General features: G+C 37.1%; 5 protein-coding genes across 9 annotated transcripts; 1 reads left to right on the top strand and 4 right to left on the bottom strand.

Annotated features, from left to right (window-relative positions):
- Positions 1-6,707: 6,707 nt before the first annotated feature.
- nap1l4b (nucleosome assembly protein 1-like 4b) lies at positions 6,708-19,773 on the bottom strand. 2 transcript variants are annotated; one of them, XM_073836176.1, is made up of 15 exons: positions 19,690-19,773; positions 17,914-17,961; positions 17,371-17,467; positions 16,379-16,520; positions 14,353-14,439; positions 14,149-14,277; positions 13,793-13,864; positions 12,334-12,473; positions 12,107-12,252; positions 11,953-11,972; positions 11,564-11,683; positions 11,421-11,456; positions 11,246-11,293; positions 11,043-11,080; positions 6,708-8,091 (listed from the first exon to the last, which is right to left on the bottom strand). In XM_073836176.1, the coding sequence occupies exons 2-14, from the start codon at positions 17,936-17,938 to the stop codon at positions 11,078-11,080; spliced, it is 1,065 nt and encodes a 354-aa protein (XP_073692277.1). In that variant the 5' UTR covers positions 17,939-17,961; positions 19,690-19,773; the 3' UTR covers positions 6,708-8,091; positions 11,043-11,077. The 2 variants fall into 2 exon arrangements, with proteins under 2 accessions (XP_073692277.1, XP_073692276.1); XM_073836175.1 differs by lacking the exon at positions 11,043-11,080.
- An 816-nt stretch (positions 19,774-20,589) lies between these two features.
- Positions 20,590-40,534, bottom strand: cars1 (cysteinyl-tRNA synthetase 1). Of its 2 annotated transcripts, XM_073837098.1 has the most exons (23): positions 40,374-40,534; positions 38,139-38,375; positions 37,479-37,570; positions 36,205-36,293; positions 35,686-35,782; positions 35,419-35,517; positions 32,189-32,338; positions 31,865-32,005; positions 31,316-31,404; positions 31,086-31,207; positions 30,632-30,744; positions 30,380-30,508; positions 28,685-28,814; positions 28,072-28,175; positions 26,536-26,633; positions 25,870-26,059; positions 24,624-24,692; positions 24,365-24,446; positions 24,054-24,134; positions 23,898-23,965; positions 21,770-21,829; positions 21,534-21,617; positions 20,590-21,346 (listed from the first exon to the last, which is right to left on the bottom strand). In XM_073837098.1, the coding sequence occupies exons 1-23, from the start codon at positions 40,393-40,395 to the stop codon at positions 21,218-21,220; spliced, it is 2,475 nt and encodes an 824-aa protein (XP_073693199.1). In that variant the 5' UTR covers positions 40,396-40,534; the 3' UTR covers positions 20,590-21,217. The 2 variants fall into 2 exon arrangements, with proteins under 2 accessions (XP_073693199.1, XP_073693200.1); XM_073837099.1 differs by lacking the exon at positions 38,139-38,375 and having other exon boundaries at positions 40,374-40,531.
- Positions 40,535-44,001: 3,467 nt separating this feature from the next.
- On the top strand, positions 44,002-83,576 carry mybpc3 (myosin binding protein C3). The gene is made up of 33 exons (XM_073836174.1): positions 44,002-44,026; positions 49,468-49,737; positions 50,841-50,990; positions 51,078-51,164; positions 51,248-51,396; positions 51,502-51,619; positions 52,343-52,391; positions 54,319-54,378; positions 57,227-57,229; positions 57,862-57,885; positions 58,404-58,567; positions 60,306-60,438; positions 60,604-60,606; positions 61,128-61,252; positions 61,343-61,448; positions 63,437-63,603; positions 64,749-64,914; positions 66,072-66,178; positions 66,290-66,319; positions 66,435-66,574; positions 67,066-67,131; positions 67,904-68,063; positions 69,358-69,462; positions 69,721-69,909; positions 73,000-73,134; positions 74,094-74,261; positions 74,561-74,649; positions 75,141-75,336; positions 75,900-76,039; positions 77,421-77,580; positions 78,596-78,732; positions 79,741-79,927; positions 83,231-83,576. The coding sequence occupies exons 1-33, from the start codon at positions 44,002-44,004 to the stop codon at positions 83,260-83,262; spliced, it is 3,840 nt and encodes a 1,279-aa protein (XP_073692275.1). The 3' UTR covers positions 83,263-83,576.
- A 3,388-nt stretch (positions 83,577-86,964) lies between these two features.
- On the bottom strand, positions 86,965-100,877 carry lin7c (lin-7 homolog C (C. elegans)). Its single transcript, XM_073836173.1, has 5 exons — positions 100,754-100,877; positions 99,776-99,894; positions 93,043-93,114; positions 91,549-91,758; positions 86,965-90,276 (listed from the first exon to the last, which is right to left on the bottom strand). The coding sequence occupies exons 1-5, from the start codon at positions 100,788-100,790 to the stop codon at positions 90,109-90,111; spliced, it is 606 nt and encodes a 201-aa protein (XP_073692274.1). The 5' UTR covers positions 100,791-100,877; the 3' UTR covers positions 86,965-90,108.
- Positions 100,878-103,027: 2,150 nt separating this feature from the next.
- bdnf (brain-derived neurotrophic factor) lies at positions 103,028-119,635 on the bottom strand. Of its 3 annotated transcripts, none has more exons than XM_073837095.1 (2): positions 119,296-119,635; positions 103,028-104,595 (listed from the first exon to the last, which is right to left on the bottom strand). In XM_073837095.1, exons 1-2 carry the CDS (start codon positions 119,296-119,298, stop codon positions 103,765-103,767), a joined length of 834 nt encoding a protein of 277 aa, XP_073693196.1. In that variant the 5' UTR covers positions 119,299-119,635; the 3' UTR covers positions 103,028-103,764. The 3 variants fall into 3 exon arrangements, with proteins under 3 accessions (XP_073693196.1, XP_073693198.1, XP_073693197.1); XM_073837097.1 differs by lacking the exon at positions 119,296-119,635 and adding an exon at positions 118,170-118,490; XM_073837096.1 differs by lacking the exon at positions 119,296-119,635 and adding an exon at positions 110,379-110,663.
- Between the last annotated feature and the right edge of the window lie 24,544 nt (positions 119,636-144,179).

Genomic DNA, 144,179 nt, shown 5'->3' with positions numbered 1-144,179 from the left:
ATTTAGATTTTATTTAAAGAATGGAGATGAATGCCTCACTTCCAGCTTCTTTAGCCAGGTCAAAGTGGCCCATCATATACTTAGAGTGACCCAGGAGAGCCAGTCCCCAAATATGATGGTGTTGTAAATAACTGCCCTGCCCAGTTACTACTCTGCTCTTCTGCCATTGTAAGGGCACCAAATGTATGCTTGGCACAATCCGCATGACACCATGGTTACTGAGACTCAGGAGTGGCACATAGGCACAGGACAAAAAGCTCAGTGGTACAATTGGTGGTCCAGTGCCACTTGGATACGCTGGCATGTGGCCCAGAGAGGGAGTAGAGAGGTATGTAGGCTATACTGTAAGAATGGGGAGGCACCCAGACAGCAGCCTGAAATCTGTGGAAATACATTGAATGTCTGGTTTTGCTTGGTTTATTTTCTTGGAATCACAAAAAAGTTTTAGTATGAGCTATTGTTGTGGCTAAAAATATGACTGAATGATTTTTCTTGATGGCTTGAATGATATCCAGCTCTCTCCCTCCTTTATCCCCCTGGGAACAAGCGATTTCTTGTTATTATTTATACTGAGATTTCCTCGTTCAGAAGTTGAAACATATTTGATGTTTATGGGAAACGCTTTCCAAGAAACAATGAGAATTTCATTTTATACAACAGTTTCAGTCCTCGAATCTGATTGGCTGAGGAGCCTTACAAAACTGCTATATTTAGTCTAGCGCTAAGACTTTTCACTGTTTGTGTTACTCTGCTTGTCTGCATTTGTGTTAACTGATTATCATAAAGTTTCCGCAGGTTAAATCATTACACTAGTAAATGGTGGAGTGGTCTCAGGTGTCACATTAGAAAATGTATTATGGTCTTTTAGAATCAAAACTTTTTATAATCTTGACAAAATAAATATTGTCAGAAAGGTCTGATTCTCAAGATTGCATGTTTGGTTGTTATTTTGTGATAAAAGTAATACTAAAAGAAATTGAGACATTTGTGACAGAAAAATGCACCAAAAAAATGTAATAGAGTTTGGATGGCACCCAATGGCTGTTTGTAGTATAACACCCTAAATAAAATCTCACAGAAAACTCAATTTTTTTATCAACTTAAAATTTGGAACATAATTTATTTAGACATATGGCTTTAATTTTTATAGCAATTTTGCCAAAAAATTGTGTGAAATATTTATTTGATATAAAATTGAAAATAAATGGTACAGTACATTTTCTTTACAGTAAATTGAAACTTCTATAACTTTTGGACACTTTCATATTTTGAAACGATTCCACTTCTGTAATAATCTGCAGATTTTCTGCTTAAAAAAAGACCTTATGTCCAAAAAAGTCTGTATTCCAAAGCTTTCATACCTTTGTGTTTTTTAAAAGTTTTGTGTACATACAATACTGTCAAAACCAGTGTTGCCAAGTCCACGGTATTCCAGCGGAATTTGGCTACTTTAACACTGATGCCACAGGATGTTTATCATGTCCGCAGGTTGAAGCGACCCTAATAACATAATAATTTACCACAAGGAAGTTTGCTGCCGTAAGCAGCGCAGCAATATCACACAGCACAACGTGACCAACTGCATGCACAGGGAGCGTTCCTCGTTAGAAGTTACCTAACTGGGAACTAATTTCAGGCGCTGCGTGATATTACTGCGCCTGCTGCGTCCATATTACGGCAGCAAACTTCCTTGACTATTACATCAGAATGGGAGTGTAGGTCCTAATCTTATCGGCCTAGAAAATCGCATCTTTACATTTTCCGTGGGTCTTAGTACACAATATAACTGCAGAAGAGTCAAGTTTTAAATAGGACAAATACCAAAATTCGTTAGTCATTTTTGAACGTGATGCTATTGGTCTAATAGGATTCAATGATCTATGCTAAGCTAGGCTAAAAGTGATATCGGCAGAACAGGAGAACGGCTGAATGGATTTCAAAATGGTAAAACGCAACTTATTAACTCGGGGGGAGTTGGAGAATGAGCCTATTTCCAAAAAAGTGTAGTGTTCCTTTAATGTCAAGAAGAAAAGTGAGAATGGCTGATAGCAGTGGGACAGCAGCAGTTCTGTCTCAGCCTCACGGCAAACCACTCATTAGACAAAACCGGCTGTGTCCAGCCCTTCCCATTAACAATATACACAGTTCAGTGGAGATCCACCCTCAAAGGGGTTCTACCTCCTCGATAGCCTGTCCATCAATACTAGACCCACTACAGTTGCATGAATCTACATAGACTAAAATGCATCCGCTTTAAGATTTGTTTGCATAAAAATGCATCACATTTGAGAAGGACCAAAGATGCCATTGATTCAACTAATAATACGGCACTATTGTCGCTGTATGGTGAGGAAGAGGAGGGCAGTGGTCAAAAAGAGAGGGAGCTCTTAACATAATGAGCATAAAAGTGGATTTTAAATGCTTGTAAATGGCTGCATGTTAGAGACAGAAGGGATCCGTCCAATGCGGCTGACCACCGTGTCATCATGAACGTCCCATAAATGGAAGCGTTGTTAGCCTGCGGGAGGGAAACCCTTTTCCCAGAGTACACTTATCTACATTTGGACTCTCTGCTGAATGTCATTAACATACTGCTCCTAACAAGAACTGTGAAGAGCATAGTCAGACTTAACCTGATGAATATTCATCAACTGGTATATGGAGAGGGATTGTGGTGGTGGGGGGGGGGGACTAAGGGAAGAGAAGGATGGCAGAATGGGAAAATAGAAGGACAGAGGCAGAAAGAAAAATGATGAGGAGTGAAGGGATGAGGTGAAGGTAAAGACACAAAATAGAGCACGAGAAGACGTACAAATGCAAAAGGAGAACAGAGAATTTACAGGGAAAAAGACAGGAAAGGAGGTTTAAAGGATGCCAACAGAAGAAACATACATAGAAATGTTTATAAAAATTAAAAATAACTCTCCTTCCTGTCAAATTTGCATTTTGGTTTTCTTTAACATCCTAGGCATATGAACAAGTATACTACTGTTCAAAACTTTGGAGTTAGTAAAAAATATATGCTTTTGATTTTCTGTTCGATAATAATGAAAATGACTAATCAGCATACAGCTGAGGTCAAAAGTTTACACACACCTTGCAGAATCTGCAAAATACTAATTATTTGACCAAAATAAGAGGGATCATATAAAATGCATGTTATTATTTTTTTATTTAGTACTGACCTGAATAAGATATTTCACATGAAAGACATTTACATATAGTCCACGAGAGAAACTAATAGTTGAATTTATGAATGACTGTTTGATTAACAATGACTGTATGATTGTAAGATCCATCTTGTCACACTGAGGACAACTCAGGGACTTATATGAAGCTATTACAGAAGGTTCAAACGCTCACTGATGGTCCAAAAAGAAAAATAATGGATTAAGAGCCAGGGGGTGAAAACATTTGAAAATGTGGGTAAATTTAACTTATTTTGTCTTCTGGGAGACAAGTATCTTGTGTAGCTTCTGAAAGGCAGTACTAAATGAAAAAAAATTATATATGTATGTATATGTATATATGTATGTATGTATGTATATATATATATATATATATATATATATGTATGTATATATATGTATGTATATATATATATGTATATATGTATGTATATGTATGTATGTATATATATGTGGTTGGTTGGTTGGTCAAATAATTAACATTTTGCAGATTCTGCAAAGTGTATGTACACTTTTGACTTCAACTGTATTAGAATAATTTTTGAAGGATCATGTGACATTGAATACTGAAGTAATGGCTGCTAAAAAAATGTTTCACCATCACAGAAATATATTAGCCAGCTATTTAAGTTCTAACAATATTTTAATGTATTTTTAATTAAATAAATGTGGCCTTGGTGAACATAAGTGATTCTTTTTTTCTTTTGAACCGTAATGCACATTTATCACGACCATGAGGTCTTCTCAGATTCCAGTCCCACCGGAGGAGAGAAAATGACAGAGACCACTGACATCACCTGTAGTTTAGTGACAGTATATTAAAGAGAGTGAGAATAACTCTGTGTGTGAGTGCATGACAATCAGCACATAAAACTTGAATTCCTGACTCCTGTGTGCAACTCACTAGGTGGAAATCAGCTGACTTCACCAGTTTCTTGCTAACTAGACACTTGGATGTGACAGGCATGTCACCCCTTCCCCTCTTTAGAATAACTGTGTTTTGTCACTTTTATCACTTTTGTCCTGAAGAAGACATGAAAACTGTCAACCATGCTTTAACAGAGATGTCATGTGAATACAAGAGGGTTTGCACTCATGTCACGATTTGGTCAGTTGTGGCACACACACACACACACACACACACACACACACACACACACACACACACACACAAACATATATGATATTGGCAATACTCGGATTGTTGCTGTAAACAACAGCATGGATTGCACAATTAATGTACTACTGAATATGTTCTGCTAATTTATGCTGTCTAAACCACTGAAAAAACATGTGGAAGCTGCTAAAACATATAGAGAACGACGTAGTAAGCAGAAAAGGGCGCAAAATTATGACAAACTAAAAGTAATTGGTGGTAAAGCTATGTAAATGCAGTGTTAATTAAGATATAATTAAGATGTCACCTACCTGACCGGAAATCATAAGAACAAACACGAATGTTGTCAAAATTCTTGCCTGGGAAATCCTGGTTCAGTTTGGCCAACCACAAACACGTTTTGTTTTTTCAGACAGTTTTGGCACTCTTCTCCTTGATTTGTTATAACCTTTGGCAGTCTATTGTATGTTTTTCCCGGTCCGACCGATTAATATAGCCCAAAACATGACAATAATTGACTTTTTTTAGTAGCAATAACCAGCAAAATATGCGAGTTTCCTTTGATTCAGTGGCCTTGTTTACGTCCAGAGTCGCCATTTGGCCGATTGACGAAACGTGAAAACACTCCATACTTACGTTGGCGGAGTGAACGAGAGAGTTGTGAGTGAGCGCGTGGCCGATCCAGCTATAATAAGCGTCATTGGGCTTTTCTTTTTTACTTAATTTGACATTTAGACAGTTAATAAAGTGGAAAGCCGCAGTTAAGGGTGAGTGATACATTTATATAATCTTATTAGCAAAAGATTTGAACTAATTCCGGTTATTTTATTATTTTTATTTATATATAAGTTTTTATTTGTCAGTGTCGTGGCACTTAAACTGCCAGTAATCAAAAAAGCCCACGTACAGGTTATTACTGACGGGGTATTACATTCCATAATGCAAATGCAAAAACATCATGATTTGTGACCCTGGACCACAAAACCAGAGCATTCATGATGCGAATCTCCCGTTTAACCACATCCCAAAGGTGCTGTATTGGATTGAGATCTGGTGACTGTGGAGGCCATTGATTATAGTGAACTCATGGTCATGGTCAAGAAACCAGTCTGAGATGACTTGAGCTTTCTGACATAATACATAGTACACTTAGGGCTACTGCTGTAACCCTTTTGCTTTAAGGTTTGATGTGTTGTGTATTCAGAGATGCTCTTCTGCATACTTTAGTTGTAGCAAGTGGTTATTTAAGTTACCATTGCCTTTATATCAGCTTAAGCCAGTCTTGTCATTTCCTCTGACCTCTGGCATCAACAAGGAATTTTTTGCCCACAGAACTGAAGCTCACTGGACATTTTCTCTTTTTCTGACCATTTTCTGTAAACCATAGAGATGGCTGTGTGGAAAATCCCAGTAGATCAGCAGTTTCTGAAATACTCAGACCAGCCTGTCCATGCCACATTCAAAGTCACTTAAATCATCTTTCTTCCCCAATGTGATGCTTGGTTTGAACTTAAGCAGATCATCTTGACTATGTCTACATGCCTAAATGTATTGAGTTGCTGCCATGTGCTTGGCTGATTAGATATATGCGTTAACAAGCAGTTGAACAAGTGTACCTAAGAGGGCATTGAGTGTAGTGATGCAGTGGTTAACAGATGTAGAGCCCCCTACAGACAATACTACCAAACTGCACCTTCTAACAAACCTCTGAAGAATGGAAGAACTTCATATTACCTGCATGTTTTTAGATTGGACTTTGACAGTTTAGCATAATAATAATGTATGATTTATTATTTAGTAACAAGCATATAGCATATTGTGATCATTCTATTATAAATGATCCAAACAACGTCTGAAAAATGAATAAAAATGTAAAAACAGTTACAGACACGTGCTTGACTACAGGAAAAAATAATTCAGCTCTTTCCCTCTAACATATGAATGTGCTTTTTAAAAAGAGAGGGAAAAAATTTGATTTTAGCAGGCATACAACCGTCACAACACATGGATAATTTATAACTTGTAAAAAAAGTATTTTAATAATTAAGTGTTTATATTTAACCGTTATTCTTCTAACTTAATTAGCATTTGGTCTTAAACTTTTCAAGTTACCTTCTTTCCGTCTAATGTCCTTCTCCTCATAAATGAAGCTTCAGCCTTTCATTCACTAAGCGAAACTTGATTTTGTTTTTGTGTTTTCAAGAAAACAAGAGGAGAATCTGAATTATCTTTCGTAGTAATTCAAAACAAAAACTGTCGAATTGAGCTTAACTCGTATTGAACTTGAAACATTCCTTTACGATAACATGCATTCTTTAATTCATGGATTTAATATCTAATTATTTCAAATGAAATGCTTTGATGCTGAAAACGTTGTGGTAAAGTGAAATCAGATCACTCTCTTTGGCAATAAAAGTATTTGTTTAATTTTTTTTCCTTTTTCTTTTTTGTAAGTGCTTGGGCAGTACAGCAAAAGCATTTTTTAAATGCTAAAAGGGGCTATAATCAACTGGATACAGTACATACATCAGCAAAACATATTCTCTCAGGGATCCACCAAAAAGCACAAGACCAAGACATAGAGTTCAAAACAATAATATAAAGATGGAAAAGATATATAAATAACTCCGTTAGAACTAAAACTACATTTCAAAAGTCTTCCTTCGTTTACAAGACAAAAGAGAACATGAAGCAGGTTAGATATCAACAGTTTCACAATGCTGGATACTCGCACACTGTCATTTTGGCATAAAAAACCCTGAGTAACCTATGAGATCAAGTCACAAAATAAATTAATTCAGTCAACTTTGGGATGTGATGTTGTATTTTGAGGATGTGATCGCATAAAACGTGACTTTCAGGACTGCAGATCACTCAGAATTGGCAGTGGACTTTTGCCCTATCATCTTTGTCTATTTATTTTCTAAATTGAGCAATTCCAGCATTATGGATATAACGTATATTTAAATACATATAAACAAAAAAGAGACTACATCAATTGAGCATACTTATGTAGTGGAGTGCAGAAATTAATTTTTTTATTTTTTGAAATTACGATCTTCAAGAGAAAGTCAAAAGACGATGTAGATGTTAGATACTGCAAAAGGCCGGATATGATTAAACACAAATACTTGATGCCTGCAAGATATCACAGATACATTAGTTGGACTGGCTAGCTAGCTAGCAGACCCATAAATAAATAAGTGCATAAACATGCAGTTTTGTTCAAAAAGTACATAAATAGATATGCTGTGTAAAAAATGGTTATGCCCATGACACAGAACACTTCAAAAGTGAGAAGAGAAATTATTTGTTAAATACAAACAACCTTGACAAAGGTTAGATGTGCACAGGAAGTTAGAATACAATCCCATTTTTATTCAGGCTTGAAATTTCACCTGTTGCTGCAAGTCAACGTTTTTTGGCTATGCAATGACATATCTGAAGTCATTATGTCTGTACATGTCTAAATCATGAATTAAAAAATAGTTTTACATTTATTTATGTATATATATACATTCTGAGGCCCAACTGTAATCTGGAATTGCCCAATTTATCTATAGCATTGTTTTATAGCAATTGAATTTTGAAGTAAGCAAATTCTGTAGGACTAAATAAAACCTAGTTTACCAATGTACTGCATCATCATGTGTTGTTTAGTTGGATGGAGTGCTCATCAGAGACTGCATGCCTCACTACAGGGCTGAATCTAGGTGAGCTGACAGTGGCAGGAGTGAGTGATCCAAACTACTGTTGTTTGCACTCTGCAGGCTGAGGATCCCCGGTCTGAAAAAAAAAAAAAAAAAAAAAAACATAAAAGATTGGGACAAGGAGAGAGAACTTTTTTTTATTCAATACATACTTCATACAGTATCTGCAACATGAGGCAGGAGAAGTGCAGGAGAAAGAGGGAGATATATCTTCATCACAGAAGAGTGGCTCATGAAAGCGCATTTACACTGACACATCTCTCTAGGCCTTTGTAGCACCAACAATGTGAATGCAGTCATTAATTAAGATGAAAGCGTCAGACAATCTAAAGTGAATCACCACTCTTTTGTATTGCAGATACATCATTATCATTAAATGGAAGAAAGCATCTTTCACCATAGCTTGAACCACCGGAAGAAAATGTGCTATGTCTGAAGCAGTTACTTTGCATGAAGGGGTCATATCACCATGAACCAAATCTCACTTAAAAAAATAGTTCACAAAAAACTCAAAACTTCAGTGTGAACAAACCATTTAATAAAATAATAAGCTGTTAAAAATATTTTTTTCTGACATCCTTTAGTTTCTACACTGTAAATTAGTTGTCTTGCCAATTATCGGTACCGATATTAAGCATTTTTTATTTTTTCATCAGTATCGGTCATTTTAAAAAACGATTTGCCATTAAATAACTTAAAAAGCACTTAAAGAAAGTTTTTGTCAGAGCCCTTGTTATTCTGAATTTTGACATTCATTTTTAAACCAGACATATATATCGGTTCAACACATCGGTTATTGGTCTACTTGATCTCTAATAACTGGTATTGCATCGGTCGACCCCTACTGTAAATCCAAAATATCAACATGAGTAAACCTACACGGTATTGATTTGGAGTTCAGAAAATGGCTGATCCAAGTTCTTCCGATCCGGTTTCTTGACCATCAAGAAAAACTAATTTAAGACTGTTTTAGTGGGGGGAACTTGACTAACATTAAAGGTAGACATTTGGGGATAAAAAGGAATTTAAAAAATGTACACTACTATTCAAGATAATGTTAATGTTTTAAAAAGGCTCTTTTGCTCACCAAGGCTGCATTTATTTGATAAAAATTCAGTAAAAACAGTAATATTTTGAAATATTACAGTTTGAAATAGCTGTTTCTATTTTAATCTACTTTAAAATTTAATTTATTCCTGTGATGGCAAAGCTGAATTTTCAGCAGTCATTACTCCAGTTAGTGTCACATGATCTTTCAGAAATCATTCTAATATGATGATTTGCTACTATAAATACATTTCTTATGTTAACAATGTTAAAAGCAGTTGTGCTGCTTATTATTATTATTATTATTATTTTTTCAGGATTCTTTTTATATACACTACCAGTCAAAAGTTGTTTAAAGAAGTATCTTCTGCTCACTTATCCTGCATTTATTTGAGCAAAAACAGTACAATTATGAAATATTTTTACTATTTTAAAAAACGGCTTTCTATTTGAATATATTTTAAAATGTAACTTATTCTTGAAAGCTGAATTTGAAGCATCATTGCTCCAGTCAGATGATCCCTCAGAAATCATTGTAATATTCTGGATTTGCTGCTCAAAAAAACATTTATTATTATGGTCACACTTTATATTAGGTGGCCTTAATTATTATGTACTTAAAGTACAATGTACTTAATGTGGTCATATTGCATTGCAAAACACTTTTGCTTCTATTAAGGTGGGATATGGGTAAGGTTAGGGGCAGGTTTGGTGGTATGAGTAGGTTTCAGGGTGGGTTAGGGTGTAAGGGTTGGTTCAACAGTGGTTATTACAGAAATCAATTACAAATGTAATTACATATAGGTTTTTAAAAATATATAAATACAATGTAAAAACATGTATGTACACAATAAGTACACTGTACCAAATTATTAATTTAAATGTAAGTACATAGTTGTTAAGGCCACCTAATGTAAAGTGGGACCATTATTATTATAATTATGGTGAAAACAGCGGAGTAGATTTTTACGTTTTTTTTTAATGGTATAGTATATAATGTAAGAAAAGTTTTTGATTTCAGATAAATGCTGGTCTTTGGATCTTTCTATTCATCAAGGAATCCTGAAAAAAAATTACTCAACTGTTTTAAATATTGATAATAATAATGAAAAATGTTTCTTGAACAGCAAATAAGCATATCAGAATGATATCTGAATGATTGTGTGACACTGAAGACTGGAGTCAGGAATCAATTACATTTTAAAATATGTTCAAAGAGAATTAAGTTATTTTAAATAGTACAAATATTTCACAATATTACTGCTTTTGCTGTATTTTAGATTAAATAAATGCAGGCTCAGTGAGCAGAAGACACTTCTTTAAAAAACATTAAAAATCTCACTGTTAAAAAACTTTTGACTGTTAAGTGTATATATTTTGTAACAGTCTTTACTTTAACTTTTCGTCAACTTATTGCATCCTTGCTGAATAAAAGTATTAATTTCTTAATAAATAAACCCCAAACTTTTGAACAGTAGTGCATGATATGATCCCTTTAATATAAGTTATAAGACAAGAAAACCAGTACTGAGGCACTCCAGGATCAGGGTCTAATGTTAGTGTAGACCTCAAGCCTTCCATGTCAGTGTTTGGTGGTGTAGCATCACCTTGAATAGGTGGATGGTTATAGCAAGATATTATGTATTCAAAAGAGGATGTCACATATCTGAGCTGGAAAAGTACTTGACCTACTAAATACCATCAATAACTATTAGGCAAGATACATTAAGCAAAATGGATGGAAAGACCTTGTCCAAAATTCTCTAATACAGCAGTTGTGATTCTCTCCTCTTCGCTTTTTTGTTACAGTCCTGTACTGAGATTTTGGGCAAGGCCTTAATGATATGAAATGAATGGCTTAGTATAATGTCATATGGGTGCTGTGGGGATGGGATGGCAGACATAAGGAGAGGGATGAGGGCCGAGAGAGAGACGTGTAAAGGCAAAGGTTAGAATGGACTCATGACATTTCTTTCTTACCTAGAAATGTATGAGGTGAGAATGACTTATGCCTGTCACTAGGGCAGAACAGGAGGTAGAGAACAACCACAATCATCATTAATCATCAAACATGCAAATAAACCACAAACATTCATCCAAAGAAAAAAAAAAGTTACAGAGACTGAGGAACGCTGAACAGAGACAATGAAATTATTCCTTTTTAAATCTAAATCTACACTAACCTTGGAATCTCCCTCCTCTTCATCGTCATCCTCCTCCTCATCTTGGTCCTATTTCACACAAAACACAGAGTTACTGTGCATAACATCATAAAAAAAAAATCACTGATTTCAACGGTAAAAAGATCATAAACACTTATTCTTCAATTTATCTTTAAAATGTATATGGTGAACTCACGTCCTCTTCACCCTCATCCAGTTCCTCTTCTTCAAACTGTATCAGCAGACGCAATCGAATAAAAGTATATTACATATAAACGCAATTACTCTGCTGAAGGACAGATAACATAAGACAAGAAATAGTAATTTGAAAATACATACACTTTCATCATCCTCCAGAGCTTCTCCAGTGAAATACAACACTGCTCTTGGAACGATTCTTTCCCTGAAGAAATGACCGATTTCAAAATCCGTGGCTAAAGTGTACTCAGAATCCTCATCCTGTTGAACACAAAACAAGTAAACACAGCTTTTCTGATCACTTGAAGATAAAAAAAATGTCTGATTATTTCTACTTCTCTGAAGAGATTTTCTAAGATTTCAAATAAACTAACCACTCATGTCTTTCAGAGAAAATCATCATCATTGTATTTTTCTGACCATGAAACACTCAAAAGCTATATATAATTGATAACAGGTTAACTAAGTGCCTAGCTGAAACTGAACTGGATGAGGTAAAACCAGAAAGAATATAGAAACAAAATACTCACCAACTCTTTATCTGGTGAAACTAAAAGAAAAGAAATATTGGTGACTTGATGCAAAGAGTAAACCTACAGTATGCAAACACTTAAATGAAAGAACTAATATTAAAGAACCCAATGTGCAATTCAAGTTTACATGCACATCTGTCATGTTGCGAACCTTTAATAGGGTTGAAAAAGTTGAAAAAGGAGTCATTGGGCACTTGTTTGGTGATGACCCTTGCTGTCCCTCTGCCTTTGTGCTTCTGTTTCTTCTTGATCGTTTTTACCGTCACATCTTTGCCTTTGTGCCAATCAATTTCACACCTGCCAACAGAAGAGATGAATGATGAAAAAGTGTGAAAAGCAGCTGACAATCTGAGCAGGTATTGTCTGAGAAGTGCTCACCCCTCACAGTCGATGATTTCCGGTCCCTCAAATGAAAATGGATCATCTGCCTCTGGCTCTGACTTCATTTTGTATACTTTTGTGAGGACTGTGTTGGTGAAGTATTCATTGGGTTCAAAATGGAACTCTAATGTGAAGCTCTGTACAAAAAATACATTTAAAGGACAATTACAATGGTCTGATTTGTACAGACGTTATGACAAGACTTTCATATTGTCTAAAAGAGGTTGAAATATACAGTTGAAGTCAAAAATTTACATACACCTTGCAGAGTCTGCAAAATGTTAATTATTTTACCAAAATAAAAGGGATCATACAAAATGCATGTTATTTTTTGTATTTAGTACTGACCTGAATAAGATATTTCACATAAAAGACATTTTACATATAGTCCATAAGAGAAAATAATAGCTGAATTTATAAGAATGACCCTGTTTCGAAAGTTTGCATACACTTGATTCTTAATACTGTGTTGTTACCTGAATAATCCACAGCTGTGTTTTTTTGTTTAGTGATTGTTGTTTATGAGTTCCTTGTTTGTCCTAAACAGTTAAACTGCCTGCTGTTCTTCAGAAACATCCTTCAGGTCCCACAGATTCTTTGGTTTTTCAGCATTTTTGTGTATTTGAACCCTTTCCAACAATGACTGTATAATTTTAAAATCCATTTTTCCAACTCATAACCAACTATTACAGAAAGTTTAAATGCTCACTGATGCCGTGGAAAGAAAAACGCTGCATTAAGAGCCAGGGGTGAAAACTTTTTAAATTTGAAGATCAGGGTAAATGTAACTTATTTTGTCTTCTAGGGAAGTATCTTCTGTAGCTTCTGAAGGGCAGTACAAATTTGAAAAAAATATGATATTTAGACAAAATAAGAAAAATTTACACATCCTCATTTAGTTCAAAAGTTTACATCCCCTGGCTCTTAATGCAACATTTTTCCTTCTGGAGTATCAGTGAGCATTTCTGTAATAGTTATATGAATCCCTCAGTTGTTTTCAGTGTGAAAAAAATGGAACTCAAAATCCTACAGTCATTGTTGGAAAGGGTTCAAATACACAAAAATGCAGAAAAACCAAAGATTCTGTGAGACCTGAAGGACTTTTCTGAAGAACAGCAGACGGTTTAACTGTTCAGGACAAATAAAGGACTCATGAACAACTATCTCACACACACACACACACACACACACACCTGTGGATCCTTCAGGTAACAACACAGTATTAAGAATTTTTATAAATTAATTTATTATTTTTTCTTGTGGACTATGTAAACATCTTTTATCTTATTAAGGTCAGTACTGCATAAAAAAATAACAAGCATTTTGTATGAACCCCTTTTATTTTGGTAAAATAATTAATATTTTGCAGACTCTGCAAGGTGTATGTAAACTTTTGACTTCAACTGTATTCAGTTCACTTTAAAAACAACATAAAACCTTCAAATATTGTCCTTACCATGGGCTGATCAGGACCAGAAAATATCACTTTAATATCTTGAAGATGTTTAAGTATTGGTTCATCATGCTCCTGTTGAAAAGAGAAAATAATGTACAGCACACATTTTCTTTCCATTTGAAATGTTCTGGAAAACATGTTGTGTTTGAACAATAGCCTGCCTTTTCATGGAATTGTATTCATAATATTTTAATAAACATATTACCGTATTCACATTCATATAATATAAACTTGTATATTGTCTGTACAAGGTTACAGGGCAAAAGAAAACATTAAATAATCATTACTCAGAAAAGAATAGAGAATTCAATAGAGGAAAATGTCTCTGATGAATATCTAATGTTGTACTGGTTCACCTGCAGCATATCACTCAACATGTCCACACTCCGGAATATGGTGAGCCAAAACTCTGGAACTCCTTTGGGTTTCTCCTCATTAGCATCTTCTGTCTTTTCTTCTATAGCAGCTTTCTTCTTCAGATCTTCCTGAAAAAGAAAGAGTCGTCTTAGTAAACCGCTCTTCTGTCTAATTTGAAATGTAAATGGACAGATAATACTCACTGCTAATGCTGCTTCATCCTCATTGTCACTCTGCCATTCACACTCTTCATCAGTGGGTTCAACTTCTCCAGAGACAATGTTTCTTCTCTAGAAACACACAAAAAGCTCACTGTGAAAGAATATCATATTACCCATCCAGACAAATGAGAGGAGTGTTCACATTGAGCTCAGGATATTTTGCGCTCTTTGGAGCCATACTGAAACCTGCAGAACACTGAGGAACAGATGCCGTTTAACGCAACCTACAGGCACTAGATGTGATTTCAAGGACTTCAGAGATCTCATTAATTAAACAAACTCTTGATCTTTTTTAAATTCTAAAGGGTAAATGTATAAATAAAAATATTAAACAAAATGGAACAAAAAGTACAGCACATACAAAGTATGCAATGACTCTGGCAACTTTAAGTATGAGAACACTAACAAAGACTTTTCAAGAGCACATAAACATCTTACACAATTCTTATTAAAAGATGCTTTAACTACAAGTAAAAAACATTTCATTTTATCCCAATTTAACAGTAACACTCTTGCCAGCATTCAACATGGTTTTGTCTAAGTTTTGTGTGTTTATCAAAGAGGTACAGGTTGTGGCAGATGTAACATTTGTTTAATTTACATTTTCTCTTTCAGGGACTTTTTAAAACTATTAAATCAAAGTATGCAACCTCCTGGTTTGGAGGAAGTATCTTTAATAGTGCATCGCTTCTGAATTCCCTGAATTTTCTCTGCATTTACTTCTCCCGCCATTTACCTGAGAGCTCTGTTTATGGAAACTCCAAGGTCTACTTTGGTCAGACACAATGCAGCCTCATCATTTCATACTTGGACCCATCTTCAGCGGGTCTGTCAACACTACAATAGTTGTGAGTACTGTCTAAGACCATAAGTGTTCAAAAGTTTAGGGTCAGTAAGTTCATGCAGTTGTTTTGTTTTTATGTTCACCAAGGTTACATTTATTTGATCCATAGAGTAAAAACAGTAATACTGTGAAATGTTACTAAAATTTTAAATAATTATTTTCTATTTTAACATGTGTTTGCAAAGCTGAATTTTGGCAGAAATCAATCTAACATGCGATTTGGTTTTCAAGAAACATTTCTTGTTATCAGTGGTGAAAACAGTTTATATTTAATATTTATTTAATTTTTTTTTTTTAAACTTTAAGGGATAGTTCACCCAAAAATGAAAATTCTGTCATTAATTACTCACCCTCATGTCATTCATCTTTGGAAAACAAATAAAAACTTTTTTATGAAATCCGAGAGCTTTCTGACCCTGCATAGACAGCAATGCAACTACCACATTCAAGGCCCAGAAAGATAGTAAGGACATATATAAAATAGTCCATGTGACATCAGTGGTTCAATTCTAATTTTATGAATACTTTTTTTGGTAAAACAAAAGTAACGACTTTATTCAACAATTTCTTTTCTTCCATGTCAGTCTTTGACGTGTGCTCACTAGAGTACCACGACGCAGGAGCCGGCGCTCTGATGTAGAACCTGGATGCAAGCAGAGGAAGATGCACGCTGTCTTCTAAAGATTTCGATAGAGAGAATCACTTGCTCTTTTTTGCCCAGCCTTGCTTATTTGCACCAGAATATACAGACGATGAACCAAGAAAGATGGACGTTCTACACCAGAACGCCAGCTCGTATGCGTCGTGGTACACCAGTGAACGTGCATCGAAGACTGACATGGAAAAAAAGAAATAATTGTTGAATAAAGTCATTATTTTTTGTACAACACTTATATTTTGTACAACTGTCCTTTGCAACTTTTTTTGGGCCTCAGTTGCGTTGCTGTCTATACAGGGTCAGAAAGCTCTTGGATTTCATCAAAAATTTATTAATTTGTGTTCTGAAGAGTTTGGAACGACATGAGGGTGAGTAATTAATGAGAGAATTTTCATTTTTGGGTCAACTATCATATTAAAACAGTAGTATATGTAAATATATAAAGCATATAATATTGTAACGTTAAGATAAATACATACATATACACAAACACAAACCCAACTCACTTTGTCAAATAACGGCTGATAAAGAGCGCTATACTTTCTCTCCAACTCATGCACCTCCTTGTAAAACTTGGCTTCGATGTGCGTACTGTTAACCTGAAGATTCTTTAAGGCATTGACTCTTCTTTTCACAGACTTTGGTAAGCTGGAAAGAAGTTGAGAGAGGAAGAGAAAAAAGACATTGTGTGAGCAGATGGGTGTCCGGTACCACACAGCTGGACTGGTGCATTTCCCTGCTCTCTGGGGTCAACAGATGGGTTTGAAGTAAGAGCATGAGATACAAGATCCCTGTTCAGATCACATCGCAGTGTGCTTAAGCTCTGATAACCCAAATCACATGCTTCATGCAAACAGTAAAGATGTTGTTTAAAAAGTGTGTGCTGCAACCACCAAATCTGTTTTAGTATGCTGGCTGCTTGGTTTAAAAAATAAAGCACACCCTTTCCACAAGCCTTATGTTTGGTCTTGCAGTGTTCACACACAAATGGATTATTGCTGTTTTGTGCAAATGTTGTCTGTGTCATCGTTTTCATGACCACTACAACTACAGCCAAACGCAGGGAGCGAATTAGCCTTCACGGGTGAGTGACCTCTCTCTGGGCATCGTCAAGCTGACACACACAAAGACATACATAGATACACACCAACAGGACTGACTTCTGTGTTATGCAGAGACAGATTTTTGGTTACAGGCAGATGGTCTGACTAGAGTTTTTCCCCCCTTAGACAGACGGCAAGGTTGTCTCTCTATAGTACGTAACATGAGCAACAATAAAAATGCAATGTCCAGTTTTAAAATTCCACACAGGAAATATGAGACATATCCAGTTAGGAAATAGTTTTCTCAAGATAGGAAGCAATAAAAACATGACAATGATCATGCCATGACCAGAAATAAAAACAATGAGCTGCAAAATTGTTGTTTGCCCTGTTAGTCTCTTTGGTTCAGAGTTATTAGTTTGGTTTGAGCATTTCTTCTTTTGTATCTTGCTTACCTGTCCATGATGGAAGCACTATGTGAGACACTGTCCATTTTGTCCTGAAGAGCTGCCAATGCCTGTGGGTTCTGCATGGCCTGGTCGCTCACCTTACCTGAAAAAAAAAACATGCCAGTCCTTTTTTCACAGACAGACATCCTTATTAAAGGAAGCATAAAATCAAGTTCAGCACAGTGAGTAATGTTTCAAATGTTGTTGTTTCGCCTTTGATATCGCTCTCAGTAGGTTTAAGAGATTGCACGAATTTCTCGAAAGAACCTATGAGACAATCTTTTCCATTAAATCATTGGCAGCAGTGATGTGCTGAAGCTTCATGAAAGTTTTACGCTGAAACATTATACCGGCTTTTGTTCGAGAAGCACCCTGAATCAAAAAATCATTCACAAGATAGTTTAAGTAACACATAGAATAATTTTCTCTGCTATTTCATAAATGCGTCAGCATTTCAAAAGCTATACAGGCCATACAAGGTATATCTCGTGAAAAATCCAAGGTTGCTTGTCAAAAACAGTACCAGGCAGGTATTAAGCGTTTCTATACCTTTGGCTTCATTGTGAGCTTCCATCTTGATACCACAGCTCAAATATTCTGTGAAATACACAAAACACACAACTTCAGCTTGATTTCAGCCCTTTTTTCTACTGGTAAAGACAAAATGACATTCATTTATTTGAAATTTCAGTTTATTAAAAACAAAACGCATTAATATTAAATACAGCTGATGCATTGCACAACCAAAATGAGTGTAATGAACCCAAACAAACCCCCTCCCTCCAATATTAATTTTGAGGGACATTTTTGAGACCATAAAACCCAATGCAGAGTCCAGTTATGTTAAATATTTCTATTTAAATCAATTAATTGAAATTAATGGTACTTAACCTGACATTATTAGGAGTGCATGCTTCATATTTGAGATGATTTTATTATTATTTTCAAAATCAACAAGCTAGACATTTAACGTGATAATTCCATAGTTACTGCTGTATCACTATTATATTACTAAAGTAAGTATTATTATACGACTAAAATAAAACAGACAATTTGGTATTATATGTGACCCTGGACCACAAAACCAGTCTTAAGTAGCACAGGGATATTTGTAACAATAGCCAAAAATACATTGTATGGGTCAAAATTAACCATTTTTCTTTTATGCCAAAAATCATTAGGATATTCAATAGCTAAAGGTCATGTTCCATGAAGATATTTCGTAATACTTGTATCTTTATACTCTAAATATATCGTAACGTAGTTTTTGATTAGTAATATGCATTGCTAAGACAACTTCAAAGGTTTTCTCAGTATTTTAATTGGATCAGATTCTAGATTTTCAAATAGTTGTATCTCGTCCAAATATTACCCTATAATAACAAACCACACATCAGTGGAAAGTTTAGGCCTATTTATTCAGCTGTCAGAAGATGTGTAAATGCCAATAACAAAAATTGATACTTATGACTGGTTTTGTGATCCAGGGTCACATATATACTAACAATTACAATAATTATTATTAGTATAGGAATTCTAACAAAAAAATAACGTATGCTAATCTTACTAATAAAAATAAGCAGCAACCAAAGATTTCGAAAACTTCTCAGCTTGAAAACATCCCAAATGCATGTTTTATTCATTTACGATTTTGGCCAAAACTTAGCCATAGTAAATGTTCGTTAAACAAAGCCAAACATTGCTTATTTCCTAAAAATCGATACGTTTACATTTTCAACGTTTAGCAAGCAGCAAAACTGCAAATATCAAAACCAGCAGCTCAAAGTAAAGGCACAAACAGATGTTTATGTTGACGCCCATCACATACACTCACGCTAGCAGCTAACACGCTAAACTAGCCACATCCAGATCATAACAGATTAAATCAGATCTCATAATCTCCACAACCACAGAGTTTAAAACAGGTGATGGAGGGGGTCATAACGGTGGCAGAGGGCGGACACTGGAAGATCTCCAAACCAACACTGTAGACGGGTTAAGTGTAAATGTCACAGGCTAACAGGCTAACAGACCCTCATAAAACACACTCCGGCTATCAGCTTTGACTATTTCTGCTGGGGTTAACAGTTTACAGGGTAATAGTTTGTTAAATGACCTATAAACTGTAACAATTTGTAGCAGTCACTCGCAACTTTATCAAAACAAAGATGACATGCACAGCACACTAGTATCATACACTTACAGCCACGGAAAAATAATTCATTCTGTTTGACGTAAACTGAATACTCATAATTATGTCCGGCATTTCAAAGTGAAATGCCGAGTAAAAAGTAAGATTTTATTTAGAGAGATTGCCTTTCTTACCTGAATCAGCGGGTGTTGTTCAGCTGATGGACTCGGCAGTAAAGCTGAAGCGCATTGGTCCAATAATACTCCGCCTCAGTCGAATACTCCGCCGGGTTGAATCGGTTCTTTGACCTGCATTGTTCAAAAGAACCGATTCTCTAAACTGAATCGGATATATGCGATTCTTTCACGCCCTAATTACTAATACATGCTCTTGAACATTTTAATAAAGACATTTTAATTCCATGTCTAATTTAGTTTTTTAATTTGTTACGACCACGAATTAGATACACAGAATAATTTAGAAACGATATTATTTGCGTTTAGATTAAATATACACTAAATCACTTTAATCTTTGAAAATTACATGTTTTCCCTGGTGAAAAAAACAGCTAAAACCAGCCTAGGCTGGTTGGCTGGTTTTAGCTGGTCAACCAGCCTGGTTTTAGCTGGTCATAGCTGGGAGGCAGGCTGGTTTTAGAGGGGTTTTGGCCATTTTTCCAGCCTGGCCAGGCTGGTCTTAGCTGGTCAGGCTGGGAAACCACCAGCTAAAACCAGCAATTTCCAGCTTAAACCAGCCAACCAGCCTAGGCTGGTTTTAGCTGTTTTTTTCAGCAGGGTTAATAATACATTTCTGCTAAGCTGCTATTATTAAAAGTTACATTGTCATGATGGTTCTTGGTTCAGAGTCAGTAATTGACTCGGTTCACTCTACAAACTCTCGTATTGATTCCACACGATTCCTGCAACGGTTATTTAGTTTGATACGTTCACCAGGTTGACGTAAAGCTCTGTGCAGTAAATATCTGCAGTTGTTTGCACATTAATGAACTACAACTGTATGAAAAATACTTTTCTAGGCAAGTATTTGTCACTTTCTTCAGAAATAAGTTATTAGGGACAAATAAGCATCACACATTATTCAAAATCCTTTTTTATTTTGGTATTTCATGTTCTTAAAAAGATTGTATGTTAATACTAATAATAATTGGTGCTCCTATGTATGCCTCTGTTTCCATTTGTTATAAACCTACAAACCTGAAGTCCCTTCATTCCTGTATCATCTGAGATATTTTGATTCTGGAGGAATCATATTTATCACTAGCTGATGAGTAAACAGTGCTTCGGAGAAAACACCAGCCAGATTAAAAAAAAAAAAAATCAATAACGAAAACAATGAATGTTTGATCCATTTCCACATTAACAGCTAAATATTTTTGCATACTTCATATAATCCACCAAACCCATATTAGAAAAGTTCTGATGTGCTTGCATCTTTGTTCTATGTGTGAAAAAAGCACACAAAGTATATACCCTTAATATCATAGTCATAAAATACATCTCAAAGTGATGTTTGCAGAGCATCAGGGAAACAATAACCCTCCAACCTTGACCAGAAATTTTTGGCAAAAACATACCAAAGTTTAGAGCCAAAACGCACAGATGAGGTCTTTAAATTTTGCTGCCTTTTCACAAACACAAGACAAGTTCACAACAGACAGTATGGGCGGATCGAAGGTCACATCAGACTCAATGCATCGTGTTCTCAGCTCCCGTTCTGGCTTGACTGGAGGTATTCATTATACAGCTTTTCTTGAGCTTCGTAAAGCTTGCGAAGCTTTTTGGTCAGTCCCTTACTGAGCTCCTTGCCCTCAGCATCATGCGTTGGGAAGCCCTGTATAAGCAAAGGACAGACGTATTATTAGCATTTCTAAACAGATGATTAAAGCATATGATTAAAAATTCATAAGGACTCATCCATCCCCTATAGACCAATAATCACCTTGAAATGGATCCAACATACACTCTTTTTGTCACACTACTGTATCTTATGACAAAGAAGACTGAATGGTTTGCATTACCGTTTCATCAAAGGTGGAGTACTTGTCAGTCTCTGACCGGAACATTTCACTGGGTTTAAGCTTCATTTTGGCCAACTTTGCCATCTATGACATAAAACATAAATATTTATAATAATGAACAAGAATAACTACCAAGAATATACTTCTCTCAATTTATTTAAAAATATCTATCAATAGACTCTGAAGAGTGGCTAAATTATGAAGTGTCAGGGCATTTCTGTAATTGTTCTAATCACCTCTTGTTCTTGTTTCTTCCTGGCAGCCTCCTCTTTCTTCTTTTTCTTTTCATCTTCCATCTTGAAACATGAAAGAATGAGTGGAATATAAGAATTAAATACAAATTAACATTAACTATAACATTTAAAATTGACCATACGTTTACAGTATCGTTATCGTATCCTCTTGAACACAAAATGAGCACATTAGAAAGATTTCTAAAGATTTTTAAAGACTGGAGTAATGACTCCTGAAAATTCAGCTTTGCCATCAAGGAATAACTTGCATATTAAAATATATTAAAACAGAAACAAGCTTTAAACTGTAATATTTCACAATATTGCCATTCAAAGGTTGTATCAGCGATTTCTAGCCTGAAACATAAAGTGTCAAATTCAGCTGACCTTTCTTCACGATCCGCTCACTGCCTGCCCCATAAATTGTCTGTGAAAAAACCGCGTCTCTCTGGTCAGCCTATGGTCCGAGATATGCCAAAAAAACAATCGGCACTACCAACCTTTCCACAGATAAACAAACAGTGTTCCAACCAATCAGCGTCAGGGGTTTGGTGTTGTGGACTTTCGCTCCGCCTCCCTCACATCCCTGCACCAGTAGGAAAGTCCACAACACCAAACCCCTGACGCTGATTGGTTGGAACACTGTTTGTTTATCTGTGGAAAGGTTGGTAGTGCCGATTGTTTTTTTGGCATATCTCGGACCCTAAGCTGACCAGAGAGACGCGTTTTTCTCACAGACAATTTATGGGGCAGGCAGCGAGCGGATCGTGAAGAAAGGTCAGCTGAAATTGACACTTTATGTTTTAGGCTAGAAATCGCTGATACAACCTTTAACTGTATATTTTATCAATTAAATGCAGTCTTGGACAGAATAAGAGTTTTTTAGGACTGCCCTCGACTAAAGATTTTTCTGGTCAACTAGTAGTGGTTAATTTTAAGCATTAGTCAACTATTAGTCACAAGTTTATTAATAAACCATGTAAATTATAACAATGAGCCTTTAATTGCCTGCATAGCCTAATACACGCTCAAGTACACACAAAAAAAGTTTGCCACTGTGCACCGGCAGATATAACAATTAAGAATGTGTCAGGGAAGGAGACGGCATTAACGTTTTAATAATAATTAATTGATAAACTAGCGCTTTTCTTTGTTTTTGTCTTAAAAGATAAAGTCAGCGAACGTGACTCATCATCTCCGCAGTAGTGCTGCGCCTGTATGCACATTTCATATGGATTACATAATCTGAGCATATTTGTTTTCCATTTGAATTGGTTTATTTGAAAGTAGACATTTTGCTCTGTATATATATTTTTCATGTCTGTAAGGCAAGTATACACAGAGACCGAGGCGGCAGAAAGCGGATCCGGTTTTCTTTATTTTACAAAAGAGCAACCTTTCGTTGTTATTCTGAGTGCACACAAATAAACATAGTCTTTACAGATTCGAAAGATGCATTACTTTTATCTGTGTGACCAAAAATTGAGTTTTTGTAAGAGCAAGTGACTGCACCAGCGCCCCAGAGACTTTAAAGACATTTAAAGTATATATATTTTTAAATCTTATGACCCCAAACTTTTGAACGGTAGTGTGCTCATAGTGTATTTTAATTTTTACATATGAAGATGCTCTAAGACGCTCATAAACCAATAGATAAGTCTGTGTATTTGCTGTGACCATCTCAGGTGGATCATGATTGAGCTGCAGAATGTGTCCAGAGCTGTAAGCGTGCATACCAGGTTCAAAGGAGTAATTCAAAGAAGGTACAACAATAAACGGCTGCAACTTGAGTCCTTACAATTCATTCTGAAGACCTTCATTTACACTGACAGGCTCGAAAGGCCTAGATACATTTTTCATGACCTGGTTTGCATCTGAATCAGTTCTTTTGTGATGCCTGAGATGCTAAGAAACTTTTTTCCATTGACAGAAGGAACGTATCACCTTACTCTGGTGGAGAGATAATTTTGATCTGATTAATGACAAATTTTAACTTAATAAGGTGTACCGCAGACTAGCAGGTCTGGCAGTGCTATATGTGAAACGAGATACAGAATCTACACCGCTGACACTAAATAAGTCAAGTAGAGAGATCACAGTATATTGCCATGTAGACAGTTTCTGCAATTACCTTCTTCTTCTCTTCTTTTTCCTTTAGAAGTGTTTCTTTGTCTACCAATTTCACAGATGTGGGAAGTCCTTCGAAAAACAACAAAAAAAAAAAAAAAAAAATGTTATTTTCCATGACATTCAAGGTTTAAATGAAATCTCTGTTTCTTTCATTTACCATCACGATCCTCCAGTCGGACACCCAGCTCAGGTAAAGTATCATCACGCAATTCGTCACACAGCTGCAGCAATTCTGTCACTGGAACACAAGCACATTTCCCTAATGAATTCTCCTTTCTGCATAAAAAGCACAATCTGTATTGTATGCAAATGTCTGTTGGAGGTACAGCTACAACACCACCCATAAAATAGGAAATAAATCTTGTAAAGAAAGAAATTAGAACAAACCAAATGACTTGAGTACACATTGTACTGTTGTAGGCCTTTTGCACTAAAATATTAATAAGCAAAACACCCCAAGAGATTTACCTTTCTTCTCTCTTGCAATTTTTCTGACTTCCTCCCTGAAATCCGACAGCACTGACAAATAGGGCATGACTGTACTCTCCAGCTGAAACAGAAATTTAGATTAAGAGTTTAATGACATAATAGTCATTATAGTGGATGACAAGCCAGAAAGAAAGCATTACTTTAAACCTTAATGACATGTTTTCACAAGTCTGGTTTTGTAACAGAAATTAAAATAAACCTTTGATGAATCAAACATGATCTGAGTGGTGTTGCTTACATCAGCATTCTGTCCATTTCCTCCAACAGGGAAGCCAATGGGCTCAGCTCCCTCAATCGCTCCAAATGTCTATCAAAGCAGAAAACAGTTTAAGCAAGCACTTCAATGTGCATCTATTGCTTTAGTTTCTGTCTCTAAATCTTAGCATATTCTGATTTTAATGGAAGCCCGTTTCCAACACTGAATAAAAAAGAAAAAAGGTAATTGCAACTTCTCACAATTTTGACTTTTCTCAGAACCACGTAATACTCACAATTCTCACACTTTTTTTTTTTTTCAGAATTGCATGATTTAAACTCGGAATCGTGAGTTATTAAGTCAGAATTGCGACTTTTTTTTTCTTCGAATTGTGGGATATAAACTTGTAATTGCAAGAAATAAAGTCAGAAATGCAAGATAAAAACTCAGAATTCTGACATTTATCAATTGTGAGATATAAACTCCAAAAAAAAATGTAAAAACAAATTACAATTCATAAAAAATGCATTAAATTTTTTATTTTCAGAATTGCAGAGTTTAAGCTTGTAACTGTAAGAAAAAAAGTGAGAAATCCGAAATAAAACTCACAATTCTGATTTTTTTTCTTTCATAATTGTGAGATATAAACTCAAAATAAATAAAATAAAGTCCAGTTCTGAGGGGGAAAAGACTGATATATAAGATTCTGACTTTACAATTTACAACTACAAGTTTATATTGGACAATTCAGAAAGAAAAAGTCAGACTTGTGATGTGTAAACTCAAAATGGCAAAAAAAAGTCAGAATTGCAGAATTTAAACTTGTAATTGTGAGAAATAGTCAGAAAGTCAGAAATGCAAAATAAAAACTTTTTTCTCACAATGGGAGTTTGTATCTCACAATTCTGACTTTTTTCCCCCTATTAATTGTGGGATATAAACTCAGAAAAATATAATAATAAAGTCCAGTTCTGAGGGGGGAAAAGAAAAATATATAGGGGAAAAAAAGTCAGAACTGAAAGTTTATATCTTGTGATTCTGACTTTAAACTCACAATTGCAAGAAAAAAGTCAGAATTGTGAGACATAAACTCACATTTATCTTTTTTAATTTTTATTCAGTAGCAGAAACAGGCTTCCATCAGTTTTAGGAGAGGAATAGAGATTTAGCTTTAAATGTAGCAATTTGGGTAAAGAATTTTAGAAATAATACAGAAACAAGCGTTCTCTTGTTGCATCAAGGTATCAATTAAGTCCAGCTCTGTATAACTATATCTTTGTCGTGCTACCTTAAGCATGTTGGTCAAATACAGGGCAATGCTCTGCAGCAGCATGCGGTTAGGCGGTAGTTTTGCACTCCTTCTGGCAGCCATGTAGGTGTTACTCTGACCGACAAGAGCCCGCATCTCCTCCAGAGCCGAACGAGTGTCTATGTTGTCACACAGCGCCTCATGAACTGATGTTTTCTTCTCGTAGAAGCTACACAAACACACACAAATAACTGTAATGTGTGAAAAAGGCGTTATTTTTAGGAAAGAGACAATGTAGTCTTAAAGGAGAAGTTTACTTCCAGAATAAACATTTCCTGATAATTTACCCTCATGTGATCCAAGATGTTCATGACTTTCTGTCTTCAGTTGAAAATAAATTAAGGTTTTTGAAATAAACATTCCAGGGTTTTTTTTCCATATAGTGGACTTCAATTGTGGCCAACAGGTTGAAGGTCCAAATTGCAGTTTTGCATTTTCTTAAAACAATAAAAATGTATATACTTTTTAACCACAAATGGTCACCATTAAATTCCACTATATGGAGAAAAATCCTGGAATGTTTTTCCCAAAAACCTTCATTTCTGAACAAAGACATGAACATCTTGGATGACATAGGGTTAAGTAAATTATCAGGAAATTTTTGTTCTGGAAGTGAACTTATCCTTTAAGGAATGTGTGTGTCACCTTTTGTTTAGATCAATCTCCTCGTCTTCCCATTTCTCAAACTGGCCAGTGATGTCTGTAGGGCTCCTCAGAATATCTTTAACATTTAGGAAGAACTCCTGTAGAAATGAGAGAACACAAAAACACTCATGTAGCACATTTTTTTTCAGCTGACTTAAAAGAATATTTTAATTTTAAACAAGTTATGCACTTAACCATGCACTTAAGCCTATAAACCATTAAAAAAGTGTTTACCATTTTTTTTCAGGGACCTTTAATAAATAGTTTAAAAGAACAGCATTTATTTGAAACAATAACAATGTAAGAAGTCCTCATTTTGATCAACGTATTGTATCCTTGCTGAATAAAACGATACATTTTTTTAAAGATATTTTAACATTAATAGTTAACAAAATCTTACTAACCCTGAACTTTTGAATGATGTACATTATGTATATCCTGTGGTAATAAACAAGCCACAGATGTTGTTGTATTACATCTAGCATTTCCTTTAATTAAATATTTTCTCATACTAAGGCAGACGATACACTGGGCAACTTTTTAAACAATGTTGCTGCCAACAGGCAACCAGGTGAGACACATGGCCCACGACCGATCTAAATTATCCAGATAGAAATTTGTTACCCATTCTCAATGAAAAAGTGCCCAAGCAACAAAACCCTGCCTGGCAAAATTGCTTAAAAAGTTGCCCAGTGTATCATCAGCCTAAAGGTTAACATATTCAGACAATGCACAATCCCTGAAATAAAAAAAAAAGATAAAAATAATAAAAAACACTTGTGTCTGCATTATCATAAATACATTTATGCATAGTACATAAGGATCTTTCCTGAGGCAGTTTGGAATTGTTTGGGGGAAAAAAGCTACTGCTAAACTACTCTTAAAACAGTTTTTGTGTTAAGTAAGAGTGTAAGGTTTCCCTCACTACATGCACTAACAACACTCTCAGCTTTTTAATGTACTTTGTTTGAATATTTACAGCTTTTACTTCTAATTTGGGACCTCAGAACCTCAATTCATCTCTGGTAATATTTCAGCCAAACTCTGTTGAGGGAATTGCACTATTATTGCATCACCTACTAATAAGCCGTCTTCATTTTTACTCAAGTACAGCCTTTGGAGGCGCACTGGGGTAGAAGGAAAAACATGGTGTGTCTCATTAAGATCCTAACCTCAAGTTCGGGTGAGGCTGGTCTAAGAAAATATAGCGTGTAGGTCAGTCTTAGGCAACCTTCACATACTTCCCATGCTAATGTCTGCCTGTGTGTTTCAGGCAAATTTGGAACTCTGCCCATGTTATATTCCTTGGTGACAGAGTAATTGATAGGTGGAAAGAAGCGCAAGACGGAATTAATGCGCCCTGAAGGACACGCGCTATTCTCCGACCTTCTGGGCTCTTGAAGGAATCTAGATAAGCCTATTGTGCACTCATGAGGATTCTGTATGCTGATAAGTGTCAGATATTAAAATTGGATACACTATGAATTTCGGCTACTTTTCTCCCCCACTGCCTCTTCCTTTTCGCTTCTCACTCACATTTACGAATCTCTCATATTGAATGGCTGACTCCATTGTGTTGCTGGAGTAATCCAATGTGTCTTTCCATGAATGCATCAGAAAGGCCAAACGAAGCTGCCTTGCTAAAAGGAAATAGAGCACAAATGTACAAATGTCAAACTGTTGTAGTTACCGGGATAAATGTGCAAGGCAGAATAAACGACCACACAAACACAAATGTATAAACACCACAGAAACTCATATATTATATATTTCTCACAACATAAATGACAGTTTAAAACAGTTAATGACAGCCAATGATGTCGAAAATAATGACAGTGATAAATAAAATTTGACATGCCCTTTTATTCAAGAGGACACAATGTTTGATATTTTCAAAGAAGCTTGTATAAAAAGCTTGACACACAGTCATGAGGGTCTTAAGGGGTACTTTTATGGTTTTCTTGTCACATAACTACAATACGTAGTGCAAACTGAAAACATGTTATTCGAAGTAAAATAATTTAAATTTTATTTTTGGAAAAACAATAAATTTAGACTAAATAAAAAGAGCATCAAGTGTTTGACCTACATGCAGATGTCTAAATATGTTAAAACAATTCTAATAATGCTACAATTGTAGCATAATTACCTGTGTGTTTGGCCAGGGCATCTTTGATAGTAATGAAGTTCTTCAGAGATTTGGACATCTTGCATCCAGCGATCGTCAGGTGACCCGTGTGCAAGAAATATCGTACCCAGTGATCGTTCTCAAAGTAAGCCTGTTCAACAAAAAAAAATAAAAAATGTCTATTATTCAAAGACACATTAGGGGTCGACAGATTGTTGGTCTAGACGATTATTAGCCTGGCTGATTATCTGCGGTGATATTAAGCATTTTTATGGTTATCAATATTTTCAAATCCGATTTGCCGATAAAAATAAAGGCATTTAAAGCCCTTGTTATTCTTAATTTTGACATTCATTTTTACACCAGACATGTACAGTTGATGTCAAAAGTTTACATACCCCTTTAAGAATCTGCAAAATGTTTTTTTGTTTTTTTTTTACCAAAATAATTCAAACACTCACTGATGCTCCAGAAGAAAAAAAAAAACGATAGATTAAGAGCCAGTCAGCCAGAGGGGTGAAAACTTTCTGCATTTGAAGATCAAGGTAAATTTAACTTAATTTGTTCTCTGGGAAACATGTAAGAATCTTCTGAAGCTTTTGAAGGGCAGTACTAAATTAAAAATTTAGGCAAAATAAGAAAAATGTACACATCTCCATTCTGTTCAAAAGTTTCCACCCCCGGCTCTTAATGCATTGTTTTTCCTTTGGGGGCATCAGTGAGTGTTTGAACCTTCTGTAATAGTTGCAAAAGAGTTCCTCAGTTGTCCTCAGTGTGAAAAGATGGAAAAATCATACAGTCATTGTCGGAAAGAGTTCAAATACACAAAAATGTTGAAAACCCAAAGAATTTGTAGGACCTGAAGGATTTTTCTGAAGAACAGCAGCCACTTTAACAGTTCAGAACAAACAAGAGACTCATGAGCAACTATCATTAAACAAAAAAAATACAGCTGTGGATCATTCCAGTACAAACACAGTGTTGAGAATCAAGGGGATGTAAACTTTTAAACTGGGTCATTTTTATAAATTCAACTATTGTTTTCTTTTATGGACTTTATGTAAACATCTTTTATGTGAAATACCTTATTCAGGTCAGTACTAAATAAACAATAACATGCATTATGATCTGTCTTATTTTGGTAAAACATTTAGCAGATTCTGAAAGGTAAACTTTGAACCACAACTGTATATAGGTTATCGGTCTACTTGATCTGTAATAATCGGTATCAGCATCTGCCCTGACACATATCGGTCGTCCCCTAAAACACATACCATTTAAAATTGCAAAGGTGTGACACATAGGAATCCAGGGCCAGGACCAAGCTCTTCATCATAAGTTTTCAGATTTAATAATAACTAGAAACGTCTGTTTACATGAGAATGTTTAAAATGCAAAAATGTATCAATGCATTGTTAATAACAGAAAAGTATTTAATCACTACATTATTTCACCTCTATATGCTCTAGCAAAATAACAAAAAGTGCACTGTTAACGTGGCTGTAATAACATGCAGATCAAACAGAATTGTGTTTTAATTACAAGCTTGACAAAGACATGAATGGTTTAACTAGTCGGAAACTCGCAATTATGGTAATTCCAACGTGATGTGAACGCTGCATTAACCTGTACTGAATAATGAACGGGATTCTAATAATAGCTTTTCAAAAACAGCTTTTAAACGTTTTTCATTTAAGCACACTGTAATTTTCTCACCTCAGATTGCGCCAATTCATTGTCATGATGAGGAAAACGCAAGTCAAATCCTCCTCCATGGATATCCATAGACTCTCCCAAAATGGATCCAGCCATGGCAGAACACTCAATATGCCATCCAGGTCTCCCCTTTAACAGCCCCAGTAAGATATCAAATATTAATCTTACAAACATTACCAATGCATTCAACTAAGTTGCCAACTAAGGAATCATGTTCATTTATGCAGGTTTTTCTGATGTGTGCTTTCTCACCTTTCCCCAAGGGGAGTCCCAAGATGGTTCTCCAGGCTTGGAGGCCTTCCACAGTGCAAAGTCATTCTGTGATCTCTTTTCACTGAGTCTGTCAGCTGAGATACTTAAATCTCCTGCAAAAGTAAAAAAAAGGAAATTCTCTGTTCAGAAAAAAAAAACATACAAGGTCTAGGTGAACACTGAAGACACTTATCATGAAAAAAAAAAAATCAGAGTACAAGGAAATTGCATCCTGCCCTAACATCTGTTATACAATGGATAAATCTGGCTTGTTGTATCCACTGCTCAGATTATTATAGAGCTATATGCATTATCTAGAAACTCTGCCCTATTGGTGTGCCATGGAAATTATAGACAGTTGAACTGGAGACATTTATTGTACTTCTCAATTTGAAAAAAATAAAAACACAAGCGTAAATGATTTTGAGGGACATCTTGCAATTTATTCCTGTACCTTCTCCTTCTTGAAGAGCCTTCTGATCACCAACAGCTTCTGGTACCAGTTTGGCATAAGAGTGAGCAGGGCAGGAATCAAACTTCGCTGTGTCAAAATATACCGATCCATTTGACTCATATCTTGTGAGAAAAGAGCAGAAATTCATTCTTAGACCTTTTCTCTGGAAGTAGTGTTTTTTTTTTTATGGGTTAATAATCAATCTAGAAAGAAGACAGCTCTATTCCTACCCGTAACCGTTGTCCACAATTCTTTTGACAAATGCCACAATCTCTGGCACGTACTCACTGACCCGCGTGAGAACATCAGGAGGGAGGACCTGTCAATCAAAGACACCACAGGTTGTCATCACTGCTGTGAGTTTAACACATCAGTTAGAATGTGCATCACAAGACATACACAAAGCACAACTGTTTTCAACACTGATAATAATATAAAATGTTTCTTAAACACCAAATCAGCAAATGTGCATGCTTTCTAAAGGATCATGTGACACTGAAGACTAGAGTAATGGCTGCTGAAAATTCAGTTTTGCCATCAGGAATAAATCACATTTTAAAATATATTAAAACAGAAAATAGCTATTACAAATTGTAATACTATTTCACAATATTACAGTTTTTACTATATTTATTGATCAAATAAATTCCTTGGTGAGCATGAGACTTTTTAAAAACATGTTTAAAAAATGACTGACAGTAACAGTAGTGTGTATACATATAAGTTGGGTCATTTTATTAAATTACTGTTAAATTACTCATCAGTGTTAGTTCACTCACATTCAGGTTGTCCATATCTTTATGGTACTCTCCCTCCCAGTACTTTGGCAACAAGGAGAAGATTGAGTTTTCTGTTACTTGGCTCCCAAATTGTGAGTCTAACCAATCTGACAAGAGATCCTTAGCATCCTCCAATAAGACCTAAAAAAGAAAACCATTAAGAAAGGACTTGTGTCATGAATTCAAATTATCTCATAAAACACTATGTTAATCGATGTGTCACTGAATGTCATCAGTAAAATAATTTAGAACAGAATTCCTCATACGGCCTTGCTCAAACTAGGTCACATTAAGTGTTTTTAAAGCGCTGCACATATCATCTACCTGTGCCTGATTCTGGAGTGTATCGCCTGCAGCGTTTCTCTTCACTGCCACCTGCAGGGGACCCAAGGCAGCTTCCACTGCTGCATCCAGCCTCTCCAGCATCTGTTTCTTATCTGGGTCAGTAGTCTCAGCAAGCTTGGCTTTAAATGGCTAAACACAATAAAACCAAATTACATTAAAGCACAGTGATGGGGAAAGAGATGAAAGCAATGAAAACATTTTTGTGAGGGCCAGTAACTAACAGTCTAGAAATGGCTGCTGAAATCTTTTCAGCAAAATCATTACTTTCATTAGTTAATGGCAGCTCTTTTAGTACTTCAGGATACTGTATAAATCTTTATTATCTTGCTATTGTGAAAGTCTGCGCAACCATGAGGCAGGACACGCTGACTGAAGAAATGCTTCTCTATAGAGGAAAAGTTTACTCCAATAGCATCAATTAGAGCAAATAATTAAAATTAGCATGCAGTTTTTCTGTCAATCTTAAAGTTGGCATGAAATGAAAACGGCAACTGTTTTTTCTTCACTATAGATCAGGGGTGCCCAAACTCGGCCCTGGAGGCCGGTGTCTTGCATAGTTTAGCTCCAACTCGCCTCAACACACATGCTGGGAAGTTTCTAGTATGCCTATTAAGAGCTTGATTGGCTGGTTCAGGTGTGTCTAAACGGGGTTGGAGCTAAACTCTGCAGTTTGGGCACCCCTTAGTCAGGGTAGTGACATTTAAAGGGTTAGTTCACCCAAAAATGGTAATTAGCCCATTATTTACTCACCCTCAAAGCATCCTAGGTATATATGACTTCCTTCTTTCAGACTAATCCAATCGGAGTTATATTAAAATGGTCTTGGCTCTTTCAAGCTTTATAATGGGAGTGGGTGGGTGTTTCTGATCAACAGTCCAAAAGAAGCCCAACAAAGTGCATCCATCCATAATAATAAGTGGCTCACACGGCTACAGGGGGGTGAATAAAGGCCTGTAGTGAATCAATGCGTTTTTGTAAGAAAAATATCCATATTTACAATGCAATAATCAATTTTCTCTAGCTTGCGCTAACTCTCGTACATGGTAGCCATTACAGATGGATGACGTAGGACGTATGCATTGTGCATGCACCGCTGAGAAGTGATGAACACTGGTCATGAACTAGAAGTACCAAAGGAGGATTTGTAAAGAAAAATGTTGGAGGATTTTGATATAAGCCAAGAGGAGACAGGTTTTTCTTGATTCTGAAGTAAGGAAACTTTGCTTCCTTTGCTTCTGTAAACAAACATTGGTTTTCGTGAGATTAGCGGCACATGGGCAACACATACGTCCTACATCATCTGCCCGGAACGACTTGTATGACAGTTAGCACAACAGTTAGCACAAGCTTGAGAAAGTGATTATTATGTTTTTAAATATAGAAATTTTTCCTACAAAAAAAAAACCCCCAAAAAAACTGCATCAATTCACTATAGGAGGCTTTTATTAACCCCCCACTTTTTATAATGGATGGATGCGATTTATTGGACTTGTTTAGGGCAACACCCTCCCACTGCCATTATAAAGCTTGGAAGAGCCAGGAACATTTTTAATATAACTCCAATTGGATTCAACTGAAAGAACAAAATCATATACACCTAGGATGCCTTGAGCGAGAGTAAATGATGGGATAATTTTAATTTTTAGGTGAACTAACCCTTTAATTTTTTACAAGAATAAAATTGAGGTTGTGAGGGATAGAAGTACAGTGTGTTCAATGGATTGTACTGGTGATTAAGAACATGATGACTGTGCAGCTGACAAATGTCTTTTTTTTTTTTTAAAAAAGACAAAAACACAATGAAACAGTTTTGAAAGTTGAAGGTGATGATACACGGTGCATCTTTTTGAGCAATGTTGCTGAGTCATCTTGCTTGGGCACTTTCCCATTGAGAATGGGCAACAAATTTCTATCTGGATACATTAGATCTGTCGTGAGCTCTGTGTCTCTGCGCAACATTGCCCAGCAACACTGATCAAAAGTCTGCCTATGTATTATCACCTTAAGTCTATTCCTCACAGCCACACTTTCATGGCCTCTAACCTGAATGAAGTCTATCGTGATGCATATCTGAATAAAACAGCTCATCACAATCATTTGCTAATTCTATGATCACTTAATGTGAGTCACAGTTTGCTGGAAGGGAATGCTTGAAACTTGCATTGCAATAGGACAACCTTATTGCCCAGCCCTTATGCCAATGCACACATCAGAGAAGAGATGCAAAAGAAGAAGGTATGTTAATGTTTTTTTAATAATAATGATGTACAAGGATATATCCTTTAGAAGTGGAATATTGCATAAAAATGACCAAAATTGGTACTCTCAGCATCTGAAACAAAGAAATCTAAAAAAAAAGGAGACCTATTATGCCCCTTTTTACAATATGTAATATAAGTCTCACCTTTCCCCAGAATGTGTCTGTGAAGTTTCAGCTCAAAATACCCCACAGATCATTTGTTATATAATTTTGAAAGGAAGCAAAAACACGCTACTTTCGTGCATGTCTCTTTAAATGCAAATAAGCTGCTGCTTCCTGCTATCTTTTCCAGAATAGTGGCTGTCACATGGATTGCGAGTACTAAACTAAGTTCTCTTTCAAGTCTTATTGCGCTTTAATGGTCAAATACACACACGTTTATGTTAAAAACACACAAGTTACAAAACCAGTTAGTTATGTCTGTGAAGGCAAACAGCTGGGAAAGAAATTGCATGTTTATATTAGATCTGTGAGGCAGTAGTGTAATATACAGTAAAATAAATCAATAAATCCACTGCTCTTGTGTCTACTCTGAGGCTGGGACCCTAAATAGTGTTCTGTGCTCATCTGTGCAGCCAAAGACAGAACAGTTAAACTTTCACCATTTCGTGGGTTAAGGGGTTGAAGATTAAGGGGCGGTAATAATATAATAAGATTCCCGTTTCTACGTCATGGGGGAGCGAAATCTGAACAGCTAATTTTTTCACAAGCCTGCAGAAAAAGGCTTACCGAAAAAATATTTTACTGGGTTGTTCTTTTTCACATTTTCTGGCTTGGTAGATGCACCAGGGACCCGATTATATCATGAAAAATGTCTGATTTTCATGACATGTCACTTTTAAATCCCACAGAAATGCAGCTCATACAGGCTTTGAACCCCACAACTCTGACTAGATGATAACAGGATTCATTTGGACCAAAATGTCTACTGTATGAGTGATACCCTCACCGTTCGGGCTGTTAACACATCCTGCAGTATCTGAGAGGGACTGGGTTTCTTCTCTCTGTACTGCTCCAGCAGGTAGTTCTGTCGGGCTCTTTTGATGATCTGAAATGAAGAGGTCACACTGATGACTGGATCTTGAAACACTGTATTCAAATGTGACCTCTACCCTCAGTAGCATTTCATATGACCAAAAGTATGAAACTTAAGGTTATACAGAATTCAAATATTTAAGTTAACTACATTCAGACTCTGTGCAAACACTGCTCTTACTTTGTCATCAATATCTGTGATGTTCATACAGTAGAAGACATCGTATTTGAAATAATCCTTCAGTATTCTCCGAAGTATGTCAAAAGAAATGTAGGACCTGAAAGAACAAGGACATTGAATCTTCATATGATACAGAGAACGGATGCATCATATTTGCTGTATGGGTCTTGGATGGAAAGTTTGGATGTATGTATGCATGTATGTATGTATGTATGTATGTGTGTATATATATATATATATATATATATATATATATATATATATATATATATATATATGCTTTATATATTCTCTCTTTTTGCCCATGTTCATTAAAACATATTCAAACACATTAGCTCTTTGTGATTTGGTTTATAGCCCCACATAAACAACTAACAAATTCTTAGCCTGGATTGAAAGCTAAATGTCTGCTTCAGCCTTTTCATTGACTGTCTACTGTGCTGTTTTTAACAGCTGGGGCACACTGAAAACAAAGAACTCTGATAAAGAAACACTATGAATGGATGGGGAGTACGTCACCTGGCATGGCCCATGTGAGAAGCATCATAAACCGTGGGGCCGCAGCAGTACCACAAAACCCTGTTGCCTTTTTGTGGTACAAACACCTCCTACAATGAACACAAGACAGATGTGAATAATTTTTGCAGTTTCTTATCATAACACAACATCTGATTTTTTAATGTTTATGACAGAAGTCTGAATTTCTTTGATCAAAACTGTTAAACAGTTAAATCAATACATAGTGGCATATTATTATAATTTAAAATAATTGTTTATGTTTAAATCTTTTTGAATGCAATTTATTCCTATGATGGAAAAGCTAAATTTTTACAGTTTTCTGAGCACACATATCGAAGCACGCACACAGAAAGCGGTTGTCACATGGATGTTGAGTACTAAACTAAACGTTCTCTTTCATGTCTTATTGCGCTTTAACGGTCAAATACACACAAGTTTATGTTAAAAACACACAATTTACAAAACCAGTTAGTTATGTCTGTGTAGACAAACTGCTGGGAAAGAAATTGCATGTTTATATTAGATCTGTGAGGCAGCAGTGTAATATACAATAAAATAAATCAATAAATACACTGCTCTCGTGTGTCCTCTGAGGCTGGGACTCTAAATAGTGTTCTGTGCTCATCTGTGCAGCCAAAGATAGAACAGTTAGCATGCTTTGCTTCAATTTTTGGCAAACATTATTCTATTTTGCCTTGTGCTAAGACTGAATTTATTTGATAAAAAAAATGAGTCAAAGTTAAAATAGTAACACTGTGAAATATTATTCTAATTAAAAATAACTCTATATTTGAATATATGTTAAAATGTAATTTATTCTTGTTATTTCAGTTATTTCTGTTTTCAGTGTCACGTGATCATTCAGAAATAATTCTATTATGTTGATTTGGTGTTATTTTATTCTCAAGAAACTTTTTTTTTATTATTACCAACAACAAAACAGTTGTGCTGTTTAATATTTTGTGGAAACCTTGTTTTTTGGTTAATAGAAAATTTAAAGGAACAGCATTTATTTAAAATCTGTAACATTATAAATTACTTCACTGTCACATTTGATAAATTATGTGCATGCTTGCAGAATAAAATAATGAATTTCTTAAATAAAATTAGATTGTATATTTAGATTTTTTTAAATACGTGGACTAATTTGATTATGATTTCAGCTACAAATACTACAGTAAGAAAGTGTAAAGTGTAGAAAGTTGTGGATTGAGTCTAGTAATGTTCTGTTCAGCCACACATGAGGCCATGTTATTTTATCTTTCAAACTGTACCTTGGTCCGTGTGAGGCTGTTGTAAAGACGCAGCTTTGAAACATCTGTTCCTTCCGGCGGAGACCATAGTGGCTGCACCCGCTTTCCCTTTGCTGAAAAACAAGAGAAACTTTGGTTTTTACCAAAATGAATTTTTTAGTATAAAAATGATTCATTTATAATACTCAAACCCTAAACTGAACAACAGCTGCATCACGGGAAATAGTTGTTGGTGCACACCTGCTGCAATACTGAAAGAAAGATTTTTTTTTCCATCATAGAAAAAACATAAAACATTTATAAATGAAAGTGACACACACACAATGTGAAAGTGAAACAAACTGCAAACAAAGCCACTGAACATTGCACCTAACGAAAGAACTGTTTAAAACCACAAACACCTCAGTCACCTTTAACTCAACCCATTCCGAAACTGTCTAGAACAATCCTCAGAAGTCATCGTCTTGACTGTACGTTCCTTATCAGCTTTCCCTCAACACCTCAGCTTGTGCATACTAACACATCAAACCACCCACACCCTCAAGCTCATGCAACACATAGTGCAAATGTCCTCAGCACAGAAACCACTAACTCAAAAGTACAAAATGAAACTACAATTCAGCTACAGCCTACATTCATGCACCCTGACTACAACAGGGTTTCTGAGTTCTGTCTACTCACTGCTGCATTCTGAGGTCTGGCCATTGGTTTGGGGCTTCAGGGCGGCTATGTGTTTGTACCAGCGCAGGGCGTGGACATGCCGCTCAGGTGGGGGACCGCATAGAAGCGCAAAGGCTTCTGCATCCGCCTGCGAAGGCCCGTAGCCAGCCAGGTAACTGCGACTGCTCAAGTACTCATTCAGAGCCTCAACCCTGCGAGCATCCTCACTTATGCGCAGTAAGAAGCCATAATCAAAGGCTGGGAAAACAAAAGGGCATAGACACACATAAACACACAGACGAGGAGACATTAGAAATGAGCTAAGGGCCCGTGGAGAATGACTGTAATGACACCTGTAATCCTCTCTAACCTCGTTCGTCTGAAACATAAGCTGTAATAATCAGCTAACATACAATTGTGAAACAATACACTCACAACTATGTCAATTAATTCATAATTGAGGGCAAATCCCATAACTTCTTTCCAAGTTAGTCAAAAAGACATTAGATTTTAAGACAGATCCAACAAGAGGTGAAACATATTTGGAGCACAAATAATCCTGTAAAGGGCCATTAAAATTGTTACTATTAACCAAAATTATATATATAAAAAAAACCTGACATAAAGCTGAAATAAAATTACATAAATATTAGACAACTGAAATAAAATAAGAGTAAAGTATACACTACCAGTCAAAAGTTGTTTAAAGAAGCATCTTCTGCTCACTAAGCCTGTATTTTTTGCATTTATTTGATGATTTCAAAGTACAGCAATAACAGTAACATTTTTTATTTTAGTTTTTAATATAACTGATTTCTATTAGAATACATTTTAAAATGTAATTTATTTCTGTGATTTCAAAGCTGAATTTTTAGCATCATTACTCCAGTCACATGATCCTTCAGAAAATTCTGATTTATTAGAATACTATTTATTAATAGTAGCAAGCTTTTGAATGGTACAGTGTTTAATGTTTCAAAAGCTTTTTATTTCCGATAAATGTTTTTTTCTGGATCTTTCTAATTGTCAAAGAATCCGGAAAAGATTACTCAAATGTTTTAAATATTAATAATAATTATATTAATAAATGTTTCTTAAACAAATCAGCATATTAGAATGATTTCTGAAGGATCATGTGACACTAAAGACTGGAGTAATGATGCTGAAAATTTGCCTTTGATCACAGGAATAAAATTACATTTTAAAATTATTTTAATAGAAAATAGTTATTTTAGATAGTAAAACTATTTTAAAATTGTACTGTTTTTGCTGTACTTTATAAACATTAAAAATCTTACTGTTCAAAAACTTTTGGCTGTAGTGTAAGTACTAAAATGACTAAAACTGAAATAAAAATTAACATAATTAAAAAATAATAATAATAAAAATGACAAAAGCACATGACAAAACCACTAAAACTTAAACTACAACAAACAACATTTAAAAGATATTTAAAATATGAATACACATTATAATAGCATTTAATAATGATAAAAAACGCATTAATGTAGTAACATGCTATTGAAAATATATTAAAAATGCATGACAAAATTCTGAGAAATGTGTGCGGCGTGCAAAGGAAAATGAAACGGATGGCTGTTATAAACCTGTTCTTTAACAATGTAAAACCACTTATTAATCAAGGCTAAATACATCTGACTCATTTACTGAACAGCATATTATTATATGCATACCTGTGTGTGTGTGTGTGTGTGTGTGTGTGTGTGTGTGTGTGTGTGTGTGTGTGTGACATTATGTTACTATATTCTGTTTTAATCTGATAATGATCTTATCATCTTGCAACAGACTGTATTTTTCTTAATAAAAGACCAACAAATTCTACCAGTGTAATAATATAAACGTCAAGGAAATGTCATTCGATTCCCGTTCCTAGTTAAATCTGAAATTATTTAACTCTTTACAATGCGTGTTATTTCGGCTGTCTGATTTCAGATTATCTGTCAAAGCAGTGTAGCTAATATAACAATATGACAGTCACATAGGAATAAGAGAGATTTAGGCATGATGCCACATAAAACATTAGATGTTTACGTTACGAGCAGTAAGTACATCAATAGAGAATAAATAGAGAGAAACATCCTGTAACAGCTGCAGGTTTTAACAAGGACCAGCATTAATGAATAACTTTAAACAGGCCTCCTGCCTCTAAAGGAGGAACACGCGTTATGTTCTATAGCGTATATCATGAATGTTATATCGCAAATTAAGTAAAATAAGTAAATATAGAAATATTACCTGTATCTCCTGCGCTTGCCATTTTCCACTATCTGATGCAACAATAACGTGTCCGGAAAACCTGTTAGGGAAATCACAATGAAACACAGACAGGACATGCACGAAATCAATGCTGGTTGACGGATCTCTAGATTATTTACACGACTCTCTTGCGAGTCTTATCGTATACAGATCCGCTGTTCTTCTACGCTGATTACGAGACTGCAGAATACTACTTCCGGGCAAATAGTAAAGCGCCCTTCGTTCCAAAATAAAAGTCATATGCCGGTAATAATAACTTTTATAATACTGAGAAATTGTAATGATTAAAGTAATTATCTGCTTACACTACCAGACAAACGTTTTTTAACATTAAGACTTTAATTTTTCTTTTTTAAGAATTTTGATCCAAAATAAAGCAAAAGCAGTAATATTGTGAAAATTTTTTTTTTACTATTTTAAATAACTGCTTTGTACTTAAATATATTTTAAAATGCCATTTATTCCTGTGATCAAAGCTACATTTTCAACATCCTTACTCGTCTTCAGCGCCATGATCCTTCAGAAATCATTCTAATATTAAAGAAATTACAGAAATTGAGACTTTTATTACAGATTGCTTTAAATCTATCAAAAGTGATGATAAAGACATTTATAATGTTAAAAAAGATTTCTCTTTTTAGATGAAGGCTGTTTTTCTGAACTTTCTATTCATTAAAAAAACTATAAAAAAAATTCTACTCAGCTGTTTTCAGCATTATAATTAAAAAATGTTTTTTGAGCAGAAAAATCTGAATATTATAATGATTTCACAGCTTTGAAATCACAGGAATAAATTATATTTTAAAATCTCTTCAAATAGAAAGCAGTTATTTTAATAAGTAAAAATATTTTTAAATTTTGTCTGTTTTACTGTACTTTAGATCAAATACATCTAGACTTCTAGAAAAAACATTAAATATCTTACTGTTCAAAAACTTTTGGCTGGTAGTGTACATTAAACATTTCCAAACAATTTTAAATATTCAGTTTATACGCATACATTCAGCCTTAAATTTAGATTATTCATTACAAAGGTCTAGACCTAATATAGATGTCACATAGCTGTTGGTTTGCAGACCTTGTAGTTTTCAATTTATTCACATATTGTTACTGGAATAGATCATAGATTCATCCTTTTCGTTGATTTTTTATCTTTTTGATGTGTGTATGTGTATTGAAAGTTGCAAACGTAGACAGACCACTAGGGGGAATCCAAGTATAACCTCAGATGGGCGAGTATGATGACAGTATTGTCATTTTGGGTGAACTCCCATTTAAACAGAACATCTTATAAAATCAAAAGCTAAAATACAGATTAAACGTGTAAACTGTCTGTTTATAACATTTTACTAGAAACTACATCTGGCTGGTTTAAAATCACAATATTAATAAAATGAGAAACAGTACATATTTTATTTGAATTATTAGCAAGAGCAGCTTCTCGAACACTTAAGTTTGTACAATTTTTTTTTTTTTTTTAAGATTTAAGAAAACACTTGCCAGGAAGATCATTCCCGCTTCGGAAATGTTTGTTTTGTTCTTTCTCTGTTGTTGTACGATAAATATAGCTTACCGAAAGTTGTCACGCGTTACACGCGTTTTGGCATTCGTTATAGGTCAAGGATCCTGTCAGCCAGCTTTTATCTTAGGATTGTGACTCCAGACATCCTACAGGCCCTAACCTCTTTGACAAGGGCGCAGATTACTTTTAGCTGTTGAAGGCCAGACGACACAGACCTCCCCTCACAGAATGCCAATGGAATGTACGACGGAATGAGTGACGGAGCTCACGTAGTCTGTGCTTATGCTTGATTTATTTGCGTTGATCGTGTCGAGAGCTCACCATGATACACGTCTTTTTTGTTTTTGTCTATCCAATTAGTCAGGTTATTCATTTTACAATTAAACACTTATAGCGCACTCACAGCATGTCACAGTCATGGTGATTCAGCTGTGGCAGATCCTTTTGGATTCACAGCTAGATTAGAAGAAAGCCAGCTGCGGGGTCCACAGCAAATATATAGTCATTACAACTGCAAGACCTCTTGGCTTTTATGTCGTACCCCCAACTGAATGAACTCTTTCATGCAGTTGTAAGTATGCAGCTAGTATGACCGTCTGATGCTATGACAAGGCGCTGACAGATCTGTGTGACGGTGGTCAAAAGAGTAGGCTATAAAACACATCAAACTCGTGGACGGTTGTAGGTGGAATTGATAAGCACGGTTATTTAATACAATATGACTTTTAAAAGCTTCAAAAGGACAGCAAGTAACTGTCATTTCGTCTAAAGCAACGATGCCTTGCACTTGTAACCAAAAGTAGTAGGTGAATAGAGATCTGTCAAGATACAATGTTTATGTATTACGATATTCGGTTAAACAACAGGGCTGAATTTTTAAAGGTAAGATCAAGGAAAGATACATCAAAAGGTGTCCAGTTGTGTCCTTTATGTTTCAGGGTCAAAAGGTGAACAAAAGCATGAGGGGAAGTGAACGCAGTCGCGAAATTATGTATCTTTATCCCGCATAAAATGACCTTAAGACGATATTGAAAAAGGCATGTTAGTCAGTTTATGTTTTTAGGGCCATTTTGTTTAAAAAGTTAGTTGTCTTGTTTAACAAAGACCCCACCAATTCAGAATTGTCTGTAAGAATGAGCTCAACCCACAGTACGAATTCAGGCACTGTTACTGGAGTGTGTGCTCCAGACAAGCATCATTACCATTAGACTCTTGACAGAAAGGTCAAACTTAGTAATGCTTGACTGAAAGGGGTCCTGCAGTGGCGGGGAAGTAAACACACACTGTTTTTGATAATAGCTGTCAGTTTGGGCTTATTTGTCCAATTTAAGCTTTTCTTGGCACTTTTTATACAAGATATTACCATCAGCAATAACACACCCTCCATTATGATGTAACAATATCACCTCTTTGTTGAATTCTAGATTCAGCTAACTAAATGTGACTCTGGACCACAGTGTCACATTAGCGATGCATATTACTAATCAAAATTAAGTTTTGATATATTTACGGTAAGAAATTTACAAAATATCTTCATGGAACATGACCTTTACTTAATATCCTAATGATTTTTAGCATAAAAGAAAAATCTTTCATTTTGACCCATACAGTGTATTTTTGGCTGTTGCTACAAATATACCCATGCTGCTTAAGTTTTTTTGGTCCAGGGTAACAAATATATTCATATATCCAGAATCCAAAAAAGCTGATGTAAAAGCTGTAGCTTCCTGAAGGTCAGAGGTTGTTCAAGAATACTAAAAATATTACAAACAAACAAGAAAAGCAGTAAGATGGGAAGGGAAGATCTCAAGATTCTTTGCTACAGTCAGACTCTAAATTTAACCCATCCAGTCCCTGTTTCCTTATCCTCCATCCACCTTCTTTAGTTCTGTCATCCAATGGAGGTGATGGAAGGTGGTCTCAATCATAGGTCATTGTGGTACATGGGTGAAGGGGTGGGCAGGATGGTTTGGGGCATGCACTATGTGACATTTGGGGGGCGGGAGGTATCTATTAAAAGGGAAGTGTTGGAGATTGTGTCCACAATGCCTGTTTGTTGGAACCCTGTAGGGACACTCAACCAGGATGCCGGAGCCAACTAAAAAAACAGGTATGCCAGTGTTTATTTTATTCTTAATTCTTTGACAGATGGATGTGTAACAGAATTTTGGTCAGTCAGGAGATACTTTTAACCTATGTTTTTTTTTTTGAGTTGTTTTATTGTTGAGTTGAGGGAATATTACCTTTCCATTCTGAACTTTGACCTGATGTGTACTGTGTTTTCTGTCACTTAAAACCTGCATCTCTGATTCTTGTCTTGTAATCATGTGAACAATTCATCTGTTGTAATCTGAAAAACATATTGACAAAATGGGCAGTGTCAGTTGATTTGATGAGCAGTTTCATTATTGTCACAATGTTCTTTTAAAAAGTTCTGTATGCTGCACCTGCTGTTTTTTTAAAAACATGTATGGAAAGAATTCAAAGCATGTGACTGTAGTGCGTGCTTTTCATGAAGCTGAAAAAGAAAATATGAACAGCTTTTAAACCAAAATGCAGTTTAATGGCCTATCTAAGCAACCCTGATAGAATAATAGCAGTGGGCTAAAGGGCATTTTTCCAAAGTGAACAGAATAACCCTGCCTCAGCAGGAATTAAAGGATTGCCATAATGTGATAGCACCTGTTTGACAGCCTATTGCAGTAAAATTCGCTAAGACCTACAGCATTTTAGCAATGCTGTTGCATGACTTTTCAGCATTAAGCAATGGAGTGCAGTGATAGCCACGCAATCCATCTGCAGACACTTTCTCTTCACACTTTTTCTTCCCAGACCAGTGGTTCTCTACCAGAGTCCTCCAAAAACTTCCAAGAAGGCCCCAATAAGTCTTAAAATTAATGTAGTTGAAAAAACAACAACAAAAAAAGCTTATAGGTAAAGCTTAGATAAGGTTGAATATTGTCTTGGACAAAGTTAAAGTAGACAAAATAGGTGAGAACCACTGCTTTAGACTCACAACAGGACATCTCTACAGCAAAATTGTCTTAATAATAGTTTATCATGACTGAATCAGTTTTCTTTTGAAGGCCTTTGAGTGACACAGCAAGGATTTAAATGCTTGAATGGCAACCATCAGCATCTAGAATAAGCTTCATGAGAAATGTCACCGTCATGAAATAGTTTCCTTTCCCGTCCCAGCTTACTGTAAACTCCAGTAACTACTGGCTGACACTTTGCGACTTTAATTATCCCATGACCTGCCTCTTTCACTCTAGGCAATTTCCTATCTTTTATTATATATCATTCTTCTATTAGACATTTAACCAGACATTTCAAATAAACATGTTTTGTGCTTACCTCACAGACATTATAGTTCAAAATATATTTACCACAGGGACATCATTAGTTTATCATCACTGCTTCCATCCATCCAGATGGCAGCAGTGGAACAAAGACTATGTGGATACCAGCAGTTTTTGAAATGGCGAAAGAGGACCAGGACTTGATAAACAACCGAAATAGATCCTAGCTAATCCATCTAGCAGCTACCTGCGGCTGTGTCAACGTGGACTGCAGTTCTCATGGGGAGCACATGCAGTCTATTTTTAAACCCAGAGGGTTGGCTTGTTTTATGCTTGAACCATTTGCACTGATGTGACTGAAGATGTGTAACTCAAAGTGAAAGAAAGAACGATGAATAAGCAGTTAATAATTCAAGGCATGCGAGTAACAATAGCCATGAAGATCAAGTTCCAGCAGCACCTTCTAGTGTCAAAAGGAAAAAGCAGTTTACTAAATATTGCTTAAGCTATTCATATCATATGCTATGGGTAAATGTCTGTGTATATGCATTTCACACTGTGTTTTCTAATATAACTTGGTATTCACTGGTATTTTTTTTACAGTTTTACAGAATAAAAATACATCACATGTTTTAGATTTTTTTTCACGGGACATAAAAAGGCCACTACAAATCTATTTAGTTTAGAATTACATTTGTAGATTTGAATGTAGTAGCACATTGCTAAAAATCACAATAACAAAAACAATACAAACAGTAATTTTGAGTTTGCAGAGTGTGGTTCAAAAACAAACTCCATTACCTCATATGTGACCCTGGACCACAAAACCAGTCTTAAATAGCATGGGTATATTAGTAGCAAGAGCCAAAAATACATTGTATGGGTCAAAAATCATTAGAATATTAAGTAAAGATCATGTTCCATGAAGATATTTTGTAAATTTCCTACCATAAATATATCAAAACTTAATTTTTTTAGTAATGTGCTTTGCTAGGAACTTAATTTGCACAAGTTCAAAGGTGATTTTCTCAATATTTTGAGTTTCTTGCACCCTCAGATTCCAGATTTTAAAATAGTTGTATCTCAGCCAAATATTGTCCTATCCTAACATATCCTATAGGACATCCTTGATGTCCTATACATCAATGGAACACTTATTTATTCAGCTGTATAAATGCATGATGCATAAATCTCAATTTCAGATAATTGACCCTTATGACTGGTGATTCAGGGTCAAAATTATTATAAAGTTTGATTTAGATTTCTAATCCTGACAGATATGTAATAACTTTGCTAAATTGTGCTGGGGCAAAATACTAAATACCAAATTATATACTTATCATTCTAGCTTTCATTCTAGGGTGACTTATGTGTACATGTTTTATTGTATTGCTAAATGGTATAGTGGGCTACTAGTTATTAGATTAGATTAAAATGTCCATTTGTGGAGTTACATTTAGATTAGATTTTACATTAGAACACTTTTATGTGCTGTTTTGTGCTGCGTTGAGCCTTAGAACCAATCAAACACGTTTCTGTTGAACTTAGGAATGCATTGGCCAATCAAAGGCGCTTAGATTAGTCAGAGCAGAAAACGCGCCAATCAGAGGAGCTCACGAATTCCCTCATCATAAACAACACAGTCCAGATACGACGTAAATAAAAGAATAATTTCGTAGCTTCAGTGATTATAACAGGAGTTTTTGCATAACTTGCACTAGATTAGGCTAACGTCATGAACCAACATGTTTGTCTGTAAAAAGAATGTGACATACCCAAAATGCAGATCAAGAACTTGATATTGTTTTCTATATCTTTAATAATCATTATTAAAATATAAAAAGCAGTAATCAATACAATAATGATTTTTGTAATATTGCAGCCCTTTAAGATTCTGTTTTTTTACACAGGGGTGGACTTAGTGATATGGGGGGCCTAAGCAAATGCCGAGTATGGGGCCCCAACACAATTACTATGTGCTCTTTTACGCCTTATTTTGCTCGCTTACTCTCATAATTTATAGTTTATGTATCCCTTCACAACCAATAAATAATTAGTCAACCTGACACTGTTCTAAAGCAATATTAAGCTACCTTATTTATGTTTTCAGATCACAAAAAAGCAAAATAATGCTTGCACTTGTCCATATGTGACCCTGGACCACAAAACCAGTCATAAGGTTAAATTTTACAAAACTGAGATATATACATCATATGAAAGCTCAATAAATAAGCTTTCTATTGATGTATGATTTGTTAGGATAGGACAATATTTGGCAGAGATACATCTATTCGAAAATCTGGAATCTGAGGGTGCAAAAAAATCAAAATACTGAGAATATCACCTTTAAAGATCTCCAAATTAAGTTCTTAACAATACATATTACTAATCAAAAATTACTTTTTGATATATTTATAGTAGGAATTTTACAAAAAATCTTCATGGAACATGATCTTTACTTAATTTCCTAATGATTTTTGGCATAAAAGAAAAATCTATAATTTTGACCCATACAATGTATTTTTGGCTATTGCTACAAATATACCCCAGCGACTTAAGACTGGTTTTGTGGTCCAGGGTCACATATAATAAATTGTAAACTTTTTCAATCTTATTACAAACATAAAATTATCCCAACTCATTGCATATTCCAAGTGTTCTCTGAAGACATACAATAGTGTTTACAGAAAAAAATAAAAAATGTAATTTGTTATTAAGCGAAAATCTCCAGTCACCGCATTTGTGCATTTATAAGAGTGCATTAATACGTGCATTTAATACGAGTGTGTGGCAGTTCACGCCGGCGCACCAAGGAAAAGCACACAAGAGTCATTTTGAAACATCAAAATAAATAAAATTATGTCTCTAAAAGCTGTCACTCACTTAAGTTCACTGCGATTGTGCAACATTAGTAAGCTCTCTACACTGCCCAATCAATCTCTTATTTAAAGGAGAAGTCCGGTGTGATATTGACCTAAAGTGTGTTGAATCATGATACCGAGTGTGAACTTACCCTTCATAGCTCATCTCGGCTTGTCCACTGCAGTCCGAAATCTGGCGTTAGTTAGCCGATGCTAACAACAGGTTGTCAATGAGGGTGAATAGGGCATCGGACTAGCCATGTAAATAAATCACTGTTTTACACCATTTACGAGGCACAAAGTAGCGCCACACTTCATTGGTAGACTTCCAAGGGCCCTGGCATTTAAAACGAGACATTGAGAACTTTGAAAAAGCACTGGTAGTTTATTTACAAGAAGATTTATACAGACATTCCCCTTAGTAAAATTACCGGTCGCCGCCATCTTGAATTTAGTCACGATAAGTCGAGTGTCGAGCAGGAAGGAAACTACAACCTGATAAGTTGATAACCTGATAAGTTCCTTCGTGCTCGTCACTCGACTTATCGTGACTAAATTCAAGATGGTAATTTTACTAAGGGGAATGTCTGTATAAATCTTCTTGTAAATAAACTACAAGTGCTTTTTCAAAGTTCTCAATGTCTCGTTTTAAATGCCAGGGCCCTTGGAAGTCTACCAATGAAGTGTGGCGCTACTTTGTACCTCGTAAATGGTGTAAAACAGTGATTTATTTACATGGCTAGTCCGATGCCCTATTCACCCTCATTGACAACCTGTTGTTAGCATCGGCTAACTAACGCCAGATTTTGGACTGCAGTGGACAAGCCGAGATGAGCTATGAAGGGTAAGTTCACACTCGGTATCATGATTCAACACACTTTAGGTCAATATCACACCGGACTTCTCCTTTAAATCGTATCTACACTTTGTTATAATGATAGGATTCCCGAGCTTGCACTACTCAGCAAACTCTGCATTTTAAGCGGTTCTAACTTAAACACTTCCGGTTATTGCGTTCAAGAAATTAACAGATATGTCTGTGATGGGTTACATTGTTCAACGCTGCTATAATTTAGAAACAATTTTAAACACTATTGACAACAGTATAATTGGGTAAATTTAAGTATTTGACATCATAAAGACAACATAGCATGGTGATTATTATAGTAAGGTGATTATAAAAATTGCCTGTATGAAAATGCCCCTGGAAATCAATTTAATGGAAAAGTTGATTTCTGACCCTGCATCACATACATTTAAATAATGTGATATTGAAGTGGCTAGAGAGGACACAGGGTCAGGGCAGGACATTTTCAGAAGTAACAGCTTGATGTGGAGATTTTGGAAATGCATCCATCTGACCTACCCTGCCTCCCTCACTCCTTCAGTCTCAGCTTTCATCAAGAAACCAAAGTCTCAGACTGCTGAGATTGGGGCAACAGTCATATTTGAAGCAGAGACCGAGAAGCCTGATGTAAAAGTAAGATGGCAGCGAGACTCCAAGGACATCTCATCCAGTTACAAATACACCATCTCGGCGGAGGGCAACTTACACTCTCTCACCATAAACAATATAGTTCAGGAGGATGCAGTGGGATATGCAGTTATTGCTGGGGTGTCGAAGGTCAAATTTGAATTAAAAATAAAAGAATCAGAAGGTGGGTGATGTTTGGATGGTGACTCACATCTTCCCATGCTTAACTCACTTTTACCCCACCTTTGGTTTATTTGTAAACCAGTCAGCACCACAACCAATTTTCCTTTCCAAGTCACTTTTGTCTAGAGTTGCAACTGATTGTTTTTTAAAGCACCTTTTCAGAGCATGTTATCACCTTTTGTAAAGATTTCTCAGCCTGCTATGAAATTTGGGGAAACTCACCAGACTCTTATAGCTGTTCTTCACTTCAAACACCTATGCCCCGGATTGTCCATTCGTGGAGCTTGTGATCATGTTAGGCATTATGCATGGACAAAAGATAAGTGTGGGTTAAATGATTGGGTCTAGGAGGTCAAACTAAAATCTACTGTAGTTGTCTAATTTTAATCTTTCATTGCAAACAGATTTAATTTGAAGCTATAATCCTTAGGAAAAAGCAACACAATTATACTTGTTGAAATAGAAGTACATCAATGAAAAAGGTTCAGTATAACTTTCTAATATTAAATAATATTAGAGCTATTAGTTTAGCTATAGCAGACTTATCACATTATATATGGCCAGTGTTTTATATCTTCCATTAATGCTGTGCTTTATCTGGATATATTGGGACTAAGAGGAGCTCTAACAGCTCTGCCAGTGTTGTTTCAGTCAATGGTTATTAGTCAAGTATTTAGAGCCATTTATCCAGACACAGCGGAAGATCAAAAGCAAGTCTGTCCTAATTTATGTGGCCATTAGTTTTGTAAAAAGAGTGATATCAAAGCTAAAAAGGGCTCAAGAGAATGAAACTTTGCAAGCAAAATCACGTTCATTAATAGACAGGTATACTGCATTTTGAAGGCAATATGTCTCTGAATTTTTCAGAACAGAATCTGAAAAAGTTTCAGAATCAAAAGTTTAAAATGCTATAGAAGTGATACATACTTCCTTTTATAGATGCAGGAATAATGAATTACAAATTAGTAATGTGGAAGTAAGGCTTTAGGGACTTACATTCATCAACAGTGAAAGGGGGAACTTCTCTGACCCAAATGGGTTATTACCACTTGTTTTCATCTTCCAGAAAGACATTTTAAGGATTTTTTTTTTTTACTGTTGCAGTGAAGGAACCCAAAAAAGCTGTATCCCCAGATCCTGCAGTTGCAGAACCGAAGCCTGAAGAACCTAAAGAGGCTCCACCAGCTCGTACTGAAAACTCAGCACCAGACACCAGTGGAACTGGTGAAGCGTCAGATGGCGTAGCACCTGAAGGTGAATACAGAAACACAGTTAATTTCATTACACATTACACATAAAACTGACTGGATGACAAACTTATTTTTCTGTTCATTCTTCAAGTTCTGCCTGAGAGTCATCAGCCTGACACGAGGCAGGACCTTACTGGCCTCTTCACTGAAAAACCTCAAAGTGGGGAGGTAAATGTAGGTGAGTAACAGGGCCTCTGGTCACTAAGAAATGGATAGCACATATGAAATCAAAATCTTCTTCCAATCTGTTTCCCAATGTAGGTGAGAACATTATTTTCATTTCTCGTGTGTGTGGTGAATCTCTGCTGAAGAAGCCCACAGTAAAATGGTTCAAAGGAAAGTGGATGGATCTGGCCAGCAAGTCAGGAAAGCACCTGCAACTCAAAGAGCACTATGACCGCAGCACTAAGGTCAGTACCAAACACTTACTGGATGTAATATTCTACCTCAACATATTTAGAAAACCTCAAAAGTCAGAAATAAGTCAAATTAACCAAAGCTCTTTTTCTATTCAGATATACACCTTTGAGATGCATATAATTGCAGCTAAAGCCAACTATGCTGGAGCTTATCGTTGTGAGGTGTCCTCTAGAGACAAGTTTGACAGCTGCAATTTTGACCTAGTAGTACATGGTAATAAAAAAACTATTTGAATGCTTGGTAAATGTGACCCTGGACCACAAAACCAGTCATAATGGTCAATGTTTTGAGTTGAGATTTATACATAATCTGAAAGCTGAATAAAGCCTTCCATTGATGAACGGTTTGTTAGGATAGGACAATATTTGGCCGAGATACAACTATTTGAAAATCTTGAATCTGAGGGTGCAAAAAATCTAAATATTGAGAAAATCACCTTTACAGTATTTACGATAGAAAATGTACAAAATATCTTCATGGAACATGATCTTTACTTAATATCCTAATGATTTTGGCATACACTTTTAAAAAAGAAAGGCTCCAAAAGGGTGTTTTTCAAGTGATGCCATGGAAGAACCATTTTTGGTTCCCCAAAGAACCTTTTAAACATTTTGAAGAAATTTTAAAAAATCTAAACAACCTTTTTGACTATAATGAATCTTTTCTGCATTTGAAAAGGTTTCATCGATGTTCAAGGTTCTTCATAGAAATGCTGATGCCAGTAAACAACCTTTATATTTAAGAGTTTAAAAGAAAAATCAATGATTTTGACCAATACAATGTATGTTTGACTGTTGCTACAAATATACTTGTGCTACTTAAGACGGGTTTTGTGGTCCACAAATATCAAACAAGAAATTATTTTTTTGTCTTAATTAATAATTCTACCAAAATAATTGGTAATGTGTGCTTTTCACTGTGTACCTTCTACTCCAGAGGCTCGTACAACAGAAGGGTTTGATATTCGCACTGCATTTAGACGCACGTGAGTAGTTCTTTTTTTTATTTGAATAAACCACAAAGTGTTCATTTTAAGAATTGCTTTACAAAATATTTAAATAGGGATTACTCATGCAGGCCAGCAGTATCATGCTATTTCAGGAACATATCAAAGTGCTTACCTGGCTTGTTTGCCTTCTTGAATGTTGTGGTGTTCGATGACATTTTATGTGCCTATATCCTAGCTCTTCTTTATGAGGTTTATAGCATTTGGGAGATCAAATTTGCAGTTATATGGCATTAACCCTTTTTGGAACTGCTGCTCACCCAGGAGCGCCAGTGCAGGTGGTAAGAAGAAGATGGGAGAAGCTGGCAGGTAGCTATAGGGGTTTGCTGCAGCAGGAGGGGATATATTCACACGGTCATTGTCTTTACCCAACCAAGCCCTCTGATTTGTCTTCAAAAAGAGTTCATTGAGTCCTTCAGTGTCCATCCGTGTCCCTCTGTCAGTCAACTGTTATAGCTTGCCCTTTTGTTTCTGTCCTTTTCAATCTTCTCCCTTTGTCTGCCAACATCTAAGGAGACTGATATTAGTCATTGCTGATGCTTTATGACTCACTCTCCAAGGATCTTTGCAAACTCTCATTTCCTTTCTGTTCTCTTCCTCCATCTCTTCTCAATCTTTTCTCTTGTTTTTGTGAGAAGGGCAATTTCCCAACACTCATTACTGGCGTATCAGAGGCAGGGGGCCTTAAAGTGAATATGATTTCCCTGTCCACTGATCTTTTCAAGTGCAGACACTGATTAAGAGTGAGCAAATTAGAGGATCACACTAATAACGCTGCCACCGGTTTAATCAGAAACTGCATTTGTCCGTGACTGTTTTGAAATACTTTAATTCTGGTTATTTGAAACGCAATAACACAAATCTCTTGACGCACTTCTTAACTTTGGCTGACACCTTGTCAAAATCAGTGGAACTAGCTGCACAAACTTTGACTGACGTGTCTCTTTTGCTGCTCCTCTTCATGCCATGGTGATGTGCTAGATGTTCATCATGGGTCATAGATACACATCTTTCAAATACTACCAATTTTACAGATCAGAAAGAAGACTCTTGGATTGAGATGATCACTTGTTATAATATTTTTGCCTTATTATAACCACAGCTGCCTAGGTCTGATATGTACAGTGATGTGTGATCACAGAGGATGTCTGCTATGGGTTTCTTCTGTACATCAGCATATCTGTCTTTTTAACCCTCATCTTTGTCATCCTTCAACAAAGTGTGTTTACAAACAGTATAATGCAGCACTGTTCCAGTTTCTATTGTAACTTAATGATGTCTGTATAATGTGCATGTATTGTTTGTGCATCTACACACCTGTCAGTATACATTACCATTCAAAAATTTGGGGTCAATAAGATTTTTCTATTTTTTTTTCAAGAAGCTTATATTTTTATTCAGCAAAGAAGCATTTACAATATAATAAATATAAATAATAATTAAAAAAATGTTTCTTCAGTTCTGAAGACTGGGGTAATGGCTGCTGATAATTCAGCTATGCCATCACAGGAGTAAATTACACTTTAAAATATATTAAAATGGAAAACAGTTATTTTAATAATAATATTTAATAATATTACTATTCTGACTGTATACTATACAGACTTCTTTCAAAAACATTTAAAAATCTTATCCCAAAAGTTTTGAACAGTGTTCATCCATTCCACATGTTTTACAGATAATAATACACCCTGAACATGTGTAATTTCCATCAACATACTCGATATTTTGCTTTTTTGCGAAATGATTTATTAAATTATTTCCATTTTTAATAAATGATTGCATTTTAATGATATTGAAGCCATTTCCCCTATTTTGAAAATGTACTTACCTTATAATGATCATGACAATGTAACAGTTCTGTGTGCTCATGTTTTGTGGCCTGTTATTTCTTCCTCTACTACAGTAGCACAGATGCAGGTGAAGACTCAGGAGAACTGGACTTCAGTGCTTTACTGAAAAAGAGGTAAGTCTTTTGAGATCTACAGTGAGGAAAAAAAATTATTTAATCTCCTGATGATTTAATGTTTGCCCACTGACAAAGAAATGATCAATCTATAATTTTAATGGTACGTTTATTTGAACAGTGAGAAACAGAACAACAACAACGAAAACAGAAAAACACATTTCAAAAAAGTTATAAATTGATTTACATTTTAATGAGTAAAATAAGTATTTGACCCCTTTGCTAAACATGACTTAGTACTTGGTGGCAAAACCTTTGTTGGCTATCACAGAGGTTAGACGTTTCTTGTAGCTGGCCACCAGGTTTGCACACATCTCAGAAGGGATTTTGTCCCACTCCTCTTCGCAAATCCCTTCCAAGTCATTAAAGGTCCCATATTGTACACATTTCTGGAGGTTTATTTTAGTTGTTGATGTCCTTAAGAATATATATTTGCGTTATAAGTGCCAAAATCCATCTCAATATATTTTTACAGCTCCTTTTTTAGGAGCTCTGTCAAAAACAGATCGATTTTGGCCCATCTAATTAATATTCATGAGCCTCTCTTCTGATTGGCCTGTTGTTTTCTGAGTGACGCACAGCCAGGCCAACCACAGGTAACTACGGTCACTGCTGATACTCAACAGGATATTTCAGAATGATCATTAATGTTTTTTTCTTTTTCAAACACCGAATGCAGTAAGCTACATAACTGTTGCTTTAGTAAAGCCCCTTTCACAATGCGCGCTGATTCTGGAAAATTACGGGAACGAGCGCTGTGTGAACAAAAGCCAGAACCATAAAGGCAGTGTTGTAGTGATGATGCACGTTATCATGCGACTCTTCACAACGAAAAAATACGTGCAAAGTGGCATGAAGCGGCGATCGGGCAGAGCCAGCTCCTCACTATCAGCGCTGAAGCACAGTTTATTCAGGTTAGTTTCAGTTTAGTGAATCGTACGCGTTGCATTACATCTCACATCCAAACGTCACATGCCTTTATGGGTTGTGTGTAAAGCACGCACAGATTCCGGAAAACAACTGTGAATGAACCAAATCAAACAACTCCGGAACAAATCATGGGACACATTATCCGTGTATTTACCGGAATGGCTGTGTGAAAGAGGCTGAAGTTGACGTGCCAGTGGTCTCTTATATTCACGTTGTTCTGAAGCCTGTGCAATGATGTAGTTTCGACATCTATAGACTGAACAGGGTTTTCTCGACTTGTTTTCGTGTTGTTGTTGCTTAGCAATGTTATGGACACGATGTTGTCTGGGTTTGACAAAAGGAGGGTGGGACGTGATTGGTGCTCCGGGTGGTGACTGAAGGCGGTGACTGAGTAGATCGGACGTCACATCTTTGCGGAAGTCACAGTGGCTCGTGAAAATGAACAGCTACTTTAAGCAGGCTGTGTGCAGTTTACTGTGGATTGACTGTTTTGAAACTCATATGGTAGTTACGTAGCCCCTAGACCTCAGTTATCATGAAAAAAGCCAGGAAATTTCGATTTTGACAATATGGGACCTTTAAGGTTTCAAAGCTGACATTTGGCAACTCAAACCTTCAGCTCTTCCACAGATTTTCTATGGATTAAGGTCTGGAGACTGGCTAGGCCACTCCAGGACCTTAATGTGCTTCTTCTTGAGCAACTCCTTTGTTGCCTTGGCCGTTTGTTTTGGGTCATACCCACCAACGACCCATTTTCAATGCCGTGGCTGAGGGAAGGAAGTTCTCACCCAAGATTTGATGGGACATAGCCCCATCCATCGTCCCTTTGATGTTCCCTTAGCACAAAAACACCCCCAAAGCATAATCTGTCCAGCTCCATCTTTGAGGGTGGAGATGGTGTTCTTGGGGTCATAGGCAGCATTCCATTTCCTCTAAACACAGCAAGTTGAGTTGATGTCAAAGAGCTTAATTTTTTTCTCATCTGACCACAACACTTTCACCCAGTTCATCTTTGAATCTTTCGGATGTTCACTGGCAAACTTCAGATGGGCCTATACATGTGCTTTCTTGAGCAGGTGGACCTTGCGGGCACTGTAGGATTTCAGTCCTTCGCGGTGTAGTGTGTTGCCAATTGTTTTCTTGGTGACTATAGTCCCAGCTGCACTGAGATCATTGACAAGCTCCTCGTGTCGTTCTGGGCTGATTCCTCATTGCTGACTGATGGGGATCAAATACATATTTTACTCATTAAAATGCAAATCAATTGTTCTTCTGGATATTTTTGTTATTCTGTCTCTCACAGTTCAAACAAACCTACCACATTTCTTTGTCAGTGGGCAAACATACAACATCAGCAGGGAATACAATATATTTTTTCTCTCACTGTAATATGTCAGATACATTCATTGTCTACTTTCAATGTCCAAAAACTTCCACAATGAATACAGTGTGGGTACAAATTCTGAGACCACTAATGAAAATGTTAATTTTTAAATGAACAGTTTAAGCCAAAAGTTGCCCTGAAACAATGTATCCTTAATAACATCAGCACTCAAGCTAACATGATTTGAGCAAAATCCAAAGAAAATCTTGTTATTCAATGGAAGCAATGATACCTGAGACTTGTACAAAAGATTTCACATGCTCAGGGTCACAATTTTTTGATTAGTGACCTATGAATTGAATCAAAGACTTGAAAGGACTTTAGTTAAATCTAAAAACCTAAAATTATTTCTTATTCATTTTACATATACTTTTCAACATTGTAAAACTTACTGTTTATTGTTGAAGCCAATCCAAAATTGCTTAAAGTATTCTTAGATGTTGTGAATTAATGAATCAAAATGAAGGCTTATCTACCTGTATGTATATTTTTTCCTGTTTTTCTCCTCTGTGGCTGTTCCACTCCTATATTCAGAGAGTAAGTGAGTCACACTGAACTAACTGCTTGTGTATGAAGGAATGTTGAGTGTTGTATTGCCGAGTGTGTGTGATACCTTGATTATTTTCTCTCCTAATCAGCCACTGATTGCCAACTTTAGCTCTTCTAGGTTTTTCCACTCCACAGACTGCACACCCACTTGGAACTAGATAGACAAATAGATAGAGTCACGTTTGAATTATTTTTAGTAAACTCCTTCATCATTACTCATATACTCCTAATTAATCATATTAATAAACCTAGAACTCTCACGATTCCTACGCCATTTCACATCCCACGTATTCATCCCACATTCACTGACTCCGACACGACAGCATAGCAAATTGGTTATGTCAGTAAACACTGTACATTCACACAAATAGTTTCTAACCCTTTCAGTTTAATCAACACAAGAGGCACAAAATTAAAGATCTGAATAAGGAGGAAGTTTGTATAGTAGACAATGTAGACTCTGCATGCTTTAAGTGCCTTTATAAATATGAATTGTAAAATGCTCTTGATGGTTTAACAATGCATTGCAATGTGATCTGAGAACTTGATAATGTGCAATAATCTGCTGTGGTTTGTCTTACAATGCTTGACGCTTGGGTTCTCCCTCTACATAAGTACAGCAGTTTCTTAAAAACTGGCCCACGGTAAGATTTTTTTTAAACATACAGAATAAAAACCTACTTAATAACATTCATTAATATTTATCTCATTTATTTAATATTTATTTGCCATGGTAAATTGCATTTCTATATTTTAATAAAGAGTTTGAATGAATTATGTACCTAACATGCCTGTCATTTACTCACCCTTATGTTGTTCCAAACCTCTTTGACTCTGTCTTCTGCAGAAAGATATTTTGAAAAAATGTTTTTATCCATACGATTAAAGCCAAAGGGGGCCATCGCTGTTTTGGACCTACTTACGTGCACAGTATGGATGAAACACATTTTCAAAATGTCTTCTTTTTCAAGTTTCCTTTGAAGAAAAAGTCATTTGGCTTGACACAATATCAGGATGACTAAATAATTACAGAATTCTCATTTTTGGGTGAACTATTCCTTTAATAAACTTGAAAAAACAATATTAAAACATTGTGAAGATACTAGATGTTTAGACTGGATTTACCTGTCCTGATCAACTTCTATCGACTGTTGGTCTGTAGAGCTGTTCAAGTGAGCAATGAGCCTGATGTAGACGTATGGGATATCCTCCAGAAGGCGCCACCATCAGAGTATGAAAAAATCGCCTTCCAGTATGGAATCACGGACCTGCGGGGGATGCTTAAGAGACTCAAAAAAATGAAAAAAGAAGAGAAGAAAAGTGCAGGTTTGTAACCTTGTTTAATTTTGTTAACTGTCCAGGCCACCTAAGTGGCATATATACAGTGCCTTGAAAAGTGAAAGTATTCATACTACTTCATTTTTTTCTTGTTTTTATGTTGCTGCATACACCACAATGACAAAGCAAAAACACATTTGTTACATTTATTAAAAATAAAAAACAGAAATAATTAACTTTCTGGGACACTTGAAATTTAGCTCAGGAGCATTCCAATATCACTTGTAGTTGCTACTACACTTTGAGTGGAGTCAACCTGTGGCAAATTCAACTGATTGGGTATGATTTGAAAAGGCACACAACTCTCAAAAAAGGTTTAACAGTTGAAAATGCCTTTCAGAGCAAAAACTAAGCCCTGAGGTCAAAAAAACTGCCTGTAGCACTCACAGACAGGATTGTGTCAAGCTACAGATCTGAGGAGGAGTTCAGAAAAAAAATTCTGCTGTATTGAAAGGTTCACAGAAGCATGTAGTCTCCATTATACTTAACGGAAAAGGTTTGGATCAACCAGGACTCTTGCTCGAGCTGGCCTTCTGGACACACTGAGCAATCAATGGAGAAGGGTCTCGGTTAGAGTGGTGACCAAGAAGTTGATGGTCACTCTAGATGAGCTGCATGACCATTTATGGAGATGGAAGAGACTTACAGAAGGACAAACATCACCGCAGAACTCCACCGATCTGGGCTTTGTAGCAGCATGGCCGGAATTAATTGTCTCCTTAGTGAAGACACATGAAAACCCACTTGGAATTTACACCTAAAACACCTAAAGGACTCTCAGACTGTGAGAAACAAGATTCTCTGGTCTAATGAACCTCAATTCCAAGCATCATGGAGGAAACCAGGCACTGCTCATCATCTGCACAGGACCATCTCAACAGTAAAGTGTGGTGGTAGCAGCCTCATGCTGTGGAGGTGTTTTTTTTATCAGCAGGGACTGAGGGACTCGTCAGTGTAGAAGTCTAACAGTGTAAAAGAAAACAGTCCAGAGCATTCAGAATCTCGAACTGGACAGAACCTTCAAACAGCACAATGACCCTAAGCAGACAGGAAGGGTGGCTTATGGACAACTCTGTGAATGTCCTTGAGTGGCCCAGCCAGAACCTGGGCTTGATCCCAATCAAATATTTCTGGAGAAACCTGATAATGTCTGTCAGCCCCCATCCAAGCTGACAGAGCTTAAGAGGTGAAGAGGTGAGGAGAAGAATGGCAGATAATTGCCAAATGCAGAGGTGCAAAGCTTGTTGCATCATACTCGAAAAGACGTGAGGCTGTAAAGGTGCTTGAAATAAGTGCTGAATTAAGGGTATGAATATTTATGCAAAGTACTTATTTAAGTTTTCCTTTTTGTAATTAATTTGCAAAGGTGTCACAAATCTGTTTTTTTTGCTTTGTCATTATAGTGTATTGGGTGTAAAATGATGTGAAAATGTAAGTTAAAGCAGTTTAACATAAAACAATAAGATAAAATGTTAAAAATACTTTTGCAAGGCACCAAGTCATTGACTAATTTGAATGTTAGCGATAGGCCAAGTTGTGATGATGATGGTAAAATATATTAAGTGGATTAGAACAGACTGTAGTTTCCAACTCTCAACAGTTTTGTTGCTTTAAAACTGATCTGTTTAATAGAAAACCTTAATTTTTTTTTTTTACACATGCTCATGTGCTGCCCATTTCTTTCCAAAAGTGGTGACTTGGATTTTCATCTTTATTTTAATCACAGCATTTCTAAGAAAGCTGGACCCAGCCTACCAGGTCGAAAAAGGACGCAAGATCAAACTGGAAGTCGAAGTGGCTAATCCAGATGCAGAAGTTAAATGGACAAAAAATGGACAAGAGATACACCCAACTGGAAGGTACATACTCAGGTTCTTTTTGAGTCACATGTGTTATGCATTCTTTTGAAGTAGTAAAGTACATGGAAAGGATTACAACTAACTGTCTATTTCTTTGACTCCTGACAACACTGTGTGCTTATGGATGGATGGACTGCTCTTCTTGCTCTTCCCTGTCAACCCTAGCAAGTGAGTGCCACTCAACAGTATGCTTGTGACCACACACAGCCTAATCACAATCAGGAACTTCAAGGCTTGTCTCTATGGGGTTAGATGTCTCAAACAGTGTTGACTATGAATATGCAGGGATAGATTTCTAAGAATACATAGCAGCTCTGTAGACTCAGATGTCAGCTGTGCCAATGAATGGAGGCTGACAGATGTTTAAGGACTCAAATAACAATAGAACAAAACTATCCTCAATGGCTCATAATATCTTTCAGTGACCTTAGTTAATATAAACCTTTTTAAAATAAAAATAAAAAACATTTAAAATTGGTCTTTTCATATGTTTACAGTTATGTATTGTCTAATGTATTTTTGACATTATATTGTATATAATGTTTTCATGCGTTACACAAGTGTTTTGTTCATTTTCTGACGTGTATTGTTACTATATGTTTGGAAGAGCCTCTCCAACAGTGATGCTTTGTCCCCATCTGGAGAACAAAGAAGGAACAGCTGCTAAATAATTTCTCATCTTCCTACAGGTACATCTTTGAGAGTGTAGGCAACAAGCGCTTTCTTACTATCAACAACTGTTCTCTGGCAGATGATGCTGCTTATGCATGCCTGATTGGAGAAGAAAAGACTGTTACTGAGCTCTTTGTTAAAGGTAATTAACTTTCACAGACATATTATTGTATTATTTTAAATATATTTTATCTATATTATTTGTATTTTTTTTATCTCTCTCTGCCTTCAGAGCCTCCTGTTCTGATTGTACGTAACCTAGAGGATCAGATGGTTATGAAGGGAGAACGAGTAGAGTTTGAGTGTGAAGTGTCTGAAGAGGGGGCTCAGGTCAAATGGTAGGTCCTTTTCCTTTTCCCTTCCATTAGTAGTAACACATTACCCAGGACATATTAAAAAAGGCCTTTGAGATCAGATGTGCATCCATAATGATCTTGAAAAGCTGATATCTGTACTAAACTGCACTACACCAAAGATGTCAACTAACAACAGAGACGAGTTTAGAAAAGGTGACCATTTCTCAAGCTGTCCTGGATGAATCAGAGTCCTGGCATTCCACAGATGTCCAGTAGATGGCATATGTGTTTCTTTTAGCATTGCTGGCTGGCTGGTTGGGTGAGTCACACTGACTGACAGATGGTGGTGCGTGAGTGAGTGCTGGTTTTGCCATAGCTGTAGCCAAGGCTCTATATCACCCTGGGCTGTAAATGATCAGTGCCTGGAAAAGGTCATAGCAGCCTTTTAGCACCTCACAAGTGTCCTAGAATGGAATGAGAAAGTCACCGGCGGTTTATGGCACCTATCTTGAATAGCAAATGACTTTGATGATTAGAGAAAGGCAGGAGTAGATACTGTTCCTAGTACTGGAATGCCACAATGTAGGACTTAATATTAGAAGTATAATGGGCTAATAATAATGTGGTTTTGTGGCTAAACTGATTGGAATGAGCAAGTACATGAGAGTATAGAGTTACATCGCTTGGGGATCGGCATAAAAGCTTATGCCTGCATGATAAAAGATTAACAGCTATCAACTTTAATTTAAATCGTTAGTCCTTTACTATGTCAGCCATTTGATTTATCCCATTTGCCCTCACTACCCTGCAGTAATGCTCATAAATCAAGATGTACATTTCAGAGGTTATTATTGAGTACATCATGGCTGTAATACTGTTATAATGTTTTTGTTCTTTCATGTTTAGGTGCAAACCTTCTTGGAATTTTCCCTTTGCTTTTTGTTGTTTAATTAAAATGTCACATATATAGTCAAAAGTTTACATACACCTTGCAGAATAATACAAAATGCATGTTATTTTTTATTTAGCACTGACCTGAATAAGATATTGCACATAAAAGATATTAACATATAGTCCACAAGAGAAAATAATAGTTTAATTTACAAAAAAATTACCTTTTCAAAAGTTTACATACACTTGATTCTTAATACGGTGTTGTTACCTGAATGATCCACAGCTGTGGGTTTTTTTTTTTTTTGTGTGTGTGATAGTTCATAAGTCCCTTGTTTGTCCTGAAGAGTTCAACTGCCCGCTGATCTTCAGAAAAGTCCTTCAGGTCCCACAGATTCTTTGGTTTTTTAGCATTTTTGTGTATTTGAACCCTTTCCAACAATGCCTAAATGATTTAGAGATGCATCTTTTCACACTGAGGACAACTGAGGGACTCATATGCAACTATTACGGAAGATTCAAATGCTCACTGATGCATTAGAAGGAAAAATTATGCGTTAAGAGCCAGGGTGTAAACTTTTGAACGGAAGTGTAGTATGAATGTAGTATGTGTACTTTTTCTTATTTTGCCTAAATATTATATTTTTTCATTTAGTACTGCCCTTCAGAAGCTACAGAAGACACTTGCATGTTCCCCAGATGACAAAATAAGTTAAATCAGTGGGCAGTTTAACTGTTCAGGACAAACAAGTGACTCATTCACAACTATCACTAGAAAAAAACAACAACAGGTAACAACACAGTATTAAGAATCAAGTGTATGTAAACTTTTGAACAGGGTAATTTTTTATAAATTCAACAATTATTTACTTTTGTGGACTATATGTAAACTTCGTTTTTGTGAAATATCTTATTCAGGTCAGTACTAAATAAAAAATAACATGCATTTTGTATGATATCTCTTATTTTGGTAAAATAATTAACATTTAGCAGATTCTGCAAGGTGTACTGTAAGTAAACTTTGACTTCAACTGTACATACATACAGTACATGCATATGAATTGTATATTGCAGTTCAATGAGACTCTGACTTAAGCATCAACACATATTAATAAATACCAAACTTCTGACTTGTTCAGGGAAAAAGATGGTGTGGAACTCACCCGAGATGAGTCCTTCAAGTACCGCTTTAAGAAAGATGGATGCAAGCATTTCCTTATCATTAATGATGTGACCAAGGAGGACTGTGGACACTACCGAGTGAAAACCAATGGAGGGCAATCATTAGCAGAGCTCATGGTTCAGGGTAAATATCTGAATTTGGAGAATTTCAATGCCTCCTATATTTGCAGATTTCTGTCCCCAGCCACAGATGTCTTCAGATTTGCGCTGTAACTTATTGCACATTTGGCAGTCATTAAGGTTTCACACTCATGGCCATGTTATTCAAACTTCATCTCTCGTCAGTTTAGAAAATATGGCTATCGACACTTCTTTACAAGGTTACCATTCACAATGCCCACATGCCAGCTATTGTTAGACCGCCTGACCCATATATTTTAACAGGGCAGGTGACTCTGTCTGTTTCTCCCTCACTCTCTCTTTCTGTCATTGTCACACACCGCTCCGTCCCTCTCTTTTAATAGCATCTAAGAAAGATTTATGACCCATTCCTTTTCTCTCCCATTTCTTTTTATTGTTTTCTTCTGTCTCTTTCTCACTCTCTCCTACCTTTACTCTGTCTCCCATTTTGAGTCTTCAAGTATGTATAGCACTTTACAAGCAAACTGATACCCAGGTATGTCTGCTACCAGTTTGTCTGGGCTTTTGATCAAGTACAAGAGGTGCCAAGAAAAAAAAAGCTGCCTAGTAATACTGTAACTCTACCAGCCTGTTAGTATGATTGTTACCTTTCTTTACCCCACCTCTCTTCATTATCTTAAAGGGACAGTTCACCTAAACGTGAATCAGTTACTCACCTACATTGTTGCAGACCGATGTTTTTTATTCCGTAAAGCCACAACTGTCATGACGGTCATGCTGTTCTTTTTCAATAATGCAAGTCATTATGTTATTGCAGCTGCCTAGAAAATTCACCTCTATGACTGCACATGTGCATTGGCTGATCTAAGCTGAAAAATACACTTTTTTACTTTATTTGAGCATTAGGAATAACATTGATGAAGCAGTTGATTTCAGATTTTGTTGCGGATTTGAAATATGTAATTTAATTTCAAGATTCCCCCATTCATTTAGATTTCTTTTTATTCTATTTGGTCTTGGTTGAGCTTTGCAAATATGGCCTCTGAGTGAACAGACTTTCCTTGAAAGGGACTTTGGCGATGATAGCATATGCTAGAATATAGCTTTTGTGGTGTAATGTGGTAAGCATCCATAATTAGTTTTTGGTCATGTGTGTTGACACTGTGCTCTTTGACCCCTGACCCTTAGAGAAACAGTTAGAGGTCTATCAAAACATTGCTGACCTGACGGTGAAGGCCAAAGACCAGGCTGTGTTCAAATGTGAGGTTTCTGATGAGACCGTTAAAGGCATCTGGTACAAAAATGGAGTGGAGGTGAAACCTGATGCCAGAACTCATATCACACACATTGGGAGGTAAGTGTATGTGTGTTACGTAAATATTAAGATGGAGACTTCTTGGTGTCTATAAGCATCAATCTATTTCAGTCTATGCATTTAAACCTCAAATAAAAGTTAAACAAACATTGTTTAGCTAAACCATTAGTGTTTAGATTTAGCTAAACTGAATGCTGTAGTATAAGTGTAATAAAACATTCTATTCATAGTAAAATATTAGTAAAGTAACATTTAAATAAAAAAATAAAAAAACACTGCACCATTATAGTCCTGTGGCGATTTCATGGTGAACCAAGTACCATTGTTTCACAAAATCACAAAAACATGTCTAAAACATTGTAGTATGTTGTAACTTCATAATAAATTTAGTTTTTAGGCGTTTTGGAATTTCTACCTGTAACGTTACCTTCATCCAGCGTTCTTTTCGTTCCCTCTGATGTAAACGTTGTCAGAAGAAACCGCGGCAAACAATTCAGCGCCGAGTAACATGTTTGAATGATTCAGTCTGAATCGTTAACCTGTTTGATTCATTCTCTGACAAGAGAAATGATTCAGTGGTTCTGAATCAAAACAGACAAACAAAATCGAAACGGTGGAACTATATTTCATTGTCAGAAAATGTAGCGTATATCAAGTGCCAATGCCAGGTTTTGAAAATGTGACCCTGGACCACAAAACCAGTCAAAAGGGACAATTTTTTAAAATTGAGATTTATACATAATCTAAAAAATGAATAATCAGCTTTCCATTGATGCTTTGTTATATGGTTTGTTAGGATAGGACAATATTTGGTCAAAAATTGGAATCTGAAGGTGCAAAAAAATAAAAATACTGAGAAAATGCCTTTAAAGTTGTCCAAATGAAGTTCTTAGCAATGCATATTACTAATCAAAAATTAAGTTTTGATATATTTACGGTAAGCAATTTTACAAAATATTTTCATGGAACATGATCTTTACTTAATATTCTACTAATGTTTGGCATAAAAGAAAAATCGATCATTTTGACATATATAATGTATTGTTGGCTATTGCTACACATATGCCCATGCTACTTGACTTTTTTTGTGGTCCAGGGTCACAAATATGCACGTTTCAACATCACTTCGCTATTTGTTACTTCTGTGCAACACTTCTAAGTTTATATTGTGAAGTTACTTTTTTATTTATATTTAGGATTCATAAGCTGACCATTGATGACGTAAAGCCAGAGGATGAGGGTGACTACACCTTCGTTCCTGAGGGCTATGCTTTCAATCTCTCTGCCAAGCTCAACTTCTTAGGTACATCCTTTTAATTATCACTGAAGAATGTGAGTTTAAACTGCTCTTTAAGAAAAGAAAGAAAGAAAAATCTGTGGCATTGTTTTTCAAATTATTGTTTTATCTTTTCAGAGGTCAAGATCGACTTTGTTCCTCGCCAAGGTAAAAAATAAAATATTGAATAAATAAATAGTGAAATGAAAGAAAATAGCCTTTTGTTGTAACTTTTAATTCTTGAGAAATGTGTCAACTTACTTCTGTCTCTCTCTTTTTTAAGATCCTCCCAAGATTCATCTGGACTGCATGGGCCGCACCGCTGAGTCCACAATCTTGGTTGTGGCTGGAAACAAACTGCGACTAGATGTGCCAATTACTGGAGATCCTGCCCCCACTGTGGTTTGGACAAAAGGAGAAAAGGTAGGAGCGATTCATTAAATTTCGTCTGGTATCGATTTCTAACAATCCCTGTCTGAGCGAATAGGTCTGGGCTGTGTCTCCCAAAAGCATTGTAAGCCTAAGTAGATTGTAGAAACCATTGGCAGTAATGATCTGTAAGATCTCCTTGCTTTGGGGAAATGCAGCCCTTGTCAGTTACGACAGAATACCCAAACCTACACTAAACTTTTTCCTTTAGAATGTTATTTAGTTAGAAATTCATTTGAATTGTACTGCAATTCTTTACGATTTGCCATGTTGTCCTGCAAATGTAACAGGAGATCCATCATCTGGGCTTCAGAAGCCTTGACAGGTAGGTACTGAAACATCTCCCAGCCATAACCAGAAAGTCTTGTGGAGGCTCACTGGTACTGGGAGTGTTGTGCTGAGATGGAAGGTTGACAGTTCAGTGTCTCACACTTAACCTCTGACCTGGTTGCCATGGCTTCACAGCTTCTGCTCTGCTCATGTAGGGTAGCTTTAAGGAGGGAGAGTCGCGTCCTGAACCGAGGAATACATGGACAGTGAAGAATGGTGAAGTGAGTTTGGGCCTTAACAATCCCCAACTGCTTGTACATTGCACATTGTGCAATATGCTTCTTGCCTTGGCTGTGATATTATTGACCCTTTTTGCATGATGTTGCAGTCTTGATCAATTTAATCCAGGGGGACACTTCATATATATACACACACATATATATGGTCAGTATATATGTGTATATATACTTTAAAGTATAAATATGCATTTATGTGTGTATATATATATATATATATATATATATACTTTAAGTATTTATTTTTTTAATATAGTTTAGTGATTGAAATTGTGAAAATCTGATAAAGCACCTTTTTTCTTCTCTATTTTAACGGTGGTTTGTCTTTTCCTGGGTAAAAAGGAAACAAGCTGCTATAACATTAACAAAAGCATCACTTTGACACACAGTGTTATGAAGCAAGCTTTTCACACACACACACACACACACACACACACACACACACACACACCACACACAACTCTGTAGAATACTGTGTCTAAAGGTAAGTGCTTATTTTATGATCTAAAGCACATGATATGATTGAAAACACAGAGTAAACACCATCTATTCATAGGAATTGGGTGGGTGTTTAACAGGTAATGTATAATTTCTTAAATTCAGATATCTGTAATATCTTGGTGTTTTATATTAGATCTTCCCCTGTGGTCTATATGATTGCCTGGTTTTGAAATTCAGAGATGAGGCCCGTGACTGATCTAGATTGACATGAAAGCCACTAACCATTTTTAACAGGTGGTTTTGATTGGTCGTTCAGGTGCTGACAGACTCAGATGGGCGTGTTCATGTGGATAGTACCAAAGGCCACTGTATCTTTACAATTGAGGGGGCGGAGCGTCAGGATGAGGGCGTGTACTCTGTCATTGTACGCAATCCTGCTGGAGAGGATACAGCTGACATTAATGTCAAAGTTGTTGGTAAGCTTTTTTAAATCTCATTACGGTGGGAACGTTTCCCAGCTGTTCACTGGGAGGCTCAAGTTAGGCCCTAATTTCATTATAGGCCATACTGCAGCATTCTTTTGTACACTTCAGAACTGCACTGTCTGTTTAGAGAGTAAAATCTAATGGTCAACATTAAAAGGCCACAAACTAAACTGTCCACATCTCATTCTGGCTGTTTATTATCACTTTGTGTGTATTGCCTTCAGGAGGTTTGCAGTATTCAGATGTACAGTGGTGGCCAAAACTATTAGAACACTAGGATTTTCAACAGCTAAAATGGTTTTAAGTCAGTTAGTTTTATCTTTTGCTGTAGTGTGTCAGAAGGAAATATCAGTTTGTAATAATCCAGTGAGATTTTTGTTTGTCTTGTCTGACAACAACCAGTGCTCCACACAGAGATCATCATTCAGTCTGTCTGGAATGACATGAAGAAACAAAACTAACTAAGACAGACTAAATCCAGAAGAACTGTGGCAACGTCTCCAAGATGCTTTAAGACAGGGGTCACCACACTCGGTCCTGGAGGGCCGGTGTCCCTACAGAGTTTAGCTCCAACCCTAATCAAACACAACTGAACCAGCTAATCAAGGTCTTAATAGGTATACTTGAAACTTCCAGGCAGCTGTGTTGAGGCAAGTTGGAGCTAAACTCTGCAGGACACCGGCCCTCCAGGATCAAGTTTGGTGACCCTTGCTTTAAGAGACCTGCCTGCTGTAAAATGAGGATGCTGTCAAAAATAATGGCATAAGTAGATTTTCTTTATCAGTTCTATTAACTAAACTAAATCATTTAGTGTGACAATCCATTTAGTGTTTAAAGCAACATTTGCCCATGGTGCACTTGCACATAGTTTTCCAGGTAGCTTTGCAGGTAGGTCTCTTAAAGCATCTTGGAGACGTTGCCACAGTTCTTCTGGATTTAGTCTGTCTCAGTTTGTTCTGTTTTTTCATGTCACTCCAGACAGACTGGATGATGATGAGATCAGATCTCTGTGTGGAGCACTGGCTGTTGTCGGACTCCTTGTGCAAACAAAAATCTCACTGGGTTATTACAATTAATGGCAAAATGAATGTTTGGACATCTAAACTGATATTTGTTACTGACATACGACAGCAAAAGATAGAAATAACTGACTTAAACCCATTTTTAGCTGGTGAAAATACTAGTGTTCTAATACGTTGGCCACCACTATATAAAAGAGAGCTGCAAAATTACTTTGATGTACAGTAGCTGTAAGAAATGGTGTGAAACTTTTAATGTTTTACAGACGTGCCAGACCCACCTGAAGCTCCCAGGATCCTTAGCGTTGGTGAAGATTCATGTATTGTCCAATGGGATCCCCCACTCTTTGATGGTGGCCAGCCAGTCATAGGTATCTTAATAATAATAGTACACAGTATTACTATAGAGCTATCTATAGCGTTATTATAAGTTGTTCAACAGTAAACAGTAAATCCTGTTGACATCACATGTTCCTAAGAACTATGAATGAATTTTACTCAACCACTAACTTAACACAAATTTCATCTAACTTCAAGTTGTACATATTATGAAAAAACAATGTAATAAAAAAAATGTGCACTGTAGAGGAAATGCATGATGACAACAATGTGCTTTTAATGTCTTTCAGGTTACGTTCTTGAAAGGAAGAAGAAAAAGAGCTATAGATGGATGAGACTCAATTTTGATCCTTTTAAAGAGACCACATATGAAGCCAAAAGAATGATTGAGGGCGTAGCCTACGAGATGCGCATTTACGCAGTAAATGCCATCGGCATGTCACGCCCGAGTGCCGCCTCCCAGCCATTTGTGCCAGTTGGTGAGTTCCACCGATTTAATTTATGCCTTTGCTTACGTATTAGGGACTTGTTTGTTTCCCCTGCTGTTACAGATATTTCATTTCAATATGTAGTGGCTAATTAGGAGGATATCATATGCTAAATGCCAGTTTATGGATTCCATCCACTTCTTTCATTGTGATATCTTGTGATTAATATAGCTGTTCTTTGGCAAGATCCAAGATTTGCATGTCAAGTGAAGGGATAGTATAACAAAAGAAAAAAGAAAACAGTCCTTCGAAATCAGTCCTTTGACATAAGCTGCGTTAAAAGTTTTGATATTTGTGCAGTCTATTACAAGATAGCTGATTAGGAAACTATCCATGGCATCCTTCTCTATAAATAATGGCATGTTAGCACTTTGCAAAGCTGTGTCTACGCCATTGTCAAAAAAGAGGAGGGGGCAGGACACTGCACTTCCTTTGTTACTTGCCTGTCACCGTCATGTGCCCAGAGAAGACCACAGCAGGTGTTACAGAACAGACAGATACTTTTCAGGAGGCTCTACTTGTAAAACACACCAGACTGAAGTGATCCAGAGACAGAATGACCAAACCGATGCTCCCCAAGACTGCTGAGAAAAAGCCGGCTGAAGCACCGCCGGCCGATGCAGTGCTAGATGTCCCAGCAGAAACCAAAGAACCAGATCCAGAGCCAGAAGCACCACCTCCACAAGAACCTGCACAAGAGGCCATTGCTGAAGCTCCTGCACCTCCAGCTGAAGATGCAACTCCAGCTCCTTCTGAAGATGGAGCTTCTACAGCAGAAGCAGCACCACCAGGAGAGGAAGGGGCACCATCTGTAGAAGCACCTCCAGAGGAACCTGCCCCCCCACCGGAGCCGGAACCAGAGCCTAAACCTGTTGGCAGTAGGCGTCTATTTTTAACAATCTTTTGCGGAGATTATTAATGTAGCGATTATACTATTCTCCTTGATATGTTTTAATGGCTGTCTTGATGCATCATTGTCTTTTATTTCAAGAACCTAAACCAGTTTAATAATGCATGTCCACATGTAATTAATAAGTATTGTATTTAGCTTGGGTAATGATATGCCTAAATCTCCTTGTTAAATCTGACGTCACTGTTTCCGGATCCAAATCAGATGCCAAATGCAAACAACAAACAGTCCTAATATATAATAGTGCATTGTAGTACTACCAAAAAAATCATGATCCTGACCTTTATCTCTTTACCGAAATCTCAATTGATTAGACAGCGATTCATCTTTATGAATCGTTAAAATATCACTGTCTGAGATGCCTTGAGTCCAGAGACTTAGACTGTGTTTTTGAAAGCTTAGCTTTAATGTATGATATGAATAAACAGAGCTCATAAATGGCTGCTGAGATAGTATTCTCAATTGAAAGAAGAGGCTTGGACCCGGAAACAGTACTACTTACGTCATGACTTAGCAAGCAGATACCAATGTCATTGTGTGAACGGTTGCATCTAAAGTTTTGGTTAGATTGGTAAAATGTTGCAGGCAAAAAATATTAGTTGTGAAGCGAGGTATAAAGCACAGTTCACACAGAAGTCACTTCCAAACTAAGCGACATTTAGTTGGACTGGAGTTGGACTTGAACCCGATGCAAAATCTGAAAATGTGCGTGGTGAAATCTTTCATTCTTAAGGTCTTTGCACACTAAGTCGCGCGTTAAAAAATAAAACTTTCGTCCATCAAAAAAAGTTAGGATCAGATTTGATAGGAAAGGATGACGAATACGGGAAAAAAAAACGAAAAATCGCAAACAAAAATTTCGGACTTTAGACCTTTAGTAGGCAAATTTCTATTTAAATGACTTCAACCTAAACATTTGCAGAAGAATGGTAAATGTGAATGCATCTTAAGGCCTGGATGTGCACACCAAGCCAAAGCCTGATCATTTTACTATGTTTATTTCAGGTTAAACATCTATTGGCCTCATATTTAGAGCAAGAAACAGTTGTTACGTTTAAAGGAAATGTAATGAATCATTTTTTTCACTCTGGATAACTCCTTGGGTAGATATGAATAGATGTTCTTGGATTTGCTGCAAGTTCACAGTCTTCATAAATACACTGTTTGACCTGGGCATGTCATTGCCGCTTATATATGGCACAAACATTTTAGACTGGAGCTTGCTTGCAAATCACTGTAGACAGCATGTATATCTTCAGGAGGACCTTATCACCACTGCCGTAAGTTACACTCAGCCTCATTCAAGCAATGTTGGTTATTCTTGTCAGTAATGAAAGACTTTCTGTGAAGGTGGACTCAAAGGTAAGTGGAGATGAAAGTCACACAATTGGGGTTGCTTCCATAGTGTGGGAGCCACTCATTATTTTTTGTTGTAGTGGTGGTGGTTCACGCTAGGTGGCAGTATTTTTATAAAGCCACAGGTGGTTGGGCGTGAGAAGGTGGATAGGGTGGTGGAGATCATACGATTTTTACTGCTAAACGCTAGTTTGCTGGTGGTGGACGAGCACAAATTACAATCCAAGTTCATGTATCATCTGAAATTTATATTAAACGGGAACTTCACCCAAAAGACCATTGCGTGTTGTGGACATTATGATTCTTTGGAAATGGACAAACTAGTGAGTTATAATCAAGATCTAGCCCCACCCACCCTGCCGATTGTCTGAAAGAGGAACAGGCAATACACATAGTTTCCATGGCTGCTTGGTTTAGTGACAAGGCAATGCTCTCACAGGGCTATGCTCTCACATTGTTCAGTGGGACTTAACTGGCGACCGCAGTGACAAGTCCAAGTAAATCCAGCCATGTATTAAAAAGTCTCCAGTACTATCTCTGTCTTTGATGGCTTAGTAACAGTATGTAAATGTAATACAGCAAATGTTGCACTCAAAATACACCATATACGCAAGGGCTTTCCTTGCTGTCAGCTGATGAAGATAAACAAGTACATAATAGGTGCAAAAATTCAAACCAGTTTATTGGTTAAAGTGATAATGGAAAGACAAATAAGAGTAAGCTTTTCCACTAGTTACATGATTCATTTACTCCAGCTGCTTTTGTTTGTTGTTGAGTAAAACACATACTAATTTGTACCAACTTCCTGTCCACAGCTCCCACCAGCGAGCCCATTGGCCTGTGTGTGGATGACATCAGTGATACCACCATCTCTCTGAAATGGAAGGCTCCAGAAAGGATAGGCTCAGCTGAGCTTGAAGGCTATGGGGTTGAGTACTGCAAGGAAGGCTGTAAGTGTGTTTGTTTGAGGTCGTACTTTGAGTATGGGATGGTTTAAATATTCATGTGTTTAAAAAGAAAGGCCGCTACTTTTCAAAAAAGTTTGGTGGCAGTAAGATTTTTTCAAATATTTTTTTAAATTTTAATGCTCTTATTTTCACCAAGGCTGCATTTGTTTGATCCAAATACAGTAAAAACTGAAATAGTAATACTATTTGATATGGCTTTTTAAATTTAATTATATTTTAAAATAGTATTTATTCCTGTGATGGTAAAGCTCAATTTTCAAGAGCCATTACTCCAGACTTTAGTGTCACATGATCCTTCAGAAATCATTCTAATATGCTAAATTGGTGCTCAAGAAACATTTCTTCCATTTTTTGATTATCTTCAAATGTGACCCTGGAGCACAAAACCAGTCTTAAGTAACACAGAAATGGGTCAACATTATATTTTTTTCTTTTATGCCAAAAATAATTAGGATATTAAGTAAAGATCATGTTTCATGAAGATATTCTGTAAATTTCCTACCATGAATACAACAAAACTTTAGCTTGACTAGTAATATGCATTGCTAAGATCTTCATTTGGACAACTTTAAAGGCAATTTTCTCTATATTTTTATTCTTTTGCACCCTCAGATAACAGATTTTTATAGTTTCATAGAATAGTTGTATCTTTGCCAAATATTGTCCTAACAAACCATGCAACAATGGAAAGCTTATTTATTCAGCTTTCATGTGATGTATAAATCACAATTTCAAAAAATTGCCCCTTATGACTGGTTTTGTGGTCCAGGGTCACAAATGATATTCAAAGATTCTTTAAATCATTGGTGAAAAGAAAGTTCAAAAGAACATCAGCTTCAGCTAATTCAGGTGTAAATCATATTATTTTTATCTGCATCAAAATACCATTTCGAATAAATCATCAATGTTTTGTGTCTGAAACCTTTATTTCATCTCTGTAGCTGACGAATGGGTCCCTGCATTTACGGGTCTCACAGAAAGGACCTCTGTGATCATCCGTGACCTGCCAACTGGAGAGAAGATGCAGTTCCGCGTGAGGGCGTATAACATGGCGGGCCCAAGCCTTCCTGCCACATTGCAACAAGCAGTCACCATCCGTGAAATTATGCGTGAGTTACACAGAGAATGATCTAAAAATATTAGACTAGCCCATTCAAGGTCAACCTTTTGGAGAGCTATAGGTTCAAATTTATCAGCCTTTTCTCTTCTAAATTGTGTTTAAAGACATCATATGTTAATGCCTCTTGCTACAGATCAGTATAAATGCTAATGTTCAGTGAAGATCCATCTGTTGCATCACATTACAGTTCAGTGTTGGGAAGGAAATGAGATAGGAAAGGGTAAGACAGGCTATTATATTCTAAGAAGCAGGGCCACCATGTGAACCACTTACATTCTGTTATTGCAGAGCGACCCAAAATCTGGCTCCCCCGTAACCTCCGCCAGACACTCATCAAGAAAGTAGGAGAAACGATTAACCTGGTAATCCCTTTCCAGGTGAGCAAAGTCCTCCTTGAAATTGTGTTTGAAACATGCACACCCCTAACAAAATTATGCTGCAGAACATGTGACTAATCCAGGCTATGAGTCATATGAAAAGATCCAGCAAAGTTCTGTATTGCTGTATCCAGCTGTATTATTTGTCGCAATATGAAACCATTGGCTGTCCTCTTTTGATGCAGACTTTGACCTCCAACAGTTTCCATCAGCTAGGGCTTCAGTCTTTGGCTAGACTGTAACTGGTCCACTTGTTTGTTTACAGAACCCAGTTTGTGAAACATAGATCTTCATCCTCTCACTCTATAAATACTCTATGGCTGAAATTCAATGAGAGAGGCATATCACAGATGGTAGTCAATGACAAGTCTGAACGTCATCTGTAACACCACTGTATGGAACTATAGTGCCTAAAAACATCTATCTTTCTTGTCAGTAATATAGTTATTGACCAATGTCTTGACTCATTCTTCACCCACCTCACTTTTAAGGGTAAACCTCGGCCTCAAGTGACCTGGACAAAGAACAACGAGCCTCTGGACCCTAAGCAGGTCAGCATACGAAACAGCGACAATGATACCATCCTCTTCATCAGGAGAGCTGAGAGAAAGGATTCTGGAAAGTATGAGGTTCAAGTGCAAATTGAAAATGTGGAGGACAGGGCCAGTGTCACTATACAGATTGTTGGTGAGTTACTAGGACATACACTGTCAGTTTAACCTGTATTACTGAGTAGATTTGACACAACTGTGCAAGATTATCATCTAGAAATTACTAGGGCTGCCCCTCGACTAAAGATTTTTCTGGTCGAGTAGTAGTCATTAATTTTATGCATTAGTCGACTATTAGTCGCAAATTTTTTAATAAACCATTTAAATAATAATGAACATTTAATTGCCTACATACGGTAGCCTAATAAGCGCTCAAGAGCAAGCAAAAAAGCTTGCCACAGCGAACTGAAATAGATATAAAATAATAATGAATGTGTCAGGGAAAAACATGTATGCACGTTTCATACGGATTACATTATTTGAAAAGATTTTTTTCCAATTTGAATTGGTTCATTTAAAAGTAGACATAGATATATATTTTTTATGTCTGTAAGGCAAGTATACACTGAGTTTCGAAGTTTCGCACTTAATTTCACAGAGACAAAGACGGCAGAAAGCGCATCCTTTTTGCTTTACTTATTTTACAATGTTTTGTAGTTATTGTGAGTGCACACAAATAAACGTCTTTTCTGCGGTCAGACCTGCCAGGCCCACCCCAATCCTTAAAGGTGACAGATGTTTGGGGCTTTAACGTTGCCCTGGAGTGGAAACCACCCAAGGATACTGGCAACTGTGAAATAACAGGCTACGCCATCCAGAAGGCTGACAAGAAAACTATGGTAAACCGAAGTTTAAAAGTATAGTTTTTTGCTGACATTGAGAATTTTTATTTTATAGTCATACTGCCCATATGTACTCTTAGACTACATAACAATTCCAAGCATGTTATTAATCAAACTGAAGCTCAGAGAGCGAATTTGAAAGAAAGAGAAAGAGTTAGTGGGTTCGTAAGCCTCTCCATGCCTGCCATTGTCTATCTAAAGCAGCTAAGCTTGTGATCACTGTAATTGAGTAATGTATGTACACTATTCATCACTGGCACAACACTGCAGGGACTCTATAAGTTTATAACCTCTCTTGTGACATACAGTTGGCCAGTGGCAGTAAATTGTGGGCCAGGGGAGCAGCATCCAGAACATCTAGTACCCAAAGCTCCAAAATGACCCTCGCCGCACACCAAACTAGAGCACCTGTGCCCCCTTCGGTGCAAGCACGCTGTAATCTTAGCCCACGGCCTTGCCCTGATTTAAGTGCTGTCATTATAGTGCTCTCTTTACCCCTTTGTACTCTTGAGCCACTAAGGTTAGCGGCTAAATAAAAAGCACCCGGTTTGGGTTTCACCTCACATTGTTACTAGAGCTAGTCTATTCCTCTCCCTGTGTCCAGAGCAGCAGGCAGGAAGACACCGGATTATCAGGTTTCACAGGACAATCTCAATCAGAAATTGGAGATGCTCTGCTGCTAAATATAAAAGCACTTTAGGCTACAGGCCTTGGGGCACATTCATGGGCAGGCCATTTACCTGCTTCAACATTTACTGCTCCCACGAACATACTGTAGTAATAACACTTTGGCTTAATACACGCGCTAAGCGATCCTGCAACGTTTTCCCCATTGTCTATAACAATAGACAATGATTTTACAGTGGTATAGTCAGAAATATGAGAACCACACTACAATGTTTTAGATTAACAAGTTCCCACATACTGTTTGCTGGTGACAAAGTGGTTAACAATGAACATTCAGTGTTTTGTATCCATTTTTGTAGTTACACTGTAAAAACAGAGGAAACAAACAAATAAATAGTATGAAGAATTTAGTGAGGCAAGTTTATGCTTTAAAAAAATCTCATGCAAATTTGCCTTTCAGGTACCTTTATTTTTCTTGATGTTCAGACATTTTTGTGCCTATATTTATAGATTAACAAACACATGGGCTATATTACTGTTGATACTTTTTTCCATTTTTGGATGAACTATCCCTTTAATGCATCCTGCTAAACAAATTTTTTTTTGAATGGTAGCATATGTATTGATATTTTAATCGTTGTCTTATCAGATATGTTTTTGTCAGTTTCAGAGGAGAACAGATACAGCTTTTTAATCACAGTTAAATGTGTCTGACAGAGACTATGTCTGTGTTTTTTCTCCTCTTTTGCAGGAATGGTACACTGTGTATGAGCAGTATCGACGCACTAACTGTGTTGTGTCAGACCTGGTCATGGGGAATGAGTATGTGTTTCGTGCGTATGCCACGAATATGGTGGGTCTGAGTCCAGACCCTTGCCTCTCCAAAGACAGTGCCTACATCCAGAAAACAGGTGAACGTTTGTTCCCAGATACCAGATTCTCATGCCTGCACACAAATACGAAGTGTAGATAGCAAGAACATTTCTACAAGTATTAAAGGAGGAGTTCACTTGCATAACAAAAAATTACCCTGTCATCCAAGATGTTCATGTCTGCCTTTCTTCAGTCGTAAAGAAATTATTTTTTGAGGAAAACATTTCAGGATTTTTCTCTATATAGTGGACTTCTATGGTGCTGCGAGATTGAACCTCCAAAATGCAGTTTAAATGTGGCTTCAAAAGATCTTAAATGTGGTTGTAAACGCAGCCAATGAAGAAAGGTCTTATCTAGCAAAACAATCGGTTATATATATATTTTTAATTACAATTTATAAACTTTTTAACCTCAAATGCTCATCTTGCTTGTCTTGCTCTGCCTAAACTCTGTTTTTACCGGTTCAAGACAGTCAGGGTATGTGGAAATATCTCAAATTTTCTTCCTCAACTTTAAAATCACCCTACATCTGTGTTTTACCATTTTTGTTAAGGGTGTTTGATCCTCTTTGCATATTTAATTTGCGGTACTTCTGCAGTGATGTAGGATAATTTTGAAATGATTTTTGAAGTTGAGAGAGAAAATAAGATGGGAGTTTTTCGACCTACCCTAACTGTTTTGAACCAGAGATGCAACGACTACTCATGCACATCACAGAGATAGACAAAACGAGCATTTGAGTTTACAGCTAGATTTGGGATAGTTCGAAGCTGCATTTAAACTGCATTTTGGAAGTTCAAACTCGGGTTAGCATAGAAGTCCATTCTATGGAGAAGAATCCTGAAATGTTTTCCTCAGAAAACAATTTCTTTACGACTGAAGAAAGAAAGACATGAACATCTTGAATGACAAGGTGGTGAGTACATTATCTGTACATTTTTGTTCTGGAAGTGAAATAATCCTTAAAGTGGTTAGACTGTCAGTATTTAAAGTCTTTCTAATTCCCATGTGGCTCCCCAGATCTCCTGATATTTGTTTTGGTTTTCTTTACAGGCATTTTGTACAAGCCTCCTTCCTACAAAGAGCATGATTTCTCTGAGGCCCCAAAGTTCACACATCCTCTCATGAGTCGCTCAGTTATTGCTGGATACAACGCTACACTCAGCTGCTCCGTAAGAGGCATCCCTAAGGTGAGCAAACACCTCCTCAATACCAAAGGTCAAGCACTATACTGTAGGGCCAAATGTATGAAACATCCAAACATCACACTCATTTGTGAACCTGGACCACAAAACCAGTCTTAAGGGTCAATTTTTTATTATTATTTATACAGATTTATACAGAAAATCCCCTTTAAAGTTATCCAAATAAAGTTCTTAGCAATACATATAACTAATCAAAAATTAGGTTTTGATATATTTATGGTAGGAATTTTACAAAATATCTTCATGGAACATGATCTTCAATATCCTAATGATTTTTGGCATAAAAGAAAAATCGATAATTTTGACCCATACAATGTATTTTTGGCTATTGCTACAAATATACTGTGCTACTTAAGATTGGTTTGGTCATCCAGAGTCACATTTATGCTTGTTTAGCATTTCATTTCAAAATCAGTGACATTCATTGCCCCTCCCTAGCAGGTTCCACTCTTTGAAAAATATAAACTCGGAATTGTGAGATTTAAACTTGGAATTCTGCGTTTTCTTTTCAGAATATTAGATTATATCTCACAAATACAAGTTAACATCTTGCATTTCTAGAGAAAAAAAGTCTGAATTGTACAATAGAATCACAATAAAGTTCAAATAAGCTTCCTTACTTTCTACTATGTAGAGGATTGTAACTGTAGGTTTTTGCTATTATTCAAACACGAGCATCAGCAAGGTTGCTGATGGGGTCTGATTCACAGTCAGCATTAGAATTCATCCCAAAGGTCCTTGCTTTGTTCACAGGGATATTGTCATGCTGAAACAGAAAAGGCCCAACCAGCTGCCACTTTTTCAAATTGTTCTATTTTTGAGTTTGTAGTGCATATTACAAAAAAAAAAAATATCACTCTGCTCTTGTAATATTTGATGGCTTTATTTTGTTTTACATATAATTCTGATAAATATATTACAAGGTATATGCAGGTTTATGTTAGAAAATGGTCAAGAATTCTATTTCTAAATCCGTCTTATTGTTTTGTGCAGCCTAAAATCACATGGTACAAAAACAAGATGGACATTACAAACGAGGCCAAGTACCGTATGTTCAGCAATCAGGGTGTGCTGACTCTGGAGATCCGTAAGCCATGTCCATTTGATGGAGGTGTGTACATGTGTAAGGCGGTCAACTCCAGTGGAGAAGACATAGTAGAATGCAAACTGGAAGTTCGCTGTAAGTACATGCATCTAATTCAAGAGCTACTGAGAGATGTCCTAGTAAAATTTCAAATTGATTTTGAGTATTTAGAACGGTTTTCCGAGTTTTGTATTCCGAGTAGTGTTGTGGTAGAAACAGCGTAGATCAGTGCATGATCAAAATAATAACTTTAAGGAATGTTGGTTACAAAAAAAGTTGCTGTTCCCCATTGATTTCCATAGTATTTTTTCTGAAGTCAATGGGAAACAGCAAAATGTTTGATAATTTTGTGATGATGGGGTAGATGGGATGATGAATAGAAAGTTAAAAATTTATTTGAAAGGTTTTTGATCAATTTAACCCTTGGTAAATTAAGTGCCTTGTAGTGTTTTTGAACATCATCTGTGTTCAGTGGTGTCCCATATGGATAAAACTCACTTGAATTATCACTGAACATAAGAGAACAAACACTCTTATGTAATGATCAAATGAAAGATATATGCTGAGACATATAGAATAAAATCCATGCATGCTTCTGTCTGTATTAACATTTGTGACCCTGGACCACAAAACCAGTCATAAAAGTCAGTTTTTTTATTGATATTTATACATCATGAATCTGAAGCTGAATATATAAGCTTTCCATTGATGTATTGTTTGATGTTAGGATAAGACAATTTTTGGCCTATTTAAAAATCTGAAATCTGAAGGGGCAAAAAAATCTAAATATTGAGAAAATCATCTTTAAAGATGTCCAAATGAAGTTCTTAGCAATGCATATTACTAAAAAAAATACATTTTGATATATTTACAGTAGGAAATGTACAAAACATCTTAATGGAACAGGATCTTTACCTAATATCCTAATGATTTTTGGCATAAAAGAAAAATCGTCCTTAGTTGGTTATGAGCTGGTTTAAGCTGGTCCTGAGCTGGTTTAAGATGGTCATGTGCAGGTCCTAAGATGGTCCTTAAGATGGTTAAACCAGCAGCCATGCTTCAACCAGCATATGCTGGGGGTTTTTTTCAACAAAATATGCCAGAATTATATTTTTATTTTAAACAATATCCAGAAACATGGATAACATGTCTTGGCATAAATCAGAAAATTCATTTTGGTTAATAACTGTTCAGATTGGACCTACCTGAAGGTCCAGAATGGATCTCTTTCCATTGATCCATGATTTCTGTTATGTCACACTTTAAAGGCATAGTTCACCCAAAAATGAAAATTGGATGTTTATCTGCTTACCCCCAGGGCATCCAAAATATAGGTGACTTTGTTTCTTCAGTAGAACACAAATGATGATTTTTAACTCAAACAGTCTGTCAGTCATATAATGGCAGTCAATGGTTACCAAATCTTTAAGAGTAAAAAAAAACATACACAGACAAAACCAAATTAAACCCTTCGGCTCGTGACGATACATTGAGGTCTTAAGACACAAAACGATCGGTCTGAACAAGAAACTGAACAGTATTTATATAATTATTTACCTTTGATCCACCGGAACGTTCAGCTGTATGGACCGTGTTCATGACAACCGGCGCATGACGCGTCAACGTGCTCTGGCAATGTAGTCGGTGAAAAGTCAACACTCCCAGATGAGTTCGCACAAGGAAATGTAATCTTTTAGTTTGTAATTGGTTGCCAGAATCAGGATAAGCACAAGTAATTACAATATTGAGAGAGAAATGCCCTCAGGACAGTAGAACGTTGTGGTGGATCAGAGGTAAATAATGATATTATTATATATATTAAATAATGAATACTGTTCAGTTTTTTGCACAGACCGATCATATTGTGTCTTAAGACCTCAATGTATCGTCACAAGCCAAAGGGTTTAATTTGGTTTTGTCTGTGTATGTTTTTTTTTACTCTTAAAGATTTGGTAACCATTGACTGCCATTATATGATGACAGACTGCAATGGTTTGAGTTAAAAATCTTCATTTGTGTTCTACTGAAGAAACAAAGTCACCTACATCTTGGATGCTCTGGGGGTAAGAGGATAAACATACAATTTTCATTTTTGGGTGAACTATCCCTTTAATACTTCCTCCCTACTTCCTGTTTCCCTTCACATTCCCTACCACCCTCACTCCCTCATATCATAAGTAAACAGTACGCTGAAGTTTGCTCTGTGTGTAAAATGTGTTCAAGGTGAGCATGACAATGGCTCATGTGTTGCCCTCACACCCACACTGCCTGCACTTTCTCTAACAAAGCACTCCACTTTCTCAAGTCCAGCATGTCTGGATGCTTCTCAATACTAAAATCGATTGAACTCTGCCATCATGAAGGACAAATCAATTCTCTAAAAGCACTGTAAAGGAGGGAAGCTTTCAGAGAAGCAAGGATGCACAGCTGCACATCCTCTAAAAAAGCCAAAACACCTGATGCACACATGAATTCTCCTCCTACGATTTCAATCCAAATTGTTTATTACAATTACCCTCATGTTGTTCCAAACCAGTCCAACTTTTTTTTCAGCTTCAGAAGACAAATTAAGATATTTTTTGATGAAATCTGAGAGCTTTCTGACCCTGCATAAACAGCAGCGCAACTACCACATTCAAGGCCCAGAAAGGTAGTAAGTTGAGTATTGAAGACTCAAATGAAAGAGAAGAAATTTTAAAATAAAGTTCTTTTCTTTTTTTTTTTACCCGCAAAAAGTATTTTCATAGCTTTATAAAATTAAAGATGAACCTCTGATGTCTCAAGAACTATTTTAATGATGTTATTACTACCTTTTTGGGCCTTAAACGTGTCTATGCAGGGTCAGAAACCTCATGGATTTGAACAAAAATATATTCATTTGTGTTCTGAAAATGAACAAAGGTCTTACAGTTTTGAAACGACATGAGGGTGAGTAATTAATGACAGAATTTTCATTTTTGGGTGAACTATCCCTTTAAGAAATCATTCTCATATGCTGATTTGGTTCAACGTCCTTGTTGAATGATAATTGTAAAAATCTAAAATAAAATACAAAGTCTGACTGACCTGAAACTAACGAATGGTAATGTATATCTAAACTATTTCAACAGGTGCACTAACCCATGGTTTGTAATCCTGTATGAAATTATCCAATAATTAATTTCAAATTAACATAAAACATCACAATATCCAATACAGTTCAAATGAACAAAATGGTCTTATCCATTTTAAGGGTGTAGCTTTGAAATGCAAGCAGGTTTGTTGTAGGTCACTCAGATGTATAATGAATTATTTTGAACATCACTGAAGGTAACTTCAGAGAATTCTACAGTAGTAGCGTGTTTCCCCCCTTGTAAATGCAGCACGTAATCTAATAATGGTTCTTTCACTTCATCGCAGCTCAAGTCACAAAAGAAGACATCAAGAAATGAGAGAGACGTAATGGGTTTGGAGAAACTGTGACACTGTCCTCTTTCTGTCTTCTGTCCTGAAACTGATCCCATGACATGTCCGTGATCAAATGACAGAGCAAAGAAATGTTTCAGTGGTTTTCTTCATTTGCTTGTGCTCCCCATTTCTCACTTGCATCCCATGGTCCGTGCTTAGGTGTGATTTTCTTTTATTGCTTGTGGTCATTTTGATTCATTTCCTGTAATTGTATTTAAGATCCCTGCTGTAGGATCTAATGATCCAGTATTTTCCCTCCACATGTGATGATATGCTAAATAAAGCAGAGTTTTGTTGATGCTTATTGTCTGGTTTTTCATCATTACATTTTTATTTTAACTAGTTTTAGCCAGTTTTTCCCTCAACACTTTGATTGCATTTTTCCCCTCATTTCAAGAGATTTCTTTGAACTGAAATGCGTCACTCGTGCAGACGCTATTAATTACCAGAGAAACCACAATCACACTGAGAGCGGCAGACAGGTGTCTCCTCGAAGTTTCCAGACATCATGCTGACGCACTTTCCTGTCTATATCAGCGATGGCACGGCAGTCAAATGCATTCTTTAGGCACTCGCATGGTTCAAAGTATGTCCAAGCACCAACAGGCAGCAGGTATTAATGAAACAAAGCCAACACAAAGTCCATCTGGAAGCGTCAACTCAGTGGTATTATCAGTGAGAGCAGAGAAAGCATGGCTGGCCTGCATGGCTTTGTTCTGGAATTTTCTCCAGTGGCAATTTGGTGGCAGGTTTGAGAGAATGAAATGTTTGAAATGAGGCCCAGGCATGCCAGCATGGCCGAGGTGTCAAAATGACCGTGGATGGCCTTCTCCATATTAAAGTTGAGCAGCTGTGCCTCTGTCCTTGTGCACGCCTGTATTTCTTTTATAGAGGGTTTGCACTTGCGTCACAATTTGATCAGTTACCCGGACACACAGCCATATTGGTGATACAACAGCATGGACTGCACGCTTAATGTACTACTGAATACATTGTTCTGCTAATTTATCTGTTGAAAAAAGGTAGGTTTTGATGCTGGAATGCTGGTTTTAGCTGGTCCTTACCTGGTTTATGCTGGTCCTTAAAGAGCATTTGTGTGGGCTTTGTTTCAGCTAAGGTCCAGCATAAAGCAGCAAAGACCAGCTTAAACCAGCAAACCAGCATCAAAACCTACCTAGCCAGCATATGCTGTTTTTTTTCAACAGGGATGCTGTCTAAACCACAGAAAAACGACAAATTTGGACAAACTAAAGTTAATAGTTGGTAAAGATACAGTTTTTACTCAAAGTGACTTTATAGTGAAGCCATGACAGTAATCCCTACCATCCTACAACGTTCAGCTCCAACCCTAATCAAACACCCCTGAACCAGCTAATTAATCTCTTAGGTAGCATGTGATAATTACAGACAGCTGTGTTGGAGCAGGACTGGAACTAAAGTCTGCAGGTAGGTAGATCTCCAGGAACAGGGTTGGTCAGCCCTGGTCTAGATGGTCTAGATCCGGACTATTACTTAACATCCCACTGGCACAACTTAAAGGATAACTGTTGCCAAAATGCAACCTGGGCTGTTTTTTTTACTGTAAACGAGACAAACTTATATCTAAAAGCATAATTACGACAAACGAGCCGTTTTTGAGATTGACCGTGATTTAGTTTTGTGGTCAGTGGCCGGTGAATGGGAGTACTAGGGGCATACATTTGAGCGCATCAAAATCGATATTTTTACAACAACGAATTAGCCGTGCATTTATATGGAAATATGCTTTAGGAGCTATCCATCCTCGCACTCGGAGATCGACACCTCTTGACTGGCAAGACGGCCGAGAGCGGAAACTCAAACAGTGAAAGTGAGTTGTTCAAAACCTTTCTTTTTAGTAAACTGTGTGTACACAAACAATGTTCTCAATGCTCGAGTTCATGTGTAGAGACCCAGGCGATACTTCGAGCAAAGTGTCATGGTGTGTCGAGCCTTCTTAGTGTTGTAAAAATATAATATTTTGATGCGCTCAAATGTATGCCCCTAGTATTCCCATTCACCGGCCACTGACCACAAAACGAAATCACGGTCAATCTCAAAAACGGCTCGTTTGTCGTAATTATGCTTTTAGATATAAGTTTGTCTCGTTTACAGTAAAAAAAAAAAAAAAACAGCTCAGGTTGCATTTTGGCAACAGTTATCCTTTAACCCTGCCCCTTTGGCACAAATTACCCCAGACCGACAATTTTGAAAGACGAGCATAATCCCGCAGTTTAGAGCTAACATTATAGACTCACTGTGTAGCCTACTAAAGCACTAAAACATACGTGAAATATTTTCAAACGTGTCTATAATTGTTAAGACGCAACAATCAAAAAACCTTGATCATATAAATTTTACTTTGAAAGGCAAAAAACAGTTTTTTGAGCTAAAATGTGCTTAGCCCTCATGCCATGTGTCTCTCTTTTTTGGTGGATGGCTCTACAAAAGTATGTGGTCACATGACCAATTTCTTCTATGGTTTTCTAGAAACAAGGGGTGGAACTACTTCCCCCCTGGCACAAATCACCCCACTTTCCCCTATTAGCATATTATTTGATCACCTACCTGACCTGAAATGAACAGAACAAACACGAACGTTGTCAAGATTTTTGCCCCGGAATTCCTGGTCCAATTTGGCCAACCACAAACGCCTTTTGTTCCTCAGACTGTTTTTTGCACTCTTCTCCTTGATTTGTTATAACTTTTGGCAGTCTATAAATGTTCTTCTCGGTCTGACCGATTAGTACAGCCCAAAACATGACAATAATTGACCGTAGCAATAATCAACAAAATATGCGAGTTTCCTTTGGTTCAGTGGTATATTGTTTATGTTAAGTGCCGCCAAAAATGGCCGATTGATGATGCGCGTCGTGAAAACACTTCTATTTCTTTCATTGTACTGGCCAAAGTTTTTCAAACCGTATGTGTTTGTGGAAATAAAACATTTATACGTTTCTAATTCAGAATTTTAAAAACGAATTTGCTTTAAAAAAAAAAAAAAAAAACATCTTTCAATGGAGTCACTGACTGGATCGACGTCACGAGACTACAAAACAGTCTGAGGAAATGCAGAGGGTGCGTTTGAATGACAGATCCATTCATTAATACGGTCAGCAGGCCGATATTTCTTCATTAACACAGTTCAAACTCTCTACACCTTGTCAGAAGAGGGATTGTTTTTATATTACATGTTATTAATCAGTAAGGCTTTCAGTGTCGGTGACGTGCGGGCTCCGTCTTAAAGATGCAACCCGAGACAGACGAAACACAGTCGATGACAACGTTGACAAGAAACTAAATTGGGCTGACAAATCCCTCGAGAGTGTGTTTATTGGTCTGTGACCGTGTGCCATTACATTAAGACACAGAACTGATGCGAATGTTGCCACTCTGTCTTGCTTGCACATTTGAACCTGGTCACTGAGGTTTTATATTAGACTGTAATCATATATCATTTTTAAACGATTAAATAGCAATTATTTAGTTGATCATTTTACGTGTTTAAATAGTTTAAAAAAGACAGACCAGCAACTAATTCTAACTGCGTTGTCCTGCAGCGCCCTCTAGTGTTTAGGTAAATGCGTACTGGTTTGGTTAAACGATACAGCTTGCCTTTTCTCATTTAAACACATTTAAAAAAAATAAAACACACACACACACACACACAAGATTTAAACCCACAGTATATTTAAACTCTGTATCCTCAAAACAAATCACTTTGATCAGTCTTTATACATCTACATTAATGTAACACAATACAGCAGGACAGAAACGTCAAATAATACAATAAAACAACAGTTTCTTAAAAACAGTCCAAACTAGCTGACCAGACACCGAAAGAGCTCCCAGAACGGATGCAAATTTGGTCTTGTTACCTGAATCACAGGGAGAATGTGGTCAAGATAAATCAATACAAAGCATCTCCAGAGAAAAATCACTTTTATCAAAAAGGGGTAAAATATCAAAAGAAAATGGTTATAAAAATAGTTAGTCAGCCCCCCTGTGGACAACTCCAAGGATGAGTGTGGAGTGAGTAACCTGTTTGAGATGATGCTGACAGGAAACGGATCATGTCTCATTATTGCTCTTGTCATACACGATGCTTTAAACTTCATGATATTGTTGAAAGAACCAACCGGAGCACCAAAGAAAGGAAAGAGATCGCTTGATTCTTGATGCTTCTTTTTTGTCAATAACACAAATGATTCCTTCATGCAAGACATCAGACCTCCCTTTTATCTCTCACCCCCAAAACACCTACGTATCTCACAGCTCGGGGTGAGTCATGGGCCTCTATAATTAGACACGTTAAATATTTTATGAGAGACTGAGAAAAATAGACTGTTTTTTTCCAAGCTTGTCAGACACTGAAAATACCTGCATTTGAGGTTAAAAATACATCAAGCGTGTTGCATTTTTTAACATGTGAAAATGAGTACAAAGAGAAAGTGCAGTGTGAAACTACTTTTAAAACATGGATCTTGACATATCATAATTTAACCAAAAAAAAAAAAAAAGTCAATTAAATCATAGAAAATGAATGTAACAGGACTGCATTTTTGCCACTGAAGTGTCTGGAGAAGACTTGATAAAATCTCAGCTCCAGATTGGCATCTCTTTTAAATTACTGACTTTTCAGAAAAATTATTGATCAAAAAAGGAACCTGGAAAAAAACAGGACAAAATAAATGAAAATGACAGCACCAATTAATAGAAAATTCACTTGAGCTTCATTTAGACATGCATCATATACAGTTTAAGTCAAAAGTTTACATACACCTTGCAGAATCTGCAAAATGTTAATTATTTTACCAAAATAATAGGCGTCACACAAAATGCATGTTCTTTTTTATTTTGTACTTCGCTGAATAAGATATTTCCTATAAAAGATGTCTACATAAGGTCCGAATTAGAAAATAATAGTTGAATTTATAAAAATGACTGTTCAAAAGTTTACATACACTTGATTCTTAATACCGTGTTGTTACCTAAATGATCCAGATCTTTTTTTTTTCTTTTAGTAATGAGTCCCTTGTTTGTCCTGAACAGTGAAACTGCCTACTGTTCTTCAGAAAAAGTGCTTCAGGTCCCACAAATTCTTTGGTTGTTCAGCATTTTTCACCAAGGATGACTGTGTGATTCTGAGACCCCTCTTTTCATACTAAGGACAACTTTTTATAAATTCAACTATTATTTTCTCTCATGGACTATATGTAAATGTCTTTTATGTGAAATATCTTATTCAGGTCAGTACTAAATAAAAAACAACATGCATTTTGTACGATTCCTCTTGGTATTTGGTCAAATAATTGCAGATTCCGCGAGGTGTATGTAAACTTTTGACTTCAACTGTATAATGAATGGAGATTAAGGTTGGTATTCTTTAACATTCATTTATGCATTCATTGCTGTTTTGCTAGCATTATGCTCCGTTGCTACCTCATGATATGCTAATATAACCATTTAAGTGAACTGATTCTGAAACATGATGCAGATCTTTGTAATAATCAGCGTGAACTGGGTGCAACATATGGACCCACAGCTGACTGAAAGGCAAGTGCCACATTAACATTCAGAAAGCGTTATGAAACAACAGACGATTAAAACCAAGCCATAAAACAATAAAACTCCCCCTGCGGTTTTAAACTTAGTGTTTCTGCTGTGAGGATTTCAATTAAAATCTTAAATTCTACAAACAAAAACTGGAACGCAAGCCTGAATAAGAGCTAGCGACTGCTCCAAATTGTGTTTCTGTGTGCTTTAAGGGGCATGTGCTACAAAAAAAGTTGTATTTTCAGTTATTTCTATTTATCTAACACCCAAACAGTGCCACAAGCATCTCCTCTGATCTGACTGTTTAAATGGAGCAATCGGGAGCATACGTAACATGTTTGTGGTTCTTAAAGAGTCTAAACAAACCCAAATAGTTTAATGTTCTTGCAGATGTTGAACCTAATAGAGCAGAAATGCCAGTTACTGTAAATTTCACTGCATTTTTCTGTCACAAAGGTGTCAGTTTGTACTATAAACATGATGTGAGGAGTCAATCCGTTTGGGTCAGTAAGGGATATCAGTCTTTTTTTGTATATTTACAGCTGACATTTCGTGTTTGAAACAGCAGTACTGATGGGATGCTTGTGTCACCACTCTCTCTGGAGACTCAAAATGAGATTTTAACATATTTCAGATGGACTTTTCCTTTTTCTGTGGGCAAAGAGTAAGAAAAGCAAACATGATATTACATCATAAACCCTTCCATCAATGATACACTGCTATTTTGAGAGGATGAAACTTACAGTCATTTAGCATTTTAACAAGGTGGTAGTGTTCACTCATTTGTGCTTGGACCATAAAACAGCCTACGATGGGACATAGTGGGGGCTGCAGACTTTTTTGTAAATCTCTTGAGGCACTTTTTTGACATTTTCATTCAGAACACCTCAGGAGTTGAACATTGCAATGGTCCCCTTGCATATCTGACTAATCAACATCCCAAATGACAGTACATTCTTGGTAATGCACCAGTAGTGCATGTGTGTGTGATGTCTATGTGACAACATCCAGAGCCAATGTAGTAGTGTTCATGCTATGAGAAAGAAGTGTGTGAAAAGACCGTTAAAAAACTGTTGAGGAGGTGAGGATTTAGAAAATTTTCACAAAAAGGAGTGCCAAACATGTGGCTAATCTCTGGCTGGAGAAAGGGGGTGAGCGAGTGTGAACGAGGAAGACAGATGGCAGAAGAATTAAAGACAATGACGGAGAAAGAGAGAGAGAGAGATGGGAGGGGCGGAGGGCTCAGGCGAGACGCCCTACTGGGGGTAGTTGTTCTGTTGCCGGCGTTTGGCAGACCTCAACTTCTCAAAGCGCGACTCCATCTCTTCCAGGACCTTAGGGGTGTACCGTACCACCAGCTTCACTGTACCCTGAGCAGCCTTCAACAGCTCCACAGCTTTCTCATGGTGCTCTCCTTCTACACTCTGAAAGACACAAAAAGTTTAGATGCACTTCAAAGTTAAATTTTCAACAACAAAAAAAAAAAGAGGAGTATATATACACTACCTGAGTCAAAGTTCTTGAACAGTAAGATTTTTATAGTTTTTTTTTCAATAAGTCTCTTCTGCTCACCGAGCTTGCATTTATTTAAGTACAGCAAAAACAGTATAATTTTGAAATATTTTTACAAAACAGCTGAGCAGAATTTTACAGGTTTCTTTGATGAATAAAAAGTTCAGAAGAACAGCACTTATCTAAAATAGAAATATTTGGTAACATTATAAATTATCACTGCTGACCAATTCAAAGCATCCTTGCTCAATTAAAGTTTTCATTTCTATAATGTATTTTCCAAAACAAATATTATACTGAATGGTGAACTGTATAATGTTACAAAGGCTTTTTATTTCAGATAAATGCTGATGTTTGGATCTTTCTATTCATCATAGAATCCTGTAAAAAATGTACTCAACAGTTTTATATATTGATAATAATAATAATAAAAGATGTTTATTGAACAGCAAATCAGCATATTAGAATGATTTCTGAAGGATCACTGACACTGATGTGAGTGGTGATATAAATCACATTAAATAAAATGATGATATAAAAAAAAAAACATTAAATATCTTACTGTTTAAAAAATTTGACTGGTAGTGTATTATTTTTTTCATGTCATGTAAATGCTTTAGTCCAACTGAAATCACACAACAGCTTTACTTTAAATATATATTACTTTACTGTGAGTGTGCCTGTCAACATTTTTCTCACATTACAAATTATTTGCATGCAATGCATTTGTGTGGTGCTGCTGACACAGGAGTAGGCGTTTTGACGTAGAACGGCCATCTCTCTTAGTTCATCGTCTGTATATTCTGGTTCAAATAAGTAAGGCTGGGCAAAACATTTGCGAGTAATCCTCTTTGTGAAGTTATTTTAGTTTTCCTTGCACACAGAAAGTATTCTTGTAGCTTCATAACATCACGGTCGAACCACTGATGTCACATGGACCATTCTAATGATGCCCTTACTACCTTTCTGGGCCTTGAACATTGCAGTTTGCCAGTTAATTTGTGTTCCGAAGACGAATGAAGGTCTTACGGGTTTGGAATGGCATGAGGGTGAGTAATTAATGACAGAATTTTCATTTTCGGGTGATATAGACGTAAAAAAAAAAAAATATATATATATATATCTGTCTGTCTGTCTGTTATTGTTAAGTATGTTGGTCTACAAAGCTATAGCTAGGTACATACCACTCCATTAACAGACAGTAGCTGGTCTCCTCTCTTCAGGCCGCCGTGCCGATCGGCGATACCTCCAGGAATGATGCGGGAGATGTAGATTGGTGAGTTTTGTTCCTTCCCACCCATGATGTTGAACCCCAGTCCTTCCTCTGTTTTAGGGAGCTCTACCACACGTGGATGAGAATGACCCTCACTGGCTGCAAATGCAGCCACTGTAGCCTGGGAACGGAGTGAAGATGGTCATAAATCAAACACTTATGAATGCCATAAACACAATTTGCAATGGCAGTAAGTGTGCATATGCACACATTTCATATAAACACATATGTACACACTGTTACTCAAAAGTTTGGGGTCAATAGAATTTTAGTTTAATGAAATTAATACTTTTTTTAGGAAGCACTCAATAAATGGATCATAAGTGTCAGTAAATATATAAAAGTTACAATAAAATTGATTTACCAAAAATGTTGTTCTTTTAAACTTCCCAGTAATGAAAAAAAACTATATCATGGTTTTACTCCAAAACACTAAGCGGCACAACTGTTTTCAACACTGATGTTCATAAGAAATGTTTCTTGAGCACCAAATCAAATCAAAATGAGGATCATGTGACACTGCTGTAAAAGCACCTAAAAATTTAGCTTTGTCGAAAATTAAATTAAACTTTAAAATATATTAATGAAAAAAAAAAAAGGTTTTAGTATTGTAAAAATGTGTTATTTTAAATTGTAATAAAAGCTCACAATATTACCATTTAATTTTTTCTGTATTTTTGTTCAAATAAATGTACGTCTTGGTGAGGTTCAAAAACATGGTGAGGTTTTATACATAATCTGAAAGCTGACTAAATAAGCTTTCCATCGATGTATGTTTGTTAGGATAGGGCAATATCTGGCCGAGATAAAACTATTTGAAAATCTGGAATCTGAGGGTGCAAAAAGTCTAAATATTGAGAAAACTGCCTTTAAAGTTGTCCAAATTAAGTTCTTAGCAATGCATATTACTAATCAAAAATTAAGTTTTGATATATTTACGGTAGAAAATGTAAAAAATATTTTCATGAAACATGATCTTTATGTAATACCCTAATGATTTTTGGCATAAAAGAAAAATTCAATAATTTTGACCCATACAATGTATTTTTGGCTATTGCTACAAATATACCCGTGCTACTTATGACTGGTTTTGTGGTCCAGGGTCACATATGAAGTTTAAATATTTTATAAATAACTATAATAATTATTTAATGTATATTTAATGTATACATTAATTGTGTATACATCATAAAATCTATCCAAAAAAAAAAAAAGTGTAAATAGCAAAATGCCACAAATAAGATGCACATATATTTTAGGTCCATCAGTCTGGTGTTAAGAGAAGGCATTACAACCAAGCCAATCAGATAATGAGATTAACTGTCGGACAATGTTCGCTCTAAAAATAGTTCGCGGAATACTCTAAAATTCTGTCTATTCATTTAGAAGATATACAATGACTTACCTTTGCTGTTGCATTTGCCCTCACCTCTGGGCTGCTATTTATGTCCACTGTCTCATACACATGCTCATATACCTGAAAATGACAGGGAACACTGTGTGAATTACTTAAACACACAAATACAATACAACCACAACTTCTGAAGTCTTAAACTACCAGGTAAGCAAAAACCAGATGTACAATTTAAACCAGATTTCCAGAACAGGAGGCAGTTTCCCAGATCCATTTCAGTTCAGCCACAGCTAAATTACTTGTGAAAAGTAATTCACCCTTAAAAAGCTTTAAATAAATCACACTCGTCTGTATCAGATCTTCAGTGAACAGCCACCAGTAAAACAGCAAGTGTGTCTTAAACCAGCTATAATTGGTGAGTGGAATGCCACAGCATTAAGAGGATATGGTATCCATAGGGACCATGTGACGTCACTGTACTTTATCACCGCCATTTTTGTGTCTGCGCTACCTGTTTTAGTCTATGGTCACAGCAGCCACAACTACAAGAAGAAGATCAACAAAACTCCCAGAATGTTCACAACAAGTATACAATATGCCCGGGATATGTTGTTCTGTTAGCTGTAACAACAGTCATCAGAAAAAACCTAACTACAGTTTTATTAGATCCCAGCAGTGCTTGAAGTGGGTCGGTATGCATATATCGTTTAGCGTACCGGTGTCATTCACGCAGGTGCTTTTCACAGCAAGGGTATTTTTTTCGGCACAATAAGAGTAGTGGAAAATTATTTATTATGTACTAAGATTGTGAATCTTTCCTAACAAGGATTTCAAAAGAAGACATGGGTGGCCTTGGAATCACAAAACATGTAGAATATAGATTCCTTTGTCCATCCAGAGGCCAGTGTAATAAGACTGTGTAGGGCTATAAGTGAAGGACTGGAAGCAAATTAAACTTCCCTGGAGTTTATGTAAACTAACGATGCATTTTAGCACGATTCACACTTAACAGTTTAGAGAAAAAAAAATAATAGTACCCTTTTTAAAACTACATTAGGACCCTATGATTTCCTTGATGTGGAAAATGTGGATGTAATTGCGGAGTCCAGTCATAAAAATGGAATTTTCCTGTATAACGTAGAATGTCATGGATGTTTGCAGTGTTTTCAGCCTCTCCTGCCTCAATATGTGAGTACATGAACACATAAACAGTTTCTAGAACTGCTCTGAGAGTCATTTCATGAGCATTTTACAGTGTTTTTTGAGAAAAAACTATTGTCATAAAGGTCTTCACAGCAACAGCTTGGTTTAACTTTAACCCTTTTAAGTGTCACCCCCCCATTTTTGAACACAACGTTCTGGAATACAGACCTAGGGTTGGACTCTTTTTTTTTTTTTTAAAGAAGATAATCTGCAGATTACTGCAGAAGTAGGATCTTTTCAAAATATTAAAGTATCAAAGTTATAGAAGTTTAAATTTACTGTAAAGAAAATGCGCTGTACCATTTTTGTTTATTTTATATAAAATAAATATTTTACCAAATATTTTTTAATCCAAAACTGCTATAAAATTAAAGCCGTATGTCTAAATAAGTTATGTGCCAAATTTGAGGTTGATAGAAAAAAAAATCTAGGTTTCTGTGAGATTTTATTTAGGCATTATAACAGCCACCGGGTGCCATCAAAACCTTTATTGAAATTTTTTATGCATTTCTTTGTCACAAATGTCTAAATTTCTCAGTCAATATTACTTTTATCAAAAAATAACCACCAAATATGAAATCTTGAGACTCCGACCTTTTCCAACGATATGTATTTTGTCAAGATTATAAAGTTTGATTCTAAAAGCCCATAATACAATTTGTAATATGACACTTGACTCCACCCACTAAGGGGAGGAGACTGCTAAAAAATGTTACCATTTCCATGGTAAAGCAATGTCTGATTTAAAAATAGTTTACACAGAATGAATTCTGAGGTTTTAGGCTTTCAAATGAGATATAATTTATGATGATAACCAAATTTTGGGATGAAAAAAGACGGAAAAAAAGAGCGCCATTGGGCCCACTTAAGGTGTTAAAAACTGTGATAGTATATCTTACTTAATGTAATGATAGTACTACTACTACTACTAATAATAATAAAATTATTATTAAAACATTACTTTTAAGGAATATTTACCAGAGAAATTATTTACTTATTCACCAGACAAATATAAATACACAATAAATAAATAAAATAACACTTTTTTTGAAATAAAACCTATTAATTAAAGATGCTTTTGATTATTACAATTTAATAAAACTATCGAAATCTAATGCAGAAAATTTATGAAAAACACAGAATTTGATAAAAATAAAACTAAATTTGAAGAAATTTCATAGGGCATTAAAATGTGTTTTGTTGAACTTAAAGAAAATTGTGGTTTATATACTTAAATTGTAAATTGTTTGATTAATATTGTTTAATTGAACCATTAAAACAGAGTCTAAAAAAACAGGGGAAAAAAATGAATCCAGAAAAAATTCAACTGAATTTAGAAAAAAAAAAACAGAATTCACAAGGACCTACTACATTCAAGCAACTGAACTAAATACTATTAAAACTCAAAACAGTTTTATTAGTATTAAATAATTAGTAATGCACATTACACCAGTAATTTGACAATACAATTTTTTTCCAATTATTAATATCAGTCAATATTAGATATTATACAATTAATTATCCAAAATCGCCTGGTATACACTGTAATTAATACTTTTATACAGCAAAGATGCATTACATTTATCAAAAGTGACAATGAAGATATTTAATGTTAGAATTTATTTCTATTTTAAATAAATGCCATTATTTTAAACTTCTTTATCAAAGCAATCTGGGGGAAAAAAACGAATTTAATAATAAAAATAATAAGATGAAGAAATATTTCTTAATCACCAAATCAGCATATTAGAATGATTTCTGAAGGATTATATAACCCTGAAAACTAGACTAATAGCATTATTCATGAATCACATTATTTATTACATTTGCCATTACATTTAATATTTAGTATACCTCAAAATGAGTATCTACTTTTCATACTGTATATTATAATGTTACATTTTAATATTTGTATAGAATGTATAGAAGTTTTATATTTGACATTTAGCAGTTACCAGCTATAACATGAAAATAATTATGTAACCAAAGCATCACTACAAAAAAATTCAACAGTGACAAGACGTTATTTTGTTTTAACTTACCAAAAAATAATAAATAAACACCTCTTTGAGATTGTTGGTGAAAACTAAAAAATACAGTTTATGACAGAGCACAAATAACTTCAGGTGCGTGTCTAGATTTGTAGACACTATCAGGAGCATGATTAACTCTATTCAAAACCTCTTTAAACCCATGCAAACAAATGTTTGCATTCAGAAACCCCTGCTTTAATCTAGGCTCTCACGCAAGGCAAAGAACAGCATCTCTGCTGTGAGCATCACTTGTGCTGAGGCTTCAGAGTCTTCAGTGAGTGCGACAGATGACCAAGCAGCAGGGAGGAGACCAGTCAAGTGCCAACAGTCTTAGATTCACTACATGGGCAACAGAACACTACAGCTGAGTTTTATGCCCAGTCTGAAACAGACAAATGGATTGATGCTATTTGCGGACATCAGAATCAATATCCAGTATCCAGTCCTTCTGCACAACAATAACTACCCATGTACTACACTAATGAGCACTGTGTCATAAGCATTAGCGATCAGGGCGATTTCACTCATAACGACTTGAGTAAATGAGCCAAGTACTTGAGCGAAAAGGGGGGTTGGTGAGCATGAAGCAACTTCCATCCATCTCTTTTTTTTAAATCACTGGTCTGTCATTCTTTGATTCCATTCTTTGATTTTTTAAGACAGTCTGTCTCATTCATTAATAATTGCATGGCTTTGTTTACACAGGAGAAGCTCTAACAAAAACAAAATCAAGCTAATTGACATCAACTTGCTTTTAAACTTGTTCTAATTTTAATTAATTTGGAGTATTCTTGTGCCTGAGGTGTTATTTGCATAAAACATGCCAAAATCAGATCCATATAAGGACTTTCACACAACCTTTTCTTCACAGCCTTTCATCACTCTCAGCAAACACGACACTTTCTAAAGACATGTGCTCCTCAAAACCAGATCAAACGCAATAAACACCTTTTATACAGATCCAGAGTACAGACCTCTCACCATCCAGGTGTACATGTGCGTATCTGCACTTTTATACAAAGAAACCTCACAGCTCAAGGTATTACACATTACTTTTCTTGCTCTTTCACTTTATATGATGAAATGATCAAATTTAACATTACATGTCCTTCTCAAAAAATTAGCATATTGTGATAAAGTTCATTATTTTCTGTAATGTACTGATAAACATTAGACTTTCATATATTTTAGATTCATTACACACAACTGAAGTAGTTCAAGCCTTTTATTGTTTTAATATTGATGATTTTGGCATACAGCTCATGAAAACCCAAAATTCCTATCTCAAAAAAATTAGCATATCATGAAAAGGTTCTCTAAACGAGCTATTAACCTAATCATCTGAATCAACTAATTAACTCTAAACACCTGCAAAAGATTCTTGAGGCTTTTAAAAACTCCCAGCCTGGTTCATTACTCAAAACCGCAATCATGGGTAAGACTGCCGACCTGACTGCTGTCCAGAAGGCCATCATTGACACCCTCAAGCAAGAGGGTAAGACACAGAAAGAAATTTCTGAACGAATAGGCTGTTCCCAGAGTGCTGTATCAAGGCACCTCAGTGGGAAGTCTGTGGGAAGGAAAAAGTGTGGCAGAAAACGCTGCACAACGAGAAGAGGTGACCGGACCCTGAGGAAGATTGTGGAGAAGAGTCTGGAGTAGAAACATCCAGAGCCACCGTGTACAGGCGTGTGTAGGAAATGGGCTACAGGTGCCGCATTCCCCAGGTCAAGCCACTTTTGAACCAGAAACAGCAGCAGAAGCGCCTGACCTGGGCTACAGAGAAGCAGCACTGGACTGTTGCTCAGTGGTCCAAAGTACTTTTTTCGGATGAAAGCAAATTTTGCATGTCATTCGGAAATCAAGGTGCCAGAATCTGGAGGAAGACTGGGGAGAGGGAAATGCCAAAATGCCTGAAGACCAGTGTCAAGTACCCACAGTCAGTGATGGTCTGGAGTGCCATGTCAGCTGCTGGTGTTGGTCCACTGTGTTTTATCAAGGGCAGGGTCAATGCAGCTAGCTATCAGGAGATTTTGGAGCACTTCATGCTTCCATCTGCTGAAAAGCTTTATGGAGATGAAGATTTCATTTTTCAGCACGACCTGGCACCTGCTCACAGTGCCAAAACCACTGGTAAATGGTTTACTGACCATGGTATTACTGTGCTCAATTGGCCTGCCAACTCTCCTGACCTGAACCCCATAGAGAATCTGTGGGATATTGTGAAGAGAAAGTTGAGAGACGCAAGACCCAACACTCTGGATGAGCTTAAGGCTGCTATCGAAGCATCCTGGGCCTCCATAACACCTCAGCAGTGCCACAGGCTGATTGCCTCCATGCCACGCCGCATTGAAGCAGTCATTTCTGCAAAAGGATTCCCGACCAAGTATTGAGTGCATAACTGAACATAATTATTTGAAGATTGACTTTTTTTGTATTAAAAACACTTTTCTTTTATTGGTCGGATGAAATATGCTAATTTTTTGAGATAGGAATTTTGGGTTTTCATGAGCTGTATGCCAAAATCATCATTATTAAAACAATAAAAGGCTTGAACTACTTCAGTTGTGTGTAATGAATCTAAAATATATGAAAGTCTAATGTTTATCAGTACATTACAGAAAATAATGAACTTTATCACAATATGCTAATTTTTTTGAGAAGGACCTGTATGTTGATGATTTTTTGCATATGTATGGTTTTAGTTGCTCCTACTTTTTTTGTAAATTAATTTTTTTCTGGAAAGTCATTATTTGTGACCCTGGACGACAAATCCAGTCTTAAGAAGAAAAGGTATATTTGTAGCTATAGCCAAAACCACATTGTATGGGTCAAAATCATTTTTCTTTTATGCCAAAAATCATTAGGATATTAAGTAAAGATCCTGTTCCATGAAGATATTTTGTAAATTTCCTACTGTAAATATATCAAAACGTAATTTTTGATTAGTAATATGCATTGCTAAGAACTTCATTTGAACAACCTTTTCTCAGTATTTAGATTTTTTAGGTTTAGGTTTTCAAATAGTTGTATCTCAGGCAAATATTGTCCGATCCGAACAAACCATACATCAACTGAAAGCTTTTTATAATTGTAAAAATGTAAAAAAAAATTGACCCTTATGACTGGTTTTGTGGTCCAGGGTCACATTTGTTAGTGAAAATGATTGTATGCAGACTGTATTTCAGATTTCATAAGTCTTGCTGTCTATACAACGTACTGAGCAAAATGCCACAGTGCAACATAATATTAAAAATTAACTACTTTGAAGCACAAATAAAGGTACTGTATTTTCATCATCAATCTTTTCCGAATGGTCATATCAACCAAATGGCCTAAAATTATGACCAATATTTCAAGTACAATGAGACTTGAATTACACACTTCAAAGAAATGTTTGTGAAAATGTTTGCATATTTACCAGATTTACTCCTACACAGGTGAACAAGACAAAACAGCCCTCATTTCTTTACACTCATGATTTACAATATTACATCAGCTCTTGCATTTCATTTGAATGCATTTAAATCAGACGCTGGCACCCTTACCTCCCGTACGGCATTGCAGAATTCGCTCTGCAAAACCCTCTGCAGTGCCTGCAGCTTCTGGGGAGGCACTTCCCCTGTTCTCTGGAGTTTGTCCAGCAGCTCAATTGCACGAGATATGTCTGGAAAAGTACATATGCAAAACAATGAGGGCAAGACCAAGGCCGTGGATTATCATTTGCATCATTCAATCTGAAGATGCTGTCATTGACTAAATATCTGTTTAATAAAAAAAAGCTCATTATATTACATTCTGATAAAGTTAACACATATTAAAAAAAAATATTTGCCCTCATATGTTTTTATTATTATTTTGCCACCGTGATTTGCAGGTACTGGTATCAAAAGTCTAAATTACAACTAAAAAGGATATTGGTTCTCACCTTCAGCCACAGAAATAACTTATGTATCTTAATTCAGAAAATGTTTTATTATTTGTTTGTACAGACTATTTAAGATATGAATATCACAATGGCAGACGGAAAGTTCTCTAATCATAATAAATCAGCGCTTTTGCTAATCTACTAGCCAACGCTCACTCTTTACAATATAAAACCCCATAAACTGTCAACTGGACTACAAATAAGATGCTGGCTGTCAGAATGTCACTGAAACACTGTTATAAACCGCCAGAAACCATCAAATCCACTGATCTCTGACATTAACACTGTCCTGGAGTGGCCATGCTAACAGTGCTCACAAAAGATTACTGCTTCTGACAGCTAGCCTAATGTTTGGCTTTCCATGAACGTAAACACGCCGTTTTAACGACAGAAAACGATTAATTTGTCACATGTTCGTAAACGTAGTGGAATTTACTGAATATTACGAATGAACTGATACTGTGAATGGCAGCTAGCTCGCTGTCGTCCACTAATCCATCCTCATGAAGTGACAGCGGCATGTAAAGAGCAAAAAGCGTGGTTTACACAACCTCCCGAGCGTTATATTAAACGGAAAGGGTTTCGGTGAGCGGCTTACCTCTTTCCAGACGCACAGGTTCTCCTAAAGAGGCCATTTTAGCCCTGGATATTGAGTTTGCGTTTGGCGAAAGCTCCAAACTCACGTCTCGGCTGCTGTGTTTGTTGCTGTTAGCTAGCCGAGCTTAAGCGCTATGGCTAATGCAAAAAGCTTACAGGACGAGTCGAGAGCGTCATTCCTGCGCTGCTTCTGTGCAGACACTTTACATACCATAACAAACACACTTTTATTATGAGCAGCCCGAGGAAATATATTTTAAAATACATTTTATTGTATTATATTTGATGAATATATATTTAAGCATAAGGTACTATATTGTAAATATAGTTACAGGTAAAGTATAGCTTACTGTTTGACACAACTTACTGTACAGTAGAATTTCTGTCATCATTTTATTCACTTACATTCTAATCATTTTAAAGTTTTGCTTTCCTATATTAGTTGCAAATGTTCGTGTAAATACCATTGTATTGTTTATTAGATAATGCCCCTAGTGAACACAGCTGTGCCATGCAATAAAATATTGATCTGGTTTTCTGTATAGGTTTTAGATGATATGGTTTCATCGTTTATTCTATCAAACAAATGCACAGATAAAAAAATGAAAACATTTCATTTCGGTTTTTTAATGAATAAAAACACTATTTAAAGATGATTTATCTACAAATGTGACCCTGGTCCACAAAACCAGTCATATGGGTTAATTTTTTGAGATTTATACATCTGAAAGCTTTATAAATAAGCTTTCCATTGATGTATGGTTTGTTAGGATAGGACAATATTTGGAGAGAAACAACTATTTGAAAGTCTGGAATCTCCAAATGAAGATATTAATAATTAAATAGTTTTGATATATTTACGGAAAGAAATGTACAAAATATCTTCATGGAACATGATCTTTACTTATTATCCTAATGATTTTTGGCATAAAAGAAAAATTGATCATTTTGACCCGTACTATGTGTTTTTGGCTATTGCTACAAATATACCCGTGCTACTTAAGACTGGTTTTGTGGTCCACGGTCACATATATGAGGCTCAGAATATGCGAAATTAAACTGTTTTTATGTTTTTAACCAAGCAATATACTATTTTGACTGTAATTCTTTTACCTAGCTCTTCAATTGTTTTATATTATCATTAGACACTGTATTTTGCTCTGTTAGTTTCTTCCTTCTTTGATATTCTCATATTTTAACAAAACCACAGGACAAACTGGACTGGCTTGCTAAAACAGTGATTCTAGGAGTTTAGTTGCTGGTATTGTAGAAAGGGAAAAAGAGAATAGAGTGGCCTACTTCTGTAGCAAATGGGACAGGGCCCTGCTGGGTCTTACCAAGGACTACTTTGAACTGGGGAAAATCTGAACCTCACAAAAATAACTCAGTCATGCAAGATGTTTCTCGGGTAAAATGCACCAGGAGAATGTCGTATTGTCTATTTCCTTATGTAGTCCAGTCACCATTGCTGTATATGGTTGCGTTTTGCAGTAAAGAAGGCTATAATGAGATATTATTATTATTATTATAGTTTCTATACCATGCTTCTTTGTTGAATCAACATTATGGTGCTTGATTTGATTCCAGTAAATGGTGTGTTTGTTGAGAAAGACGTACCCACGATCTTTTATTGTGTCTTTCTGCATGAGCATCCTTTCTTTATTGCCCTGTCCACGTACTTATGATGGAGTGAGATACTTACCATAAACAGATGAAACTCCTGCGTTTTCTCTTATCTGTGGCAGTGTATCAGTGTCAGACCGTTTCTGTTCTGTTGTCTGATAACAGCCTTTGAAGTAAAGCAGGTTTGTGTATAGGTCTGTGTCTGTGTGTTCAGGTGTATCAGATATCACGTAGAGTGCATTGGAGTGTTGACTCCATTGATCTATCTTTCAGACAAAAGAAAATCCCTAATCTCTTGCTGCTAGCGATGACGACCTGTACCCTCTGACTAGACATTACACGAGGGACTGGTTTCCATAGAATTTACATGGCAAGTTTACATTAGATCTTACCTGAGAAATCTTTGTAGTGTTTGTTCTTCTGTGGAAGAGTTGAATCTACATTGGATAGAGGTGTTCATCTGCATCTGCATCTGTGAAATTCTTCTGCTGAAACTAGCTTTCGATTATATATTTATATGGTTAGAGAATGGGAGGTAATTAGATCTTTATCCCTTTCGAAATCATTTGAATGTAGGATCCAATGTATGTTCGTTTGTGCCAAATTTAGACCTGCAAAGGGAGAGCTCAAACTTTATTGACATTGGTTTTGTTTTTCAGTTGCCTATAGTAATTTTATTTCTTCAAATATTTCAATTTAATATTGCAAACAACTTCACAACATACAAAATGAATTATATTAATCCAGAACACATGTCAATGAATAAATTTTATATATATTTTATATATATTTTTTCATCTTGTGGGGATAAAAAAATAAACAGCAAAGCTTTGACAACAGCACCTTGACATAGTATGTATTTCCAACATTACCTTGAGAAGTTGAGGATAGTAAACAGACAGAGTACTGAGAGGAGGAAATCCTGTTACGGTTGAGAATGTAAACGGAATGTTTTGGTCGGAAATCGTTTCCTTGTTTTCCCAAAGTGGACAGTTTCTCAATTCACAATTGAAGCAGCATGCAAGTTTTTTTTTTGTTCTTTTCTTTTTTTTCTCTTGAATGTAATTCTTCCTCACCCCCTCCTCTCCTCATCTCTCAAAATCTTGGCAACGTAAAAAACACAATGTCTTGAGGAATGTGATATAGTAATTTGAACTGGGCGCGAATGACTGATCAGATCTTTTTTTAATTGTTTACAAGATCATGAATATGTTCAATAAATAGACTGTAGTATCACTTTTACTGTATAAACTTCATCTTTTTTACATGCAGTCCATAAAATTTTCATCTGACGGAATAATTTACCCTGTTATGTATATATACAAATAGATATTTTCTCTTTTCTCTCACTTTTTTAGAACTCTCAATAAAATCTATACATTGTGTACACTATCTGCCCCTCTTAATGGTCAATGTGCATACACACGAAGTGTCTATCCGTATAAACCGCCAGCCGATCTTCCTTTTGCTATCCATGGTAAGGGCTCGCACGTAAGACTGGGTTGTCCGGCATTGCGAGTTATAGTGCCGCTTGTCTATTCCTCGGCAGCCCTCCTTTGTGTACCCTAACGGGTTGCATTTGGTCTCGTAAAAGTATTGCTTCAGCTGACCGTTAGTCACGGGGACCTTCTCCAGGACGGTGACCGTCTGGCCCGACATGTCTATGGCCGTCTTTTTGTCCAGAGCCGTCACCCACTGGCTAATACTGTCACAAACGCTGAGCTCCCCTCGCCGTGCGGGGTCCGAGTGCCGCCGCACGCGCATCGACATGTTGGCGGCGTCCAGGTAGTTTTTGTATTCCTCCAAGAGAAAGAGTAACGGCGGCTCCAAAGGCACTTGGTTGCTGATCATCACCCGCGAGGCGTACATGTCAACGTCCTTCGAGTCTGCCACGGTTGCGGGACCGCCCCCTCCCTGGCCCTGGTCAGCCCCGGGCCCCAGTTGCTGCGTCGCCTCTCCTTCCACCTCAAGCAACTCCTCAATCACCTGCTCGAAAGTGTCCGTGAGCGAGGGCAGCCCGCCCCCACTCTGTGGAGTCCCGTGGCCTCGGCTGCCCGAGGTGATGGCAGCAGCGGCGGCGACGGCGCCCAGGTAACCCTCGGCCCGGTGGCCCCCTTGCACGCCCGGGATCTCTCTCATGGGCGCAGCTCTCATGCAACTGAAGTATGAAATAACCATAGTAACGAACAGGATGGTCATCACTCTTCTAACCTGTTGGAACTGGAGACAGTAAAAGGGGAAAGACAAGAGGGATGGGGGGAGTGAGGAAAGGGGAGGGAGGAAGAGAAAACACAACGTAAAGCAACCGTTTTCATTCACCGTACTGCAACAAACATGACGTTAAACACCTTTAATGCTGGCTTTGCACCCAACGAAGCGTCGTAAATCATTTCCGTAACGTAAGACGCAAACTAAACACGCCGACTTGTTATTTCTTTGTTTCATTTTTAGTTACCAGCCCACAGGAGCCCAACTCACACTGCACGCTTTCTCCGTCCCTGCACACACCTGCACATTTGTGCCCCCCTTCCCCCCACCAGCAAACGCAGCGGGCTAAATTCAGAGACCCTGGAGTATCATTAAGAGGACACGAGAGAACTGCTCTCACTCTCCTCCGTCTCTCTCTTCCCCTTCCCTTCCTCCTTCTCGCTCTCCTGCTCCCTTGCCTCCTCTGTTCCCTTAGAGGTGTGTGAACTGCTTGTGTGAGTATCAGACAGAACAGATATAGGTGACAAGTCAAAGCCCAACAAAATAATTCAAGATTGAATTCATTCATAGAATAATTGAGTTATAGATGAACTTTATATACTTTCCAAATCTATAACAATGTCTAAACTTCTCTGGAATCACCTGAGCAGGATTCATTTGGAAGAACAAACCCACACAGTAAAGTGATGATTATCTATTCCCACTAAGAGAGTTCAAAACTGAAGGAGACTGAGAGATAAGGAAAGACACGATCTGAAATGAAGTGATCAGAGCAGAAAGAATTGAAAAAAGAAAAGACGCCGGTCACTCATGCCTACACACAAACTGCCATGTTCTAGTCAATGGCTACAAAAACAATGCAACTAAATGAACATTCTATTTGATTCCTCATCTCTCCCTTCCTCTCTGCAGCTTACCTCTCTGAAGTCCCTCTATGAGTCACTGCGATTCATTGCATCCAACAGCATCCCATCGCATACGAACAGACAGGGGAACATGCATACACAACAACAAAAAATACCCATTACTCTCACTTTTCTAAGGAGAAGGAGAAGGAGAAGGGGAGAGGTAGGGTGGGGAAAGGGGGGCGGAGGGGGGTGCATTTAAAAATATCCAGCACCGCAGCAAGGCTTCGCCAGTTCTCTGCGTGCTGTCCTCCCGATGCCCCACGCAGCCTCAGGAAGAGGCAGAGGGAGGATCCGCTCCCAGAGCAGAAGGCAGTACGGGCCGGTAGGAGAAAAGGAGGGACACGCCCTGTCTAAAAGGCATTTGTTTCATTCTTAATTGGTGTCTGGGGCCACGGCTGCGATTTGCTAGCGCAGCGATGACTGCCATGGAGATGTGCTTTCTATAAATAGGCCGGTTGGGAGTCCCACAGTCTCGATTCAGAATATCACAGCCCTCTACTTAATGAGCTCAAAGTCCCCTCGCTCAGTGACGTCGCAGTCCACGAGGGGTGTGTGTGTGTGAGCGCGTGCGTGTGTGTGTGAGTGTGAGTGTGAGTGTTTGGCTAGGGAGATGAGGTGGGAGCATCTTTAATCTCTCCTCTCAAATGGTCAAAAACAAGCATGGAAAAACCCAGAGCCAAGGATACAGCTGTGGAGGACAGATCAATCTTAATCAAATCAGGCAGCGCGCAAAATGTGTGTACAAGCTGCTTCTGCAGGCATGAAAAGATACTTCAGTCTGTCAGCTTTCCCCGTAATGGAAAAAGCTTCTTACATTGTCAGCAATTACCTCTGCTGAATATAGCGAGGAATTTAAAGTGCCTGCCTGAGGATTATTCAATGATTCTGTCTTATTTCATTCCTCCAGATGTGTCTCGCCTGTGAGGACGGATGGATTATTGTCAGCGTTCCTACTCTCAAGACAACCTCGGTGCGGGTGCACGCGCACACACAGACTAGCATAGCCCAGTAACCGCCCCAGTTTCAGGATGATCCCAATTAGCAAACATCTGTCGTCTCCCTAATGAGAGAAGTATTTATATATATATTGCAGAGGCTTCTGAATGAAATACCAGCATCAGTCATGCTGACACCCAAATCCCTTCTGTTACCCTACCTGACAGCAGGTGGAGTACCAATGCCATCTCTCATCCAAATCCTACCGGTAATACATAACCTTAAATATATCACAGAGCCACACGGCTTTGAGGTATAAGGTAAAAGGGCGCTTAGTGTTGACTATCGCACTTTGGAGCATGGCGCTGACTAAATTGTATCTTTGCCTCCTAATTAGACTAGAGCACCGGTGTGTAGTTGTGTGGCAGGGGGTGGAGGCCAAGAGCACAACAACCCTGATGACGTCTCTCTCCGGTCTCGAAGGGGGATGAGAGGAAAAGGGCGGTGGGGCTAGAAGGAGTGGTGCTAGGGGGCAGTGCCACTCATCAGCTCGCAATTGCTTTCCATTTTCCTCTGGGGTCCCTTCTCACCAGGAACAACAAATGATTTTATTTCTAACTCTGCTATTTCCTGTTTCCATCAAGAGAATCAATATGGATTATGCTCTCAATCAACTTCCTGTTAAAACGTAATCTAGACGATGAATCACTTTATTGCTCTGGGACTGAGTTGGCAATAACTGAGACCTTCTGTCTCATTCACAGCAGCGAGGGAAGACAAGATTACCTTGACGGACATGTTTGTTCTGCTTTTAATATGCGTGCTTTTGAGCTGCGCATGATAATGCGATATCAATATCCTGTCATCGTACGGTATGATGTGCAAACATGAGCTGTGTTTGTGTACACAGGCAGTACAGGTGTTTTTGATGGGTCACAGAACGTGAGTGGTAACGCGGTCGTCGCTGCCACATTAAAGAATCGAGTCACGGTTTCAGGTGTGTTTAAACGGCTAAAATAAAGAAGACGACTTTCGCGATTGCTGCCGCATAAACAAAGCTGCTAATTCGTGCTTTTTGTGCCCCGTTTGCTAGACCTTTGAAGCCAGATTCATTATGAGGCATTGAATATACAACAAACAAGGTTTCCATCAATCAAACCTCTCACACGAGAAACCATCCAGCCTTCAGTGATCTTTCAAGCTCTCTATCTACAAAGTGAGGTACAGAAAGCTTGATGAAATACTTCATCCACACAGCTGTATTTGATCCATGTGGTCGGGGCTCGGTAGGAGCACGTTCAAACGCCTTTCACTGTAAAACATGATTGTACTTTAATTGGGCATGAGTGGCAGCTCTATGGTTTTGGCAAAAAGACTACATGCACCTGCTCAATTGTTTGGAAAGGGGCAGGTAGGACTGGATAGATTGGTCTGCATGATCTTGATTCCCCCACAACTGCTTTTGCTTACATCTCCATGCCATAGAGGGATTAAGAAACAAAACCACTCATGACAGATGTATACGGCTCTTCCAACTTAAAAGAATTGTGGTAACAGACACTTTTCTCTTAGTCTTAGCACACTAAAAAGGCATTCACTCCTTAAGGACAAAGATATTTAACAATGCATGATTAAAGGTTTGAAAAGAACAACAAAGATTGGGGATTGCTTTGGTGTACTTGTTTCAATGACAAGAACACTGTAGCGTGCATCACCTAAGCTCACACAGGTGTCTCAGCTGTTAATTATTACTCTGACTTTGAGAACACATTAAAATGTGGAAATCATAATAGTTACATACTGGCATTAGTGGTAACACAACAAGAGACAACACTCTCCATTCATCTGTGGTGAAACCTATGCTCTCAAGGTTGCGTTGGTGCTTGTTCAAAGAGGTCAAGACCTCGTCTAATTCAAATTCTAGAAATAATGTTAAAGATGCAATGTACAAAAGCAACCAGAATGACGAACATCCAAAAATGCCTGATTTGCTGAAAGGACAGCTTTTGTTAACGTAAAAAAACGTCATCATCTTTAACAAAACTGGGTAATTTGAGGAAGGTAAATTGATTTAAATTCTCAAAATTAGTCTTTTGTATCAGTATTCTGGTGAAAAAAAAAAAATCTATAAAACACTACTAGGAGGAAGACCAAAAGACATGCTATAGTTCACATCAGTGTGATGGGGACCTTATTAAAAAGCTATTTTCCAAAGTATAGGCCTATATATGTTTATCAAAATCAGAACAAAAGTTCGATTTTAAGTTAGCTGCAGCGCGTATTTTCACCTGTCGTTAAATATCAAACGGAACAGATGTCAGAAGTAACCATAACAACAGTATGCTGCGCAGGCGCAGTATGACCAGTATCGGGCGGTCACTTCTTTACAGATTAACATAATCACAGAATATCATAATTAATGCAAGACTTAGATAATTGACGTTTGGCGAACTAGTGGCAAGTTGCGTAAAACGAAACTCGAAAGATTACACCTAGAAATGTATCACTTCCATTATGTACAACAATCATAAACAGAGCGGTTTAAACAAATTTACAAAACAGACGACCCCACTGAAAATCATTGTAACTTGTTCGCGATTGCAAACATGTCTCTATTGCTGAAAGGCAGAAGACAAAGACAAATTAAACATTAGTGCTGTAATAATTTATGTATAAGTTTCGTCTTTTCTCGTAACAGGAGAAAGGGCAACGCATTGGCGAACTGGATCCGCGAGGGAAATATCAGCTAAGATTTGTCACTCTATATGTTAGTAGAGATTTAGTTTTTTTTCCAGGGACTTTCTAAGGAATTTGAAACATCCTGCGGGTACCATCATCTATCAAAACGCTTCTAAAGCCGCGACGGTGCGGGAATATGCCATTACAGCTGGTATAAACTTAATGCCACATTGGATTTTCTAAACTAGGGAACTGGCGTCTGATACAGACGATTGTCTTGAAACAGCGGCATCCACACCATCCATCCTTTACTCGTTAACAGGCTTTACAACAGTTCTGCACTAGATGGCGCATTCGTCTGCATAAAGCGCATTTGAAGTGAAGGCAAGCAGAAAAGCATAGACCATTAGAAACATCTCTTTCTCTTTCTGACACATAAACAAACGCTTACACAGAGAGAACGCAGGTTAATAAGAATGAATAAGCCTGTTTTCTTTGCTGTAGCCTACGTTATCTATTTGCTTCTTTGCTCTAAAACAAATTTGTGTATATATTACAGATATGTTATAATAAACAGCATTAAAAACAACAATGCGCATTACTACCAAGTCAATTACGATTATGAGAAAATAAACCAGTGGTATAATTTACTTGAAGCAGTTTTGTCCATTTCGCATCCAAACGCGCTCAGAACTATCAATAATTTGTTCGTTTTTAATTTGAAAACTTTATCTTCGCTCTGGGACTTTATCTGTTCCAGGGGAAGGCTAGACTCTACACGGTAAACCTAAACGACGATCTCAAGTTTCATGTTCTTCAAGTCTCATTGAATTCACGAAACGCATTTATTATTTGAACGTTCGCACATAAACTGCATAAACAATGTCCTTGTGAGTAAATACACTGTTATATGCCGTTTGGTAACACTTTTACGCCATTATCGAGTAAAAATGATATATCAATAAAACATCCACGTCCTCAATGCCCAAATATCATCAAACTAAGTATTAAACAGCTGAACACATAAAAGCGACAATAATAAACAGCTAACAGCCCCGGATAATGAACCAAAACAACTTTTTGGTTCCAGTGACCCCTATCAGAAATTCAATCAACATAATAACGCCGTATCTTATTAATGAACGCGAGGATAGCGTTTCATGTTGCCGCTGCATGGTCCAACACTTGATTACTTTCTTAACTCCCCATCTCATTTCAGACGCAGTCCATACAAAACCTGCAGTAATCACTCTATTCCGCAAAAAAACCTACCTTTACTGTCCAGTCGTAAAGGAGACCATTCAGCAGGACAGTGTCATCTGGGATGTTTTGGGTAAGCCCTCCGCGTAACTATTTTGCGATATTCGCCAAGCAGCAGCTGCAAGTTGTCTCTTCAGCTTTTGAGCAAATAGATTAAATTATTGATGGTGGAAATTGCATGGTTGAGGTAATGGACTCCCATGACTGAGCGGATCCTTTGGAGTTGTGTTGAAGCAGTTGGATGGCATGGTGAGCGCTCGCTGTGTAGTGCGCATTGAGAGAGCTCTCCAGCTTGAAATGACGGCTTCATTCCTCTCGACTACAGTAACTAACTACTGCCGTGACGTTGCAACATGTGACTCCAGAGCGAGCGCGACCGAGCGCCAACCGAGTGGAGACGCTTATTCCTAACGAATAACCGGAAAGTATGTTGTTATGGCGTTTACCGAGAGTCAGGGTAACATATGAGAGAAACCTTTTTAATTCCTGGATATAGTGAGTCTGAACGTACTTTTTAATATTCGTCCTTTGCGTTGCTCCTTCAACTCAGTGTCAGTGTGGGCTTTTCGTCTTTAATAATGAAGGTATATATAAAATATGATTTCATTCATGTTTCAAATTGTAGCTACACGTGAACACCTGAAATCTGTTAAGTTTCATGTACAAAGCTTCTTTTAAACAACAGGTAAGATGATAAATTATGGTTTAAGTTATTTGCGGTTCTCAATTTAAAAGATAATTTATGGCTTTAGGTTATTGCATTTGCCATCCAAATCTCCATAGTTCAATCCACTTTAAATTCACTGTCCACCAAATGCTGCAACAGCTTCCTAATGGACAGCCGTTAGGTTAATACGAAACACCTTTTTGTGAAAAGACTATAGATCATCTGCTGAAATTGATATTTGCAATTGTGACTCCACAAAGGTAGCTTCAAAGTAAAGAGCTCACTCCTTGCCCCCACCACATCAAGGACCTATTATTCCCTGGCCTTCTCTGTATGTGATATTTTAAACTATTGTCAGCTCGAGACCCTCTGTCTGCCAAAGGAGCTTATGTGCCAGATGTTGCTTCATTGCTTTTAATACTATTCATTGTTCTTCTAGTGTCAGTTATATTCCTCTAATAATGGGAGCGGTTTGTTTGATATTTGTAAGGTGAATGGTCAAAGATGTTCAAACTAATAGGGTGGTGATATAACTTTGCTCTTCGGCTGCAGCTTTACCGTGGTATTATGACCTTCCAGGAAGAGTTTAGGAGAACTATTCCTTGTTCTTTCACCCACATCATTAGCCCCATACTTTCACCAAGACTCTAAAGCTCCAAGTGCTTTTGGATCTCGTCCAATGCAAGATTTATATTGATGAGTTTGGTGTATAGTGATGATGATTATTCTCTGCATAAGGTAATGAGGTGGAGCGGTTTCAAACCTAGCTGTTCCCAGCATGGGAGTGGATGCTAACACCTGCCTCCTCTCTCTCTCTCTCTCTCTCTCTCTCACACACACACACACACACACACACACACACACACACACACACACACACACACACACACACACACACACCAACTCCCTCTCCCATTATTTCTTTCCATCACTATCTTTCTGTTTCTTTCTCCCCTTCTCATCTTTATGGACTACATAACTTTCACAAATATACTTTCACCTTCATTCCTTTTGACATACTCATGCTTATACAGCCCCTTTCTCTCTCCTATAGGGACAAGCCAAGATGAATATAACTCATCCCATAGGTTCACAGGAGGAGAGGGCAAACCCTGGATGACAAAGAGTTGCATCAGCAATTACTGAGCGACATGACTCCAAGAGAGGTAAAATGCACACACACACACACACACACACACACACACACACACACACACACACACACACACACACACACACACACACACACACACACTCATGTACACTCTCACACTGCGCATTAGGGCTGTTCCAGCTAGGTAATCCATAAATAAATCACTCTGCTTCTCATTAGGAGCACAAAAACAACATGGATCTCATTCAGAACTGCACATACAGCACAAAGTTGACACCAGCACCACAGACAGAACTAAGATAACTACAAAGTGGACATATGGAATAATGAGAATACAGCACTGTGGGAAGACCTTGACTTTCATTTGCTGCAACTTTCTGGAAACTTCAGGGTCTGTAGAAATGATGACAAAACATATAGTATGGACATTGGAGATGAAACTTGACCATCGGGATCGGCGTGTTCAAAGTGTTGAATGTTGAGAGAGTCGGAGCGGCGTCAGAAGCGATGGCCGTGTCTCTATCCAATAGGTCGGGTCGCTAATGACGTCACCTCAGCTTTCTCAAAAACTCGCCATCTGTTGTCTTGTGTTCTGTCTTGACCCATCGTAGCATATTCCATCCTGGAGCTGACAGAAAAGGTCTTCCACACAATGGCAAAATAGGACTTTGAAGACACATAATGAAGCATCTCTCTGAACATGTTGGAGGAGATCTGTGTCCCTGTACAAACCTGAAATGGTGGAATAGTTTCCGGGCAAGATGCTAAAACTTTTAGAGTGTCAAAACTAGCTGTAAAAGCAGAGGTGGCTTCTTGAGCCACTGTAAGGGGAAAAAAGAGCTTTGGGCCACTGCTAGAAAACTAGAGAATAAGAAAATGAGAAAACTAGACCAGCTCCTAGTGTGACAGGCCAATAAAGTCAGTTTACAAACATTTATCAAACACATCACAGTACTGTCACAGAACACAGAGAAGTGAACAATGTCATTTCTGACCATCGGCGCTGCAATGAAAAACAAAAATAAAGCATGAAATGGGTCAGCATGGCACCAGAATGCAAACCGAAATACACTCTTAAAAATAAAGGTTATTTATTGGCATCTATGGTTCCATAAGGAATCATCCATGGAACCCTTCCATTTGTTCTTCACACCAAGAAGAACTATTTATTGAAAGGTTCTGCTGCTGTAAAACCCCCTTTATTTATAAGAGTGTAGCAGAGTCTTCACAAACATTTCGCACACAAGCCAGCTGTAAACAAAAATATGAATGACAAAACATGTATATCATGCAGAGTACACTTTAAAAGAACTCAGTCAACGTCAATGATTTACTGTTGTTTAGTCTGTAATGTGGAGTGTACGTTTAAGTATGTACACTTGCTCAAGTGGGTTTCATCTTTCCATTTTGTCATTGCATTGAAATGAGTGAGTCACTTTGTGGAACTTAAGTTTGCCCATTCCTGGGTGCCTGTCTCTGTTTTGCCGGCTCGATGTCTCTTTAGGGAAGGGAGTCTGGGCAGTGCTTTCTCTGTGTGACTCACATCACCGTCTCTCATCTGAGACCCACTCTGTACACAGAAGAATTGCGCAGTGCTCATCTCTCCAATAGCAAGATGCAACAGGTCCCTGTTATCAATAAAGGGCCGGCAGTGGTCAACAGCGGCCAGCCGTGTAAGATAAAGATCTCAAAGTCTTGACTTATAGCAGCTACATTATGGGACTACACACTTAGATATCCACTTTAGCACATAGACACAATGAGCTATACAATCCACGTAACTGTAATCTATCCCTTGCAGCATACACCAGCTACACTGGTAATGTATCCGTGGGGTATAAGCCCTCTGCTGCACTTTATCCCTTTGTACACACATCCTCTGGTAATCTAGCCTTTTGCTTGCCCAACAAACCCTTATGTGTCAAGGGTGAGTATATTTACATAATTAGGTAGACAGTTCTTGTCATGCGCTGTTGTAGCCTGTCTTCTGTGGTTACTATGCATAGTTTATATATTCATTTCAAACATGGATATAATAATATACTCTAGACTAGATTTGAAATAGCACTAAAAATGATGTGACTAATGACCGTAAGCTCAAAATTGCATTGATTCACTTATGAATGAAGTTACAAATAAAGGTGAGAAATGAAGAACTCAAGTGTCCACGAAGAATGAAAATCACTGTTCTACAAAGCAGGCGGAGAGAAACAGCAGTCTAAATGACCTCTAAGAAATGTTAAACATCCAAATGTGGAAAAAAAAGTTTGCTTTGTTCAACAACCTCGTGTTAGAAGTTAGCGTTAAGCAAGTCTATCAAAGTCACAGTCAAACACAAACACAGTCCGGATGCCATTCTTAACCAACATCCACAGAGGCAAATTGCAAACATGTTAGAGAAGTCCTGGATATACATACCCAAGCATTGACGTTGGCGAATAGTTAGAGGATTCCTTGGCGGAGCCTTAGTTGCCAGGCACCAGCACTAATGCTGCTCTGTAGCTATTCACATAGAGAGAGGCAAGTGCCACTCCATTTTATATCAGTGAGTAAAGCACACAGGTGGGTGGCAAACAAGTAGCAAAGCTCATCATACAGACTCTGTCAAATTGTTTTAGAATTAGGATGCAGATATATGCTGGAGGTCAATAATATATATATAATAGACTTAAGCACCTTTGTTTACACAAACATTAAATGCACCCTAAATAGCAAAGTTCTTATCAAAAGTGTTACAGAAAAAAACATGCATATCCAGCATCGTTTACAAGCAGATTATGGAGGAATTAAACCGTAAAGTGTAGATGTCTCACGACCTCTTGCAGAACGAGCGCTTTGCGCTAGAGCACCGCAAGTCACGCTCCTGCTTGAGCGCGCCCCCAATTCCTCAAACCTCTTGAGGTTTTCTTGCGCAGAATATCCCGCGATCTGAGGTGCTAATTGACTGAATGTCTTTAGGCTTGTCCAAATAGCATCATAGATACAGAATAATTAAACTAAAAACGTCGGAAGTATCATTCAAATAATTTTGGCACCACGCAGGAAATTAGCCTACTAAATTATGCAATTTATTAAAATGGTGATTAATCTTAATATGATGATGATTACTGGTATTTGTATAATTATTGCTATTCGCAAAATTGTAAGACTATTGCCGTTCGCAAAACAGAATCTTTTAAGGGGGGTAAATGAAAAAAAAAAAACGGACCTTTTCCTTTTTCGCAATTGTGACGAGCACAGGCTTTTATTTCCCAGAGGAAATGTGCATATTCAGTAGGCCTATAATAAATTCCTCCAGCGAGTGAAGCAGGGCGCAATAAGTCGGTACATCTCTATAAAAGTTAATTAAGAAAGCCGCTCTCCGTCAACAAAACAATTTTCATATTTAGTTCATAAATAAATGTCCCCTTATCATCGGCGGCGGTCAGTCAAACGAGGGTGAAGGAAACGCGGATTAAACTGTAAAAATCTAATGCCACAATAGCATTATGTGATGCCTGAATTGAAACCTACCAAGCTCAGATTTGTTATTGACGCCCACCCTTAACTCTGCAGCGATCACAGAGCGGAGGGGAGGGGGGGCGGAGAGGGAGATTCTCAGCTAGATAACACAACCCCATTTATGGACTGATCCGATGACGTACATTGCAGAAAGTTCTATAAAAAACCTTCCGTACATACAAAGTGTGTCGTGCCATCCCCCAGCACCCCCCACCCTCCCCGCATCCGCCTCCAGCCCCCCTCCCCCCGCATGCCCACACCCACACCACCAACCCACATCTCTATCCCTCTCTGTCTTATGAACTAAAATTATATTATATATACGTTTGTGTTTATAAATAAAAATATGCATTCAATAAATGAAAACATGAGCCGTTGGAGGTGTAATAAAATCACAAAGAAATAATCGTTTAATATTAACAACAACAACAACAACAACATTTCACTCTAAAGGCTAAAAAATATATTTCATATATCGATGCATAAGTATTTCGGCATTGGCCAATGGATTTTTTATAAGCAAAAACGAGCATTATTTCGTTGAAAAACACAGAGATGAAATTATGCATGACATTTTTGCTCGTAAAAACGCCGCTCGTGACCGTTTCGTTGCATGTCAACAATAATGTTCACAATATGTGCCTGATAATAACAAGAGCGTTACGATAAGATTGCAATGACAAAACGGCGATAATAAAATCTAGTTATAATACCAGCTGCTATTATTTTCGGACTAGTCCGAAAAACATATGCTGCTTGTCCCATTTGATTTATGTCACTTTAAAGTAACAACAGAGATTTTCTCGACAACATGTTTAGTACGATTACGACAAGGAAAAAATGTTTAATAGAGAAATTACCGATTTAGCAGTGCTGAAAGAAGCTAACGCTGCCGGACAAAGAGAAACAGTCATAAGGATCATTTAAAAGCAGCTAAATGACACACTGAATGTCTTCCGCCTGATAGACTCTTGATTAACGCAGTGCTGAGGCGCCCGTGGGCTTTCATATCTGTCTGTTTGTCATTCAATCGCTTCACCCTTTAATCAGATTCTTGGATACAAAGAAAAAAAAGAGCGACCGTAGTCAATATCCTCCGCTCATCCCTCTCAGAAACTGAGACGAATTCCTAAACTTATTCGGCATAAAAGTCAGAAAATCATCGGCGAAAGGCTCCTTTAAAACGCTGACTGTCCTAATTTCGCTTCAGTCTTGCACAGCTTTTCTTCAGCTTTCTCCACAATACGCGTGAAACCCTCTCAGCCATTTCCTTATCAGGCAATCTTATCGGTGGCTCCATCTAACCCAGTCTGAACAAAATCTGACCACGCCTATCCAAATTCTTATTCACTTTAACTGGAAATATATATATGAACACACACACATACACACAATGTTTTGACCATCGGGCTATTTTTGGCGAGGCAATTCAAAATACTTTAACATGATATGTTATCTGTGGCGAAAGCTTTTAGCTCTAAGTGGTTCCCAACTGTTCGGCGTGTGCACAGACAGACCTGTGCGCTGGGGAGCGAGATGAGCAGGTGATGCTGGAGGAGAGGAGTGGAAATCTCGGGATGAATGAAACGGAGAAGCGGTCCGTAGTAAAAACACTAGCAATATGTCCACGATGACGAAGTGCTGAGATGCTACAGACGCGATTACATTGATAGGGCTGGTTGCACCACTTTAGGATCGATTCAACGAATAAATTATCCCTCTCCATGCTAACGAAAACAACATTTAGCTGATAAGAAAGGTTGACGAGAATGACAGCTACAGACAGATAGATAGATAGATAGATAGATAGATAGATAGATAGATAGATAGATAGATAGATAGATAGATAGATAGATAGATAGATAGATAGATAGATAGATAGATAGATAGAGCAGGTTCTTTTCGTTTTCAGCAAGACAGTAAGACAGCTCGTGCTGAGTCGTATATTTTATTAAAGACATGCCCTATTATTCAGCAAGCAAAGAAAAGCGTGTGCTAGACAATTGCGCATTTAAGACAACAAGAATTCCGCAAGCATTTGATTAGGATGAGGACGGAAAGTCAGCTGTTTACGCACTTACATGCACTATTTACTTATTTTTTGTGTTGCGCTATAAATAACAACACATGTGAAATAAGCGCTCTATGGGGGTGAACTGTGAGATATAGAAATTAATACAGTATTCCTTTTCAATGAATTCGTGACAGAACCGTGGTTGTTAATTGAAACAACTTTGTCACCGTTTGGTTTTCTGCTCTAGTCACAGTGTAAAACCATACGAGTAAAGTAGAGGGAAAATGTAAAATGATAACGCAAGTTTAACATTTCCCTCATGACTCAGTGCCTTGTCTCTACCATCACTAGTCAAAGCTATTGCTCACAGCGTAAGATTTTCTCCATCCGTAAACGCTAATCAAAGTTAAAATGCGTAAAGAGGTGACATTTCTCTCTATGTAGAAGTAAACCATCTGCCCAAGAAGGACTGCTAGTAAAGTGGAGAATAAAACAAAGAGGTCTTACCTTTTTAAGAGCTGACAACCACTATCAGTGGTTAGATCTCCAAGACCAACACTTGCATTTCCCAAAGTTAACGCTGTGCACCAAGTGGAGCTTGCAAAGTACGCGCACACTACAGCAGCTCTACGATTTCAACTTTCACATGCTCTAAGTGGCGACAAAACTCCAAGCGTAAAGTAAGCAGCCCCACTATCGACTGGTTCTTTTCCTCGCGTTCGTTTCTTTGTTTTGTTTTGTCACCGGTCTCCCTCCGAGAGCGAAAAAAGAAGGAAAAAGTCAACCAATTCCCTAGCTTTGGCAAAAGAACTGCAAAACACAAAAGGCGATGTCCACTCACTCCGTGTTAGTCCGCAGCGTTCAACGACTCCCGGTGCCTCTGTCCAAAGTGCTGAAATCATAGCACAGCTAAGGTTACTTAGAGGCAAAAATCTATACTTTCGTTAAGTGCCACTTGATATTGCTTTACTCTATTGCTTCCCCACGCCTTGTCACGTGAATATATCCTTGGCAAGCCCGTCCTGTTAATATTTGATCACATGTTGGCCGGTCGTTTTCTTAACAAAAGAATCACTTATCTGAAAAGTCGCTCATAACCCTCTAAAGAGGAGTCCCCCCAAAAGGCTTGAAACCCATGTCCCCTAATCACACAGTAATAGCGCCTGGGTGCTCTGCTTTTGTCCTGCAGGGCAGATGGACATATCTACACATGTTGCTTTTTCACTTACAGAGAAAGCACTTGTAAAGAAATGATATTCAGTATAAAGGCTAAAAGCCCAACAGGCATCAAAGCGCAGATTGGCACACAGCGCAACAAAGGCTAAAACCCAATTAGAATGTATATTCTCTACGGCTGTGTATGTGCCTGCGTTAGGTTTGCTCAGATTTTTTCTCCCTTCCTCTTACCTCTACGAATCACAGAAAACGGCAGCATTACAAAGTTTTACATTCATGTTAGCAAACCTGAACCCTCGTGTAAGTAGCCTTCAGCGTTAGGGTCCATAAGCCCGAGAGCACTCGTATGTGTCGTACATCAAAATCTGTTCTTTTGATAGTAAGCCTACAGTGTAAACACAAGCCATGCCTTTTGGAGTAATTATTCCTTTAAGTGTAGTATTTCCATGCTACTTACCATGTTCCCCTATGCTGTCCTGGAGATAGAAGTGTCTTAATATCCACACACTCCAACAGATGCTGGTAGGTAATGTGTCTTGTTTGAAGTCATCATATGAGAACTTCTGCCGTGCTCAGAAGATCGCCCACCACTTGGGTGACTTATGAATCTAATAACCCTTTGCAATATCCGCGTGCTTAAACTCTCTAACACCTTGGTGACTGTGCCGACAGGACAAATAGCAACCAGTCGCGATTTACCCAAAACCCCTATACAGATTTACGCAGTGCCCTCGCTCAGAGAGAAGCCGTTAGTGCTCTTACGTGATTGAAAGAAGCGAAGGCGGTCAAGTTTAGGTAGCAACTACAACCCCGAGACGCTGAGTGAAAATGAATGACCATGAGAAAAGTTGCGCATCCAAGACGGCAATGTGCACTTTTTTTCGCGGGTCTCTGAGTGCATTGCGCGTGATATGTCAACATTACGCGAAGCCGGTACAGTTCAAGACATTTCTCAATCCGGCTGTGTTCCCAGCTGAGGGATAAGTCAGGTAAGATCACATTTCACAATATTATTTTCTGCCAAGTAGGACGACTAAGTTCTCGGGAGACTTGTTGCTGCTGCTACAAAGCTGTGCTACTGAAAGCCAAACAGAGGAAAAACATGAGTTTAAGTACCATACTTACATCCGTGCAATACACTTTTGAGCTTCGTTATGTGTGTACTATATGAAAAGAAAAAAGCTGAATCCTCGTCAGTCTTGAGGCACGCTGTCAACTTAAAGAAATGACAACGTTATTTCCCCCGTACGCCTTTATCTTGACATAAAGAATGAAATGGAAGTCACGAAATCCAAGTACGACCGTTGTCTGTTATCAGTAAAATTCCATCAGAGCGCGAACACTCAGACATCTAATTGTTATGCAGTGACGAGGCGCTATGCTTGGATGTGTCCTACAAATGTGCTGGAAAGTAACATGAGTAATAGGTGGTATTTACCCGCATATGAGCCAAGATTCGTTCGAGCCGGAGAGTTGTAAAAGACATGAAACGCTATTGTATTTATAACTCAGAGCAACAGTAAACAGTATGCTTAGGCAACACGACACGCACAGTCAACGAGCTGGGAGCAAAGAAAGAGAGAACAAGTTCAAAAGATCAGTGGACAGACCCATTTTCTCACAGAAACTTCTTTTCTGCTTAGCATTAACAAACACTGTTTCCTCTAAACTCAGAGTCCAAGTTGTTGTTTTGATTCAACAAGTTCATTCATTCACCCATTCAACCATATGGGGCCCTGGTATACTGCCAGTAACAACCAGAATCTGACTGATTTGCTTGTTAGTCAGTAGTTGGATATGACAGCATATACCTGACAATTGATCCAATCATATCGGACGGGAAATGCATGCAAACAGGCTGTCACTGTGTTTGTTGTTGTCTTGGGTTTGCTTTACTTCAAGAAAAAAGCTGATTACATGCAACTGCATCTCTCGTCCCTGCCAGTCTGCTTAAGATATAATGCAATTTCAAACAGCTGTTGGTCAGACCGAGTTCTTATGGTTTTTCCAAGAGTTTTTAAATCTACTTTTAAAGTCTTTTCCATGCCTGATTCCCTCACAATACAATACTTTTCTGGTCACAGTACATAGCTTATGCAAAATCTGATCAGTCTTTCTTTTAAAGGTTTATTTATTGACTTCATCCCTGCGTGACTCGTTTTGCTCTTGCAGGTCTTGGTGCACTGCAGACTAACATGTACTAGTTCTTCATGATCAGATGAGGATCAACAATGCGCTCAAGGCACATTAATGAGCACGGATATTACGAAAGAAATGTTTCAAAGAACGAACGGCTGAAGGTTGAAAACACTGTCGCAGGTGAGTATAGTTTGTGGAGTATATTTAAAACGAAGACCGTCGAGATGGATGGAGAGCTATGTTGCTTAGGGACAAGACCCTTGAAGTGGTTAAACAGAATAAAATGCCGCCTCATTGTACAAAAAGTGTAGCTCATTGGCGGGGTCAGGGCCAGTTTTGAGGACACCACACCGTTGCTCTTCTGAATGTCTAAACGCAGCATCCAGAACCTCCCTCAGATAACCCGTCATCGCTTCCTCTCCTTTCTCAAAACTGCATCACTTCATCACTTCAGTCTTCCTTTCCTCTCCTCCGTTCTTTCCACGCTCCCACAGTTTTCACAGGCTCCCTGAATGACTCACATGCGGCCCTCTGCACCACCTCTGCCCTCCCCCGTAACTCCTAAACAGAGATACCCAGAACCTCAAACTACAGGTCAGTCAGACCACCAGCATCTTCTCCTACCAAAGACTACACCCACCATTCGGGCTCTCATCCGACGCCTTTAATTTTGGCTTGGTAGTTTATTTAAGAATCTGAACCATTGCTATTTATTTTCCTATTCTACATGCACACACACTTTGGTCCTACTGGGATCAGGTTGTCCAAATTGTGAGCTTTATATTCAACTCTTTATTTCCTATTATGACAGTACAACAATTTTAGTAGGACAAAGCCAGAAGACAAAAGTGGTTGGACTGCTTGCATTTGCATTATAAAATATTCACAAATATTAGCGTGGTATGTGAGATCTCAGCTCAGCTCTTTACGGCTCATTTAAGGGAATCCCCTTAAGTGAGAAATGCCGTACATCCTTGTAGAAACCACACAACTCAGGTTTAACAAAAAAGAGACTCTTGATACTCTATACGGCCACGTTATGTAAAATAATTTCTCTGGCTAGTTTTATTTAATTGCAATGTTGTCTTAATGCAGGTCACCTGAGCTCGCTTGTTTGTCATGCCTAATTACATTTGGGCTTCGCTCAGTCTCCAAAATCATTATGAGAACTGAAGTGTATGGCTGCCGAAAGAATTGCACCGTCAGCATTTTCGAGCCCCCTTCTTCACTCCATTTACCGACCACTATTAAGAGTGGATGGGTCCGTGGGGAACGCCGTATCATTTCTCTGTTTCAATTTGTGTTCCATAAATATCAGTAATGGGGCTTGCACGTCACAACTTACACAGTACCTGGCAGTAAAAATAACCCTCGGCAGTGGGTGTGGGCACGTGTCGGTGGAAGGATGCGTCCAGTCTTCTGTAGGACTGAAGGGAGATCTATAGTTTCTTCACATAATTTCTCTCTCACAGTTAATATCTGTTACCACGCTCTACTGTTTCAGCTACAAGATTAACTCGGACACAGACAACCATTAGAATGCGTAACATTCATATTCAGTGTTCATAAATATACATTGCTCACATAAACAGGGGAAAAGGACAGATTCAACAAGATGGGTTTATTTTCAGACTAGTGAGGGTATATGGAAAACGTGGGTAGAATTTCTAAACATCATATGTGAGCTTACATTTTAATGCAAGGACGCAGTAAACCCTCCCCCCTCACATTTATACAAAAATCACTTTTTAAAAGACCCAAGTATTAATTTGCCACCTCACCCAACTTTTTTTTACGATACTACGTTATTACTATAATATGTGCTATTATAGTATACAGTCAAACCACAAGTTATTCAGACACCAGATATATTTTTGTACTAGTGGGTGCAGGACATTATAGTTCATTTATGTAAGTGAGGATAGCAAAATAAAGTAAACTGGGACATATTACACCCAAAAATTCTTCATGCAGTGGACTACCAGTAAAACTTAGGACCAAAAATTTGATGTGGCACTTTGACCTGACCTTGTTTTGTTACATACCTTTCTATCAAAGTTATCTGACATTATCAAGATGAATTTGTTCTGACACAGTTTAACTCTTGAGTTTGCTTCATATTTTATTATCATTTTCTAAACTGTAGTGAATAAACTGTGATAATGCGAGGAATTTTGAAGGTGTCTGAATACATTTTGGTTTGATTGTATACTATTTTAGTTTTTATTGTTGGATAACCTGTTTTAATATTCATTTGAAAGTTTTAGCAATTTTTACTGTTTTGTCATTTTTATTATTATTTTTTAAAATGTCTATATAGTTTTTATTCATTTCATTTCAGTATTAGATTTAGTCATTTTACTACCATTTTAGTATCAAGTTAAACTAAATGAAAATAATAAAATAATAAAAGTCCCAAGTATTAATTTGCCACGCCACCCAACTTTTTTCAAATCGCTTATATTACTGTTTATTTTTATCACCTTTTTAACGATACTAAATTATTCCTATAATATGCGTTATTACAGTATATCATATTTATGAATATTTTGTATTAGTATTTATTTTTGGATAATCTGTATTTATTTTAATTTTAAAGTTTTAGTATTTTTTTATTATATATTATATATATAGATTTTATACATTTTTAGTTCAGTATTAGTTTGAGTTATTTTAGTACTATTTTACTATCAAGTTAAACTAAATTAAAATAAGAAAAGTTTTTATATTTTATTTCAGTGAATTATTTAAATTTATTTTATTTAAAGTTTATGGCTTTAGATAAACTTAAAACTATAAAACTATAAAAACCCTGATGTGCAACAAAACTGCACACACTTAACTTTTCTAAAGATTTCAGCAGAACTGGAATGCCTGTGATTCACATATCCCAGGTGAATCTGACTACGCTTTAAATCCATTGCTTAAGATTTTGAGCAGAAATTGTGAAAAGACTGGGCCTAATCTTCCGTTTGGCCAGTGATCTAGATCTGGGATTGGATACTCACACTGGTATTTTTCACTGGCAAATCCTACCTCAAGATTTAAATTAGTAAAGCATCTAGTGGCTTGTGATCAAGAAGTGCCAATGACTGAATCACATAGGGAGGTGGATCTTTATGTTATAATGAGTCATCATACAGTGTTAAAACTTATGATGTCAAACTTATGATGACTACAAGACTGAGTAAAATCTTTGAGGAGTGACTGTGATTGACTTTATTTTATCAGTCAACAGTCTTTTTTTAGATAAAGTTTGGCATTAGGCTTAGTGAACTTTTGAAACATGACATAGCATTTGGGCATAATTCTATTCTATTCTATAAAATTCTATCAGAGGTAAGTTTTCATACTTTAAATGAACCCGAAAAGCAGTGAACAATCACATCAGCATTTTACTACTACTTTTTTAGACAAAGTTTGAACTGAAAAGTAGTCACAAATCAAATCAGCATTTTATTACTAACTCTCTAATGAGCAACAATTTCCGTCTAGCACACCGACACAATTTACATATCAATTATCAACATGACATGGCTATCAGTCGGTTGTAAAGCTGCTTGGCAATAGTAAGAAAACATATATACACACAAACACACAGTGGTGGAAACTGAGTGACTAGCAGAACTGTAGCTTTCAACAGAAATCTCATGTTAAAAGTCCACTGAAGTGCTTTGAAATTATGTGTTGACGTAATTTCAACTGAAACAGAAAGAGAGGGCAGAACATATCAAGCAGCCCCGCCCCCTTTTTAAAATAGCCAATAGGATTTCGTTTATATCACAGCTTGGGTCAGAGTTGGCCTCGGTAAAGCCATATTTGACAGTGTATGACAACCACATCCATATTGCTCATCCATCTCATCCATATTGCTATAAAATATACCATTCTGTGTAGAATTCAAATGAGTCTGATACGTTTTATGGTCTATCGCGTTTCTGGACCGGAGGAGACTGTGTGCCCCTGCGGTGGTTCATGTGAAACAGCGCAAAACCAGACTTTATTTACCCTAATGGAAAGCATATTTACACTGAATTATTCCCTATCCCCTATATAGTGCACTACGTGCCATTCACCGTACAGAAAATACAAATTCTGTGAACAAGTGACCAATCTCAGCCGCAGCTTCAGCGTGTATTTACAGTGTAGGGGGTGGGATGCTTCAGATTCTAGAGAGCATTTGATTGGACAGAAAGTTTGATGAGAAGCTGAAGTGCAGGGTGATGTCATCAAAATCGTTGATCCATATTGGCAGAGAGTTAGAGACGGTAAGTTTTCAATGCATATATATCTAGTAAATCTGAATTGTGTCACTGTTTTGAAACACTAGGTTACAGATAATCTTAAGGCTAACATATTCATACTAAAAGCCAAAAATCTTACATTTTTATTTCACGGGGACTTTAAATTTGAGCAGCGAACGTGTGTTACAGGGTAAGGTGTAGAGCGCTTTACTTTTACAGCCTGCTTCCTAAATAGACAAACTCACTCTGTGGTCATTACAGTAGCCTTTTTAGCTATTGACAAGCTCTGATCAAGCATCCATATGGTATCACAGATGCACATAAAGACAATCTTGCCATTAATGTAAGTGCACAACAATTAGACAGACACACACACCCACATTTAAACCGTGAGAGATCTAGGCATCATTGAATTTGTACTGAGAGAAGTATGTCTGAATGCACATGCAAATATGCACATAGACAAGCATACAAATACAAACACGTTGATTTGCATACTGTACATGATAACAGTTAATGTAGGCTACTAGGTTATGCAAGTGGGTGCCTGCAATAATATCATAATAAAAAGTAATTTACTTGCACAGCATTGTCATTTATTTATTAAAAGTGATGCCAAACAAGTAAGAAAAATAGCAAAAATGTCAATTTCATTTATTAATGTAATTAATAAACTAAAAAGCACATTAATTTCACACACATTTTTTAGCACTGTTTAGATGCATTTATGATTTTGGCAGTGATTTTTAGCCTTATACAAACCAATTAAAGTTGCACTAAAGTTAAGTATTAACCCAAAATGAAAGTAAATTAAAAGTTGTAGAGATATATAATATGTGTAAGTTACATAAATATTTGATTCACTAATTTAAGGCCACATATTTTATGACTATAAGCTATGTTCCCCCACCCACTGGTCCTGAGGAGCAGTTTATTTGACTAGTCTTATTTGCATGCTTTTCAATAGCTGAGGTTTGTAAGGGCCAACAACAGTGAGGTTTTGTCTATTTGCATAATGGAGGACATAGGCATCTAATATTGAGCTGTTCATACACCCATACGCAACACTGTTTATAGTTCTAGTGGTAAAACCCTTGCTAAACGGACAAAATAGGACAAACAAAAAAATTAGACAATTAATTTGTTGACATCATTAGGTACCAAGACATCAAAGAACGCTGTTCTTTTTATAAGGTCTTAGACATGAAAGATGCAAGTCTCAGGAGCATATGCGCTTGCACTGTTTATGTTTTTATTCATCTGGTGAGTCAGTGGCCATTTTCGTTGGCCATTTTACTTCGCGTTTGGTCTCTTGTGGTACTATTGGCAGTTGTAAAAAGTTTCTTAGTAGAGTTTCTAATTATGACATGACAGTGTGAAAGAGACAAATAAAATAAATGACTACTCATTTGCTGTACTGATAACCTAACCTGTTTCTTCAAGCCTGTATGATTTACTTTCTTCTGTGGAACAAAAAAAGTACACTTTTAATAATGTACTGGTTGAAAACTGGAACTTTCAAACTTAAAAAAGCAATAAAAGAAGACAATTCTAGTTATTCTGAGTCAAAATGTTCAGTGAATCACTTGATACGATTCATTTTGGGGTGCATTTCCCAAAAGCATCATTAGCCAACTATGATCGCAAGTTTTGCTGAACCATCTCATAATTTAAATATTTTACGTGCTTTTGCATGCTCCAAGCCCCATTCATTGTAATTGCATAAAAAAAGAGTAACCAGTAAATTAGAATTCATATTTGTTTTTTATGGAAGACAGAAAGGCTTGCAGGTTTGAAAAAACAAAAGGGTGAGATAACATTAAAACATTCATTTGGATGAATGGTCCCTTTAAAACTGAAACGAGGACATCCTCACATTCATTAACCACCAAACTATTGTTTTTTATTTAAGTGGAGTCACAACAATGTATCATTTGCAATCTATTGTAATGCAAATTTCAGTTTTGTTGCATCATTATTTGCAACTTACCATTCCGAGTGGATATCTTACTAATGGCATATTAGTTCCTTGAGTAGGTTTGTTATTTCAGCTTTGTCTTAAGGAACAGGTGCAAAGTGAATGTTGTTATTGGGCCTGTAATTCAGTTTTGACACTAAGCAAACATGTGCGCACTTGGCGTGAAGCCACTTGTTTCTGTTACACTATACAGCAATTTCCAACATGTCCATCCTCTCACGTTTGGCATGCATACAATCAGACACGCAGACACAAATACCGCCCTCCCCATAAAGCTGTAATAATGGACAGCGCACTCAATGGTCTAAAGTAAAGCCATTAAAGTGAATAAAGGCGGTAGTTGCTGAAAGGCTGGGAATTGTTAAAGACAATGCTAAAAGAGTGGGATTTCTTCCCTGTTGATCTGTTAGGGATATCCTACTCCAAATGCTCCTCTCTATACATCAAAGGGCCGGCGCAAATAAAAGCATGCTTGTCGAGGGTGAACAAACTGCCTCCTTTGTGCCGCCTCCCAGCCAAACTCAAGCAACACAAAGCAGTTGGATGTAATAAACTGCAAAAAGAAGCCCGGCACTATTTAGATGACATGCTCTGCTCTGGTGCTTGGCTGCGTACCTTTGTCTGCCTCTAGCTGGGACCGACATATAATATTACTGCATCGAAATCCTCTTAGACTCCAGGGTCCGATTACAACCAGCCCCCCTGTACCTCTCTCCGGTTCTTTTCTTCCTTTAAACTAAGCAAAGTTGATATCTGTCTGATAAAACAGAGACTGTTAACACTTTAGCATTAAGCCTGCGGCTGTATAGTAGGGAGTGGTCTGACAGATTTGGGATGTTTTCGAATACAATGAACATGATTTATGTCAGTCATCTGAAATGGAGTAGAATAATGTGCGTTTAACCTAACTATATCAAGTATGCTGTGGCATGGTGAATGATAAGATAAGACAGATACAGTATTTAATGTCCTCATTCATCAGTTCAGCGCTTGAGAAGTTTTTTTGCACTTACGATACTGACTTCACAGCACTTCAGAAGCTTTTTTAGGTCAAAACAACCAAATTAATAATGCAAAACATCACACTTTATTCAAAATGCGCTGTAAAATCAAGCTTAAAACTGCAGTTCAAAAACTAAAAATCATTTAATTTCTCTTATGTTGGTCCAAACCTGTATGACTCATTTTTCATCAGCAGATCACAAAAAAAAAGAGATTTTGAAGAAATATGCAAACAGTACAGGACCCCAATGACAGTCTTTCTGTAGCCTTCTTATAGCTCAAATTGGTTAAAAAGCATCTGCCAAATGTATAAATGTAATTGTGTAAATAGTCATTGTGTGTACAAAACACTTGTGTTTAAATTGTGAGTGATTAAATAATTAATTGATGACTTAAAGGGATAGTTCACCCAAAAATGAAAATTCTATCATTAATTAGACCTTTGTTCATCTTCGGAACACAAATCGAGATATTTTTGATGAAATCCAATTAGCTTTCTGACCCTCCATCCTGAAGAAATTGTTGAATAAAGTTAATTTTGATTTCTTTGTGCACAAGCTTCATAAACTTATGGTTGAGCCCCTGATGTCACATGGACTGTTTTAACAATGTCCTTACTACCTTTCTGGGCCTTGAACGTGTCACTGCTGTCTTTGCAGGATCAGAAAGCTCTTGGATCTCATCAAAAATATCTTAAATTTTGTTCCAAAGACGAACAAAGGTCTTACGGGATTGGAATGACATGAGGGTGAGTAATTAATGACAGAATTTATTTTTTTGGATGAACTATGCCTTTAATATGGCAACACTTTACAATAAGGTTTCATTTGTTAACATGTATTAATAATTAACTTCTACAGCATTTATTCATCTTAGTTAATGTTAATCTTAACATTTACCAATACATTTTTAAGATTAAAAGTTGTATATCTTAACATTAGTTAATGCAGTGTGAACTAACATGAACAAAGGTTAATAAATTCTGTAGAAATATATGGTAACACTTTACAATAAGGTTCAGTAACACTTTATTTTAAGGTGTCTTTGATACACGTTACATATACCTAATATTATACTTACAATTAATTATGCATAATTACATGCAAGTAACCCTAAACCAAACCCTTAGTTAACCTGAGTTAACTACATTAACTTACATGAACTAAGAATGAACAGTACTTCTACAGCATTTATTAATTTTAGTATTTACTAATGCATTATTAAATGATTAAATCACAAGTTTAACATTAGTTAAAACACTGTGAACTACCATGAACTAACAATGAATGACTGTATTTTTATCAGCTAACATTAAAAAAGATAAATAAATAGTGTAATAAATGCATTAACCAATATTAACAAATTATTATTATGATATTATTTGTGTTCCACAGGAGAAAGTAAGTCACACAGGTTTGGATCGACAAGAAGGTGATTAAACAATGACAGAATCTATATTATTAACTGAAGAATTACTAAAAACATTTTTTGAATGAATTTACAACGTGAACGTACCATCACACTATCGGAGACTTCATGTACGGCAGGTCTAATCAGCTAGAAGAGCTGCGCAAGTGTCTCATTAGCTCTTCATCTCACTCCCCATGGGCAAAATGCTGCCTTTCAATGGAAATGTTCAAAGAGAGGCTTGATTCGGAAGGGCATCGAGGGGAAGAAGTGCAGGGCACGGAGTTCTCTGGCCGCACATATCTCGTAAGGATACCTGGGCGCATACTGGATTTCGCCGTGTTTGTGAGGAGAGAATAAAACAGCCTTAAAGTGATGTTATGACTCATCCCCAGGGTCATTTGCTCTTGCTGCAAATGAGAGTGGGTGTCTCACTAACTTGCAGATATAAACTGGATATTGTTTTCATTATTCTACAGCTATATTTGGTAAAGGAGGAGAGCGAGCGAGTGAGAGAAAAGCAGCAGAGAGAGACAAAAGAAAACCTATAAGACCGTTTGCATCGAGACGCTCCCTCTCACGTTCCTCCTTCCCTCCTCTCCAGATAATGTTTATCGTCAAACCTTTGCAAATGTCAGCTCAGTCGTGACGGGATGGACATTTGCCCTTGGATTCTGACGCCAGGGGTTACCTAATCAACACCGCTCCTTTGTGACTCAGTCAACTGGATTTCACCAAAAAAGGGCTGAAAACAAATGACCCCTATAGGTGAGAACGCCACAACAAAACAGCAAATCCTCAGAGAGGATGTCCGCGCTAATAATCAAATCCAGTGTCCGCATTACGTGCCATTTTTCATTTCACTGTCAAACTTCAGGACATTTTCACCCTCAGGATAAGGCTGTAGCCATGGTTTGATGTGGACGCCATGGCAACACAATAGGCGGCCTTTAGGTGTCCTCACAATAAGAGCGAGGTCGTCAGGGACTGACTCATCAACACCAATGCTCCATACATTCACCCTATTTATTGACTGACGGAAGGGTTAAGTAGGGGATGAAGTTGGAAATCACAGAAATAAGCATAGAAGATGAAACCTCATTTTGCGTGGTTTGCTACAAACGATTGTCCTCCGAAGCCTACGAAACAACCTTAGAAGCAGCCACGCCGAACGTAACCATAACTACACACGCCGTCTTTGCCCTTCAGATGATCCATACTCTGAATACAATCACCTGCTGTCATGCGATGGGATATTGTGGTGTTCCTGTAGTTTGGTTTGAATATATTTGAATGGAAGCTGCATTGTTTTCACTCTGCGCTTGGCCTCTTGTTGCCCTCTGACGCAACGGCACACCTTTTGCTTGCAAGGTCTGGACTCAAACAATGCGCAGAGCGTTCAGAACATTCAAGAACATTCTCATTATTCTCCATTTGTAATTACTGCTCATCTCAATACTTCAGGTTGGAGCATCTTATCTGGAGTTTTTTTTTTGCTGTAAGGAACTAATTTTGCATCAGAATGCTAATTCCCCATCAGGCTTACCTTAATGCTGTGGTGCGCTGCTAGGTAGTGTCGGACCGGTGGTCCCATTTGACTAGGTCTGATTTCGGAAAACGCGCCAGATCCGCGGATTCTCTCCCTGCTCCAGGAATTTTGATATTCGTCTGAGTGGCGGAGCTTGCAGGGAGCATTAGGGAGCGGGTCGATCTCCCACGTACCCTGCTTTACATTTCAAATCTTAGCTTATCCAAGGATTTCCATACCATCTATTTGAATATTTTCCACTCTGAAAGCTGGGAATTAGTGTGCTGAAACACTCCTGTTTCATAATCCTTCCTATGACAGTCGCAAACTTCGTGATAATAGATGCCCCTCATCCCTGCGAGAAAGAAAAATTACAAATGAGATTTAAATGTCTCAATTGTTTCTCTTAGAAAGCATTGAGAATAGGGTACATGTTTTCCTGCAAGATTTCAAAATGAATTCAAATATTTCTTATCAAATGTGTCAATGAACAAACTATGTGGGCTGTTATGCCCAATTTTGTAAAGATGATTATTATTTTGGTTTTCTTCCAAATATTTACTCTTTTTGAATACCAACAACTGCCTCCTTTGTTTATCATTCTTCTAAGGGATTTTAGGAGAAACATTTTCATCAAATTTTCATCTTGGATTGCCACGTAAATGCTGAATATTTTCAGATACACATTGTATGAATGTGAAGAGTATTATGGTTACAAAAAGTCAATAAAATGTGATTCATCTGCACTAACTTGCAGATATACTTGTTTGCATCCGGCTTTTCTAGCATAGTCTGTATATAGAAAGTCCATTGTCCTTTTTGCAACAAATTTCATAATTACTCACCCCGTTTCTAAAAGATAATGCATCATGAGAATTGTTACAGGCACACCTGCTTGTGGTTTGCATAATAATCAATCCGTCCCTGCAGGAGCGACACGCAGACAAAGGCCAACATTTAATTTGATGACCTTTCACCTAATGAATTTTCTGTACGATTAGTTTTGAAGCAGTACCACCACCTTAAAATGATTAAATAAAAGTGATTGAACTAGTTTCATTTAATTTATTTTAACTGAATACTCACTGTTAATATTATGTGTTAGTTCAGCCAAAAATGAAAATTCTGTCATTAAGTGCTCACCCTCATGTCGTTCAAAACCTATAAGACCTTTATTTATCTTCAGAACACAAATTAAGGTGTTTTTGATGAAATTCGAGAGCTTTCTGACCCTCCATAGACAGCAAGGGTCCTTCCATGTTCAAGGCCCAGAAAGGTACCAAGAACATAGACAAAACTGTCCATGTGACAACAGTGGTTCAATCGTAACTTTTTGAAGCTACAAGAATACTTTTTGTGTGCAAAAACAACTTCATTCAAGAATTCTCATCCTGGTGCCAATTTGGACGACGCATGTGCGTGCTTTCCTCTAAATATAAATAAAGCGTGGTGCCTGGATGTTCTACGTCAACATGCGCTGTTTACATGCGAGGAAAGCACGTGCATGCCTCATGATACTTTCCAAAAATGGAGCTAGACTGACGCAGATGAGAAGAATTGTTGAATATAGTTATTTTGTTTTCTTTGCGCACAAAAAGTATTCACATATCTTCATAAAATTATGATTTAACCACTGATGTCACATGAACTGTTTTAACAATGTCCTTACTACCTTTCTGGACATTGAACGTGGAAGGACCCTTGCTGTCTATGCAGGGTCAGAAAGCTCCTAGATTTCAATTAAAAACATTTTCATTTGTGTTTTGAAGATGAACATAGGTCTTACAGGTTTGGAATGACATGAGGTTGAGTAATTAAAGGGATAGTTCACCCAAAAATGAAAATTTGATGTTTATATGCTTACCCCCAGGGCATCCAAGATGTAGGTGACTTTGTTTCCTCAGCAGAACACAAATAAAGATTTTTAACGAAAACTGGTGCAGTCTGTCAGCCAAATAATGTGAGTGGATGGGCACCAGACCTTTAAAAGTAAACAAAAACATGCACAGACAAATCCAAATTACACCCTGCGACTCGTGACGATACATTGATGTATTAAGACACGAAACGATCGTTTTTTGCGAGAAACTGAACAGTATTTATATCATTTTTTACCTTTGATACACAGCCACGTCCATCTGTCCTGAGCACGAGCTTGTCATCCGGCTCGTTACATGTGAACGCGCTCTGGCGTAGAATATGCAAACTCCGTAAGGGAAAATCGGTGAAAAGTCCCGGATGAGTTTGCGCAAGCAAACGTAATCTTTTAGCTTTAAATTGGTTTGAACAATCAGGATAAGCGCAAGTAATTACCATTTTGAATAGCCACTATACCCACAATCTCGGTGCACTGTGTAAACAATGAGTGTCGTATACATGCGTACATGTGTAACGATCCGGATGACAAGCTCGTGCTCATGACAGATGGACGTGGCTGTGAATCAAAGGTAAAAAATTTTATAAGTACTGTTCAGTTTCTCGCAAAAAACGATCGTTTCGTGTCTTAAGACATCAATGTATCGTCACGAGTCGTAGGGTGTAATTTGGATTTGTCTGTGCATGTTTTTGTTTACTTTTAAAGGTTTGGTGGCCATCCGCATCAATTATTTAGCTGGCAAACTGCAACGGTTTTCGTTAAAAACCTTTGTTCGTGTTCTGCTGAGGAAACAAAGTCACCTACATCTTGAATGCCCTGGGGGTAAGCAGATAAACATCAAATTTTCATTTTTGGGTGAACTATCCCTTTAATAACAGAATGTTCAATTTGGGTGAACTGCTTGAAAAGTTTTTCCACATTAGCCATTTCAGGATTGTAATTAGTATACTCAAAGCTGTTTTTAATCATAAATCTTCATCAAATCAAATGATATAATATTCACATATCTCAAGCACACTTCGTTGGTGCATCATTCCTCTTTTTTTAGTCTCTATTCTTACTTGTTCTCTAAAGACTTGTGGCTATCAGGGGCATTTTCTGCAACTCCTGTTGAGGCCATCATTGAGTCAGCATCTATTTCTGGTCTAGTCTCAGGTGTTCCTGCTAATCAAATCACACTTATTCATTATCTTCATCCTTTCAGGCATTCGACTATTATCCTCCTGCTATTTCTTTTCTTCCTCCCTGTTGCTCTCACCCCCAGCTTTTAGATTCAACCTATTTGTCTTTTTAATTCTAAAACACTGTGTTCCTCTCGAGCCAATCGTATCTTCTGATAAGGCCTTTTAAATTATTGCTTTTTCGGTTAAAAAGACAAACGTCAAAGAAGATTACAACTTGAGGATTAGATCAAAAGAGATAATGTTACAATAAGGGATCAAATATAAGAAGGATAACAGACGCAAATAAGACAAACCACGCAAAACCATTTCGCAAACTACTATTAATCTTGCATCAAATGTTTTTTTTCACCTTCTAGTAAGCCACACATTTAGTCAATATGATGCAGTATGACACTGCACACCCACACATAAATCTGTGCGATATGACTTGAGGTCAGATGTAGTGATACCCGCGACCACAGGATTGTTCAGGAACTTATCAAGGCAGCATCATCTTTACTTTCTCTTTCGCATGTTGGGAGTACAGTGGTGCTGAAGTCTGTAATTAGCCGGGTACAAAAGCATGGCATCTGTGATGTGAGCTGGCTGGCGGGGGAGAGAGGCTACGTTGCAACGTAGGAGGTACTGCGTGTGTTTGTTTACGCTGCGGCGGGGGCGTGTTAGCCTGTGTTACGCCACTCACCTGTCACAAAAACAGCGAAGAGCAATCTGGTTTTAAATTCTGGAGAACACCCACCCAAAACTCGATCCTTTTTTCCTTGCCGACTCTCCGTTGTCCTGTCTGCCACTCTGTCGTGGCCACACAACACTCAGAAGTCCATCTTGTATTCTTTTTATCACCTAAAGCATGGAAAAAGAGAAATTCAAAACCCCTAAAACTGAACCAGCGAGTTCCCCCCACACTTTCCCTTAACTTTATCAGCAATCTTTAGGAATGCATTTCTTTATCAACTCAACAAAAGCTTTGAAGCAAAATGTTTCTTTTTAATCCTATTAAAGTCAAACTTTAGGGCTTTTGACGCACTTTACACGTGCATCCTATATTTTAATCGTTTATATCACAAAACAATGCATGTGATGTCTCTTGGGGCCCTCTGATAAGACAATGACTCCAACGTGATCCCGTTCTACCTGCAGTTGCTAAGCAACATCCACCTCCAACCTCTCACTCAGTCTCATTGGACAATCTTGAAAACACAGCTGTCAGCTCATTGGCTCAGAGGAAGTTAATAAACTTTAGTCACAGCACTTCCCCTTTCAGAAAAAAGGGGGAAAAAAGCTCAGCGTACAATTTTTGTGAATGAGAGGGAGAGGGAGGAACAGAAGCAGGCTGAAATACAGAGGGAGTGTCTCAATGCGTGCTCGAGCTAACCGTTAAAAAATAAAGCAGACAATGAAAGCACATTGAAACTGTCAGTTATGAGACTGATATCAAAGTTGAAGAAAAGATGTTTCCTGTATTATAGCTGACACCGTGTTTCACCTTGGAGAGACACTAAAGAGACGCTTAAGAGACACTAAGAGAGAAGCGGGTATCCGATTGCGTGTTCAACATTAGTCTTTTGTGATGTTTGGCTATGGGAGTATGAAAGCAGCAAGTGAGGGGGGTATTACTGAGTATCTCATTACTGTTTAGTCTGCAATTCAAAAATCTCAACAATAGTCCCTCCAGTGATCAATACTAGCTGGTTAACTGTTGTGGTTACTGGTGTCACTGGTGCAATTCTACGTTAAAAAGAGGTTAAAATAAGACTAGACTAATTACTTATTTAATTTTATTTATTAGTCATTATAGGGAAGAAATCTTTCAAAAACAATACATAGCAAATATTAACTAAATAATTTGTAAGTGGAAAAATGATCAGGAGAAGATGAATACATATGTGACTCTGGACCACAACAGCAGTCTTAAGTAGCACAGGGATATTTGTAGCAATAGCCAAAAAAACATTGTATGGGTCAAAATAATCAATATTTCTTTTATGCCAAAAATCATTAGGATATTACATAACGATAATGTTCCATGAAAATAGTTTGTACATTTCCTACTGTAAACCTATCAAAACGTAATTTTTGATTAGTAATATGCATTGCTAAGAACTTCATTTGGACAACTTTAAAGGTGATCTTTTCAATATTTAGATGTTTTTGCACCCTTTAGATTCCAGATTTGCAAATAGTTGTATCTCGGCCAAATATTATCGTATCATAACAAACCATACATCAATGGAAAGTTTATTTAGTCATTTTAGCTTCCAGATTATTATAAATCTCAGTTTCAAAAAATTGACCCTTATGACTGGTTTTGTTTTCCAGGGTCACATATATATACATAAAAAAACAGACAATGTCCAGTATAATGAAATCTGTTCTTCCTGAAGTTCCTGTGACATACAAAAATGTTTGTTTTCAACTATGTTGCAGGATAATATAGGCTACAGCACATTTAATATGTCTACTGCATGAAAAGATTAAAAACGAACAAAATATTTAAATAAATATTAAAACAGGTCCGTGAGGGATTTTTTTTTTTTCCAGGAAGCTGATGTATATTCATTTAGCCGAATCAATAAAAGATTGCAGTTTTGATATTTACTCATATTTATGCTAATATGTACAAAGATACCTAGTCTTGACAAGTCATGAGGGGTAATATTTTTTTCCGATCACCAGCAACAAAAAAAGTCAAAATACTAAACCACACACCGCAACAGAAATACTACAGCCAAATATAAACATTTAACGTTATACATGAATGGAGAGCTTAATTTCTAGCTAACATCTAACGTTACTCACCTATCTGAAGAAGAACTCCATCCTCCAAATGTACGTTATATCGATTCTGACTGTAATATCCCTCATTAACATATATTTATCGACATTTTCGTTCATTTAAATGTTTCTAAGCACTTACTGTCTTAAGCAGGTTTAACGACCTTAATGTGACACAGTAAGGTGATTGACGTGAATTATTAATTTAGACAATTATGAAAATTAGCCGCCAAATTCATTTAGCCGCCATGAGATTTTATCGGTCGCATTTTGGACGGAAGCAAACGATGTTGCGTCATTTTAATATCCAATGTGATTGGTTAGTTTAGTAGCGATTGAGTTTTAATTATGTTAAAAAATGTTTTAATTATGTTAAATACTGGGTAAAACTAAAATATGGTACATATGAATACATTAATGCATGTGAATTGATATTTCTAAACTCAGCATGTCAGTTATGGCATATTTTAATATAAAACGTAGCCTATATACTTTTTTTTGTTACGACATTCGAGAAATGATTGAATAGCAATGAAGATAACCATTTTATTCATTTATATAACTTTTTAAAGTGAATTTATTACATAAAGTAGTTCCACCTTTTTCTTCCATGTGGCCATTTGTAAATTTTATGGGTCTGGCTTCCAGTCTCATCCGCACCCAGGTATTTTTAGCTGTACAAATCAGCTCATTTTGCTGCTTGATATTGCAAATTGATGTGTCTTACCATATTATTTGAATGTTTTTACCATTTACGTTGTTATTCTTCTCATTATTTCCCTATAGGGGCTAATGAACCCAAAGTCTCACCCATAGATTTACTCCTACTTTGAAGAAAAAGGTGGATAGGTTGATTCTGGATGCCTCCTAAATCCTATTGGTAACAACTGTCTGTAGCCTGACTTGGGCCAGAGCCATACAGAGAGAGAGTTGCGACAACGGAAGTTCAAAACGGTCGATCGTCACGTGATTCACGCAGCCCTCAAATAGTTCCAGGAAGTTCATAGCGGGCAATTGGAATACATTGAGTTAGAGGGACAGAATATGTATACATAGTATAGAGCTTGGCCAACTACGTCACTGCGCGTAGAATTATGGGTAGTTGCCGCCATGTTTTATGTAACGTCGTCAGCCGTCAGTATTACAACATGCAGTATTATACTATTAAAAAGAAAAAAAAACAATGCACAGATCCAAGGAAAAGCTAAATCTTCCATACCGAGAAAAGCTTAATGAAGTGTCAAAGCTGAGGTATTTAGAAAAACTAAAAATAATCAACGGCTCGATCCTTACGAGCATATGAGTGGTGGACGATCTAAGTGAGTTACCGCCTTACTGCACGTAACATTCCCAGGTGGTGTTTTCCTACTTTGTTTGTAGTGTTATTTGCCGTTTTACCTACTGCATTGTTACCTGTGTTCTTGAGACTTAAAGTTTACAGCACTGTTGCATCTTACACCTGTTGTGTTTGCACTATAGTAGTAGTGGAACTGAACTTTTCAATTTAGTTGATTCTTATGTTACTGTGAACTGTGCACATTTACCTCAGTGTGTTATCCACAAATAAAGGGATATAGAAATGTTCGTGTTTTTTCAATTTATTGCTGCAACGTGGTATGCAATATGCAAAACAGATAATGCATGTTTAATGCTGCGTTCCAGGCAGATTTTAAAGCCTGTAAATCACGACTTCAAACCACCAGTCACGCGTTCCAGGCAAGTCGTGCCAAACTGTCTGAGCGCATTTATTATTATTATTAATTTGAATGCAACGTTATATTGTCCTAAAGTCTATTTTAGTGCACTTTCACCAGTAGAAGGCTGGAAAAACACGGGTAACGGGTTGCCTGGAACGCAGCATAACTGAAGGCTGGAAAACATTGTTTGTGTATGTATAAGTACACATACATGTGCATATTTTATACGTGTTATATCTATATCTACAGTGTATATATATATATATATATATATATATATATATATATATATTAGTAGTCAACATTCGAAGTGGATCAAAAAAGTTAAAAGTCCTAAGACATGATTTTATTATGACAACTTTGATGAAAGCTTTCGATCCACTTCAAATGTTAACTTGTGTATATATAAATTATTTAAATTTTATATATGTACATGTGTATATACATATAAATACACGCAATACATGAACATATTTACACAGAAAAGTTTATGTTGGATGACATTCCTTGAGAGCAACTGATTTGACAGCATTAATTTCTTAATTCATGGTTTCATAACAACGATGGGGCACATATTAGTCAACTAATGCTTTTACGTCTAACTGCTTGTACCCACGCCATGCAACGCCGTTTTGTTAACTCGGACACTTGGGATCCACGGTGATTGTCCAAGCTGGAAAATCAAATATTTGACAGTCGGCGTACATGCTGGTAATCGGTGAGATTGTGGCAATTAACAACACAACAATAGTTCACCAAAAATTATTATTTATGCAGAATAAAGTAGACTAAAACTTCACGATCACAATCAAACACAGTGTTCACCGCAGCTCCGTTACCTAAATTCCCAACATGCATTGCGTTGCTGACGTCACGTTCCCAGACTCTATAGACCTGTAACGGTGTGTTCACACGGGGCGCAAGCGTCAACGCTTAACGGAAGGCGTGGCTGACGTTTATGGTCATAGCAGCGTCAGCCAATGAAATGCTGCTCTTGAACAGGATGAACGTGATTGGCTGCCGCCTGGCCACTGTATTTGCATAGAGCGATCTGATTGGCTGACGCGGCGCTTCACTGGCGTTGCTCGCGGCAGAAGTTGAAAATTTCTCAACTTCTGCCGCGAGCAACGCGAGTGAAGCGCCGCCGACGGATCCACAATTCCTTTCGGCAAAGCTTGACGTCACCCATTCAAAGTCAATGGGAAGCGTTGACGCTTGCGCCCCGTGTGAACACACCGTGACGTCAGATTGAATGCTTTTCTGTTCCGGTTTCCATAGGAACTCATTCAAATAGCGTCCATCTGTTTTTAATGTAGCTAACGTCCGCTGCTTCGTGTCATCTACACACTCATTAAAGTGAGGCACTGACAAATGACGGTCATTGCGACATTGCCAAGTGATGGCGCTATGGAGCCATGTGCTTTTTAAAAACATTTGAATAGGTTTAACATTAGTTTATTAGCTGGGAATATACCCTAATTTGACTAGAAACAATGCAGACCGGAAATGCAAAGCATTCTTTCAGTTAAGAGCCGGACTTACTTCCGTGTTCAGGAAAAAGGTCTATGTAAGGGATAATCAACGGTTTGCCGTGCATTAAATGATTTTAAATGCAGGATATGGAGGCTAATAACCGACCGACGCAAAACGGAGGGTGGTTGCCTCCGCGAAGTCCTTTAATGTACGGCAACTAAGCCGTTGATTATCCCGCTTATCCCATGGTCATATGCCAAGTTTTAGACAAGTTAAAACTAGTATTGCTCTTTGCAGCGCAAAATTTGACCGAATGGGTAAAAAAAGACGGTTATTTTCCTCAGTTATGACACGCAGCTCTAGCATTCTGCCTGCTTCAAATCACACAGAGATGAAATAGTACGGTAAGATCACATTTATTTGAATGAATTATAGCATTTGTTTCAGTAAATGATCGATCGACCGAGAGAAGTGTGTGTGTGTGTGTGTGTGTGTGTGTGTGTGTGTGTACCTGGTATTCATCACGTTCTGGGGACCAAATGTCCCCACAAGGATAGTAATACCAGTAGATTTTGACCTTGTGGGGACATTTCTCAGGTCCCCATGAGGAAACAGGCTTATAAATCATACACAATGAGTTTTTTTGATGAAGTAAAAGTATGCACAATCTCCTGTGAGGGCTAGGTTTAGGTGTAGGGTAGGTGTAGGGCGGTAGAAAGTACGGTTTGTACAGTATAAAAACCATTACGCCCATGGAATGTCCCCATAAAACATGTAAACCCAACATGTGTGTGTGTGTGTGTGTGTGTGTGTGTGTGTGTGCGCGTACCTGCCTGCATGCTGTGCGTCTGCGCGTCTCACTCTACAAACAACGAATTCATTCAAAAACAGCAGTTTTACCACTTCGTTGCTGAGGAACATAATGTAGCGATCTAGTATATAGGCTATTTTAATAAGAATCGCGGGCAAGATCTGACAAGAAGTGTATGTATGTGCGCAGCACAATGCTCCGACCTCTCTCTCTCTCTCTCTCTGCGTTTGCGTGCATCAATTAAAGCAGCGCATTAATATAGAACGGTGATTAAACTGACTTGGAACTACCTGTGCATTAAACGGTTTTACTGCATACCTGGCAGCCAATCAAAATCCAGTATCCAGGCATTCCATGGAATAAATATTATGTAGCTGTAATAGTGTTGGTTTTAAAAGATAAAAACCGCTAATATTTGACGATTAATGTGGTTAGCGATCCGTACCTGCCTTGTTAACATATTTAAGGCTGAAGTTACCATGGTAAAAGTCCGTGTTTGCTATATAAACGACATCGTGGTCTTTTACCAAGTAATTCAGCCTCTCTATATAAATATAATTATTTCTATATGTGCGTGTGTGTTCTTACAGCTTGTATGTTAATCAAGTGCAATCACATCTTAATGTTTATTGTCTTTTACTAATCTCATTGTAAGTGTTAAGTTTGTTGTCTTTTAAAAATTAATTCCAAATAAGTACATTTTAAGATTAAGTGAAAATTAATTTTGGTTAAGGTTTTTGATTCTTGTGCACCCCTCAATTATTAATATCTAAAAATATATTTGTAGTGTATTCAAATTGAAAAAACTTAAAACATTTTTACACATTAAATCATATATTTTATGTATGTTGAGTTTTGTTATGCACATATTTACAGAAATCGATTTAGACATTTAAAATAATTTATAAACCAAGTTGTCCTTGAACAGTCTCCATTACAGTTTGCTGTGCTGCATGGGAGTGCACCAGTCACATAAAGCAGAGTGAATGTATGGTTTCCCTACTGATCTGGAGAGGAGCAAAAAAAAAAAAAAATGATGCATCAAGTTTTGTTCAATTTGCATTTATTTGTATGGCACTTTTTAGTATACACATTGTTTCTAGCAGCTTTACAAATAAGAGCTCTATTAACAAGCGTATCTGTTTTACTGTAATGTTCATATTGCAGAAATGTTCTGAAATTAGGCTATACAAATTATGCAGTTAAGTAACATCATGTAATCAGAAACAGTGAACAAATTAAAGCATGATGTGATCATGTTGATTACAATGCAAGGACAATTTATCAGTTTTGTATGTTTATTTAGAGTCTGCTTCATCTGAAGTCCTCTCAAGGGTTGGCGTCATCTCTTCACAGGTGCTAGTCATCTGAAGTCTTCATAAAAAACTGGATATAGTCAGCAGGAGCAATCTATAGATTACATTAACAAAATGTGATGTAATCATACTTAGGAGCTGGCACTGTTTTACTTCAGGTGGTTCTTGTTCTGAAAGCAGGCTAGAGAAGGAGAATAACAGGAGAAATGGTTAAGTGATGTTTCATCACAATTCAGTCCTGTGGCATCACTGATCCTTCACACAGTAGTTCTATAGTAGCTAAGACGTTTAAGTGTAAGAACAGTAATAAGGTACAGGTTTACAGTGATTAAACAGCAGTGGTATATAATATATATATTTAGCCTAGCATGATTCTGAAACGAAAATAGCTCGCCTATTTAAAAATGTTCATTCTCACTTAGGTCAATCAGCATTCATTGCAATAAATCCAGAACTATTAAGTAGCTCCCACCAGCAAAAATCCTGTTTAAAAGCCTTAATTACACAATGATGGATGAAAGTGCACGAAGAGCATAACATCCCGTAAATCTACTAATTAAGTGAGAAATAAAGCAATAATAATCTGTTTTAATGCACAAGTTAAATTGATTAGCTGTGCTGATAGTATACAGTTTTGTTCTTTAAATGTCTTACCGTTTAAAATGTTGATCACAGCGATCTCTTCTGCTGCATCTCTACGGTGCTGATATTATTAGCGCGAACTTCCGGGAACTATCGAGCGTCTCCACGATCCGCCATTCCTGTAAAAAAATGGTCCATTGGCGTCAACGGAGTTGTCGAAACTCTCACTCTGTATGGCTCTGACTTGGGCCTGCAATTCAACAGAGTTTGAGGGTGGTCTCCTCACATTTCAGGCCTGGCTTATTCTCCATTGATAAAGAGCGGAAAACACAGTAAAGATTTGGCAGAAAATTTAGACCAACTGCTTAACCTAAACAAGTTTCATTGTACCATTAATATAGAGAGGGATATTAGGAGTAGATCATGTGGTTTTGGCTGTGTGCTTGACATTGCTTCACAGCTGTCAGGTGGTCCGCCCATTACACCACTGGACTATTTTAACAAACAAAGCATTATGGGAAGTATTCCTAAATTGGATTATGTCACATTCAAAAAGCATGAGAACAGTCCAGAGAGCAGTAAACCATAACTGTACTAACTTTCCAGGTGTTGAGAAGGGTGATGCCAAGACCGTCAGCTTCAATTCGGATGATGTTTGGGTGCTGCTAGTGTTGCTTCATTATAGCTCTGTTATTCTATAAGACTATTAAGTTTCATTCTGCTGTGCAGAGCAGCCAAGCACATACGCAAAATATGAGACAATACAGCAAATACAAGTATGAAATAAATTATGCTTAAGGGAAAGTTCCCCTATTTCTTCTCACCATGTCAGAACAATCATCCTTTCATAATTCAAATGGTCTAAACAATTAATAAATCACACAAATGATGAATCAACATGACACTATAGTGTACAGATAAACTGGAGCAATTAATTCTTCTATTATGTAAGCATGTTAACATTAAAAGGTTAAATATATTACTTCCTTTCCATTCAAAATTAGCCTGTACGGTAGAGCGCACTTGCTGTTAAGTCATATTTTAATGTCTAGTTTAGTTAAAACAAACAATATAATGAGATATTTGATCACACTGATGTAATATTTACTTTCCTAGCCCAATAGAAGACCAAACAGACAGAACTTTATGGATGTGCTGCTCTGGATGCCATGAGCCTAGTACATCTGCCTGTAGGCGTGTTACATAATTATCTGTTAATAATAGCCTCATTAACAGAATTGATTACTGTTAATTCCTTAGGCATGATATTAGAACCAGCACAGCTATTAACAGCACGACCGATTGTCTTGCAAACAAAAGAATACCATTCAA

This window comes from Garra rufa, chromosome 3 (assembly GCF_049309525.1).
Source record: "Garra rufa chromosome 3, GarRuf1.0, whole genome shotgun sequence".
Classification (NCBI taxonomy): Eukaryota; Metazoa; Chordata; class Actinopteri; order Cypriniformes; family Cyprinidae; genus Garra; species Garra rufa.
Note: the sequence above shows the minus strand (reverse complement) of the source record. Positions and strands in the feature narration are given on the sequence as shown.

What these genes read in the sequence shown, in the direction of transcription:
- nap1l4b (XM_073836175.1), bottom strand. Translation starts at nt 17,938, where the DNA reads ATGGAAGCTCACAATGAAGCCAAAG. An exon ending in ATCAGCCGTTATTTGACAAA is followed by an intron (nt 14,440 to 16,378) that starts GTGAGTTGGGTT and finishes GTGTGTTTCTAG; the next exon opens with AGAAGAAACATTGTCTCTGG. An exon ending in CTCTGGAGGATGATGAAAGT is followed by an intron (nt 11,457 to 11,563) that starts GTATGTATTTTC and finishes CTGCTGATACAG; the next exon opens with TTTGAAGAAGAGGAACTGGA.
- cars1 (XM_073837098.1), bottom strand. Translation starts at nt 40,395, where the DNA reads ATGGCAAGCGCAGGAGATACAG. An exon ending in ATGTGTTAACAGCCCGAACG is followed by an intron (nt 32,339 to 35,418) that starts GTGAGGGTATCA and finishes TATTGTGTTTAG; the next exon opens with CCATTTAAAGCCAAGCTTGC. An exon ending in AATATGAGAGATTCGTAAAT is followed by an intron (nt 26,634 to 28,071) that starts GTGAGTGAGAAG and finishes TCATTTCTACAG; the next exon opens with GAGTTCTTCCTAAATGTTAA.
- mybpc3 (XM_073836174.1), top strand. Translation starts at nt 44,002, where the DNA reads ATGCCGGAGCCAACTAAAAAAACAG. An exon ending in TGGTGGCCAGCCAGTCATAG is followed by an intron (nt 69,463 to 69,720) that starts GTATCTTAATAA and finishes AATGTCTTTCAG; the next exon opens with GTTACGTTCTTGAAAGGAAG. An exon ending in CACCATCCGTGAAATTATGC is followed by an intron (nt 74,262 to 74,560) that starts GTGAGTTACACA and finishes CTGTTATTGCAG; the next exon opens with AGCGACCCAAAATCTGGCTC.
- lin7c (XM_073836173.1), bottom strand. Translation starts at nt 100,790, where the DNA reads ATGGCCTCTTTAGGAGAACCTGTGCGTCTGGAAAGAG. An exon ending in TCTGCAATGCCGTACGGGAG is followed by an intron (nt 93,115 to 99,775) that starts GTAAGGGTGCCA and finishes TGTCATTTTCAG; the next exon opens with GTATATGAGCATGTGTATGA. An exon ending in GGGCAAATGCAACAGCAAAG is followed by an intron (nt 91,759 to 93,042) that starts GTAAGTCATTGT and finishes CTCCGTTCCCAG; the next exon opens with GCTACAGTGGCTGCATTTGC.